This window comes from Grus americana, chromosome 5 (assembly GCF_028858705.1).
Source record: "Grus americana isolate bGruAme1 chromosome 5, bGruAme1.mat, whole genome shotgun sequence".
Taxonomy (NCBI): domain Eukaryota; kingdom Metazoa; phylum Chordata; class Aves; order Gruiformes; family Gruidae; genus Grus; species Grus americana.
The window spans coordinates 34,214,789-34,320,310 of NC_072856.1; the positions used below are offsets into that span (position 1 = coordinate 34,214,789).

Genomic DNA, 105,522 nt, shown 5'->3' on the forward strand with positions numbered 1-105,522 from the left:
TCTTGTATCTTTTATTTAAGCTTCTTGCTTAAAATTTGCTCAGGCAACAGGACACCCTCATTTTATCTGCCAGGGTAACAAGTGATTGAAATGCATTTGTTACCATCTGCACCATCTCCATCTTTTTTTTTCAGGCACTCAAAATTGACACAGAATTGTACACACCAACACACTGAGGTGGCAATTAAAAAAAGCTCCTGTAGCTACTAAACTAGTTTTGTAAACTTTTGCCTAAGTTACTGGCAGAAACAACACTTACCTCTTAACACACCAAAACAGCCCTTAGAGATGACGTATTTGAACTAGTACTGACAGTACTGCAAGGCAAGATGATGCGTAGCTTGTTTTTCAGTGCTTTGCTTTACAGCATTACAGCATTATTTTGGCGTACAGATCACAAGGTGACTTTTTAGCTTTTAAACACTTTGTTCTTTTGTCCGAGTACCCACATATTGTGTTTAATGGAAGTCAAATCACTATTTTAGTGAACAGGCAAAGTTGGAAGACCCATTCAAACAGGAAATTAACATTATCACAACTTCAAGCCATGAAGAGGCTGTCATATGCAGCTTCTGAGAAAACAACAATTTGAGAAAATAACCATAAAAAAGATTTGCTTCTTCATCTTGTGATGACAGAGTCAGGAATTTTCCAAAGGCTAGAAGTTACTTAACTTCATCTTTACATAGTAAAGGTTGGGTACACATGAACTTCTCTGATAATCAAGCATGGATTGAAATAGGTATGCCCGTTGTGAAGGCCTTTTGTGGCAACACCATGTACCAATTACATTGTTTGTACTGTGGCAATATTAAGAATTTCTAGTTAAGGCTCAAAGTCTCATTTTTCATGCATTTTTCCTCTAGCAGCATAAAATATTAAGAAAAAAGGAGATGTGCAATATGGGATGTGACACTGGCAAGATATAAATAAGTTTAAAAATTCAGCAGTTTGGAAAGGTTACTTAAAAACAACCCCCCCCCAATTCCCACAGACAAGGAAAATAGCTTTTTTTTTTTAATACTCTGACATTAAAAGCACATCTTGTTTCTCTCCTTCAGAGAAGATAAACAAGTTGTTTCTACAGTAAATAGCTCAGTTCAGCATAAACTAGATGTAGGGTGGGTGGAATTGAAGGTCATGCAGCAGTGAGCTCAGAAGACAGCACTGTATTTTACAGTATGAGTAAGTTCATTAAAGCTCCTGCTATATTCACCTATAGGAGCAAAGTGCAACTATATGGAATTTTTCATTTATCAGCTATGTTTATTGGAATGGTAACAAGTTTTCAAGTTCTCAGTTCCCCAAGTGTAGATAAAAAACAAAGGAAATGCTGTTTTAAACAAGTCTGCATCAACAAACTTGAAAGAAAAACATTTTGTTCCACTTGTTCTTGGCTTGATTTAAAGTGAGTAACAAAGCCCTTGCAATGCTAAAAGGGAGTCACCCACTGATCACACCCTTCCAGGTTTTATATTCATATCACTCTAGGCCATGTGACAAAAGAGGAAAAAGCAAAATCTTGGGAGTTACATAGCCCAGAAATTTATTGAATATTTGCTCAAGTACATTCTGTATAGAACTGTTCCAATTGCTTGGTTTTGGTGCTCCCAGGAAAGATCATTAACAGATGCGCTGAGCTGTAATTACCAATTAGGAATTGTTATATATGAAAATTTTAAGCACAGGGCTGCAACCTCCCCCTGGCCAGATCTGTGTCTTGAATTTGACTAGGCACCTTCCCTTCAAGTATTCAATTTGTGTAAGTTGCTCCATCAAATGTTATTTAGAATAGCCTTTCACATACTGGTCTTTTTAAAATGATAAAGCACTTCAAATATTTGAAGTTTTCAATACTGGAAACATTTAGTCCAGAGTGTTTGCAATGGGGTCTCTAATTTTTCATATGGTCTGTCTCTTCTAAATATCCCAGAATATTTAGTCTTCAGTTTTGGCTTCCATTTCCTCAGCATCATCATCCCCATCCACTTCAGCATTTTCCCTCTCCAGTCTTTCCAACTGCCTTGCAAGCTCAGTCTCATCTGTGTCAGTAACCACCTTGGGCTGAAAAAAACCCAAACAGAACACATGGTAAATTGTCATTAAGACCATATATATTTGTAGACTCTGATTCTACATAAAGAGTAAGAGATAAAATACATTCTGCAGTCACACAATAAAAACCAGGAAAATTAGAATTTTTGGCCGTTTAAGGAACACAGCAGTTCAGGGTTTTTTTAGTTTCTTAATACATTTTTGCTAAAATTTCTCCTAGCATTACTGATCTTACTTACTTTAAAAATGTTGTGAGTTAAAAAAAAAAAATCCATTTTAGAATGTAATGTGTTCTTACCTCCATCTGGACATTAAAGACTCCTCTCTTCTCCTCAATTTTTTCTTTTATTACAGCCATGGCTTGATTTAGAACAGATAGTCCTTCAGTTCTCTCCAGTGTTGTTGTAGTCATCACATAACGAGGAGGGGCTATCAGATTAATCTATCACATTGTAGGGATTGGAAGGGGGAAGGGAAGGAAAAAAACCAAGCAAACTCAGTAACAAAAGAAAGAAAAAGCTCAAAAGCAAAGTAAGCAATGCTGTTCTGAATGTACAATTCACAGAAGAAACATTTCCCATTAGAAAAACCCTTTACAGAAGTATAAGCAACTTGAACAGAAATAGCGGACAAGAAATTGCACAGCCTGTCTGATTTCTAACATCAACATCAGTTATTTCTATATAGTATGTTTATTTAGACAAATATTGCTAAGTGGAGAGAATTTTGCAGATCATTAAAACAGCCTATTCCATAATTTTTCAAACAATTAAAAGACTGTGACAACCAGTACTTTTTTTTTCTTTGATGACTGGGTAAGTAAACTTTTCATTTTGTTACAAGAAACCATTATAAGAAACCATTTTCTAAGAAGGAAGTACTTTTCAAGTTTTTTCCAAGCACTTATGCAGTAATACACTCAATATGCTAAAATTGTTGGGGAAGAAAAACTAGGCCTGGGTACAGTAGCGATTCTACCAACACTCAAACATATGTGGAGCAAACATTCCTTTTCTTACATAATCTTATATCTGAAAATAAAATTTGTTGCTCCCTACCTAAGGCTACATAAAGGAGCAGTAGGTCTGTAGTGTGCCAATACTAGACTTTAAATTCAACAGAATAAATACAGTGTCTTGAACTTGGGAAGCCACAGCACAGTCACAGGAACAACTGTCAGCACACAGCTGAAAGGAAGTGTGTTATGTACCTGCTAGAGAAGAATCAGAAAGCAAGTATACAGCTTCTCAGCCTCAGCTATGGACTGTGACAATTGCAATTGCATGCTACTGGTACCTGACGGCATCAGACCATTTTGCTTTTGACTTCACTATTAACACAAACACTTACTTTAATGGGCATGTTCTCTGTGGAACAGTTCAAGCCTGCTCTCAAAGCTTCTTTTACTGCATCTATGCCTTCATAACCATAACAGGCAACCTCAATATCTACAACAGAGGAATACAAATAATAAAACTTCAAAGTTACCAAAAGCTGTAGAATCTTTAAAGCTTTTTAACTTAAGCTTTAATAAAGCTTTTTAGCATCCAATGTTTATCCACAACGAAAGCCTCAGTAGCTCTCAAGGCTGAGGAAGGTATTTCACTTTCTTGAGTTGTATGTTGAAGTAAAAGTCTTCATATATTCTTTAGACTTACAACATTTTACATTGTGCCTTGAAAAGCCAAGATATGAAATTATATACCCACAATCACCCATCTCTCACCCAATAAACTCAATGGGAATACTTATGTATTTCACATGGGGAGATGAAGGTATAAAAGGAACAAATACCATAGAAAATGAAAGATCTATCAGGAAAAAATGAAACTTGAAAATGAGCACATCCACAAATTCATGGAATTCCGTCAGCAATTACAGTGTAGGCATCAGTTGAGCAGACTGGAATGATTTTTATTTTATTTTTCTTAAGGTAAGTTATATTAACATATAGTTAAAGCGATAGTTAGCTGTAGCTTATAGCAAATGTTTGGAAATTAAGGCATAGACTAATGCTGGTTGTATCTGTAATACCCTGATTAGTCTAAAGACAAAGATTTCTTTATTTATGTAGCAATGGTGCAAGACTAAGCTACACAGAGAAGTCAGCCTCGCTTCCGGGTGATTAACAACAACCTAATTCTAATTAGCTGAACCTAATTCTAAGCTATCACAAATTCACGAAAGAGCATCCCAGTCAGCCTCAGAATGAGACTACAAGCCAATGGAAAATTTCTACGCTTGCTTTGAAGACAAAATTAAAAAAACAACTTAGACCATCACAACAAAATAGGCAAGATGAAGGAAGTAAGAGAACATGCTTATCAAGTAACTTTATTTTCAAAACTAATGAAGTGCTACTTATGTTAGCAATTTCATTCTTTATGGAAGTTAAATTCCACTTACATTTTTGAAGTCTCTGTTAACTCATGGTGATCTAAAGTAATAGGTAAAGGAATTTTTCATTACCTTACTTTTTGCACTCTCTCCTTGACATCAGTGTCAGGTGGACAGGGCTTATCTTTTCTTTTCTCCACAGTAACCAACAAGTGCTAATGCTCTTCAATACACCCTTGCAGAGCAGAGGTAATTTCTCAATCTAGTTAAAAAATGTGACTCTGCTACATTGACTATTTGTTTAATGACAGCATGCTTTTAGGCTGTTCAGTTAGCTGTACAACCAGATTTACAGTTTTAAAGCATGCCTTTTTAAGTAGAGCAGTCATGTGCTTTTTCTGCCCACACTGAGCTAGTAAGAGACAAACTAGCTCATGCACTTTATGAATACATTAGAGACGTGCTAGGCTTGAGCTAATAGATCTTGCTGAATGGTTGCAATCAACCAGTTAGAAATACATCCAGAGGAAAGTCAGAACTATTTTCACATGTTCATGGACAAGTGGCTAAGACACATGCCCTAGCTGCACTGACAGAGATCAATCATCCTGTTAGGGAACCAGAGAATTTAACACTTTGAATAATGAAAAAGAATATTGTGGATGCAGTAACAACTGAAATATTTATATTGCACTGGTACACAATGAATGTGATAGACTGCATTACATACCAGGACAAGTACTTTGCGTCCCAAGGAATTTGTAGTTCGGAGGAAAAAATAAAAGCCAAACCTTGGACATCAAGACAGAGCCCATGTAGGCATTCTGCAAGCAATCTCTGATTAAGGTGTCTTAATCTTGGAAGACCAGTTCCACTCAAATATCAGCACCACCAACACTTGCTTTAACTGAGTTTATAGTTTGCAACAAGATATGCTAACTTGACTTAAGCATCAAGATGATGCTTAAGTTTTCCAGGAACGCCTGGAAAGAACTCACCAGCTCGGATTTTGACTGCTTGCGGTGTCAGACGTCTGTTAATATTGTCAATCAATACACGCCTCTCTTCCTCTGTCAGATCTAGGCTATCCAGGATTGCAGGGTCTCTGAGCCAAACAAAGCAACATTACAGAAGTTTTACTGAAGTGGAATGTGACACAACATTAACTTCTGGTACTATTTAAATATTATTATGCATAATCATAGAGATCTACCAGGCCATGAAAACAGGGAAATTTCTTAACAGTCCATTGAAACACTGGAAGAAAATAAACATATCTACTTCCAAAATCTTTTCTATTGGAAGCATTTAACAACAAAGCAAAAAAGTAGTTTACTTAATCTGTTCTGGGAAGGAAAGATCTGAATTTTTATTTTTTTTAAGAAAAGGAATGACTTCTGTCCAGCTCCATTTGTACATGATACACATATCTAGCTGCTTGGTATTTATGTTCCCTCCAAAGTGGAGATATACCCATATCTCATGAAAGAGAATCCAAGATAAATTTGAGGTTTTTGAATTATTTTACTGTTTCATTCAAACGCAAGGCTTTTGTCATTCTACAAAATAACCTATACTCATTCCACGTTATTCTGTACTCCTTTTTAACAGTGACTTGATCACAGACAGATACTTATCTGCTGGCTACATTCTTGGATAAAGAAAGAATAAAGATTTTTCAGATCACAAGCTAATAGTTTAAAATCTGGAGATCACAGAGGCAAACTCCTCTGCTGTTTATCCATATAAATTAGCAGCTCTTGTTTGAAAAAGTGGTGTCAATTCTCTTTATTGCTAGGTTAATTTTATCAAAAATCTATCTGAAACAGAGACCATATCCAAAAAGTTCCTCACAAAAATTGTTCCTTTTCTTTAGAGACAGGATTTGCAGTTCTCTGAAAAGCAATACCAGATCACCTACAATACCACTAGCAGGCAAACATGAACTAAAATGGCCCAAAACCCAGAGGTAATATTGGAGGTTGATCTCTGCTGCTAATAAAACATCATCTTTCATGATTTTAAATATCGAGTATAGATAGTAGGTGGGCCAAACATAAGCAAACAACCCAGAAATAGGGTTTGTACACATCAAAAATATGAACTCCTATGGCAGAAGTGATTGACTGGACATGCAAATTCTGCTTCTTCATTTACAGTCTATTCTGTTAAACCTTCAAGTTACTTTCATGAGCATTTGGTAGGCATTCAACAAATAGGTCCTGGATGTTTAATTTTTACTGATCAGAGGGTAAATATACTTTAAAATTTTGCCACTGGTATCCTGCTGTGTGAAATCCCAAAACACTAATCCTTATTACTAAGAAAGAAATAGCAAGTCAAATTCTTAGCAGGCATGCTAAGCCTCCAGAAAGTACTACTGCATAGGAAGGCAGCAATATCCACATTTTTCTGCTCAACCACTATAGCTTTATGTAGGAGCACAACAAATAAAAATTGCAGTCCTTTGTCAGAAATCTTAAGGCATTACTGATGAAAGCATGTTTTAAGAACAGACAGCTTCAGAAGTTTGTGCTCCAGCTTGGATAGTGGATGAGCAACAAATGGCATGTGTGTTCAGAAATTTTTCTGAGTGTAAGAAAAGCTTAAACAGGCAATGTAACTACAGTTTTTTGTTCTTCTAGTATACAGGTGTTTAACTAAGTATTTATCAGTTACAGAATGATCTGGAATTCCTTCTGCAGCAATCTGCCCAGATTTGCCCTTTACCAGTAAATTTGATAGCATTAGAAAATAATTATTATTCTATGAAAGAGAGCACATTCAGTCCAAATGAGGATACAAGTTGCCTCTTCCCCAAAAACAGAGATGCTACCAAGTGCCCTGCTTGTTCAAGTCAACACAATTTCTAAAACTTTATTACTGCCATCTAGTGTTCAAGTCAAGTTCGTCACCTATAAGTTCTGTGCTACAAATAGTGAAATTTAAAATGTTTATTGAGAAATCTGGTTTTTTTGGATTGCCAATTGCAACAACAGAATCTTTAGAGGGGAGTCAAATAGGTTAATTCTGAAAGCAAATTAAAATACAGACTTCATAAAAAATTAAGAGCAATCTATGTCACTACATACTCCCTTAGCATCACAATTTCTAACTCATTCTGTTCATAATTCCATTTCTAACTTCACAATCTCATTCTTTGAGTTCGGAAGTGTAGAGAAGTAACAGTCAGCTTGCTGCACTCAAAAAAAAAAAATTCTGCCTGTGCAGTGGAAGAGTGACAGTCAGCTGCAAGTATAAATATCTTCAAACACAGAGCTAGATATGTTTGGTAACATCTGCTTGGGATTAAGAACAGGTAAATTCTGACAGATAAATCAAGATCAGTGCTGCTGCTTCTGTTAGAAATGTCACAGACTCCTCTGTAGTAATAGTAATCTTTCCAGTGTTTGTAATTACATGTTTCTCTTATATTATTCACCAAGTGCCTTAGAATTTCTCCACTTCAAATTCAATTACAACTTTTAAAAACCTGACATACATAGAGTGGCATGCTCAAAGATGGATAAAAATAAGTGAACTCTGAGCCTTCTTTCTCTAAAGCATTGGGAACTTGAAGAAAGTAGTAAGCCAGGGAAACCTACAATAAACAACTGGAAGATTGATATTAAGATTTACTAGGTTTACTTGACCAGTACATTCTACATACTGATTCTGCAAAAAACCCCACAAAACCTCAAAAAGAACATTATGATGGATCTCTTCCAGGAAACACTTCTCTGCAATGATGAAATAAACCCCTAGAAGTAGAAGAGATGTCCTTACGAGACTGCATGCTTGAATGCGTCATAAGCACCATATCCTGGTCTTTTGTACTTGTCATCAAATACCCAGGCAGTTCTCTGGAACAGGCTCTCAAGCTGCTCATCCTTAGTGTACTCCAAGACTTCAGCAACATGACGAAGGATGCTGTAAACCTTGAACACAAAAGGAGTATTAAGAAAATCAAATGAAAACAACCCTCCTGCACACTTTTACAGTCTCATACTCTCTTAGTAAGTGTTTGTACAGCATAAAATTGAGTCCTGCAGATCAAAGGCCACAACCAAAATTGCTGATGCAAATAAACAATTAAAAACATCAATGATAAAGTGTCTTGATTCTAAACACTGTATGATGTTGCAATACAATCCCTACCTATATTTAGCAATAAATTACATACTGAGTTCTAGGAACTTAAAATATCAAAACCCACTTTATTAACCTAAAGCTTTACTGTGTAGTTCTAAAGATAAAATTATTCTCTCATGGAAACTGATGCAAAAAGTTATTATTATCAAGTTGTTAAACAGTGTATTTGCATACAAAGAAAAAAGTTAGAATCATAGTAATATTTAACGGTAAGTGTTCTACTCAGAAGCATAAGATCACACAGGAGTCATGGTGGAATTTGATGCCTTAAACTACTTGCACACCTTTTCAATAAAATCTGTCCACACAGTGCTGAGCCAACATATGCTTTTGGATTTCTAACTTCAAACTTTTCTTTAAACTTCCCCCTTTACATCACAGATTTTCAACTGACATATTACTTGATCCACTCATTAATTAAGCAGCAGCTTACCAGAGCACTCGTGGACAGATGAGCTTATTATATATACTTGCACAGGTAAGTGACAATCACAGTATGCTTCACAAATGAGAACAATATTTTATTTTCCTATTATCTCATGTCTGCATTTTGGTTGCTCAGGAAATAAGGCAGCAACACAGTGTCTGAATCTAGCAAAACAACTTACAGTCTTTGATTTTGTGAATTTGTCTTCACATTTGATTGCCTCCTCTGGAGAAACTCTTCTTTTTGACAAGTCAATATAACCTATTGGAAAAAAACATTTTGAAATTGTCAGGCATTGTGCAAACTACGTCTAACTGCTTCAAAAGAAAAGCATAAAGAACAAACGCTCTGGTTCAGGATTTGCCCCTGGCCTATAGTATCTTTATCTGTTGCTACAGAAAGTAACAAAACCAAACCTTAATGAATTTGACCAAATCATGATCTGAACCAGGATATTAAATTTTTCTTTCAACTGTAAATAATTACAATAGCAAATCTTTTGTAAAATATTCTTTAAAATTAGTGCCCTAAGAACATTTTCGCTGCAAACCTGGAAGAAATTTGCATATTTCAGCAGCGATCCATTTTTCTGTTGCTGTACACAGTTCTGGCAAAAATCATACCAGTGTACAAAAAAGCAAGTTTGATGTATATTTTTGTAGTGCTCACCAAAATTTCATTCAAGGTTGGCACTCCACCAGTTTAGCTCTGAACAGTTTCCTAATAAAGCAGGCCTGACCTCAAATTCTGACTCTTAACTCCTTGGACTCCCTTTTGGGAGACTTGTCTGTGAAAAAACCCCACTCTTTTGAGCCATTTCTTGGTAAATTTGAAAAGCCTCCACCTACTTCTCGCAAACTATACGTTCCCCAAAAGATTCAATAAAAGACCACTATGTGAATTCCAGATGTGTTTCTCTGTTGATATGAGAATGAAATTTATTTGTAAGAGGAAGTATTCTTTCTTCAGAGATGCTGGGATACTTATTTCACTTCAGATCTATCGGAAATAAGTTTCTTATTGTCTGTCTCTCCTCTCTGCTTTTTCTTATCCTGTCATTCATTACTTAATCTCAGGGTTAACTGCAGTTTCAGACATATTCTAGAATAGCACATTACTTGAGAAACATCATACCAACAGTCGTGTTTCTAGATGTGCTTGGTGTTTATGTTTATTGTTTCTTTATACCTGGATATAGATTTTAAAGATTGCATGGAACAGTATTATCAAAATCCAACATGTTCTAAGTAGAAAATATATTAAAAAAACCTTTAGGGTAAAAGATTCAAATGTTCAGAAGACAGGAAAGACAAAGTTGCCTGTACAATCTCAACTTCTAAGCTACAGAATTCACGTCGTACAATAATTACATGCATGTCATCTATTTTATAGCCAAGGTTCAAGACTTGTTAATGAACAGGGTGGACTGTGAGCATTAAATGCTCACTGTAGAGGTAAAAATGTAAATATCAGATGATCCTTCTCTTCAGTTAAGACTTAGAAAATCTACAGAGATATCAAAAGAAAATGTCACTTCACTATGGTTTGTTGGCCAAACATTGAGCTGGTGGGGACCCGCTTAAGCAAATCTTTACCGATGTGATTGACCTGCATTAACCCAATTCCCAAACGACACAGAGGAATGGAAGAATGACCATAAGTAGCAGATAGCACGATGATGGTCTATTTTGTTTAAGCACCTCCTGGCAAAATGAAGGAATACCTAAGCCACCCAGTTTATCTGCATTTCTCTCTATGAATTCAATCTTGATATAGCCCACAATATCCCCAAATACCTTTCTCTTTGTCAACTCTTATGACCACGACGCATTCGTTCCTCCCGATGCGGATGAGTTTGTTTATGGAACGAATACGTCTTCTGGATAGCTCACTGAGAAGAATCATGCCTTCAATGTTGTTGTACTCCAGCAGGCTGACATAGGCTCCCATTTCAGCAATGGACCGAACATTGACCATCACTACATCTTCAACCTCTGGAAATTTATGCTGGTAGAATCTACAGCTTAGTCCTGGCATTCTGGAATTTGAGCAGAAAGAAACAAAGGTTTTATTCCACAGTACATTACTGCCTTCTCCTACAAACGTGGTAAAACCCAACATGGACTACTGGTACAAGAAATTGCAAATTAGGACAAGGCTTGTGCAGTTCAGACTGAGGTTTTAAACAATAAATTAACTAGTATTTTAGTATTACCACAACCATTTGCTAAGATGCTGATTTTTGCATTAAAGTAGAAAAAGCTTGCAATCCAGACTTTATTATCCACCTCAACTATCATACTGCCTATCCACAGCACACTGTAGCGAAGAGACTTCAAGTGGTGAAAAGGTGGCACTGCACACCTTGCATTCATCTAAATTCACGAGGCTGTGTAAAATTTTAAATCAGATTTTAACAACAGGAGGACATGGCAGAGAAGCATGCCATGCTCAAAGGTATTTGTATGCACATAATAAGACAACATGTGAGAGGCTGAGAAAATAAGAGGTAGAGTGAAGCTTCTGTAGTACTAAGAAGGAAGAGACTCCACACTCCAGAAGATGACTTTCTAAACTCAGCACAAGATATTTGGAATAATCCTGTAAAACCTGCTCCAGAGGCCACTTGTCAGCAAAGAAAGCAAAGGCAATAATCAGAACAGAAGATAGAACTAGACTAGCATGAATGAAGCAATAATTAAAAAAAAAAGCACCCCCAACATATTGCTAGTCAGGAAGAAAAAAAACTCAAACAAACCAAACCAGGATTCTTTCATTAAACATTCAAAAACCGTACAAAATTAAGATTTCATAATCATGTAGGAATAAGACAGAATGCTTAAACTGCTTCATTTTCCTGATGATGAATCCACATACTCATCACTGCTAACCAGGTTAGTTCAATCCCTTTTGTCTATTGCAGAAGTCATATATAAAGTTTCCTACAGGAAGTAGGAGCCTACAAGGCCGAGTCACATGCATCACTCCTTCAGGTTTGTTGTAATCACCATTTTGAAGTTTTACTCTCACTCTTTACAGCAGTGCTAATGCTTTCTAGCTATGTGAGAATTTAAAAAGATGGTAAGGCCAAGCACTATGTACACATGGCCAGACAACTCAGAAGACTGTGTCGACCCACATTTCCACGCTTAAACTTTAAAAAAGGGGCAACACAGACTAGTAAAGGATTATAAAAACACTCCTGGTAAAAGTTGCATGTAACTTCATGTAATTCGAAGCTGAACAAAGAATTCCGAGATTAAAAATAAAAACTTTACAGTTCACTTTTCTAGTCCGCTTACTGCAGTTCAGCTCCATCCTACATCTCTACTTATGAGATAAAGAGCAAACGTACATTGCAAAGCAGCAAACCCCAGCGCGGCAAGCCAGAACGGCCAAACGCTGCTCTGCACACGGATTGTTTTACTCCTCTCTCCACAGGCACAAGTTTTACATTCGGCTTTCTGTGGAGGCCGCTGCCGGGCCGCGAAGGGCCCATCTCCGGCACAGCGAAGGCGAGAAGCGGACCGGCCCCCCGGGCAGCGCGGCCCCACGGCCTGAGAAGCTCGCGGCTCCGGCACCGGTCCCTCCCTCCCTCCCGCCCGCCCGCCCGCCCGCCCGCCCCACCCGGGCCGGGCCCAGCTCTCAGCCGCGCCGAGTCCCCTCCCGGCACGGCGGGCCCACGGCGGGCCCACGGCGGCGTCCCGGCCGCGTGGCGGGGCCAGGCCCCTGAGGCGGCGGCGGCGGAAGCGCGGCCGCTACCTGGCAACGGCCGAGGGGTCCCACTCTGCACTCGCGGTCCGGAGTCTCGCGCTGAGTACCGCTCCTGCTTCAGCGTGCGCCTAGCCACCGCTGCCCCACTGCGCAGGCGCCAGCCCACCCTCTTCGCGCTCCTCCGCACGCGATAGGTCAGCCCCGTGCCCCCTCAGGACCATAGAGTCTCGACGTCGAGGCAGAAGGGCGCCCTTTGCTAGAGCGCCCCCCCCCCGCCCCGGGACCGGGCGCTAAGAGCGATGCGGGCTGACAGAGTCAGAGACCTCCGGGTGTCACAAACAGCCCTGGGAGCCAATTACGTCTCTTCCTTCCCGTCCCCGGGCGACACGTGACCACAAGGGACTGGCAGGGAGGGGGCCGCGCCGGCATCCGGGTGCTCCTTCCGCCAGGGCACCGCCTCGCGCGAGGGCGGGGACAGCGGGGCCGCGTCACGTGACGCCGGCGGCGGTGACAGCGGTGACAGCCGGAGCGGGCCCCGCCGCCCTGCGCCCCGCCTGCCCCCGCCGCCACCATGTCGGGCAAGGACCGCATCGAGATCTTCCCTTCGCGGATGTGAGTGTCCGCCGGGCCGGGGGCCGGGCCGCCCCGCGCGTGAGGGCGGGCTGAGGGGGCGCTGCGGGCCGGCCGCCGCCCCTGCCCCCTGCTGCGCCGCGCCGGCTGAGGGGCGAGCGGCTCCTGGGGCGGGGGGGGGAGAGCGGTCCCGGTGCGGCGGCCTCGTGCCCCGAGCACAGCCGCGGGGGCGGGCTAGCGCCGAGGTGGGAGCGGCGGGGGCTCGGGGCCGTGCCCGGGACAGCCCCGGGGGGCGCCGCCGAGGCGGGAGCTCTCCGGGCTCCTCTTCCCGTCTGAGCTCCCGTGCTGGAAATCGTTTTGTTGGTGGTGTGTCTGCTGCTGCCCCGGGCGCCCTGCGCCTCCGAGGCGGGCGTCCCTCTGGGCTTCGTTCGTGTGAAGCACCTCGATAAGCAGCTGAAGGCTGCAGTTCGATCTCCTCCTCAGTTTCTCTTTTCAGGCTCAAAATTAGCTCTGCCAGCCGTCAGAGGGCCTTTGCAAAGTCCAGCACCAAGAAGCAAGCGGGTTCCAGTGTGTGTGTGGGGTGTGCTGTTTGAAATCACGCAATTACGCAAACCTTGATTTTTTTAAAATCCATTTGTTGAATGTATGTATAAGAAAAATGCACAAATGGAACCATACGTTCCCTTCACTTTTTAGTAGACGATACTGCTGTACAAGAGGTTGGCCATAAAGTGTTAAAAAAGGAGGAAGTAAAATACGTAAAGTGCAGTGGACAGGCAAGTAATTTTCCAGATCCTGACAGCAAACTATTTGTCATAAAATCAGATGTCTCCTGACAAGGCTTAGAAAACTGTCAACATTGGAAGGAACACAAACAATCGAAACTGATGTGCTAATAAACCTGCTGTTTTAATAATGGTGTTCAGTTTGTCTTCAGAACCCTCCAGGACAGGAAGACTTTGCCTCAAGATGAAAGGTTGTTTCAAATCTTCTTGCATAAAATTGGGTTGATGCCTGGATGTGCTCTTTATAAAAAAGAGTCTTGCAGGACACAAAACCTCAAATGTAAAATAATAATAATTCCCCCATGTATGAGCTCAGGACATATGAAATAACAGTTTATATGGACAGATTAGTATGTTACATGGTAAAGGTTGTGTTTTGAAACTTAGTTCAGAAAGAAATTATTGTATAGGCTAAGTCATCTGGTCTCACTCCTGCTCTTCAATAGTGCTATTTTCATTCAGTTTACATGTCCAAGGAAGAGGCACTTCAATCACATGTAAAAGGTATCTGATTTTGTGGACTGATATGTCATTGTGGCAAGAAGGTGGTGAGGTACAAAGGCTTAATATTTACAAGTCCTGTTTCAAATGAGGTAATAGACCAATAATGTGGGAGATGTTTTGATAGGAATGTAAGTTAGGATGATAAAATAAAGATTGCCTGCCTCTGCAACAATTTTTTTGGTTAACTGATAGAACAGATTTTCACAAGGTTTGGGGTTTTTTGGTTTGGTGTTTGGGTTTTTTTAAATCTTTATGAAGTGGCTTGCTGGTATCAGCCTCTTCTGTTCTGGATATGATCAATTACAGAGGCTGCTCAGTCTCCTTGACAGTAAACAAGACTTTTGTTTAATGCACTCTCAGAGCCTGTGGAATCTTGCTTGAACTAGAAGGTCAGCCAGTCTCTGGCAGGTGCTGAATGGAGTGAACTAGTTCAAGGTGGTGACAGAGTCCTGCTTGTTGTGAAAGTAAAGCTGCCTTTTTACTCTTTAACTTTTTTTTTTCAAATCATAAACACGCAGAAAGTATTTGTACCTTTCAGTTGTAAGTATTTGGTAGACATTAATGGAGCTATTCTCATCACATGCCAGTAGACGTGGAAAGTAATGGATTCCACTGTGTCATTTGATTTCTGGTGCATTTCTGGCACTTGTAAGTCATCAAAAAAAAATGAAAATTCTTATTTCCTATTACGGAAGCTCTGAAAAATGACTTGTCAATTTTCCATGATCTTTGACTTTGCAGACAATAACCTTGTAATTCTCACTGATGATGGAGATAAATATAATAAATTCCCTTGATATTAAATGGGAATATAAAATTCTATCCTGAAGTGGCCATCCTGTTTTACTGCACTGATATTTCTTGATTGCTTCATAATTTCAGTCATGTCCATGTCAGAAAACTTTGCATAAGTTTTTTCCTAATCCCTTCAGATGATGCAGGACATTTTTATTTATTTCTCTGTTTAACAGGGCTCAGACCATCATGAAGGCTCGTTTGAAAGGAGCCCAAACAGGTCGTAACCTCTTGAAGAAAAAATCCGATGCTTTGACACTTCGATTCAGGCAGATCCTTAAGAAAATTATTGAGGTAGGTAAATTAGAATTTTCCTTTGTTTGATTCACTTTATTTGAAATGTCTGTTCTGTCAGTTGTACATTCCTGTTCTGCTAACTTCATTAGGTGGGCTGGACTGTAGGACAACTTTGTGGATAACCTGTTTTTTGTAAGTGAGGCTATGGAGGGCAGATGAGCAGAATTATGTTTTCCTGGCTACAATAATAGAGAAATTCTGTAAGAGTTAATATTCTTCACCTCTTTCTGACCAGTCTTAGGGTCTGTTTTCGTGTCCCAAGTTCCCTATCATCTCTTCTACATTACAGGGAATTTGCTGTGATGCTGCCCGATACTGTAGGAGTAGATTTAACATGTTCTGTAGCCCCATTTTTGTTGCTTTATCTGGCTTGAGAGAATACTGCAGATCTATAATGTTTCCTGCATGACTCAGTACACTAGAAAGTGGAAGTTTTGTCCAGATGGAACTTGTTCCTTTATGAAGAAACACTGAGTCCTCCTTCTTCCTTTGCAACTTGAATGACAAATCTGAGATACTCAGTAGAGCTTGATATGGCTTGCTCTGTTCTACCACACTAGATGGGGTTTAGTTGTACTGTTTTGGCTGCAACTGCTACAACATCCATAGTTAGCAGTAGTGCTTTCTTGCTGTGCTGTAGACAAGCTCTTGGCACTCTGTATCTTGTTTTGTATAGACTAATACACAAAGGCTCTTGCTTCTCAATAGCATGGGTTTTTGCTACAAGGGCTTCAAATGTGTAAAAATAGGGAAAAAATAGTCACCTGGGAATTAAGATTTGCAGTTTCACAGTAAACTACACATACAGGCCTTTCTCACTCTCTTAAATTTCTTATTCTTCTCTTTATGCTGTTGTTTATTTATCCTGGAAAAGGAGTAATGACGTACCTTGTATTTGCTGCCTTTTTTTTTTAACAGACTAAGATGCTGATGGGTGAGGTGATGAGAGAAGCTGCCTTTTCGCTTGCTGAGGCAAAGTTTACAGCGGGAGATTTCAGGTGAGGATTGCTGATCTTGTGGATGTCCTACTCATGGGAAAGAAAGATCAACAAATTGTTGATTTCTCTTTTGAAAAAAAAAAAGGGTAAAATTCTTAAATGCACTTTAAAAATAATAAAAAAAGACAGTGGATAGGGCAGGGTGAACTGAATTCCGTTAGGTAAAGGTGGGAGACATCACTGCAGGAGAGAGATTGCATGATGAAAATGTATACTCCACTGGAAGCTAAACAAAGTGGAAAGATTAACAGAATTTACTTTCCATACAAATCCTTGATTTGAGAAGGTGCTGCTTTTTGCAGCTTGGAATCTAAAATGTAGGGAAACAAGACTTTATAGCAGAGTACTGGACTACTTATTATTTTGTTCTTTCTTGTGAATTTGAGGGCTGGATGTAATGTGTGTTATTTTCTCCTAGTAAGTCATACAAAAATTTTACTAATTGTTCTAACTTCCTATCTCACTGACCTCTTGTCTCACTAGGGCTAGCGAGGGCTGTATGTGAGAGGGGAAACACATCTTTTTCCTCCAGTAGGATATTTTTTTAATTGTATTTTAATAAATTAAAGTTTAACTAGGGTCTTTGTGTAATTCATTCAAGTGTGCATATATCTTGTGGAATAAAGTTGGGGAAGTGTTAATGATTCAGCTGATGGTACTACCAATTAATGGGGGAGAACTAAGTGATCAGACACAGTAATAATCTATGCTGCTGGAGAAAAGTCTTTTTGCCCTTTCACTTGGATATGGTGCTGTTTCCTGTCCTAACCAGTCACAGTGTTTAGCTATAAACAACAGATTCCACCCCGGAAGCAAACTGTACTTCAGTAGAAGAGTTGGCTATAGTGACCTGTTCTTGGAAGACCTTAAGACACTTTAGAATTCTTCAAGACAAATTGTTGTACAGGCTTAAGTTTGTCAATATCATAGAGTTAGCGGGTAAACAAACTCATAACTGTTCTGAAAGAATACATACAAACTCAAATGAACAAAATGTTATGGCCTTGATCTGCATTAAAGCCTTGAAATTCCTTCACTTTTATTGGGCAAAAAAGTCTCACAGGTCGATTAGACTCAATGTCATTACAATATTTTAAAGTAATTTGCCAAATAACTGGCTAGTTTTTAGTTATGTTTTGTATACTTGGTCTAAGACATTTCTAAAGTTACATTTCACAGACTTTACATCTTTTAACTTTCCAAACATTGCTGGAAATCTATTTCTTTCAAAGCATCTGTGTTAGCTTCAAAGTCTGTGCGATGAATTGCATAGAGAACTGAGCTGAAGACAATTTCTTTACAAATCTTTACAGCTATTTGATAACTACTTCATCTTGTATATAATGATGACTTGATGAACCACTTCAGCTTTCCTGATTAAGGTGTATGTTTTCTTCCTTACAGTACCACTGTGATCCAAAACGTGAACAAAGCTCAAGTCAAGATCAGAGCTAAAAAAGACAACGTAGCAGGTGATTTTTTCCAGACTATGAGTATTTCAACTCTTTAAGAGAATTGTGGGAGGAGACTCTGAAATATGCAAGAATGTATCTAAACACTGTCTCCTCTTCTTTGTTTCTCTTATACAGTAGGAACACTTGTAATTTGCTGGGTTTTTTCCCATACACCAGATAATTTTTATATTTAGTTATTTATCTCTCATAAAATTAAATCAGTATGCATAACCTGCAGTTCAGTTTCTAAAGCTTCAGACAAAGCATAACTTCCATAGAGCTTTACTGAAAAATAGATCAGGAAATTAAGTATCAAAACATAAAGAAGTTTCAGGAAATAACATATCAATAATTGTCTGTGAAGAAAACAAGAAAAATTAATCAGTATTGAATGCTTAAAGTATTCCTTAAGCACAGGGAATACCTTACTAAACAGAAACATAATAAAACTGAACACTGAATAAACTGGAATACTTCCCTGAATTTTTCATGTCTCTAGATCTCTATGATCTCAGTACAATTCTGGAGTTCTATATTAAGACATCAGAACCAGCATGACTTAATCATTCCAAGCTATATAGGAAGATTTTGGAAACAAAACAACAGAGCTTACATAATTTATTAGAAGAAAATGGGTTGAAGTGAGTTGTACTTAATAAATCTATAACCCTTTATGTCTCTTACATGCATTCTTGTTCATTTTTGTCAGGTGTAACCTTGCCAGTTTTTGAGCATTATCAGGAAGGAGGGGACAGTAAGTACAAAACACAAGTTTTTTTCTGTCTTACACGTACTTATAGCTATTCTATGCTAAAACAAAAATACTTGTCATGTCACATCTTGCTGATAAGTCAGTTTACATCATAGGCATAGGTGTACTTCCTTCCTCTATGATGCTTTGCCCTGTTCCTGTGACATGGAGGGATTATTAGGGACTATAGTGGATTTTAATTTCCTAAATCAGTGAGCTTTTCAGATGAGGAGAAGGCTTGTCTTGAATTACCAGGTTTTGAGACAGGTAGGTCTTAGCATGGAAATGCACAACAATGATCTGTAGTAACATAAGCCACTATAAAGACAATTTGTTACTAGGCAAAGGCTTTAGTTTGTCATTTGCCGAGCTGTCTGTATCCCTGTAAAGTACTATTTTTTATCTAGTTAAAAACCCACCATAGTAGCAATAGCAACAAATATTATTTGATGATTTTTTTTTTCAGGCTATGAGCTGACTGGCTTGGCCAGAGGTGGAGAACAGCTGGCTAAGCTGAAGAGGAACTATGCCAAAGCTGTTGAGCTGCTTGTGGAACTGGCCTCCTTACAGGTTGGTGGGAAATGAGAAGGGAAGCGTTGGTTTCTCATGGTTCTGAAATGAAAGTAACGTAGTATCAGTGGTTGTAGCTTAATACTTTGACCTGTACTACACTCCTTTAGTCTCAGCACTGTACAAAGTTGCAAACCTTTTTCAGCCATAAAACAGAGTTACATTACCGCTTCAAAGAAGTCCTTACTCCTTAATGCCAAGAAGAAACTTTTGGGAGTTAGTATTTGTAACTGCTAATGTGCAGTGTTCAGCATGCTACTGACATTAGGAGAAAAAAATTCTGCTTCTATCAAGAATGGAGTCTGTAACGCTACATTATAGACTTCGCTTTGGCTTTCAAGTGCTATTTGGTTTTGTGTATAGAATTGATAGAAATGCTAAATTTGTCTTGTTATGTATTAATTATTTAATCCCTTTCCATCAGACATCCTTTGTTACTTTGGATGAAGCCATTAAAATAACAAACAGACGTGTGAATGCAATTGAACATGGTAAGTATTTTTTCATTTGGGATGCGTAATGTTTTTCTGTCTCCATGCATAATATTGGTGTGATTCCTTTTGCTGCAGTAGCCAGGGTGCTTTGACTGTTTCAAGTTCCTGAGTCGTTAGCAGCTGGGATTTAACCATCTTTGCATGTATGCAATAGCTTATTTCAGTACATGATTCTAAACTGTCCTTTTCAGTACTGTTTTCATAGGCTTGTTCCTTTGAATGTGCAGGCCTTATCTGCAGCTTATCACTCTGCAAATTTGACTGTAGAAAAGGTTTCCTCTGCAGCCTTCCAGACAACTTTGGTGGTACTGATAACAGCTTTCTCCTTTCAAAAAGTGATTCTGGCACAAAGCTTGCCCAGTTGGGTGTTAAAGCTTTATGTCTTATCTCTTCCCTTGTGATGGTGTTATATTTGAGTATTTGTTTCCATGGTGGCTTTTTCAGAGATCATAATTCTGTGAGCAAAAGTGCTGTATTGAACAGAAGTTTCTGAAATAATGTGATGGAAGAACATAGTTTTAATTCAAATCTCGCCCACCTCTTGCATGGGGAAAAAGGACCTTACAACCAACCAGGGATCAGTGCTTACTGATTCCACTGTGTTTTTCAAAAGGATGTGCTATGGGAGACTCTCTGATGTTCAGAGTCCTAGTTTAGTCCTGGATTTACAGAAGAAAACAGTTTTATGTACCTGTCCATAGTGAAATAGTATGATCTTCCATGAAAGACATGTAAATATCCCCTAGCCAAAAGAATTACTGGATTGACTTTAAATAACCATCTGTGCACTGCATTAGGTAACTTCCTGGCTAATAAAACAGCAGTCCAACAACTTCCTTTTTTGTTGTTTTAGTGATTATTCCCAGGATCGAGCGTACTCTTTCTTACATCATCACAGAACTGGATGAACGGGAACGAGAGGAATTCTACAGGTAGATATCTGAACCAAGACTAGACTGGTCCCTTTTTCTCAACTAAACCATTCCTCAGAAGGGACTTATGAGAACCGTTCACCAAATGTGGCAGTGAACACTGTTAAACATGATCTGGTACTTACCACGCATTGAGTTTCCAGAGCTGGGCAACTGAAGATGTGCAATTCCTTGTCTCAAAGTTACAAATGACTCCCTACCACTACTAGGTTGTACATAGCTGTCGTTACCAATCGTCCAGAGGGAATGAAGTGATAGAGTACACTGAGGTGTTCTGCTTTAAGGACACCACTGTCATAGAGGACAGTGTTCTGGGCTACCTAAAGTGAAAATGTCAAAGGATTAAAGGAGAATTAACTTCATTAAAGACAAGCAGAGTAGTGTAATGCAGTGCTTAAGGTCAAGAATATAATTTATGGTTTGGAGTTTAATCTGCAGAGATGAAGTTTTTCAATGGCAGTAGCTAGCGATAAAAGCCTTTTGCCATTTGTTACAGGATTTTCGTTTCCTGGGGAACTTCTCCAGGCAGCTTTATCACATCCAGGTTGTATGGCGTCTTTGCTGCTAGCCTGTTTTTATGAAAACATGATGTTGCTTTCACAGATAAACCACATTTCTCTTCACAGGTTAAAGAAGATCCAGGAGAAGAAAAAAGTATTGAAAGAAAAGTCTGAGAAAGAACGGGAGCTGCGGAGGGCTGCTGGTGGGGAACGTGAACCAGCCAATCTCTTAGCAGAAGAGAAGGATGAAGACCTGCTCTTTGAGTAACCCAGCACAGTTGTATATGGAGCAGCGGACCCAGAATACAGAATGTCCAATTGCAATATAATTCAGGACATGCTGCCTCAATGATACTTATGTGGCTTCTCAGTTGGTGTAATAAGTCTTGAGTTGAATGGATTGTGGATTTCTCCTGGGAGATTAGAAATCTGGGAACTTGACTGAAGCATAGGAGGAAAAGCAGAGATGAGTCAGGTGCTTTACTATCAGGAAAGCCTTCTACCGTGTGTTCAGCCTGTTTTTTCACTTAGTAGGAATGACTGTCCATAGCTGTGATTTTGCACGATGGCTCTGGATTTGCCTAATCAGATCCCTCTTTAATTCATCCCTTGCTAGTGCAAGAAGAAAATGTTATTTAAAAAGGGAGATGCATGTAATGTTCTTTACTGCTAAACTATTAATGTTTAAGTTGCTTAAAGCAGGTATTGGCACAGCTGAAGTCAGATGTCAGTAAAGACAACTCTAGTTTTCTATCCTGCTGATGAAATCCACCGTCTTCTGTGATTTATTTTTGTTGCACGATTGTTACCATTGGCCTAAAACATCTATGGTTTTAATCAGAAGTTTTGCCAACTTGTGTACTGTCTGTGCTAGAAACAAGTAAAAATTTTAGATGTTAAATATCTGGTGTCTGGCTCAAGCTGCTAGAAGATGGTGGTCCTAAAAGCTTGGAACTGTCATGTTGATTTCAAAATAAAACTTTCTCTTCATCTCCTGCCCCCAACTTAGAATCCACATTGGGCACATCTCTTTTCAGCCTGTGCCCACCTTCAGTTAACCTTTACTGCTTTAGGTAAGTGACCAAGGAGAAGTGGCTTGCTCCTGCCACCAACACAGAAACTCTTCTCAACTATCCAGGTGCATGTTGCTCCAAATCTTCATTGCGACAAGTAGGCTGGCAAGCAAGGCAGGGTTCAATGTACCATCATCCATCCTCGCTATGATTCTTCACGTCCTGGGCTGACTAGGGTAGTCTAGGAGAGTGGCCGATAAGCAGCCGTCACTGAAAGCTGCTCAGTTTAAAGGGCTGTTTTCCTAAAGACATTGGTTTGCAGTCAGCAAACTGAACACATGCCTTAGCAGTAGTACTAGTAATACCAAGTATCTTCAAGGTAAGCACCTTGTTTTAAACATGATCCACCACTTACCTGCAGATGCAGGGTAAGTGCAAGGAAATGAATTTCTATTAACACCTTTAAAAAGTCATTTTATAATTGTATGAAGCACAAGACCATTTCTTTTCCCTTTTGAAGCTGAAGGCAGCACAGCTGAGTAAGTCCACACTCTGTTGTACGATACAGGTCCAACTTGAGAGAAAAAAACGTCAGTCTGAGGACATGTTACCTCTCCCACTGGATGCACGGTGTCAGAAGGAACAGAGAACATCCTCTAGGGCACCAATGGGTCACAGCATCTTTCACACATTCAGCAAAATGGCAGAAAGAAGACTCCCAAGATCCACTACAAGAAGTAAAATTGTACAGTGATTTATTTTAAATCTAGAAATATTTTACATTTTTACATTAGTGTGCAGTTCGTGATATCTCAAATACAGAGTGCAGATACATGTATAAAAGTACAATGTGGGGCTAACCACAGGTCTCAGTAAAATTACCTTAATTAAGGCAGTAAACCCCCCATTTACATTTTTAAAAAGTCACATATAATTACATTCAAAAATTCTTTTATGCAATTCAGCTAACACTTATTTTTAATTCAATCTGGACTGGTCAAAATGCAGATACCCTCATTTCAGTCTGATACAGCTCACTACAAAGCCCTTGATAAGGTTGAAGAGTTTCACCAGTGAAGTTTGCATATTCTCTTTTACTCTCAAGGGAATTAACACATTCTTCATTAGAGAAGGCAGAACAATTTCTCACACAAGGTAGTTCCAGATCCACGCTGGCAGCAGATGGACAGCCAGGTACATTTCTCGGTGCTGCTCAAGCCTTCCCTTTCAGAAGGGGACAAAACTAACATAGGTTATAAACTATGACAGCACCTCCCTACATGGATGTCACCGAGTACTGCATGCCTTGGGAATTAAGAGAGTACAGCTGAACTTCAAGCAACATTCTTTGTCTACATTCAAAAGCTATTTGTACAGAAGCTGTTTTTGTACACCATTTCAGAAAAACCAGGGAGACAAACATTAGTCAAACACACGAATGGCATGACTTACTGTGACTGACGCTGCCTATGAACACCAACTACCTAAGGGGGTTTCAGCAACCATCTTGAGCTGATTGTGACTGCAAGAATTTGGACAGCACCCACAGAGCTGAGCTAGGTTACACCCTTACACATTTTACTGCTTTCCACCTTCTCGTCCAACTATGAGAGAGACAATAGCAAAAAGCCTAATACATCTACACTCATCTTTCTTTAAAAAGGGTAGAATCAATACACTATTTTGGCATCTATGAAACACTGACTATCCAATATACCTGAACATTGTAGTTGTCATAAACTATGGATTAAACTGACAGCGTGCCTGCAATGTGAGGCAAAAAGCCGTTATTTTGAATATCCAGCCCTTAGGCCAACAGCTAGAACATTATTTCTAACACCAAATTGAACTAAAGATATTAAAGTTTCCAACCCCTTCCTTTTCTTTCTGAAGGGTCATTACTTACTGCTTAATTGCTTTTCAGCCCTAAATACTAATTAAACCAGCAAATAATTTTGCTTTCTAACAAGACAGGAATACACTCTCTACTTCCATTTTTCAATGCAAAACTGTACTGAATGTTAGTTCAGTAACTAGAAAAGTTACCTGACAATTTATTTGTATCTGCTGTATACTTTGAGCTCTCTATTTATCTATGGGTGTGAATTTGTTCCACTAACATTTGCAGAAAAAAAAATATGCAAGACAGCATGGAAAAAAATCAACTACTTTTTCATCCCTCAACATTAGACAGGAGCGAACTACACATTGATGTAACTCCAGTGTTTTACCTGTAGGAACAAAGAGACACCATGGCTACAATTAGAGATATTCACAGTCAAGGTTCTTTGTGCTGCCCCAAACCAAACCAGCCAAGATGCTACTATTCAGTTAGCTTCAGCGATAGAGCAGCCCTGCTGCAGATGCCCGCATAGCCTTAGTTATTAAACCTTCACAGCTCGGAATCATTTCAGGATGCAGAGATGTTCCAATCTACTTTGCAGAACACGCTAGGAGACAGACCTTGCCTTTTGTTCACCTGTTTCAAGTTTTTTGTTTCAGAATTACAAATATTCCCCCTTCTTGTGACTTCTCAGCCAGTTACCAGTGTTTTACACATACTTTCACTGCAGTACTGAGCAAATGCAGCACAATATGTTAGCTAGTGAATGGCAATACATATTTATAAACGGTAGCTACATTCAGCTATTTTAATTCCAGTTCGTTATCCATTAGGCCAACCAGCCACAAGATGAACCATTTGCAGAGATTAAAAACCCCCACTATCTGCCAATGTTCAGCACATCAGTCTATTTTAGTCAGTATTCTGTTATAAAACATGAGAACTTCAGTTGACTTTTAAGCAGCATGTCTTATAACTATCTATTTTTCACAAAAATATAACCTCTGCCTTTCTAAATATCTCTACAGATCTGTGGAAAACAGCGACTCCAATCAGTCAGTATGTTTTAAAGAAAATTCCATAAAAATATCACATCTAAAAGATCAATATAATACTCATCTTTGGACCTAAAATTAATGTGCAGTCAAATCTGATTTTAAAAGTCTGACTAAAAAGACACAAGAATTGAAATATTTACATTATACACATTCCCCAATTACAGTGCTGTTAGAAAGTGGAATGTTTGAGAATTAAAGTGTTAACTCAAGCCTCGCAAGGCAGCTCCAGACCAGAGCGGCATCTTCATTCTATTTTTTGAACAAGAGCGATTTCTCATTGATATTAATGTTTTTCATGTGTAGGTTCTCTACCCAACGATCTGTAGAACTATGCTCCTGAACTACCATCATGTCCCACAAAGTCATTAAGTTAAGTGTTAAATAACATTCATATTTATAACTATGTGACAGCATGGACTGTATATACACACACACACACTTAAAATCTTTGATTTCATAAGGTTGATTCTAGGTAAAAAAGGTGGATTTATGTATAAAAGTAGTTGCTAGGAAAAAAAAAAATCTATCTAAAGCTTTAGAATTTACTACAAGGTCTCCATTTCTAGACCACAGAGAAAGAAAGCTTGGACAATCTTTAGATCAGTTAAATTGGCTCACAAGCTGATTAGCGTATTTTTTCAGTAATACGCAATTTCACTGGCTAAGGATGCAGCCACTGAGGTCTAGAGCTCACACGCATTTATACTAGAATCGGGCAGACCTACACACAATCTCCTTGGAAAGATTACTATATTGAAGTCCGTTTGTCCCTTGGAATTGCTCTCTCATCGTAGCCAGGTAGAGGGCACCCACTGGGGTTCTGTGTCAAGTTTGTTTATTAACCGAAGTAACTCTTGATACGCCTTATCAAGATCTGAATTCACGATTGCTGTATCAAAGTAGTGGCCATTGTTCTGTTCCATCTCCCTTGTCTTCTCTATGATTTCTCTCAGCTCTTCTGGCTACAAGCAAAAGTGGATAGTTAGTGCATGTCTGTAAGCTTCTCACCACCAACAACAGAGTAGGGAAAGGTAACAACAAAAGCAAAAGTTTTTTTACACAAATTTTCATGGTATTGTTATCAACTATTGAAAAGTTCGCAAAAACATTGAACCGTGATACATATTTGAAAGCAAAGGGCACTCAAGACAATCCTTTCCGATTGGCCGTAAGTGGTAAACAGTAAATAACTGTAGTAAATGAGGAAGATCTAGCATTGCTCATTTTATGACATTCATCTCACGGAGGCTCTTAAATCATGTTTCTGAAAAATAAGTTAGGTTGCTAAGCTCATTACCCCTCTGAAAAAGACCGGAGATGGCAGAGATAGTGAGAGAAAGTTTGAATGGTGTAGAACAAGACAACACTCCTCTGGAGATGTAGCACTACAAACACCAGACAACCCAAGGCAACAGCTATCATTGACATATTTTCACCAATAAACCGCAATGAGAACCACTGTGAGAGCTATACATTGAAGTTGATCAAATCACCACAGCATCAGGTAAGTGACATTGCAGAAAATGGAAAACAATTTGGGAGCTGAGAGTACATACATCAAAAGCAAGAATACTGCAGATGTAGATAAATAATGCAAAGGGAGAAGCAGAAATGGTTTGTTTTACTTCAGAATTTTCTTACACTTGGCTTCTAAAAGTGTGTGTTTTTTTTCTCTTCTGCAGCTTATTTTTGTATTATATAAAGGAATATTCTGGTACAATTTTTGAGATAATTTTCTAAAGGGGATATTTTCAAAAGGGACTTCAGGCTTTCAAGATTTTTTTCTATGTGTTATATACACTTAAGAAAATCAAAGCCACTACAGGCATACATACAAGAAATACCCCTTTCTTTATCAGGGGAAGGGGTTTAATACAATAGCATTTACCCAACTGAAATAAATACATCTCCAATATGATTAATCAGAAAGAAAACAGGCATAGTGTAACATCAATAACAGTCTATTAATTTTTATTGCAAATGGATTCCTTGACTACTGCAATAAAAAAACCTAGGACATACATAAGATGAAGTATTTATGTAAAATAAAGTTTCATTCATTGCATAACCATGAAGGAGGAAACATGCTCATTTAAAGAGTATGATATTTGACTCAGGGGAAAAAAGTCATCCCACTGTTTTAAGACTTGGACTTTAATGGAGTTCTAGTTCTTGCATCCAGGCAATACATCACCCTGGCATCAAACATGGAGAGCAAAACAACACAGCTGCAGATCACAGTGAGTTACAATTCCTGACAACAGGCATATCAGGAGTCCCTTTGAGTTATGCTGGGAAGACTGTTCTTCCCCAGTGTGAACTGCATTATGTTCAATTAGTACTTTGAAGATACTAGGGTGGCAAAGCTCTCCCGCCAACCACTGTAGGGTAGATTTCAGTTGAAAAGCTGAAGATCAATGTATTTCATTATCCTAGCAATAAGCATGTTGTATCTCTCAAGCTGATAAGGGCCTTTTCTGAGCTTTCAGACATCCTGGTTTAATCTATTGGTTTGAATTTCAGTCTGCAGAACTAACTTCTCATTTAACTAAACAATCTGAACTGGATAAGCTGAGATCTTCACATAACTCTGGTTGAAACACAAAAAGTGATCCTACAGGATCAAGAATTAAAATAACCATCTGAAGAGTTTTGGAATACCTTTTCAAGTAAATGCTCTTCCAAGGACAGAGAAGTTCTCAAAAGAAAAACAATAATCATTTGCCCCGTAGAATTACTCTCAGGTTTTCTTCAAGACAAAGCTGGGTTTTCCACAGTTTTGAAATAAAGGGTCATATTTTTGTACCCGAATGCAGGGAAACCAACTAAGACACTGTGTCCCAGGATTACTCAATTAGCAGTGGATTCCCTTGCCTCATACCTCTCACATTCAGTTAGGCAAAAGCATCCTGAGCCCCTCCCTTAGTATGGCCTGCCTACTAACCTGGAGCACACAGATCTCAACTACACTGCTTCCCATCTAGTGTCAGTACAGTTACCATCTCCCAGTTCCAAATAAAGAGTATACAGATGTGTTTGCCAAAACCATTCCAGATCTGTAAATAAAAACCAGTATGGTTTCAGAAGAAGTGTTAGACACATTACCTTTGGGTTTTTCCCTTCTTTGGCCAATAAAGCACGTAATCTCTCTTGTGAAGGTGGTGCGACAAATATAATATACGGCTTCAAGTCAGAATTACGTAGTGTCTTCAGTGACTGCAGAAATAGGATTTATTAAATATTTAACAGTTCCACACATGAAAAGGGCATTTAATAATGCATTAACCACATGCTATAATTGTTAATACATTCTTCAAACACAATGACGATTGTACAATATATTAACAGCAGTATAATTAACCATAACAGTATTATCACCCACCACTCAGAGTTCAGTCACCTTTTCCTATGAAATTGATATTCCAACATTTTTCAGCTTCAGGTAAGCCAAACATTTACTTTTGTTCAAGAATATCCTTCATAACTAAACTGAAGGAACATATCTCTTGGTATCCAAAAGCAAAAAAAAAAAAGTCACCTACATTGAAGTAAGCTTCCTTACAATGCTAAGAAATGGTATCAGCTTTGAACAGAGAGAAGAGTCTTTAAATACCACAGTTTAACCTCTCTGTTTTGAAGATTAAAATACAAGGTATCGGAAGCACTACTACTGTATGCTTAGCTTTTTTTTTTTTGGCAGATTATATTTATATTAAGAGACAGGAAAAAAAGAACCAAACTGTAGTTTGATTTTCCAAAAGGTTCCTTCTATGTGTCTTGGGACAAACAACTTGTCTCTATGATAAGTTTTTAGAACCACAGAACTAGATCAATTTTCCAAGTGTTATGAATTTTCAACTTATTACATGGTTTGTGATACCCATGAGCTATCCTAGTAAAGTATCACATGGTCCCAACTGGTGATGGCTAATTATAGCTTCAATACTACCAGACTTTACTGATGTGTCTGAGTTTTAGGGCTTCTTTTAGAGCATCCCTAACAATGGTAGACCTCATACATATTGTATCTATTAGAAAATGGGCTGTGTTCCAGGACTCTGCCTTTTCCCACATTTGACTAAATTTCCCAGTTGAGGTCTGTATGCATAGTTTGTCTCTTCTTTGTCCATAATCAAAAGGTCACAGGTAAAGAGCTTTTCAATTTGTTGAAACGGTGTAGAACAAAAACCAAATTTGTTTTCAAAGTTGATGTGATATACTTTAATCCTGTCTGTTATGGAACTGCATAAACATTCCCGCAATGCAGTTTCCAAGTATCATCACAAACAACTTCCTCTCCATCTTCAAAAACCTCAGAGCTCACAGAGTATATGGAAGCCCGAGACACTCAAATCTTATTTTAATTAATTTTTCAATTCAGATGGTTTCCAGATACTTAAAGTTGGTGAGAACTAAGGCCCCTTTTACCTTTAGCACAGATAAATAACATGTGTATACCTCCACACGAGGAACAAGCAAGCTGTATTCATAACACGCTAAACAGAGTTAACTGAACATCACTGAAAGAAAACTTGGAATAAATATGAAAATGTACTTTGAAAACACACTCATTTTATATGAATCAACTACAGCTCTTTAGACTGTCACAGTACCTTCTACAATTAAAACACGACAGGAAACAGCTTTGCCATACCTGGGTATGAAGATTTAAAAGGCATATCTTGCCAGAGTTGATTACTTGCCGCACAGAGTCTATGCTAGTACCGTAGAGGTTCTTTTCAAACTCTCCGTATTCAATGAACTTCCCTGCAGCTATGTCACTCTCAAATGCCTGTCGGGAAACGAAATGGTAATCCCTGCCAGCTACTTCAGTCTCTCGCCTGCTCCGAGTAGTATCTACAAACAAGAGCAACAAAAAAAAATTGAGACAGTGATACACTTGTAGAACTGAAGAGGAGAAATAAGTATTTCTCTTCATTTGCTAACCAAGCAAAAAGAGGCATTTGAAATATCCAAGAAATGCAAGTATTTTATTTTCTAGAATATCCCTGGACAGATTAAGTTGCCAAAGGCTGAACCTACATTCAGAGGTCTTGTTTACATTATCTAGAGGGAAAAAAAGTCAACAAGAAAGGGAATAGTTTCACCTTTACAACTGCATTCTGGATGTGAAAACAGCTATTAGTTGTTTATAACAAGTTATATTGTTAAGCTGTCTGAAAACAATATAGCGTACCATTAGATGTTAAAAATATAAAATTCACTGAAACATAAGTGGTTTGGGAAGGCACTAAAGCCACCTAAATTTTTTGTGCAGGATACGTACATTTGACCAATGTATCAGTTTCTTTTTTAAACTTCTGTAACTCAAATTTTATTCAAACTGAAATGTATGGATGTCTTATAATGCCTCTACAACACTGCGTTGGGATATTGGATTTGCATTGACTTACTCAAGCTCCTTTTTGCCACACAAGATATAACTTTACTTGTCCTTTATCCAAAAGCTGACTATATCCTGCTTAAAACCCCCAAACTCCTAACTGCTATTTTCAACACAAGAATATTTGTCTGCAATGTTCAGAATAAGCAATTGTATCTGCTTACGGGGAACCGCAGAGGCAAAGCGATCCACTTCGTTATTCATAAGTCGCTGCCGCAATTCATTTTGGCCGCAGTTCTGCGGGCCGATCAGAACAATAGGCCGTTTCCTATTTGCTGGTTGATGATACAGTGACATTTCCTCGTAGGTCAAAATTTCCTCATTGTCATAATCTTGAGAGAGAAACAATGGTCAGAACATACTTCACTGCTAGTTGCATGTATTTCCTGTCATGAGGAATCAGGTTTCATGCAGCTCCTGACTCTGCCCAGCATCTAACTGTGAGTCACCAAAGCAACAGAACCCAAAGATCATCACTTGTCCAGTAAGATGAGGCTTCCCCCACCCTGTTTCTGGAGAAAGAAAATGTGTTTCCACTTACTACTCATAAGTAGTAGCATAAATTCAAGAAACAACTTTCTTGCCAAGGAACAAGTTTCTAGTACAAGTATAACACTTTATGCCCAACCACAAAAACCATTATCCCAGTCCCAAGGTACTTTTGTAGGAATATAGCATAAATAGCCTACAAAATCTCTGTGGAAAAAGTTTGCATTTACTAAACTTAATTACGCAGAGTGAGATGATATTACAAAACCATAATAAGTTGGTTCAATCATTGTAAAATTATGAGTGCTTCCACGCCTAAAAAGCTATCTGTTTTTTTACCCCTATCACCTGGTCTTTATTAAAGACAGTAAATGGCCCTACAAATTCTGCCACCTCTTTTACATCTTTCACTAAACGCTGTTACAAACCATACTACTGCTCCCAAACAGAACATCAGGCAGTATTTCTAACATCATATCCTGAATTTCAGCATTCTTTCCACAAGGGTATTTATAGAATCTTTTACAGCTGCTTATAAGTGCACGCAACATGCAAAAGACATTGCTTACCATCATTTTTATTTGCATTGTATAAAACCTTTTTCCGTTTCTTTTTGTTTTTCTTTGCGCACCAGAGTTTTCCTAAGCAAAATAAAAAACATGACAATCAAATACCCACAGACTAAAAAGCTTCCTATCCCACCCACTAACTGGACCTTTAAAGTGGAGAATTTATTCTGCAGTTTTGAAAAGGCGTAATATACTTCAGTTCATTAAAACAGTGTGGTGTACTAAGCAAATATTGCATGCCAAGGACTTCAACTGAGTTATGGCAGATAAAATTCTTTAAGAAAAAAGGGGCTTTCCAAATTCTCCATCATCCAAACTACATGGTACATAGTAATGAAAAAAACTTGTGATTTATACAACCAAGTGCTAAATTTAGACCTGTATTTACATGAAGAATTTCAAAGAATCATCCCACTTGTATTACAGAAAACAGAAGAATCTTCTGCAACTCTACAATGACAAGGTTCCAGATATCACTAATTAGCATCTCTATAAGAGTTACTTTTTTTTTCCTTGGAAAGCATATATCCAACCTGATTTTTCTGGCTCCTTGTCTTCTTCTATGGTTTGCTTCATTGCTTCTCTTTGTTGCTGAAAACTTTTTCCTTAATGCATTTAGGAAAAAAGTACAAAAGCAGTTAACGTTTAGAAATAATTTACATACTTTTTTGTAATGACTTACTTTTTCCTAAGCTTTTACATCTCTGAAAGTTCTAGCAGAATATGACATAAGAGAAATTTAAAAAGAGAAATTATAATTGCTGCAATGCTTGTTTATTGCTTTGAAAATATATTCATCAAGAAAGGCTTGCAAAGCATTTGTATTATTCTGGACAGTTTTGCCTGCAAAATTGAAACTACTGGAAAGACTATGTTTCCCCACTATGATGATATGGTTTTCTAATTATTTTTGTATGTTAAATGTGTTCTATTTATATGAAATCTTTTTTACTTCTGCTTGAAAAAGATTAGCCTGTATTTAAATCGGTGTTCCTCCCAACTTACTCAAATGTCATAAAGTAACAGTGCGATGTTCTATGGAATTTGAAAGTCTTTTGGTCACTGTGTTTAACAGATCAGCAGATCTTTAATGAACTAGAGTACAGTACATATTTCAATGTAGAAATTCTACACAGGCTTCACTGTCTGAAACCCCCATTACTCAACAGCCCCCAACAGTTAGAAAGGAAGCATGACTGTTACTTGTAACTGAAGCTCTTTGCTTTGCAGAAAAGTTACCGCAAAACAGCAACATTTTTTCAAATAGACTACTCCATACAGAAAGAAATGTAACAGCTGCTCTCCTCTGCAGAGCCTTAGCTTCTGCCGTAGCCAGCAGAGGGAACTCTGAATCCACAGAGTCCCCAAGGTTGAGGAACAAAGGCAGAGCAGGGTAGCTCTTGCAAGGTGAACTGCAGTGGAAATGGCAGCTTTACTCTGCATGTAACATCTATACGTGGAGATGCCTCTACAAGGTCAACCTTTTAAGTAAGTGAATTACATAACCTGCAGCAGGCTCTGTTGCAAAAGGCTCAAAGTCACAGATACTTAAGGGTATATGAGTCTTTGAAAACCAGAATGTTGCTCCTGTAGTTAGGGGAACAACTAGCTGTCAGGCTTTTTCTAGAGCTTTATTTACCAGGGATAAGGCCTGCCAATGGCTGATTATCTTCATCTCCATCTCTGTAAGCCTGCCACCAGTTTGGATCTTCTTGGCTGATCACATGGAGTATATCTCCTTTTTGGAAAGATAGGCCTAACTCTCGGCAGGGGACATAAGGGTCATCAGAAGGATCGTAGTCAAAATGTGCTTTCACGTGTATCTGTGATCAAATGTAAAAAAAGAAGAAAAAACCCATGTGACTTCTGAAAAATTAATCTTCCTGTGACAGCAGTGGAGCTCCAATATATAAAACCCCCAAAGTTCTATAAAGTGGAAGCTTTATCTGGGGCATACAGGAGATACTAGAATGGACTCATGACATAGGTTAGCAATGGATAAGACACAGTTGTGCTAGGTTGGAGGTGAAGGCCTGAATTCAACTTCTGTTAATTTTGAAGTTTATGCAATTTCCTCACCATTTTAGGAGGCAGACTCCCCTGAACTACTGATTTAAGTTCTTTGCATTCAAAAAGTATCAGAGATATTCTGATTTGTTTAAAATACCCAATATATTCACAGATTGAAACACATTTGCTGGGTTTTAGGTTAAGTTTCACTGGTAAAATATTTTACTTTGTTACCAACCACTAATGTTTTTGTTTGGCTCGAATAAATTGGTGCATTCTTTCTTCAAACTGGTAAAGCTATCTCAAGAAAAGTATGTTAGCTAAAATGATAAGGAACAAAGTTTCCAGTACACAAACTTTTCCTCCCAAAGCATATTTGCAAGTTCAATCAATCCAATTTTTAGATATATATTTAAATAGAGAAATTGGGTATTTCAAAATAGAATTTCAGAAGCAGCAGCAGTTCTACTTTTACGATTTCTTACTATTTTAGAAACTGAGTTAAAATCATACTAATAGTTTCAGCTTAACACCATCAATCATTTTCAGCAGTTAATTCAGGTGTTAGTTTGGTAACAATTAAACCAATTTAAACAATTGAGTTTTGGTTTTGTTCTACAACGTGACCTATAGAAGAACTTTCTACGCATTACTGGAAAAACAAGGTATATGTCACCAAGCTCAAGAACCTATGTACAGCTACTTACAACTGTCTCCTTCGCAGGAGGTGGCTTGCTCTGCTGACTGGGAATCAATACAAAGGTCAGAGTACCATGCATGTCAGCCTGAGATGAAAAATAAGACTCTTCATATACAGTATCAAAATATGGCTTACAGTTAAGAATTTTAATAAATAACATATTGTAGAAAATGCTGCAAAAATTCCCATAAAAGGCTGTTCCTACTAGCACATTATCTACCCCTTAACTGGTTTAAAAGGTATAGTACAGATACAGATGCATTGATTCAGTGACAGGTTAGAAAGCCAAATGTTGATATTCATATTTTAAAAGCCTAGCATTCTTGATTATACAAACTATTTCTATTTGAAATACAGCAGCTGCAATTCTGTCAAGCAGAGACTTAGGAGAAATGGAGAATAATATTCTCCTGTTCTGTTCAAAAATACCAACAAGTGGATCTATGCTGGGAAGAAAAAATATATTAAAGATTATTACTTTCTTTTAAAATTGCTGAAGTGGAACAGTGTTTTCAAATCTAAACATTTCTACTATGATTTTATGCAGTTAACACTGAAGTATACAAAACACTGTTTAAAAATGTCACTAACACTGAAATCCTGCATCTGTAAAGTACTTAATATCAATACTGTAATCACCCCTTACTAAGAAAGTAGAACATAATAAAAGTCCTGGCTTTAAAGAATTCTTATTTCTTTGCATACTCTTGTACACAGAGTGTGCTTGCACACATAACATATCTAGATAAAATGCAAGTGTCAATCTGTGACAAGGTCTCCAGATGTCTCACTTCCTATACATCATACCATGAACTGTAACACAACGATTAATGTTGCATAAAACGAAGCATATGCATGTGTATCAAAAAATTCAGACCTACGGCTCAAAGTAAATATAACTGAGCATAACATAATTAAGCTGCAGGAAAGGAAAGCCCACAAATTTCAGTCAGCATGCGTAGTTCTACAAGGAATGCATAGAGTTTCACAGTGATCATGTGAATAGTCTTGCCCAAAGTCATGCAAGTTTATTATCATTTGTGTAGCAAGTGGTTAAGCAAAATTAAGGAAAGTAATTTCCTTCTGTGCCTGTTTTAAGTAATTTTGGGGGACTGAAGAGATTCAAAATTTCACTTCTACATCACAAAATACAAAAGACAACTTATAAAGAATTAAAAAAATTAATGATTTTGAAAATATATTTTTAAAAGTTTATGGGTTTTTTAAAATTTTCAACAAGTAATTTGCTGTTATGTTAATGCATTGTGGTTTTAGATCTTTTACTCTGTAACTCTACGTTGCAGGAGCTGCTCAAGAGCAGAACAAGCTCTCTGCAGAGAACTAAACTACCAGACTTGAATTATTTGTCAAGCATCTGCAAAACACTCTTTTCAGAAGCTAGGACTAGCTAAATATGGCTTTTAAAAAAACCAACCAACCAACCAAACAAAAAAACAGGTGGCAATGGAAACAATTACAGAGCATGAAGAATTTCAGGTATCTCTGATCCAAAAACACAGAGATTGAAGGCTTTTCAAATAACTGTAAGAATCTTTTAAAATGGCTTTAAAAAAGCCAAAACCCCACACATTTCTGCCTCTACTTCCTTCCCTCCACTTGACCTCATTCTAGGCATTAGATGAAAAATTTTGACAGCAAGTTTCAGAAAGAAAATCCAACTAAATGTGGAAATTGTCCATTAAAAACTACAGTCTTACTGTAGCATGAGAACTTCATCTATGAATATTGCTGGCTATTCTTCGTACAATAATGGAACCTACAGCAGAACCCAGGCCTTTGTCCTGATTTTGTGTACAGAGCATAGATCTACCAACTAATTAAAAGATTTATTAAATAGGTTTCTCATTTTTCCCCCAAAGACCCTATTAAATAAGTGCTAGTGGGTATTTCCAATGTTCCATATCAAAGTTAGACATGACTCAAAAAAAAAAAAAAAATTGTCATTTTCATCAGTTTTCACTTTGACAGAATGGTCTTGCCCACTGCAATCAGACCAAAGATTCATAGCCAGGTTCCAGGTGTCCCATCTTGGACACTGATCAACAGCAGGTGCCAAGGAAAAGCATGAGAAAAGAACAATATCGGGCAACAGAAAATACTAGTAATTCCCAGCTTTTGACATTCAACCTCACAGGGCCTTTGAGAGACAGTACTTCCATTTACTAGTTCCTGATGGATTTCTTGCCTGTTGTTTTGACTAGCTGCTTTTGAACTGAGGTATGATTTTGTCATAAATGGTAGAAGTATAATAAACAGAAAAATGTCTATGCCAGTAAACTGCTAGACAAAAGATTTTTTATCAGGAGGGAAAGAGTAAAAAGTCTAGTCATGTAAAGGTCCCAAGTGATACAGTTTGTGGGTGGGTTAAGTCTAGCCAGCAACTAAGCACCCACCAGGCTCCTCCGCCACTTCCCTTCCCCAGCAGGATGGGAGAGACAATTGGAAGACCAAAAGCAGGTAAACTTATGAGTTGAGGTAAAGACAGGAAACAAAACCCACCCAACAAGTGATGCAAAGGCAATCACTCACCACCCAGTTTTTATTGCTCAGCATGATGTTATATGGCATGATATATCACTGTGGTCAATCCAGGTCAGCTGTCCCAGCTGTGTCCCCTCCCAACCTCTCACTCACCCCCAGCCTACTTGCGGATGGGATGATAGAGTGAGAAATAGAGAAGGCCTTGACACTGTGCAAGCACTGTTCAGCAACAGCTAAAACACTGGTGTGTTGTCACCACTGCTGACAGTCTAAAACCGGCCTAAAACACAGCATCATATAAGCTGTTACGAAGAAAATTACCTCCATGCCAGCCAGACACTACCACAAATCCCACAGTCATACATTTATTAATTGCAGACTCAGACACAAAGATGAAAAATCATGGCTTTTCAGACCTAAACAAAAGTTTTTCTTAGAAATCATTAAAAGCAAGTCTCAAGACAATAGCTTGACTCTTCCAGGCTTAATTTTTGCAGATAACTGCCATTATACTTATTAATATCATACTATGAATTGGAAAGAAAACTTGAAATGGCCCTCCACATATAAACACTAGCTATCAGAATGAAAATACTTTTAAACTAATGCTAAATATGAGTACAAATGACAAGCAGAGCCAACAGGCTTCAGTCTTATGAAAGGAATACTTTTTGCAGGGAAAACAAGAAGTGTCCAACTCACCAACAGGTCAAACACTTCATTAACATCTTTTCCACGAATCTCAATGCCGTTAATCTCCAGAACTTCATCCCCTTCATGTAACAGCCCACTCTTCTCTGCGGCACCTCCTTTCACTATTCGACTAATGATAACAGAATCCATTTCATTGCGAACAGTAGCACCCTGTATAGTAGCAACACATTCTGAATTTATTATATATATGAAACTCAAAGCCATCTATTGTATGTATTGCAAGCCAGTGGAGAAGCTATGTTGAAAGAAAACGCAAGTAACCACTCAGAGACATACACCCAATGCTCCAGTTTAGAAAACCACCGCTTTAATTCTTCAAGCTTCACTAAAGATTGAAGAATTTAATTGCTCCACACCATAAGATTCATGATTTTTTTAAAAGACATATTCTTAAGGAAACACTTATTTGAAAGATGCAAAACAGAAGATGAGAGTTGATAAAAAAACCCCAACCCCAAAACCCCCCCAAAAATGTGGCTGGCACAAGGCTATAAGCTCCCCTACAGCAAAGCTTGGGATACATAGTGATTTCTGTCAAGAAGTCCTGTTCAAACCCAAGTTGACAGAAGTTGTACAGATTTTAAATGGTAGTATGGCTACTGCTATATGAAGATACAGAAGTTTACCGTCTGCAACTATTTCTCATTTTGGAGAGAAGGGAGAGTGTTTACAAGTTAAACATCACCTCCACATTCAAATTCCAAAACTTTTTAGCAATCTGCAAAGGACTAAAAAGCTTACCTCCTTTACATATAACTGAGTGAATACCAGTACTTACCAATGGAATATCCCGAGCTTTCTCAATGCGAACTATTTTAACTGTCTCCCCTCCATACACACCAACATTCTCGTAAATTTTTTCATCTGTCACAGGCTCTGGTTGCATTTCTTGTTCCGCAACCTTATCATGAGCCAGTAAAAGTGCCTGGTGTTAAACAAAATCAGCTCAGTTACAGAAAAATTCACACTTTATATGTATACAAAATAGTAGAGCTGAATGAAATTCTGCAGTTTGAGTAGTCTTTACAGGTAACAGAATATTGCAAACTGATTCAAGCAATAAAAAAAAAATCATTTATCATAACTATGTAGCACAAACTGCTTTCCAAAACTTTCCCTTCAGATTGGAAAAAAATTAAAAAGCCATTTTGAACACACAGCTGTGACTGTACTTACAGCTTCTCCTTCCTAAAAAAAACAGACATTGGTTTACTATTTACATGACTGAAGATACAGACATTAGAAGTTACTGCAGTGAAAACTACTCATGGATTTACATCACCACCACAGGACAAGATTCCCTTTAGGCACCCTATGATAAGCATGAAACAGCTGTCAAAGAAGAAAACAGATAAGCAAAGCAGCTCATGTGCTTCCCTGACCCTACTGATCTACTGCTACATTGTTTATGTGCAAATTACCCTGTAATACATGTAGAATGTAGCAAGGGCTGAATATAATCATGTACTACTCTTGATCAGAAATTCCCATTAGTTGCTGGAAATCAGAAACTCCTCACCCTAGAAAAATATTAAGAGATCTGCACAAGTTGAAGAATAAAATCCATCCTTGCCCAGTCAGCCCAAGACATTTGCAAAAAATAAGTTATACTGAAAACAGCATCAAGAAATACATCCATTAGATTAGAAGTTTCATTTTTGTTTTACCTGCATGTGAGGGGCATTCAGCAAAGCATTAAGCTCCTGCCCATCCTTATGGTGACTGGGTTTCAAAACACTCTGTACCTAGAAAGAAATCAAGTAGTAAACCTCTTAATCTACCCAGTGATTTATCAATCCACCCTCCTCTACTCAACCACAAAGCCCTAGTTGCAATTATTCATCTTACTGAAAGTAAAGTATATCCATGTAGTTGTTACCCTGACTGATTGAACTTGAGCTTGTACACATGAGGAAAATATGCAATGAGAGCAAACAACCACTCCCAGTAATTACCAAATCTAAGCTGGTACCCAGTGCATCACACAGATTTGTCAATACCAGAGACTGGCAACGAACTCAGCTACCACAAAGATGCACACACAAAAATTAAACTCTAGAAAGGAACATGATAGTGAAATCAGTCTCAATGAAGTCTATTATGTGAATATGCTGCGTCTTTTACAATGGACTAACTTCTCATTATATGACTAGCCTCCCCTTTCCTTAAGCAGATGATGTATTTTTACCCAAACTATTTCCACCAACAGAAAGACCAAAGATTCCAAGACAGGTTTTGCAACGCATTCTGGAGCCCCTACCTCAGAAAGTATGAGTCAAAACTTCAAAAAGTCCCAGAAAACCAGACCTGGGTTCCAAAATAATCCATATTAACACAAGGACAGATTTTGCTCAAGCACCTTCAGTTGCCAGAAAAGATTTGCCTTCTCTGTTACCAAAAAAGCCTTTGCCATTATCTCTTGCAAATACTGGTATGCTTATAGAGAAAGCCAGAAGCAGGGAAGTCCTTCTTATCTAAAGGTGAGGCTGAGGAAGATACTTTCCATGTCCGTTATCCTCTGGTCTAATCTGCCTGAAGGCGCACGAGTCCAAAAGCACAAATGAATCCAGAGACATCAAGAGTAGATTATACATTTCAGAGCAGCAGCTTTCAGTGGGATGGAAACTATTTATTTCAAGAGCTTTTTACTCTTAAGAATGAGGCAATGTGACATCAGAGAATCAAGAAACCACAAGTTCTAAAGTGAAAATAATGAAGCTTTTTGTGTGATCTAACAATATCTAAAGGTCTGAATAGCCTCTGTCATAGGAGCAATTATCTACAGAAATGCTAACAACTCTCTTGGATACTACTAGATGACAGTCCTCAAAACAGTAACGATAACTTTAAATTCTAGCAGAAGTCACTAAACGAACTGCTCCCATGGAGCAAGATCCTTACGTTGCCAACCAAACACCATCACGTGGAATAAGTTCCTGTGCTTAGCAATAAACCTGGCACAACCTCCAACAGCCTTCTGACATCCCTAGAATATGCCTCATGGTGAACAAACCTAGTATGGCTTAGAATAGTCAAACAAGAAGCCAGATTTAGTTGTTGGGTTTTTTTTAAAACTGATTTAATACTGGAGAGAACAGAAAGAATTCAGCTTTATAGAGGCCTGACTTCAGTCATACCTCTGAATTGGCGAGAAAGCTATTATCCCTGGCTTAGCTTGAATTTTGGGATGCTGTACAGCAGACAAAGCACTGTAAAGAATATATTTTACTAACAGGTTTTCCTCTGTGTTGAAAGAGATTCTTCTACACAAGACTCTCTCATAGAGGTTTATTTAAGGTCTCTAACTTTTGAGGGACTTTCAACTCCTTTCTTGAAGAGGCTACAAGAAGCTTTAAAGCCTTATTTATCCAATCTTTATGATCCTTTTACAGGAAAACCTACTTAGAAAGCAACTTAGAAGTCCTGCAAGCAAGACAACCTTTTGAATGCAAGGTCAGAGGTTGGGGATCTGACATGGGAAAAGAGAGCCACCAGGCCCAACCAGTCATTCTGTGTGCAGTGAATATCCTTTATCCAAGTTTCTGCTTTGAATAATTTAATTATTCAAAACTTTAATAGCTCCTCCACCCCCCTTTTTAGAGAAAGATATATTTATTATTTGTTTATGCAATGAAGCACTAGGAAAGCTTCAGGCTGCTATACACACCACTTATTACACCAGTATTGCTGCATATCAGATGCCTTTGTAACTCATGGTAATGAATCCCATAGTTTTATCAGATGAAGAAATTTGAATGTAGGCTGTCATTCCAGAAGTGATACACTATAGATAACACAGGCAATTCACACTAAATATGTGGTAATAATAGTATTTTCTTAACTCTTCAGCCTAGTTTTCATTGTTAATTATGTTAATTTTAGTTCAAGTAGCCCCCCAAAAGCTATTGATTTGGTTTCACTATACGCACTGCAATTTGGAGGCATGTACCATGGGGACACACACTGGAGTGATACTAAACATTCAGAATTTAACCGCACCTGCAAAATCTTGTCCTTGTTTAGTCTCAGGTGAGCACACTGTCAGAGGGAATATACATACGCATTTTAGTGCGTATCTAGAAGTGACAAGCTTCCAGTGCATCCTCTCAGAGGTACTGCTCTAGTAGTTTAATTGCCTGCGCTTGCTGAAGTGAACAGTAGCAAGTCCAAAACCTTTAGAAACATAGCCTACATAAACTGAGCCTATTAAGTATACTTAATAACAAGAACATTTTTAAGGTATTTGATATATACTGTTACAGGCCAAAAATTACAAACTGTCTTGAATGCTGCATCAAATATTCTTACAAGGTCAAGATTCAGACCATGTTCCCATAATCCTTGCCCCCATCTTGGTCAAGTTTAAGTGGATTTAAAAATCAATTTAATTACACTTGATGTTTACTGTCTATTTTTATTTAAGACTTGGAGTATACCACATTACATGAAGATTAGCTCTCTAAAATAAATTCCTTAAGCTCAAGTGCTTCATTCCACCTTTTTAATTCAATTAAAGTTTCTTTTTTTTAAAAAAAAAAAAAAAAGGAAAAATCTTGAGTTGTTGGTGCCTGGTTATCAGAATCAGTGGGAAAAGTTACCTGTACAACTGTACTACTCATTTTAAGATTTTCCTAAAGAGGACTAGAAAATAAAAAGGTACCATTCCACACTCATGTATTATTAAAGGTTAAAAAATTCAAACTCAAAAAAAGCTTTCACAACACACTGTTCATGCACATTGTGTTTTATAAAAGAAAGTAATCAATTAAAGAGTAAATGAAAACAGATTTTTTTAAATTAAGGTCAGTGTGGTAAATGGTATTTCCCCCTAAACACACTTCCAAAAGTGTAGTTTAATTAATTTTTACTACTTTTTTTTTTTCAAAGGGAGGATGTTTCATGCTGCAATATGAAATTGTGTTGCAAACTGTCTTTTCCTGTTAGAGCTACAGAGGCATGAGCCCTAGAACAGGTTATCTTCAACACCATAAAGCCTCAAACAAAACATGTCTGTAGCTTTAAATTAGGACACGCACTCCAAAACAGTTTCAGAGTTATACACTGTCACTGATGACCTGTACACTAAAATATGCACATTAGCATCACCTGCCATTTAAAATTTGTTATGCATGTATCTGCTATTTTTCTTTCTTGTAATGTCTTGTCACTTTTATCATCAAGATGTTATCAGTATCTTAAATGCAGCCTTTTCCAAATGTCTTTTCAAAACCACCCTGAAGTAAGTAAACAAACTGCTTTTTTGGGGGAGCTTCTCATGCCTATGTTTAGGGGTGGAAAAAGCAGAAGACACAACCAAAAATTACAGTACAAGAAAAAACCTGGGCATGCAAGACAGACACTTTGTCAGGGTTAAAGAAACAAAACCAAAAAACCTCTCCTAAAGCAGAAATAATTTCCTCCTGTCCTGCTACCATAAATACAGAAGCCTTTCCAAAAGAAATAAAGGATCTGAAAAATGAGCATAAGATCTTCTACTCAGGCAAAACTAGGAAGTACAGAATGACATGAACAGAGGCCTCAGGGTGTTCCTCTTGAGACACTTCCATCAGTCACAGAAATATTTGTCCTGAATTTCCAGCTCAATCATTTCAGGATGCTATTTAACATATTGCAAAATACAAGTCACTTAAACACACCAGAAGGTGAATCACCGCGAAACTAGATTACATCTGAAAATAGGAACAGACACATGCAATATATTGACTTTTCAGGAATTTCAAGGCTGGACATGACAGAGATGGGAAATGAAGAATCAAGATGAGTACAGGAATATGTTTGCCTTTCATATAATATCTCCTGGGTGATGACAAAATTCCATTGTTTAAAAAGCTTAGATTAAAGAAATTATTTTCTTTATGCTTAACCTTCTTCATGGATTGCTAAGAGACACAAAACTGACTTTGCATCACCTTCTGATTTTAGGATTTACCAAATCACCTGAAAAAACAAGAAGAACGTGTTGCGAAGGCGAGAGGTAGGGAGGATGGGGAGGAATATGAAGGTTTGAAAACAGACCTGGAGTTTTCCTTGGCATATTTTCTTCTTGGAAACTTCTATTAAGCAGCAAATAAAAAGGACATCATATCCATGAAGGGGAAAAACCAGCTTTCTTACAAGATAAATCTGTAACATCCTATATTATAAATGAAGATTCAAAACCTCTAGCTTGTATCAGAATGAAATTCCAAACTGGGCCTGGGTAAAGTGGGTGTTTGGGGAAGTCAGTTTACAAGCAGAAGTTAACCGAAAAGGTTCCTTCAGGCTCAGAGACATTGAAGAAGCCTAGTGAGGATCCTACAGCAGCCTACAGACTGATGAATAAGCCAGAAGGAAGCTCATACATAAAATACTCCCACCTGGTTTTGGCACAGTCTTACTGACAAACCTAAACAGGAAAATCCTGAGCTGCGGTTTAATCAGCATACTGCACCTTTAGATAACAACATTTAAATTATGCCCCTCAAGAATCAGTAACTTCTTCTGCAAAAGAACTTCAAGCTTGCTACAGAGCTGTTTTCTTTGACTAACAAGGTTAAAGTCTAGAAAAAGGAAAGAGTGGAAGCTGTTGAAAGAAACTGCTTCAGGCAGAAAGAAAACCAGATACTCAAAAAAAAAAATCAACTTGCTGCCATACTGAAATTGGAATGATGTGCCTTTGAGCAATTGGAGTATGGCTATATACTGGCTCAGGTCCTCCAAGTAGTGTACCTCAGCCAGTTTTGAACAGGTAAGTTTGGTTCACTGGGTGCTAAATGCTGGAGCTACCCAGCCTCTGCATCTGGCTCCGCTGAACATTACAGTGCTATGCTTGCACTGATACCGGGACTCAGGCTAGCTAGTTTAAAGTTAACAAATGTATATCCATATGAAGTATAGGTGTAGCCACACTTCGCTGCAATATATACATGCACCAGGCCATGGAAAATGAAGATAAAGTTATTGAGCAACCCCTCAGATGGTCTTAGCTGCAGCCAGCCACATATGAAAACTCATTCTGTTCACAGCAATTTTCTATCTGATGAATTTTCTGTAAATTACTACTATAATGCTTATAAAGCTATTGTATACAGGTATTGCCCATCTATACTCAAGTGGATAAGCCTCAAAGAAAGTAGTTAACCTGGTTGAAACTGTAGAAGTATTTCAAACAGTTAAGATCTGACTGACAAGATTAAAGTTAAAAATCTTGCTCAAGTATACTTCTAAAAGTATAGTTTAATAATTTCTAAAAGACATATCAGATCTTATAAAAGAGCTGTCATCTGCCAGACAAAAATTAAGCATAATCTGACCACCACAGCAATAATTAAAATATTGAAATTAAGTATTAAGGGATCTGTGGCTCACTTTAAAGCAGAATGCTTGTTTCCAGTATGGCTGTATTTTCAGAGATGCCTCTCATTTTAAGAACAGCGGCTCAACTCAGAGGAAAGTCACAATCATAGAGAACTACAATTCAATTTCTGAATGCTTGGAATAAAGAATACTGAAGGTAAAAGATTTAGATTTTCCTAACCACCTCCTTTTCCTGTGTTTAAACACAGTACCTTTTCTGTTACATATCTATCCATGCTAAAAAGGGAGTTCTTATCCCAAAAATATTTTTCTGGTTACTGTTTGGAAATCTGGAAAAGTCGGTTACAGCAATCAGTGACTATTATGATCCCTTTCATATTGAACATTCAATAACTCAAACAAGCTTGACAAGTACATATTTCAACAACAGCTATGATTACAGGTTTCATATACATCAGACATACTGTACATACCTCTTGTGCTAGTTCTTGTGCATTGGAGATGAGAGGATACGGAGGGCTGGCTTTGTTCATGTGCACTGTAACAGCATTGTGTATCTTAAATGCATTCTGAAAATCAGTATTTTGAACAAGCTGTAAAATGAGAGCGATATCCTCTTGGCTCTGAGGGTCTACCAAAACATGCTGGATATGCTTAAGAGAAGTTAACAGTTCTTCCACTTCTAGGTAAGAAATAGCAAAATACAAATAAGGTACGAGTTAACAAGATTCATAATTAAGTAATATTCAGTTTTAAATCAGCAGTGATGTATGCAAATTTATTAGTTATCCATTATTCACTCTGACTTTTATTAGCAGAATATCTGCTAATAACACAAGTCGATAAAAGGAGAAAAAAGCTGATACACCGTTTAAATTTAAATTCCTATTGCAGGAGCAGTTGTTCTCTGAAAGAAATCACCGATATACAAGAGATCCAGTAAGTGCAGCTCATGTATAGCTAAATGGGAGAACAGGACTATTTTGCAATATGAAAATAACTCCTTTGCTAAACTAATGTTGATGCACTGAATAGTCACTTATTTTGATACATCTTTCCACGTGTATCTGCAACATTTGGCAGATATACTAAATATTGCTTACTTATAGAATGAGTGTTTGATAAGTAAACTACACTTAATTTCTAAACATAAAATGATGCTCAGTCTTAGAACATTAAAATGAAAAGGTATGGATGAAAAAATGAATGTTATACCTCTTACCTAAGAGATTATGAGTTCTGCTTGGACCATAAAATATTTTAACATATTTTAATAACCAGTTTGTACATGTTTGCAGAATATTATACACATACTACATTCTTGAGCTTCAAGAGCTCATCTCATGCTTTAGGGGTCTTTTTTAAAGACTGTCAACAAATTTACTTTTTTTTTTTTAACCAATCTGAATTTCTGCAAAATGTCACTTCTCAATATTAAGTACCTGAGAAACTACCTAAAACAAGGAATATGAATCATGCCTGTAATGCATATAAACCCAGGTAAGAAATTCTCAAGCAGACAAAAAAACCCCAAACCAGTGGATGTTTTGAGCCTTGAAATAACATATGCATTATATAACATTTACATTATCTAAAAATCTCTTCAGCCACTAGAGGCTGGTCAGTTATCTTTCATTTTAATAAATTCAAGTAAGCTAGAATTTTGAATCCTGGTATTTTTAAAATATTAAGAACAAAGAAAATCCCAAATTTTAAAACTGTCAGTTGATACTGAGGTCAATCTCCCTTACTAGTATCAAAATATCATCTCTGAGCATTATTTTTAAGTTTTAGCAACCTTCATTTATTCATTATGAGCTAATTAACATTAATAGGAATGCTATCAAGACATCTGCTAATTTGCATTTTTTACATGAAAAAAATCACAGTAGATACTGATCACCAACATGGATATATTCTGTCAAGAAGTTTCCATTATCTATTTCTAACCTCAAATTCACTGGTACACTAAAGACAATGCTAGACCCAAACTTGTTGAGCACATGATTAAAATTGATTGGTAAATGGGCACATGAAAAACCCATATAACCTAATAAAATACACATTTCGAACAAGTTTAATAGCTTTAGTTTTGGACAAAGCAAACCTCCATACATGTTTTCAATTCTGAGTTTGCAAGTCAGTCTTCTGTATAATAAAAGGAAACAAACAATCCAGAGCAACTACTCTTGTACTTTACTGTCTGCAGGACAATAAAAAAAAAAAAAAAAACAAAACAAAAACCAAAAAGAACAACCCCAAAACCATTCCACACATGCTAAAAACATCCTACCCACCAAAGGTCAAGGGCTTCTTCCTGTAACCACCAAGGAAACAAAGGGCAGTAGTACAAAAGCTGCACAGAAAGCTTGATACCGGCTGTGCAAGGTATTCCACAGGTGAAATCCAGTACAGCTCAAACACTAATTAAGGCAGCCAATGTCTCACCAGGGAACTGTATACACAATATACTGCCATTTGGAGAGAAGGCTAAAGAACACTGTACAAGCAAGAATATTTGCTAAATAGGACCCTGTCAGCTGGCAAATGTCTTGCCTAGTGCAGGCTACCAAAATATCTCTTCTAACTCTTCCTGTGCATAAATTATTCCATTATTTCTGAATTGTCTATCCCCCCCATATCTGAGAATTCAAATACATACACACCTACGTACATACACAATTCCTGCTAATACATATTCCATATAATAAATACATATAGAAAAACAGACATCTTACTCTGTATCTATAAAGACATCCTGTTCCTAGATGCCTCTACATAATGTTTTTTCAGCACTGTGCTAGTGCCTTCTGTTTGCCCTTTCTTACCAACTACCACAGTACTCTCCTCTCCAAATAATTCCCTTCTACACTGAATCTTCATCTGTGCTGGATGCAAAAACCCTATACCAAACGACTTTCCCCCACCACAAAGCAGCAAACAAATACCCCCCTCATGATGATTCTAAAAGACAAATAACGCTTGAAAGGAGTGAAATGAAATATTCCCCAAAAGCTATCAATCCATTTCCTAATCACTTGTTTAATAAAAAACCCCATACACATAAATCCATGTACAAATCTGGCTTTACACATGTCTAACTCTCTCTAGGTTCCTGTTTCTGAATTCTAAATCACAGATCAGATTTCAGTGCAAGTTTTTTTTTTGGTTGGCTTTGGTCTTTTTTTAAAAAAAAAAAAAATGCCAGGCAACAAAAGACATTTCCTACTGAAAGGGTTGTCTTGAGGGAAAAAACATTCAGTAAAAGACTAACGTCTGCATTTACTCACAGAAAAATGTCAGGGTTCTTTTGCAGAACAAGTCCATTTTTTAAATCGCAGATCAATTAGCAATCGACTACTTTTTTTTTTAGTCTTCTTTTACAAGAACTGTTGCAGCCTTTTTTCCATTAGGCTATGAAATGGCTGGAATGTGACTGAGCACTGTGTGATATATGCATTAATCAAAAGGCTGCCAGGGCAAAAGTATGCAAGTGCAGGGGAGGACCCACAGTCACAGCTTAACGCGTTATATTAGAAAGAAGAAAATAGTTGCTGTTTATCACCTTAAACAAAAAGTCACGAGCAGCAAACTTAAGAAGATATAATTGGCTTTATTATATGTCAGCACCAATATCTTAACTCCCAAGCTTTTTTATAGATCTCTAGAGTACTCTGTGTGCTGGTACTAGCACTCTAATGCTCCATATATTACTTGAATCACAGGGCTAAGAAAAGTATTGTTTTATCCAAAACTATTTCTGAAAGTTTACTTATAAATATAAAAACTTATTTGTAAGTTTTGCCCAAAGTATAAAAACAAAAAATAGGGAGCTTTTCCCCTAAAAAAAAAAAATTTTCACTGTAGCCACAAAGGGTTGACTTACATGAAATGACACTTACTTAACTAAATTAACTGAATTAGCTGCATGAACTGTAGCAAACAAAAAAAATATTCTGCATTTTATAAAAGTATACTGCTGTGAAAAAGCCAGTTAAATACTTATACATACATGTTCTAAGTGCACAGAAAGTTACTTCCATTAAGACAGCTGTCTAAATCATAGACTGTTTTGATAACAAACATGCCCTGTAAAATTGTTTTGATTAAGTGTTCCCTTTTATTTTTATAAATAAAATCCAATTTGTTTAATCTAGTCTGCTCCTTTTTTTTTTTAAGATGAAAAGATTAATTTGGCAGATCTTTGCTAAGTCTTTAGACATTGGCACTTACGGAACATTTTCAAAACTAAAAATACAATCATGTCAATATTCTTACTTAAAACACCTATCTTTAGGAGAGGGTCTATGGATTAACACACACACACACACACAACCCCCCCATGCCCCCAGAAAAGCAAAACTAAAAATCAATATTTTAAAAAGACTGAATAAGGGTTGTTTATATCTCTCCTCTCTATAATTCACTAGCACTTGCCCAGGTTTATTTGGGGTTCTCCTAACAAAGCTTAGAGATTTGTCACAGTGACTAAGTACTCTCACCTGTTCAGCAAAAGTGGAAAGATGGAAAGAGTCAGAAGCAGCATAGATCAGAAATTCAGTATAACCAAACAGACAAACTGTGAAAAATTTCACATACTAGTAGTTATTTTTTGGACAAAGTCATGGGCTAGCAAAAAGTTGTATATGGAAATTTTAAAAAAATTTGGCCTCTCCAATTCAGATATTCAATAAAAAAGCAGAAGTATTGATGATACTGGCCTCAAATCCTCTCTATGAAATTGTATTATTTTGTAAAGCATGCGTGCGTGTATATATATTTGTAAGGCAACATCCCTAGCCTTGATACTAACTGGGAACAGGTAGCTTTCAGAATAATAAAAAAATTTCTTCTTTTGAAATTCAGCAGAAGTGTCAGATGTTAGAATGATTAATCCAGTAACTGGAAAAAGGACATTCTTAATAGCGGAGGCAAATTTTGGAAGAGGCCAAGATACTGCAGAAGCACTTTGTTAAATTTAAAATTATGATTCAGTTTTTGACAGCACTAATGACTAAACAGAGATTCTTTATGGACTATATAGGTTAAGAGATCACAGCATTTCATTTAGAACATTTTTTATTTTTTAAGTTTGCAACAACTGAACATCACAGTTGAGAATAATTGAAAGCATCACTCCTAACAGGAATGCTAAACTATTATAAGTCCTCTCTTCTTAAATCTAAAGTCTACCTGATCCAAATTGTCACTATAATTCTGTCTGGCAAGGAAATAACAGTAGTATGCTTGTATGCCTGTCAATATTATGTCATGACTTCTATGACTGAAACAGATGCCTACAAAGCCCTAATTCAGCTCCCTGGTGCATATATCATGATTTAGTTTAATTACATCTCCTAAAGCTCCTTGCTTTTCTAGCTCAAAGAACAGAGCATATTCACTCAGCAAGCTAGTCAATACTTCTGCTCTATGCACATACTTTTAAGCCTTATTTACTGCAGTTCAGAGTACAGAGACAGACATCATTAGTTATCTAATTTTCATAGTATCTGAACACTGAGGGGAAAAGCTTTAGTTAAATCATACAATTTACTACTGTGTTTTTACAGAAATACGCTGACAGCAGAACAACAAGACCACCCAAGCTTTGATTACAAAAGTGAAGAGGAGTTTGTCCTCGTGGACAAAATTATCTGTCATTTTCCTTCAAGATGCATCTTATACTATATATTGCCATTTCCTAATTTACCTCTTTCCACATTCACACCTCTATATTCTTGACTCCAGTGTTCGGTGCTTTTCTCCTTAAATCAAGTATTCACACAATCCTAGTTTCCATTCACACCAATTTCCCCCCCTTCTCTTCTTGCTGAGCCAAACCTTCCAGCATTTCACAGATACTGTCTTTCTCTGACAATCTCCCACCTTCCCCCACAGCCTGTACCTGTTTTATCCCCACACAGAGATTTTCAAAATAGGCCTTCATCATCACAGTCATTTCTCCACCACTGTGCCTCCTGTTCAAACAGCTTCAGTCTACCCCAGCTCCTTACTGGTTCTCACTCTTGTCAGACCCATACTTGTTACTCATTTCTCCTTCCTACCAGCATCCATGCCTAGCTTCTTTACCCGCTGGTTTCCACCTAGCCTTCCCTCCAAGTTCTCACCATCTCTGGCATGAAACCTAGTCTCAGCTTTCTAATTCCAAGTCACTCTCTCTCCTCCCTTCTGTAGTTCCAACTTCCAATTCCTCCTGTAGCCAAGTCTTCAGAGCTTTTAGCCACTGTGGCTAAGCAAATCCCAACAGAAGTCACTTCTACTGCTTGACATCAATCTTCGCATCTTCTGCTTTGTGTTCCCTCTAAGAAGAGAATTTCACAATCAAATATCTAACACTTCATAAAGTACAGAATCTGCTTCTTACAAAGAGATCTCTTGGACAGAAGCTGACAAGCCCTGCATTAAAACAAGGTACAGTTGCCTTGTTTGTAGCTGACCCTGCTTTCAGCAGGAGGTTAGACAGGATGACTTCCTGATGACCCTTTCAACCTAAATTTTCCTAAAGAGGGATTTGTACAAGAAGGATTACCAGAGGTTATGGAATAGAGCCATGTTTTTAGCAGAAATGTTGCTCAGGCACACAAATACTGAAGATGAAGCAAAAAAAAATAATCTTTGAACAATTATAGATTTGGAAATCTGAACTGGACTCCTACAAATTCCCAGTGCCTCCCTTTCACTCCAGTGACACACCACATTTTAGATAAATACTTATGTTTGAGGAAGAAAGGTTAGAAACTTGTTCTACACAAGCATAATTAAAGCAATGACAGCTAGGAAATGAACAATTTCAGAATCTATTTTTTCAAAAATTACCAACATTACATTTTCATCATGGTCTAAGTGCCAAGGTAAGGAGATTTTCACTATCAACATCAATACTTTAAGAGAAAATGTAAATTCTATTAGGTAACAATTGACAGCCAGAATAAGAAGAAACCACCAGTATGGTGGTTGAACATTAAGATCTTTTGTGTTTTGATTGTTTATGATAATAAGTGTTTATTCACTGCTTATTCTGGTCTGTGCTCAAACATAATAAAATTGGGTATCACCTACATGGTTTTACCCAGCCTAAAGAGGCTGGAGACATCCACTGATTTCATTAGTTATCTACAGGGTATTTAACTGTTCCCTAAATTGATCGGTTTTGAAAAGCCACTTGCTGAGGCAAGCCTGATGCTTGACTTAATAAAAAAACAAAACAAACCCCAAACCAATACAAATCCAAAAGACCAGAAGACTTTAAATTTGTATAGGAAGAATTAGCTAAATTAGATTTTCAGTGGCCTAAAAGAATATTAATATATTAGACCATTCATTGGATTTTACCTACCTAGTGTCTTCACAGTATAATGAGGACTCTCCAAAACAATTCCTTCTTCCGTGTCAAATATTGGATTATCTATTCCAGTTTTAGGAGGAATTTGTGCTAATTTCTTTAGCCTCATGGAAGCAGTAAGGTCCAGTTCTTGTTTCTTTCCCTCTTCTTCCCGTCTGCGCCTTATGTCCTCTTGCTGCTGACGGATTCGTTCAAGCTGAGCGCTCCGCCGCACGGGCATCATCCTGGAGCCCAAATCCCCAGGGCAATCAACAGCCATTTCTCTGTGCTTCTGAGGTTCCTCAGGAGATGCAAGATCCACATTTTTTGCTTCACTGTCAGAATCTTCTGTGATGTGTCCATTCATATGAGAAGTTGTCATGATTATTTGTAATTATGTTTATTCTCTTCAAACAGAAATGATGCTATTAGGCCAGTTTTCGTTATAATGTTGCGTCAAATCCATTATAATTTCAAAAATATTTCCCTTCCATCACCAGACAGCTGAAGAAAGATCCAGGAAGAAAATCTAATGAAAGATATTCAAAAGAAGTTAGTGAGTAACTGCATTAATGAGAAAACACCTAAGAGTTCTCCAGGTCCCCAGGCATCAGAACAATAGAACTTTTCCTCCACATTTACAGAGTGCTGCTTCCCCTACTAAGAATTACAGAACCCTCACAAATCCATTTCACACAATTTAGTAAACTTCATGTGCCAATGTTAGGGGAAAAAAAAACAAACCACAGTACTGTTCAAACTAATGCTAAAGTCTCTTACACATCCTGGTCAAAGCAGTGAAGAGTCTGTATTTCACACAAACAATTGCAAATCAGCAGTTTTCTGAAAGTTCCCACTTGGTTTTAAGTTATCCTTTCATTCTTAAAAATTCCAACACAAACCATCCTTACAATCCTACAAACATTAAATACAAATAACTTATTAAACTCCTTGTGAACATGTTTATAACAAGTTAAACACAAAGATATTTGCATCTATTGTTCATAAATTGAGGCATTTTTACGTAAACATTGCTTCCCAGGTTCAGAGAAGACAGGTCTGGCATACAGCTCTTCCAAAAGACAGTATCTAAAGCAGTCTGGAGCTGCACTTAGACAATTTCAAATAGGGATAAAGTCCTGGGACAGAGGTTGGACAGTTCTGGTTAGCAGCTACTCTTAACATTTCCTATAGGTATGTATTAAAGCAGAAAGGATTAAATACAAGAGTAAAAATCCTTGTGTGGGCATACACAGGTACAGATTTGACAGAGAACAATAATTCATTTCCACAGTCAAGTAGAGACATTCCATTATACTCCTTACACCTTAATCTGGCTTCTCATTCCTGATAATTCAAGCTAAAGAACTTACGTGTCCTGATAAATATAACCACTCAGCTCTTAAATATAATACATATTAATGTGCTTTATACCACATTGCCTTTCTGTATCAAAGCCAATGACACATTACCCTCAATATGTCCAATTAAAAGGTCATAAAATTAATCATAGAATAATTTTGGTTGGAAAAGACCTTTAAGATTGAGCCCAACTGTTATAATAATAAATAGATGTGTACAGTATTACCAATACACTTAATTTTTCAAGTTCCTTTTTATAATTTTTAATTTACTGAAAGGAAATAGTGCAAAACGTCTCAGAGTTTTATTATACAATGGAAGAACCAAGACAAAAACTCCCCAACTTTCTTAAATCAAATGTTTGTGTTTGGAGGAGGAAGGGAAAGATGCTTATGTTGTAATTAAGTTGAAAATTAAATATCAATAGTACTGTTTTGGAGGAGCAGCAATAGAAACTCCTACACAAGTTTCTGCCAGCTTGCAATTCTAAGTAAGTACAGCTTTTCATTTTCATAAGGAGTAGTATACAGCAACAACAAAACAGTTTTCTTCACTTATTTCCTTTCTAGCCACTACTACTAGTTATTACTAAGATCTTTCAAGAAATAGATATTAAGGCATTTCTATAGCAGTAAAAATTCTTTTTTTGCCTTTAAAAGATACTTAATTGCACTGCACTGATATGTAAAAATTATTTCAATGCTCAACATTCCCACATTCAGAAAAAATTCAGGCAACAAAAAGCCCATCAAAAGCTGCACAGTAGTGGGGCTAACACTGCAAGTACCGCACAATTGGTGCTGTAAAACTTTCAGTTAGTGCCCAACATAAAAAGAACAGCTTTCAAAAGAATAGTCTCATGAAGTTCGCATTCAGACAGGGTTATATAAAGCACCATATCAAAAAGTGGTCTCAAATTCAGAGAGAGGTAGATAACAACTGAGCAAGATGATCCTGGGAAAGCCACATTTCCCCTTCTGTAAAGGCAACTTCACTATACAGAAACACCAATCCTGAAAAAAGGAAGTCTCACTGGATACCAAAAAAATTGCAAAGAGCACTAATTTAACCATGGGTGGAAGATAATTCAAATTCCCTTTCATCTGCATTGTACTGGCCATAGCTAGTCTGACGACTGAGCCATTTGAAAGTTACATTCATCTATTTTCAACTCTGACAAGCTAAAAGAAAACTCAAGTTCCTCAGTCCATATGAAGTCCAAAAAAAAAAAAATCTGAGGATATGCAAGAAGTAAAACACAACTTTAAAGATACCATCATAACAATCACGTGTAAACTAAGTAACATCACACTCACTAAAGATAAATAATCTACACATCAGAAAATGAAGTTGACTGCCAATATTTAATAACTGATGAAAAATATTTAAGGTGGGCTTGGCTACATTTCCTCCATCAAATTTAAAAGTACTAGCTACCTAAGACAAAGAGTATCTTTTGAGGTTGATTCAGAAAAAGGGCACAACAAAACCTCACCTATCTATATATAGAAAAGTTTTTAAATCTCTAAGTTATAAGCACTGAAGACCAGAGAAACAAAAATATAGTCTGAGGTAAATATTAGTAATAGGCAACCATTTGTAACATTGCTTACAGTTTCAGTATAAGCTCTATGCAAGATGCAAAGGGCATATAAATTCTTGGAACAGAGTAACTGAGACATTTAAGTGGCCTGTGATCATAGCTGCTCACTTTCAGTATTAAGACCTGAGTTAAGTCAGTTAAGAAATAAACAAAAGTTATGGAAAATTAGAGTTCTCCTGCAGTCACACCTTAACAGCAATATTAAAAAAACCCCTAGCATCAAAATTTAAGAAAGTTTTAGGAGAATTTTAGATAGAAAATATTTTTGATATCCTAGAAAATTAGACATCTCTGAAGCAAGCAATAAGCAGTACAGGCAAAGTAATCACACTCAGATAATACAAAAGATGATGCGCAATATCACTCATCAGGCAGCCTAAAAGTTGACGTTACCGAAATATCAAACCAATTCCACAAAAACCCAACCCCCCAGATATAACTAGTTGGTAATCCATAAAAGCACAGACATGCTGCAAGTTTGGAATGCTGGAACAACTTCCTTTAATCAAAGAACTTCTGATAACGGGTGATCCCTTCCAAACCTAAGCCCATGGTTCTTTCTGCTTTCCCAAGTCTGCTTCAGACATCACAAATCCTCATCTCCAACAGTTCTGGAAAAATGCTACTGCCCAACTGCGACAAATTAAATGAGCACAATAGGAAAAAAATGCAGATCAGCTCTGATGTCCCTCTCTACAACGGTCCTAAGGAATTTTAAATGTAAAATATGTCACTGATAAAATGTTAACTTGGTCCTCAAATTAAAGTGCAGTGTAGCTGAGAGTAAAAATAAGATTCACCTTGAGGCAGGCACCAGGAACACAAAATTTTATTCCAACCAATAAGCATGGCATCAAAAGTCTTATGATGAATAATTTCAGTTTTCTTGGCTTTTCTTTTGGAAGGTTTCTTTTGCAATTTTAAAAATCCCAAGACAACAACAATAAGGGAAGGTTGTTACACCAATTCTGTTCTCTGCAAGTTGTGGATCATCCAATAAACCAGCTTTTCAGCCCAAGAGCAGCTTATTTTGTTACATTAACTCTCTAAGGAGAAAAATTTACAGACATACTCAATACTACTGATTTTTACTACATCATATGTAAAATATTTAGAAAAATAGTTGGAATTATCAGAATTCTCTTCCACTTTAGAACTTGGTATTAGCAGTTTTTATATTCTGTAGATATGTACACATTCGTGTTACAGAATTTGGTTGCTCAAAGCTTAATAGGGTTAAATTGTGGCTTTGACTGTCTTCCTTTGAACTGCCGATATCTAAGAAGGGAACCTTAGGATTTCCACATGACACGTAGATCTTTCCAAATAAAGGAGATTTATGACTGTTCTCTGTCCAACTTCATATCACAAGTCTTACCAATATGGTCCTGGAGAGCACATGTGAAAGTCTCTCCTTGACAGATTACTTTTACTATTCAAATTTTTGCCCTACAGAGGAAGGTTTGTATAAACTGCTAACGTAAGTACAGCTATTGAGAAACAGCATTTCAGTCACTCCGATCACTATCAGGCATCACACAAGAATTTCCCTCTGAAGTAATTATGAACAGCAAACAAACCATATTTCTGGTGCAAGTTCAAAAAAACCCCCAAATTAAAGAAAAAACCACAACTACTGTCTTGCTAACTATACTTACTATTCTCAAAAATGCTGTATTTTACAAGCCACGCATCATTCTTCATACTGACCCCTAACAACATCAGGCTTCTATCATCTCTTTAACCACTAAACAAAGCACAGACCCCAAAAGTTCTGTCAAAGCATAAACATACATAAATGCAATCACCTTGGTGTGCAAGGCAGATGCTAGTATAAAATACATACTGACAGAGAGAGAAACAGAAGTGCTGTAAGGTGGTTTAAGTTTTCACTTGCTTCCTGGGGTCTGTGGCTGGTGTGCAAAGCAATCCTAATTGCTTTAACAACTAAATTCTGTACAGTAAAATGAAATTTGTTTTGCTTCAGCAACTTCCAAAGAGCAAAAATGACATTTTCTGGAGGCTGAGGTTTTGTGTTACATTTCCGTGGTGTTTAAAATTCTTTCAACGCTAGAAGTATGATTAGACTTGATAGTTCCCTTTTTAAAATTCATTAAAGCTGCAAATTCTGAGTGACTGCAAGGGAGTTCAGCACTCACCTCTAACTGAATTTCATTAGTTCTGGCACAGTTGAGAATATAAAAACCCAACCTACATCTGTAATTATATTATGAACACAAGAAATACATATTTAACATCAGGTACAGTGCAATGGATTTATCAGCTGAAAGCCATATACTATGACACACATGGTATATTAAAATATTCATTAAAAACAACTGGAATTCTAAGTTGCTGAAGTGAACTAAAAGGTAGATTAAATCACATACAAGATGCTTCCTGATATCCGAATTACTTACAAAATATGAGCATAAAATTATGCTAGAGATCTCTACTATGTATTTTTAATGGCTCACATAATGGTGGGTCTTCTGGTATTTTTACTCAGCACTTCAGATCTCTAAGCAAGCAAAAACTAAGTCATAAAAATTGCAAAATAAGAAAGTAAAACATTTTAGCAATTCCACAGATGGAAGCTCAGTGTAGGGAAAAAAAAAAAATTCCCAGCTTTCCCTGCACCATTTGTTGCTTCAACAGTATTTCAGTGAACCTGCAAGATTAAGAGACTTGGAAGCCAATTACATAAAGGATAACACAACACAAACCATGCTGCACAGCATAGAATTAACCACTACTTGCTGAGAGTTAAAAATTGGAGTTCATGGTAGAAAATACTTCACAAATATCTCCTACAGAGCTTAACAGTACCTGAAATACCTGGTACAGACTGGAGCAGCCTGATGCTTTTCCAAAGCAAGTAAAAGTTACAAAACCTATGACAATTTGATACTATTTTTCTTGATTTAAAAAATTCTGTAATAGTAAAAAAGAATTCTCTTTACACTAACTTTGCAACACGTTCAAGATCATGACTTCTGGTATGGTTTGTTTAGTTTTTAGTCTACAATATTTTATATGATTTCCTCTAATTAGATGCTCTAGCATAGTCTTGGTATTGGAAGAAAAATCTTCCTTTAATATCTAGCTGACTCTTATTTCTAATACTTTCAGACTAGAGTTCATTATAAAAGCTGTCAAGCAAAGCAACTCAGTTCAACATGTCTATTTCAAAGGGCTTTCAGACATGCCAAGAGGTTTTAACATTCCATGCTCACTTAAATGTGCAAGATATGTGGATCAACAGCAAAAAGGGCAAAACCCTCAAAAGGAAAAAGTTATTTTGTCAGTGCTTTCTAAGTTACATTTGTACAAGAGCAATAACAGTGTTAAATTGCAACATTCAAGCACAGAGAAACTGATGAAACTGAAAATTCAGAGCTAAGGTTAGATTCCAGTTTTATACATTGTATGAGCAAACTGACATGCAAACACGGAAAACTGTACACATTTTTGAATCGCACTGGTATTAGATTTAAGAACTGTGGTCTATTTTAGACACATTTAATTTGATTAGGCTTTTTTATCTGTTGATGCAGCGGCAACAATCAAAAAAGTCACAGCTCCAACTGGCCAGTCTACACTATCAACTTCAAAAGACATGGGGCTATTACCTACAGAACACATACAAAGTGTTTTCCATGAAAAATGTGGACCAAAAAGAGTACATCATGTCAGTCAACAGCCACATCACTTGAACTTCTCTTCAGCAACTGTACCTTTGCGGTAAAATCTATGCAAGATACCCTTGCAATTTCTGTGTACAAACTATATGAAATTATGACACACACACAGACTATATATCATAATTGCATTGTGTATTTGCACATGGCAAACCAAAGAGTGAATTTTAACCTCTTTCACTGCAGAAGCACAAATTGCTTTCTAAGGTACACCCAAAGATTGCTTTATATAAATATTAAGTGTAATATAACACTCTATTCTTGTTTCAGTCACTGTTGCAACTTTTAGTCACATCAGACTACTAGATATATTTCTAAAAGAGGCTATGTGCAATGTAATTACCCCGTGCAATAGACAATGGAGTTTGGATAAACAATTCTCACTGCCTCAAAATTAAAAGCAGAAATGCAAGATTTGTAGTTGTTACCACTAATCAAAGCACTCTTCTTCACTGCCAAATGTCCAAAATAGCAGCAGGTTGCTCATCTGACCCTGGGAGGCGATAGTTACTCCCCCTCCCGCTCCTCCAGTGCCAGGGCTCCCCGGGGCAGCAGCTGCAGCCCCCCGTTTGCAGGACTCAGCATTCCCGCGCCGGAGCAGAGCGCTGCTGGTTCCCATGGCGACAGCTTTGTCAGGGCCAGCCATGCCGCGGGACCTACATCACACACCAGCCATGCGACGTCGCTCCTCGGCTTGCTCTGCTGCTTCTCCCCAGATTTTGAGACCGTGGCAGCCTGGCTTCCAAGACTGTTAGAAAAAGAGAAGATTACTCAAATGCAGACGCAAACCCACACTTTTTGTGAGTTCGCTCAAGCTTGGTCAGCAGATGGGTAAAACCTCTCAATAAGCAGCAGCAGTGAGGCCAATAAAGCCTCTCAAGTACAGCGCTTCAACTGTTCTATTTACAGCAATCATTAGAAAACACAGCCTCAATGAATCAGTCGAATGGCATCAGTTGAAGACACATGTAGGATACAGCACCGTAGATTACTTTTAATAATATATTAAATCTCTGTTAGGGCCCCTTAGAATAAGCATGATCCAAGCTCTAAGAAATTGAACAGGCTGATTTTTATAAAAGAAATAGCACAGCAGTCATGTGAAGAGGGAAGAACACTTAAATTTTATTTAAATTCTTACCAATCTCTCTGTGAAAAACACAAGTTGCACGCTTTATTAGCGGCAATCTTCCTTGATTAGTATCTCAATAACAAGACCTTTTAATCAGTTAAAAGTGATAGCACAGGTCAAGCAGAACCACTGCACAACCAGCTTTCCTTAGTCTTAATAAATCTGACCTTCCACTGCAGTATAAATGCTTTTTTCTTGGTTACACAAATAATTAAAATGCTTCCAAAGTTGACTGAGATTAAAAACAATTGTTGAAAACCCAAAGCATAAACATCTATCTTATATGCCACAATTCCCTTTGTTTTAAATGTACACCATTACATATACATCAGCAGTGTTTAATTTCTACTTTTTTGACCAAATGAAAAATAGACATGAGGGGGGATAAAGTTTCAGCTGGGTTGACTACAGATGTACCAGGGAGAGGAAATGACAACAGAAACAAATCAGGGTAGGCTTCAAGAAGCTTAGTGCTAAAAACCACATCTAGGTAGAAAAACTTAAGACTTTTGCCAAGGTCATTTAAGCATACTTTTAAATGCAATAATACAGTATTTAACTTTTGTTTATATTTTGCCATCTGTATCATCAATAAATCTCTGACATGGTTTAATGCCTTTTGAACACTTACGAGCAACTCCTAGTGCTGACAAGACCTAAATTCTATTTTAGGGGAAGAGCACAGCAGAGGGCAGTCTCTACACCAATTAATGAAAACCTGAAAAAAAGAAACATGCTCGGTTTCAAAAAGTAGCCCACAGAAACACCCAACACTATATAGCTCATTAAATGGGCTGACACCCACATTAACCTAAACTAGCACATAGATTTAGTACCCTCACATCCCACTATGGCTTAGATTAATACGCTACAACTATGCATACATTTGAATACCCAGCTCTAATCAAGTCTTTAGCAACAATCCCTGCAACAAGAAACATCTATTTTATACATAGATATGAGTGGATAACATGGATGTCGACAGGCTGCAATGAAAAGGTGATAGAACAGTGAAAGAAAAAAAGAATTATCTTAATTTAGCAGTTGTTCCAAACGTTTAGAAACCTTCAAGCATAACAAATGTAAAGAAATTCCTAGAATTCCAGGGGCTGTTAACAGATCTCACAGGACGGTCAGAAGCATGATAACAACACAGTCATTTCTTATCACCTATTCACAGACAGTTAAGACTTCAGATTTCATTGTCTTAAAAGTAAACATGCCTGTCCTTGTTTTAAACAGTGGTCATATTCCCTGTGAAATTAAAAATACTGCTGCTATTTTAGTTCTCAAATAAGATTCCCCCACCCCCTTCAAATCGTATCCTTTTTGGCTTGGGCTCTTGCATCCTGGTCTCATTTTAATTCCTGTATTTTTAGCATGTTATTTTTAATGTCAATGCTTGCTACTGCTCCACTATGTAAAACTTTGTATTAATAGTAAATGTTCATGAGTACTAATATGTAAATGACACTTTCACTTCAGAGAGGTGATTGAACCAAAACTGTAATAACTAATCCCAAATTAAATTGAAGATACAATGTTCCATAATTTACGTATCATCTGACATTTAAATTCATACAAAATGGCATTAGTTTAGTCCTCCAGAGGAAGTTGATCTTAAAACATATTTACAATATTCTGGGGAAAGAAATTTCTTCCTTGCTTACATTTTAATATTCCAACACCTGGTGAATTCGATAAACACATTTAGAAACATCATCTAAAGAAAAGGTGAAGACAGACATTCCTTGCAGGCTTTCATCCAAAAAATGCTGAAATGTCAGCTACCTAATTCAACAGTCTTCAAAGATGCTAGATATTAAGGACCAAAACTGTCTTTCAACTTTATATGATTGAGCTACAGGCTTTGCAAGTTCAGAAAGCAAACTCTCACAACATTACGTAACAAAGATACACGTGCTAGCCTCTTTTATACGGCTTTCCTCCTGGGGCTCTCTTCTCAACTCTTTTTTGCAGTATTATCTGAATGTGTGACAGTAAAGTGATTTTTTTTTTTTTAAATTATTGTTCTTAATGATTTAACCTAATTAGCTCTGTCACTATATTACTCATAGGTATGTAGGGGAGAAAGGGATAAGAACCTTCTGACTTTTTTTTCTTTCTGACCACAAAAATGAGTTGAGACTTCTGAAGATTGAAATTCTGCAACATAGAACATAAACCACAAAACTGTATGACTGATGATCTCTGCACTTCACAGAACTCACAGTTACTTATGCACTGCAAACTCTGAACAACCACATTTCATTTGAGCTTTTCTCTAGTTATTTATGGGGGTGCAGGGGGGGAACAACCCACAAACTATTTCAGATACTCAGGTCTCTGATGTCACAAGTTTTTCATTCCTAAACTCATCTGAGATTGTGCTGACTGTTCCACTGAGCAAATTCCTAAAAAACTGCTGCATAAATTTCAGAAGTTTTCTTCAGAAGGATTTTCACTTCACAGGCATAATTCCTTAAGGTTTTCTCTTTCTAATTAACATCATTTGTACTTTCTTTTTTTTCCTGGAGGACACTGTAAGCAAGGCATAAGAGTCATGCAGTGTATGTCAGGTTTTTTTCTACGATACCCATTTCAATATTGCTACTATGCTGAGATGTCCTGTTAGACAAAGACGACAGAAGCCCTTACTACTAAAGAAGAAGGAAAGAAACCATCCTCAACCAGGATAAATGCAATGGATAGCTATGGCAAATGTATCTCTAAAGAAATATTTGGTGACAGTTGGAGCTTGCAGAGAAGGATTATGCTCAAGTGAATTTGTGTCCATGAAATCTGCTGGAATGCTTCTCACTCCTGAGAAGACAAGTAGCAAAGTCAGAACTCAAAAGGAATTAGTTTAGGAATTGTACAGTCAATACCTTCTCTGATAGCTTTGAAGCTTGTCAAATCTCTCTGTCATGAAGTCACCTTAATTCAACAATACTGCAGAATGTTACAAAATTTTTTTGTCTGTTTGTTTTTGGTCAAAGTGGCATGCTAAACCAGCTCACAATCTGAAAGGTGCCAGGACTGGTGCAAGGGGCAGGAGCAAGTGGTTGAGACCAGAGAGGTAAAGAAGAGGTAAGGACAGAGCCAAGCAGAAACTCCTCACCCCCTCAGCAGCAGAGAGCCAATTCTAATGGAACCATATTCTGTGAATGCATCCACTCCCCCACCCCACCCCTCGCAAGAAAAAAAAAAAAAATTCTCATCAACAGCTACTGATTTTGAAAGAGTTTTTCATCTAAAAAACCCCAAACAAAACCCGACAAAAAACTACCCACAAAAAAAGCAACACACCTACCTACAACCACTTGCATCTCTTTCTGATGATGTGAGCAGGACAGTTAAAGAACCTTTTGGTTTCTCTTAACAGACATAATCTGAGGCATGGTGGGTGTAAAGGACCACAAACCTGACATTTATCTTCAAGTATATTTCCTCCCAAATAAAAATGGTATATTGAACACACGTGTCTTGAGAGTATTATTAAAAGAGGTCTTACTGAAAAGTCTGAACATTCATTACTTGAAGATACTCAAGTAGTATTCTCAAACTATTATTTTTGTGTAAATAGTATAAACACCCTAGATGACAATCCACAACTCATACGTGTATCTATATACAATGGAATTCACATATGGGTAACCACTTGGAAATAGACAAAAATTACAAATCACCCTTATTTCAAGCCTTCCCAATATTTATTACAAAGATCTGTTAAACTTATAGGAACAATGCTAACCATGACTGAAGAACTCATGCTGACTCCTTGGTTATACTATAAGGCAAGACTGCTGAACAAACATACCATCTAGTAACTTAACACACAGGTCATGAGGAAAACCTTAGAAAAATGCTTTATGTAAAGTATTACCAAAATTTCACTATAGGATGTGAAAAATCAAATGCTTTGTAAATAACCTACATTACTAGACTTCATAATAAAAATGCATGAGAAAGCTTCACAAATGCTATAAAGACATTAGAGACCTTCTGTACCTTACAAAACCAGTCTCTCTCCTTTATTAAATTTAAGTGGAGTCGCGGGCCTAACGTTAGCCATCAGTTACACAAATTAAGATATAACCCTGACAGGAATGTACTCACTTCTGCAAACTGAAGTCAAGCACATAAGCACTGTGGCTGCAGAGCTCTTTCACAGTTCAGCTCTTTTGCTAAATCAGAGTACATTCAGTTTCTGAAACCTTATTAAACCAGATGCTCTTTTTATTAGGAAAACATTAGAAAATTGTGATAAACTAACAGGAATGTAAGGCTCCTTTCTATGCAAAGAGAGGCAAACATTTTCTATGTAGCGGTGCAATAATCCTGTCCAGAAACCAATGTCATCACTTCAGCTGTTGAACTAAGATATTAAACATCACTAACAAGTCAGGGAAAAACACCGGTAAGCTAAGTGATGTAAGTCCCTCTGCAGAACTTTCAAATCATGCTAAGGAACAACACCTAGGAAAGTGGAATTCAGCAGAAATCTCTCTTTGCCCAAGATCATTGAGTGAATCTTTTAGTGCAATGAAATTCCAAGCCAACATTTGAACTTGAGCAAGTATTTCCTCTCAATTCTTACATGAATCAAGCTGAAGATGACTGTTCAAATAATAGTGTTAAAAACTTTTAAAACAATTTTTTTCTTCTTTGGTAGCATCTTTAAAGCCTTCTTCCCTCTCCTAATTTGAGAATTGAAAGCTGAATACTGAATTTTTGCTTCTTACACAAGAAAATTCTCAATCGTCTTGAATATTCTGTGCCAGTGAAATGGATAAACAGTGAAAGGTGTGTTAACCTATATTTTACACAATTACTCTTTCAAAAGCAAAAAACCCAACATAAATTTTGCCCTTTCATTAGAACTTTCTGAAGCATGTGACAACTAAAACTAGTTCCATAAACTCGTATTACCCACTACAATAAAGAAAATTGTAACAGCAATAGAAAATGGAAAACACAATCCAGGAACAGCCAGTCAGACTTCCTAGTTTTCTGTACAAGTTCAAAATTCACTACATTGTCCCAATTTACCTTTCATGTGTATTTTTTACTGTTATAAAACCTGAAACAAGCTTCTCAACAGAAAAGTAGAAAAGAGATAAGATATTTGGATATCACTTCCGCCTGAAATGACTGTGTATAATTAAGTTAAATCAAAATCTAATGGATGCAAGATAATGAAACGTCTCTACAACAAAGTCTTCCTCCTGGTGCTGATGACAGATCTCAGCAATTCAGACATTTCGTAATGGGAAACCGGAAGAGAAGACCACCACCTTCAACTGCTGAATGCAGGATATCTTTGCATTTCACCACTCAGTGAAGTAAACTGTATCGGTATTATATAAAAGGGCACTGAGCATTAAGAATACATTCAAAAAAGTTTGAGCAATACTTAGAAGAATCAATCACACATCCAACTCCTTAAACAAATACCTAAGTTTGCACAAGTTCCACATACCAGTGATGCAAACACGTTTATGTGCATTACACCAACATAGCTGATAAACCTCTTTAAAGAAAACATCACAACACTTTATTGTCCCAATATTTAGAACTCATCGTCTTACTTCCAAATCAGGAAGTAAGACCTCATAACAAACTTTAAACAGTGTCACTTATAGCCACTCTAGGTAGCGGTGTCTTCACTAATCATTGTTTCATTTCATTCCAAAAGAACCATAATATTTACTCTTTTGGAACAAACCTATTAGAAGTTTGAACTTCATAAGAACACACTGATGCCATCCAACTGAAGATAAACTGCTATTAAAATTCAAAACCCTAGAGTCAAATTTCCCATAATTAAGCTTACCTAAGAACGTAAGCTGCATATTTGGCAGTTCTATTTTGGGTTAAAGAATAAAGCCTTCAGGAAATTAGCCTTTAACAGGTTTTACTAAACTAATCCTTCAAATAAAAAGAACCATAACACTCTGGGCACACAGTACTTCTTAAATTCACATTTACATAACTGTAAAGATATGAACTTTTGAGTCGAAGTATTACTTTGTAATTCCTTCAGCAAAACGACGACCCTGGACGCTGTCCTCGCATGCAGAAACCACACAGACAGGTGTTTTCCTCTCAAGAGGTGGAGGCAAATCAGTAATCTAACACCAGTCTTATGTACAGGACTGCACCTATATCACTCTGATACTGAAGCATTCCAGAAAACAGTGTTACAATTACGAAGTTATCCCAAGCAAAACTGATAACTGAACTGTGCCACAAATACTGGCATTCACCATCAATAACGCAGTCAGGACAGTTTAAAATAGTCTCAGCGCTTTTACCCCAAAACTGGCAGCCTTGCCCTATTGCAAAACCAAGTGTCAAGACTTCAATTGCTTACACCAGAAGTTGCTTACAGTATGAATGCTAGTGAGGAAGATCTTGGTTTTCCCTGAGAAAAGCCAGAAAAGGGAATGAAAATGCAAGGGAGGAAAAGGGTCTAGAACTAAATGATATGGAGAAAAGCTCGTAATTGGAGAAACCAGTATAATTTTTCAGTCAAGCAATAATCAAAAGAATAGCAAAGTTGAATTACTCTGAATACCCTGCTTGTATAAAAAGCAGAATCAAGTGTCAAAGGGCAAGGCTAAGATGACACAGCAGAGAGCAAGAGCAACAACTGGATATGGGGCTTGATGCCAATATCAGCATTTCTATACGCTGCTTGGGAAGCTGCCGCTGTCTTTACAAAAAGTTTTTCAGATCAAAAAGGTCAGCCAACAGTAACAGTAAAAAGTGAAAGCTGTGGTCCACTGGAAGAGATAAACTCTGTTTCCTCTATATGACAGAGGGATGTAAAGAAAGACTATTTTCTCTGATTCAGGTTTAAGAAATGTGATGAAAATTAAACTGAAAAGGTTACGTACGTAGAAATTATAGCTATACAGTCTGGCATATCTACCTTGTAGGCAACAGGAAGAAGCAGCAAATTTTGCAGAGAAAACTCCAAATATCACTGTGAAGCACCAGAGCCATAACAAGAGCACAACACTCTTACATCTTCACTGCAGTCACCCTAAGAAACAGGCTTACAGAAGGGGTTTCAGTTGAGAAACTTCATCTGGACCCTAACCATACACATCTCTACCATGTGACAGGCAGCAAGAACTCCAGTTACTACATGTCCGTGCTTCATCACTGCAAAGCTTGAAAATACTTTGTCTTTCTCTTGCCTAGCAATTTGAGAAGACCTGACCAGCTGAAAGGGAAAACTAGTTTTCCTAAACATATTTTTTCAAGATTTCACAGCAGCAAATTCCCACAATGCATTGGAGCAGCACAGCTGAAAAGCTTCAGGATGCAACAATACACACCACCCATGCCTCAACACGCACACATATCCATGTTGCTCAACAATCTTGAGTTACAGTCTCCCCACCTGAGCTTAGGACATGATTCTGCAAGATGGAGACATCCTTCACCTTATTCCAAACCCTTTCCTTACTTATTTTACATTGGCTTTGGCATCACTACAGCTCTCCACAAGCCAGCTGAGTAGCATAAAATGGCAGAAAACAAACCCAGGAGAAAGATACCTCCCATTCTCAGTAGCAAAAAACTCTAATGTGAGATCATCTGCATATAAAAGTGGCCTCTTTTCATCACCAAAACAACCGCAATTTTTAATGAGTTATAGATTTTTAAAAGCTAAATTGTTACCAACTCTTACTGGGTATAGAAGAGCCAGTTTATACCTAAAAAAAAAAATCAGACAAAATGCGCACAAGAAAATTCCATGTGCTTGTGCGTTTAAGTGAAAGAACACATAAAACCCAAAACCGCTCCAGAATGGTGCTGTGTGATCAGCAACAAATGATTCAGGAACAGAGAAGTACCCAAAGGTAACAGAGAAATTAAGAGACATGCTTACCCTGTGTGTCAGATAAAAATAAAGATGGCAGTGAATGCTCGCTACTTTCTCAATTTAGAAGAGCTTCACAAACATGGATTTAGGACTAGGATTTTTGTGTCCCACTTACAAATGGGAGCTTCTGGGCTCTGGCAAAAATAAGAATTATAGAATCAATTAGAATACAATCCAATAATGTCACCCAATGCAAATAAGACTACTATTTAAGCAGTATTTTCTTCATGTCTACCAGAATTGTTGCAGACTATTGTATTTGTTATTAGTGGCATTTTTTCAAATGTATTAGGTCCCATTATGAAGAAAATACTTGATCCTTTCTTCTAAAGATGAAGCTATACTAGTCTCTATTAAGATAAATCAATCAACAATTTATAGAAGTTAGGGAGCTTCAGCTTTCTCTTGTACGAAGAAAACAATGCACACCTTCACCCAAAATATGTTTTGCTCATTTTCCTGAGAACCAGAAAAGTCTAAAGATCAGTAGTGTAAATTAGACAGAACAAGGTTTACACAGGAAACAAAGGAAATACACAAAAGGATGTACAGATAAGGAACAGCCTACAGAAGTTAAAACATGTATTTTTAATTAAAAGAACAATAGGCTATTCAACAAAAGTTAGAGCAAAAAACTGGTTTGCTTAGAAAATTACTCATACAAGTCATTACTTTAAGATTTTAGAGGACAGTGCACAAAAGGATCCAAATAGATGCATAAACCAAAAAAGACATCCAAACCCAAGGATATAGTTTTAGTCCAGCCGTCACACAGCTATAGCAGCTAAATAATATTGTTAGGGCAGTGCTGTGGCTCCCTCCATTCTCCAGCTCAAGGGGAGGGGTGTCAGGACCTCAGCCTGTCTTGATTTTTTTTCAACCAGTAATTTTTTTTCACCACAGGACCAACCAAGTGAGTATAATCAAGAGACCTGACATAAAAACAGGTCAATTAAAACCAGTTTTCTACCATAATTCTCAAAGTACCACTCAGTATAATAGCTGAAACAAATTTTAAATCTGCAATAAAATATTTAGTCAACATTCCCAGTTGAGAGACCCAGTTGAGTCAACTCCCAGTAAGAGACCGGTAAACTTTGAATAATGGCAAAGCCTGCAGATATGAGTTTAGAGGACAAGACAGAGGAAAACCACCAAAAACAAAACATCAAGTGACACTGTAAAGTCCCTGTGTCCAGCACAACTGGCAGTGGCCTGAAATTAATAAGCCATGCTGAATTTAATTTCTGTCTGTGCTATGCTAACCAGGCTCTCCAAGTTTTTGATGACTTATTAGCTCAGATGCCTGCATTTTAATCACAAGAGAACAGGGCTCTCAGACAGCAGATTGCTCCCTCCCTGACACTCCAGCACATCCCGCAGTTTGGCTCTGCAGGGTCCTGGCCAGGTGGTAGGCTACTGTCTGGGCATCAATCTTAAATTCTTTTTACTCACTAGAACATGTAACTGTTGCTCCTACAGGTGCCATATAGTCTAATTCTGAAGCCATTTAATACGGTCTTTCAGGCAAAGTTGGGTAGACTGAAAATACTATTAACACAGAATTTTAACTGAGAATTGAAATTCAGGCCTTGAATTCACATTCCAGGCCAGTAAAATCAGTTTCAGAAATATTCTAATTTCGTTATAGTAAGAAAGTTCAAAAAGTAACAGCAGATGCTGCAGTTCTCTATTTTCCATTTGCCAGATGTACAAAAGCAAGTCTTTGTGGCTTAGAGTCCCTCTAAGACTAGAGATCAAAAGGGGGTAGCAGAGTTACGAAGCAGTATTAGTTTTCTAAGAAGCCCAACAGGTTAGCCCAACTTCTAACCCAGCAGGTACCTTACTTGAAAGCAGCTCCTCTAATGATTGTACTAATGCCTCACAGACAGAGGTTTTTCATTAGCAGCTCCACACATTACTTACTTTTCCACCACTCCTCTGAGCACTTGTTACATGTACTGTGTGACGATAGGAAGGGGGGAAAAGAATTAAAAGCAGCAAGGTTCCAAGATTATGCTTTCTAATTTTGCAGAGTGAGAATATAGGTTCTTGCCCTAGGGAAGCATTTAATACTGAGGTTTTTTTTCATTAGAGGATAAAAAAACGCCCAACAAAACAACCAAAAAAACCCACAGAGACTTTTCCTGAATAAGCCAGGAACACTACAGTGACTTTACCATTTTGTTTGGAACCTGAACATATAAAACAGCCCCCACTTTTTCAAATAATGTCAGAGAAATACTGACCTCCAGAACAAAAGCTGCAACACTGTCCACATGCCAATTACTCAGAGCAATCAACTGGCAAGTCTGGTCACTGGGTTCAATCTTTAGTGCCCAAATCAACCAACTGTGATAGTGAGGCAAATCAAAGCAGGTATATCTGATTTTATCTGAGTTTTGATGGAGTTTTTAAATTTTTTTATCATTAATTTTTACCATCAGCTACTTAGGAAACAGAAACAAGTTCTGGGATGTAGATTATCTGTTGTCCATTATCTCTGTTTTGTCACTTCAAACTGAATTATTACAATGCAATTTAGGTCAGGGTATACCTTAAATCCATTTGAAAATCATCAATGCAGCAGTGATTGTTGGTGGAAAAAACAGACTAATCACCCAGGAACCCAAATACTTACAATAATGCATTCAATTTTCCAGCTTTAAAGCTGTAGAAATTTACAACTTTTGAAATCAAAGCAACCATTTTGTCTTCTGGCATATCTGTTTACCAGAGGCACTTTGTTAAATAAAATCGTTTTATTCCACTCAATTTAAAGAAAGCATTTAAGAGGAGTTGTAGTTCACTGGTCCCCAGAGACTGCAAATCATCTCAGCAATGCAGGCAGAGAACTGTGTTCCAGCACTACCAAGGCTACAATGCCTGCAATAACAAAATTTATTTTTGGAGAGAGGAAATAACAGAGCATAACTAGGAAGGTTTAGGTATCCCACAGTTTGGAAAGTTCTAGGTATCCCACAGGTGGTCAGACTTCATCTACCACTTGCAGGAGTCTTAGAACTTGAACCAAAAGCTTCACAAGCCCTTTCCCAATTGACCAATCGGTTGGAAGATACTTATCTATCTGGGATGTATTTTCAACCTGAAACCAGATGACATTTTCTATTAAGACAGAAAAATATTTACTCAGATTTATCTGGAGAAGAACATCCAACAGAATCAGCATTCATAACCTTTTTGTTCTTGATGAACTCTACATATATGAGAAGAGATATAACTATTTCCAGATATTTAGTCAACATTCACAGATTAAAAATATGCTGAGTTCCAGGGGAAAAAAAAAATTTAAAAAAATCACCTAACAAATTAAGTGTTGAAATCAGAATCTATTATTTGAGGTCAATGATATTTATGAGTATCTTCATGCTCTACTAACTCAAATCATTCGAAGTATGCACCTATATTCTTTCAACACCAGTTCTGGAATTCTCAATACAAACAAGGGGTATTTATTAGAGAACTTTAAGTTTTAATGAGCTTAACCTGGAAACATACTTCTAATGCTTTCTTATTCCTCTAAATTTCAAGTACCCGTTCAAATAGCTCCCATGGACATTATTTCAGAATCTTACTTTGAGTAACAGGTCTTACCGTTTTTTACCAACGACTATTTTGCTTTGGGTTCTGCACATCCTATGGTTGTGTATATTGAATTGATGCAGTGCATTTCTAGATGGCTCTACATTGCAGGTCTGGAAACCAAAGCCAGTGCAAATTTTACCTGCTAAATAAAAAATTTCAGAAACTTACCTCTAAGAATATACTAATATGATGATATATGAATCCTTGGTACCTGCAATGGTGTCATGGTCAGCAATAATATGCTTGATTGTTCATGAATTTCTCAAAGTACAAGTCAGAAGTTTGACATGAAATTTGTTGCAAAGACATCATAAAATAAGGCAAATTATTATTTATCCTTGTGTTATTTTTTCAAATGAAGAAGAAAATAAGGCTGCATAAGAGGCTGAGCTGAAGAGACAGGAAGCTTTAAGAAATTGATAGACAAGCTCTAGCAAATCTTGTTGTAGCAGATTAAGTTACTATCCTCAGCTGTAGGCTCTGCTCCCGTCAGAAGTGACTGATCCCAAAAGCAGAGTTTGCAGAAGAGAACATGTGCTGACACCTCAGCTGCTTCAGTGCTAGGACTAGCATCTTAGTTTGGGTCCTCTCCCTCAGGTATTACACTATGAACCAAAATGACCAAGGAACAAACACTTCTGTTAATTCTGCAAATGATGAACTAGAGCAGAGGAGTGAGCAGGGAAAGGTAAAAACCTGACATCACCAAATCTGGCAAGATATCCCAGAGCTATAGTTGCAATCTAACTTTCTTCTAAAGTAGCCAGAATCAGATGTGCCACTTGTCACAAATCCATCCAAGAATAAAACCAACACACTCTTGCCAAAAAGTGTCATAAAGCACAATTTAAACTGTTAAACAATTAGTAATTAAGGTTCACAGGCACTGACTGGTCATATTACATACCTTAAAGGCTGAATAACTCCAATTCAAACTAGCTTTAAGAAATCAAGATCTGAGGTTTTGCATGGAATTTTAATTATCACAGGAAGTCCCAACTACAGAAGTTATAAGCAGCACTAACACACGTAATACCAAAAGAAAAGCATTAAATATCTTTCTAAGATTTGACAAGAGTGTGCACTTAAGAGGGAACACAAACTAGCCTACATTTACTACCCAACTGCTTAGGTATGCAGCTGCGTTCATTAAATATTTGTATAGAAAAGACTTTAAAAATATTGACAGAAGGAGAAACTGTATGAAGTTCTCACCAACAGAAGTCAGAAACTGGCTTAGGGGATGAAGTATATATAAATTCAAGTTTGAAACACAAGTTGTTAAATTTTGAAAAAACATATGCAAATATTTAATACTTTACTACTACAGAAGTGGTATTTCAGATTTTATACAACCTATTAAGATTTTATACAACCTATTAAGTAAAACTGTTGAAATCTGTACTGTGTAATTATCACCCTAGTACTTTTTATTAGGATTAAACACATATAACACTTCCTATAAGGTTTATAAATTAAAATCAATCACTGATCAGCCACAGAAGCAACACTCAAGGCTTCAAAAAGACCTTGTACATAATAAGCGGGCCTAACTGTTCACTTCTGCAGATTGCCCCCTCTCGGCGACCTTTAACTGAGTTTTTTAGCTTCTAAGATTCCTTTGCTTTTCCAAACAAGTACACAATATAAATTCCAAGTTGGCATCACGCAGATGCATTTATAACAGTGGGCCCCGCCTAGCTTTACTCATTGTCCACCGATCAAAACTGAGCCATCAACACAGCACCAAAAAAGAAACCAATTATGACACATTTGTAGAGAGGAGTTCACAGTTATTGTATTATTATATCATTGTTACATTACTTTTCTTAATTCCTTGCTGGGATTTTGCAGCTCTTCAGTTTCCCCTTTTTTAAAAAACAAACAATCCACCCCCACACACACAGTTTGTTACACACTTGTGCTGCACTGGGCTACATCTGGTTGGGATAATCTACCACATTTTTATGTAACAAATTTCAGTATGGTATAAAACATGGTGTCTGTCTGTTTAGGATAATAGAGAAATGTCCTACTGAGTCAGACCAGTGGTCCATCAAGCCCAGAACTCTGACAGTGGCAACCAGACATGATGTTTAGGGATAACTTGTGCATCCACAAATTCAATTGCTGAAAACCATCAGATGGTAAACCCTGACTATTCAATTATGAACCATTAAATGTATCTGTCAGTGGATCTGCTGTCCGGGAATCTGTATAACCCCTTTTTTGAACATGCTGATATTGGTTGCCTCCACAACCCAATGTTGTCCATTGAGAGACTCAAGTCTGAGAAAGACTCATGTTTGAAGGTCTGCAGAAGGTAAGAATGCAAGAAAATGAGCAACAAAAGTTGCCAAAAAAAGCAGTGGCAAAAATATAAGAAGTCTGTACTAAACCAGGAAAGACCTAAGCAAAAACAATATATCATGACCATTCAAAACTGATCATATGACTACTCCCTAATAGCTATAAGCTTATTAGTCTAAACAAGACATTGATATTAAAAAAGAAATAGTTCAACCTAAACATTACTTTCTCAGCAATAAGCCAAAATAACTCTTAACCGCTGCTTCAAAACATCAGACGATCAGTTGCAGAGTTCTATATATATATATTCTTCAGTCAAGAAGAAACAGCTCTTCGTTTTGACCTCTCCTTACTTAAAAACTGGCAAAAGCTTAAAGAAAGTAATGATCTACAAAATATGTCAAAATAGCCAGTCTTGAATAGCTTTTTGCCTATTCTGTTCTCTTAAAACCATCCTCAGGAATTTTTCTTCTGGGAGGAAGAACAAGTGACATTTACTTTTTGGATTTCTAGCTTTCCTCCAGATACACTTTCAGTCCTTAATCTTTTAATCTTGCTTGATAAGCCAATGAAGAAAGACGACATTTAAGTAGGCTAAAAGGTAGAAAAGTGTCTACCTCACTCTGTAGAATCTTCAGATTGCCACTTTCCTCCTCTTTCCAGGAGAAGAAAAGCCAGGTAACTAGCCTCTTCAGAGTTGCAGCCAGCCCTCATCATATTGGCTTGAAGCAACATGCTTTGTCAGGAAGTGGTTGATGAGTCTTGAGAGAAGATCACAACACATACACTAGATGAAATATTCTATGAACAGGCAAGAATCAAAGCGATAATTAAGTAGAAAAAGTCTAGAAATCTAACAAGAACTTAGGCTCAAACGGATTTTTAGTGCTGTGTTAAAAAAATAAAGATGTGAAACAGACCACTCCATCGGTCAAAATCAAAACAAATACCACTGGGCTCATAAGTTATTTACTCAGTCAGCCCAACAAGACAATGCTGAGCTGACCAGCTTTTACCTCGCCTTAGTCTAAGACACTGTGCTAATTCCTCCCTGTGAGTAATTAGGTTACTAATTTAGAACACATCTTGAAAAAAATGAAATGGAATGGTAAGAGCTTGCTTTATGTTGGTTTTAGTTATCCTACAACAACAATCATCACCTTTAAATACATATATTCAGTTCAGTTTCAACTCACTTCCCTTCTCTCCTGCATTTGAGAACTTGTAATACTGTTCAAACAAAATGTAAATGCCACTGCATAGTGGCACTAAGCCATTCCACCACCGCTTGATCCTACAGGAACTGATTCTGCAGAAAGCACGTGATGTCCATAAATGCTACGTTCTTCTACTAACACAGCACTAAGTGTCTGCTGACATCATATGCCTTTTCAGCCACCAGGAAGAAGAGGTTTGCTCTCCAAAAGTAAGGATATACATACATAAGAAGTACAATCAATATAATACAAACCAACACAATTCAAACTCTCATCTGTGTGAAATGTCTGGATGCTTAACCCAAAAGCATAAGCTTTACCTTCAGAGATGAGAGAACATTTAGAAAACAGGACATAGTCGCGGAATTAGCAACACATTCTCTTAGCCAATACAAGACACGCAGTTCATTTCTGCAGTGCACAATGCAGTTATCTGTAACAGTTTTTCTACAAAAGCAACTTTAATTTTCTTAGCCAAGGTGCAACGCATTAATACATGATTAATCTATCTCAAGTCTCATTAACAGTACCTGACAAGTCAATGGCAATTTGATAAAACAAGACAAACGAGGCTGACCACTGGTTCTCAACCACGACAATGCAGGGACACCGCATGATTCGATATTAAGGTCAAGCCTTAGCTTTATGCACAGAGATACCACATTCTATAGAAAATGTTGTCATGATATCTGCTCTGCTGAAGAATTTAACTCAGTACCACAAGCACCATACAGAAAAACATGCTTCCCTCCCTAGAATTCTCCTTGGCCACACTGAAGACCAGCTTCTAAATAAGTGATTAATAGAGAATAGGTTACCTAAGCATACTACCTTCATTGACCTCAACTATGAAAAGCATCCTAGTTAAAAGAACGCTTGGGTTTAACACTTGAATATTCAGATGAGAGCTGACTCTGCTGATCTCTCTGCCACGCAAACCAAGATGAAGATTTGGCTCCGGTGAAAACAGACAGGTGATGGGAAACATCAAAAGTAACGTAATTTCTCTCAATAGTGTTTTTACCAAGGAATCATACCAGTTATATTTTACCTGCCTTCAGCCTTGAACAAGGTGAACTTTTTAAGTTTCATTACTCTTTCATATACACCTCATTAAAGCCAAGTGCCTCCTATGCCATCATACTGCTAACAGTTCACATATATATCACTGGCAATCTTTCTAATATACTGTTGAAATGAGAAATGACTCTCTTAGGCACTAGCATACATTGTCCTCCTTTGATCACACACGTTTATACTCAGAACTCCATTCAACACTACTGGTACTTAAATGAATACTTTTTTCCAGCCTCTCCTTCCTGACTTTAAGCATATACACTTATCCTTGGAAACAGAATCGGAATGCATACAGCCACCTCCCAGCACCTTTGCCAGGTCAAAGAGCAGCTGCTGAGGTTGCACTGGCACTTCCCAGTTATCAAAGGGTTTTTAGTTTCGTTGAATTCCACTTTCTAGAGAGCTTGAAGATACCACTGAATAGCTTCACACAATGAAAGTAAGACAACTCACACCGACTACTCATGTAACAGTTGATGCACATACACAGGTATGTGCTTTAGATGCTAACATACTACTACCATACTTGAGTACTCCTAATACCTTTTGTAAAGGACTGCTTAACTGTCCAATCACTTAGTATATCCTTACTAGAAAACGTTCCTGGTTCTAAACTGCCTCCCCCCACTCCCATTAAAAAAAAAAAATAAAAAAATCACACAACAAAAATCAAACCCAAAAGACGCATTTGAGAGTCTTCTGAATCAACTGTTACGGTCAAATAACCCAGTATGACCTTCCAACAGTTTCCCCAGATGAATCCCAATGCAAGGCAAGAAAGTAAGTTATGGTTTGGTTTCTGTCTTATTTTTCTTAAGAACTATCTTTTTCCAGATTCTTTTATCTCTTCTATCATCTATTCTTTTGTTAGAACTTTGCAGGAGATGAGTTTATTTTTATGCTGATAAGTATAGCAAATTCTGATATTTAAATTTGTGATTAACAACCATGAGCTGCACTGTCACATGTATCAACCATCAAGCTCTTTCTCTAATCCTAGGGAAGAAATTTAAAAAATGAAAGACTAGAAGCAAAATCAAGTATTAAAAATGTACAAATCACATTAACTATTTCTTACCTGTTATTTTTCTTTAGAAGACATTTATGGCCAACCAGAACAGAAATACAACGCAACAGGCAAATACTTAGGGAAACACAAGGCACTAAGGTCATCTTTATAGAGCAGATAATAATTATAGGTATGTTGAAACAATTACACTTTTTCTATCTAATTATCTGGCATCTTATAAAAAAAGCAGAATTAGATCCACAAGATAATCTAAACACCATGCCACCTATTAGACTACACAACCCACATATAAGCGACCAAGCTCTGCTCTACAATGAAAAGGGCACATTTACAGATGCTGTTCAGGTGCCTAATACTCAACATGAGTGGGAACTGGCCAAGCCAGCCAAGAATAAACAAAGATCTGAGGTTTAAGTCTCCAGAATTTCATACCGCACTAGGAAAGAAAAAAAAAAATCCCTTCACCTACTCTTTCAACACTTGGCCTGCAACAAGGAGACCTGGGTTCAAATCAATTTGTACTTGATCATGCTTCTTGCCAGCCCGTCCCTGGGCTACATTACTCCATTCACTCCCTTCCCAAGCGGATATTACTCTAGAATTAAACTGACTGGTGTCTGGAAGCACCTCACACCCAAACACCCAGTGGCCTGGCAGTTAAGGCATTCCCTTTGGGAACTGACTGATGTGAGTTTCAAGTTCCCTCAAAAAGCAGAGGGCTTTGAACCCAAATCTCAACATACCAGGCAGGTACTCAAATTGTTTACCTAAAGAAATGCAACATCACATCCTTTTTCTGCCAAAAAAGAAGTGTGGAAGATTAGGCCTTTCTGTGTTTCCTGCTTCACAGAAGAGAAGCATTCCTTGTACAACTGTGCATTACTAATGGTATCTCCGTTTGCTTTCTAATTTAACTGATGCAAGCTTTGAGAGTTACAGCATTTTTTTCTTCCCACACAGCTATGTATTAGTATGCAATTAGACAGCCTTGCAGTATAAAATAAATCTTTACCAACAGACACACACAGTTTATCACCTCCGGTTAAAAAAACCCAAAACCCAGAAAGCCAACAACAAAACACCAATCCAAAAGTTACATTAAAATAGCCTGGCATATAAACTACCTATGTAGTTATAATTTCTTCTTTTTGTTTAGAGTTCTGCTGCATACTTTAGTCCAAACTATACTTAAAACATTTTGTCATATAGCTATATTAGGAATGTAGAAAGAAGGAAGAGTACATAAAATAATACTTTTGTCAGAATTGCTGTATTGAAGAAAACTCCGAAGTAGATAATTATACCAGAAAAATAATTTTGCCAGCATGAGATTTTAAAGCACAGTATAAACTGTTTCAACCAAATGAGTTTTCCATCAGACACACCAAACCTTTTCAAATATACAAATGCCTCTCTTTGTCCATTAACAAAAGGAAAACAATACAGCAGTATTTAATATTTACAAAAAGTCTTGAGGTTTTCTGATGAATGACCAAAGTAGTAGTTACTCTAATGTTCCAAATACAGTAATATCAAGCCTTTCTGCAACACTACCTGTCACAGTAAGTACTTGAAAAAAAAAAATCCAGTTGCTAGAACATTTAAGAATTTTAAACATGACATATGAATACAAATACAAATCCTGTTATCTAAGCAGTAGCTGTTTGAAATCTTAGCCTTCAATGTTCTAAAAGCCTAACACTAACAGGAATGCACTTAATCAAAAGTGCAGACTAGAAAAAAAATGAGTAGCCAAAACAGGTAGTTACAACTGTTAGCATTTGATGTTAAGATCCAGTCTTTAAGGAGACGTCATAACAGAATTTGCACCTAAAAATGCCACAGGATTTTTTTTAAAGCTTGCAACATTAAACTAGAGCAAGAGCTTTTAATTAAAAAGCAGCAAACGGAAGGGTTACGAAAATAGAATTATTTATGTCGGAAAATATATCGGCACATATGAACTGCAGACTACATTAAGCTTTCTGTGTCCATAACCCTTGGTATGAATGCTAACCTCTACATTGCATTTTTACTACTTCGCATCACATATTGCTGTGGTAATGAAAGATGCCCAACCCCCCTCAATGGCCTGAGTAACTCCTGCAGATTCCTAAGGTGGCTAAATCAGTCTAGTGAAGAAACATTTTTATTTACATTTCTCAGTAAGTTCAGATCTTTTGAAAGGAAATTTAATAAAAACTAAGTAAAACTACCATCTTTACCATCATCTAATTCTATATAGGAAAAAGTACCATCTACTGGTATTCTACACATTGCAAGGCAACATGACACACATTGGAAGGATGTAAAAATCTGAAAGAACTACTTTGAAAAGAGTTAAGCGATCATGTATTAACATTTAACGCGGTATTACTTTATTAACAGTAACATTAATCAAATTTAACATTCTAGTATGCTGCTTCAAGAAGTGCTGCAATATAAATACATGATGCCTTGTTAAGCCATCTACAATACTATTAGTTAAGCTTTTAACATGTGAAATACTGAACACTCTGGATCACAGCACGTTGGAGAACAGTTCATATGTGTATAGAACAGCCAGACTCTAAAGTGTTTGCAATAACAGCTCTAAGATGACTACAAGAAAAAAAGATGTATTGTTTGTGAAAATTCAGAGGACAGATTAAAAACAAAAGATTGCAGGCTCAGATGCCTAATTAAAGATATCCTATTTTTGACGAATTCAGGAAAAACACCTCAATCCTCCAAAAAGACAGGTCTCTTTAAGGCATATGAAGCTGTGTGCTGAAGCAACAGCCAATTAGAAAAAGACTGTCACCAGTCACTTAGAAGTCTAACTGCAGTCATCGATATCTCATCACTTACATAGAACGCAAGTATTTTGGCTGTCAGTGACCTATGGACCTAGTTTATGTCCAAATAATTCTATTATAGAGGCTTTAATAATTACCTTTTAAAAGAAGGAACCTTCACAGCACTAGCTGACATTTACCCCTTTAATATTCCTCATTAAGTTGTTTTTGAGGGATCTGCCCCACAGGACACATCTAAGAATATTATTAGTTTAGAGAGTTTGGGGTTTGTTGTTTTTTTTTTTTTTTTAAATATCTATGTTTTTCAAAAAAGTCAAATACAAGTTGATTTAATTTTCTCGTGCAGTCTATCTTAGGAAGTTCAGTGTTCTTTGTTGCTTGCCTGTACAGTACCACAACACAGCCTCGGTCACTCAGTTCGGAAAGCACATTATCGGGACAGGCTTTCCGAAAACAAACTAGTTCAGAGCCAGTACGTGCGTTAACTATCGCTGACTATAAAATACACTGAAAGTCGCTCATATTCAACCAACTTAGCCCCGCAAAGCTTCATAAATCAATACGGAACGATCTCTTTATAGAGGCACCATTTCAAACACAGAACTGCAGACCAGAAGCGCAGAGGGGGGGAAGCCTCAAGTTTCTCCCTCTATTAAACCCCCCAGAATCAGGCAGAGAAAGCGCACAGCCAAGTACGGGAGGGTTTTCTTACAATTTCTGGGCCTAAACTCGCAGCGCCTGCCCGGGAGGCACCCCCGAGGGAGGGGAGCCGCAGGAGCAGCCCTCAGGAGGCCGGCTGGGCGACCCCGCCGCCCGCTCCCCACGCTCCCGGCTGCGGCGCCGGCTCCGGGCGCCCCGCGGCGCAGGCACCTGTAGCCGCAGCGGCCAGGGCCGCCCCTCCCGGCCGTACTCCGCGACCGGGACAACAGCCCGGGCCATCGCCCGACGGGGCGCGGGGACGGACGCGGTCCTCCAAGAGCCGCCGAGTTCGGTTCGGCCCCACCGCCCCGTTCGGCCCCACCGCCCCCAGGCCTGTGCGGGAGCCGTGGCCGCGGGGAAGGCTCCCCGGCGAGCGGAGACTGGTGGCTCCGCGGCGAGACCTGTTGCTCGCACGCCGGGCGCGGGAACGGGGGCTGCGCTCACCGTTCTTCCCTCGCCGCCGCTGACACGCTCCGGCCCAGCCACCGAGTCGAAGTCACGGTCACCCGCAACCCGCGGCGTCTCCCCGCGGAGCCACCCGGCCACAGCCCCCGCAGAGCTGCGCAGCCGCCGCCAAGCCCAGCCCGGCCCTGCCCTGCCCCCTCGTTTGCTCCCAGCGCCTGCCGCCAGGCTCCGCCCCGCCTCGCCCGGCCGCGCCACGCAGGCGCGGAGCCGCCCCCACACCCGCTGCCGGGGCCGCACCGGCCGGCCGACTGGACGGGGCGGGGAGGGCTGAGAGCGCGCGCGCCCTCTGCTGGCCGGGCGGGGCTGCCCCCAACGGCCGCTGTCGTGATTACAAATGGCCGTTAACGGCTTTCTTTAGCTCTCGTGGAGGGGCTGGGGAGGACGCAGAAGACATGGCACTGTTGCCGTGTCTCCATCCTCCCACAGCCATGTCCCATCTCTCTACCACAGCTTGCTCTCCACCCTGGAGAAGCACCTCCATGGGAGCCCCTGTGCCCTGAACGGAGCTGGCTAGCCTGCCTGGGCTGCGGCCTGCCCCTTCCTCCTCTCCCACCTCCAGCTGCCTCTGCCAGCCCACCTGCTTCTCCTGCCTGCTGTGGCCAGCGTGCGCCCTGGGCGCTCCATGCCACTGCAGCCCCTTTCTGCTCCACCCTTATCATCTCTCCATTCTCCTTGTACTGCTGCTGAAGCCGCAACCCAAGCTTGAATGCCTCAGCCAGGCTGGGGGCTGTTGTGGGACAGAAATTGTTTACTCTCATCTGAGAGCCCAGCCCACCTGCGGGAGAGTGGAGGGAGGCTGAGGCACATAGGTGTCCTGAACACAGTGTGTGGAAGAATCAAGGAAACAGGACGTTAAAAATAGTTTTACCAGATTGTTTGTATCCATGGCTGTGTTTTACAGGACCAGGGAAACATATCTTCAGCACTGCAGTTTAGCTTGACTTTAAGCACAAAACTGCATTCCCACCTCTGGTTTTTCAGGCTAGCCTGCCTAGATCATTGCCTGAGGCATTAGAAGAAATGCTCCACGTAACAGGACCAGAAAAAAAAGCTTTCTTAGATCACTAAAAAGTCCTAAAGAGATATCTGCTTTAGTCCATCTCTCCATGCTTCAGTTTAGCCACTTACAAATCTGTGTCATTTAACTCTATCATTCTCCATAGTGAAATCCAGATATAGACTTTCAACTTCCTGTGATTTTACCCTATACCATGTTTTCTTTGGATCCATCCTAAAGACAGCCACACAGTCCAATTTTATAAGTCCCCAAACTAAATCCCATGGTTTTATTTTTTTACCATGTGAAAAGGCCAGCTGACCAGACACTAACATACGTCCTGCTCAGCTACCTGCAGAGCAAACTCTGAAAGCATTCTACCTTTTCACACTGGGACTCCCACTCCCCAGGACAGGATGGCTTTTTGTTTGCTGTTTTCAGGGCAGCAATGTCTTGTAACTGCATTTAACTGGTTATTTCTGTTCTGACCAATACAAGGGTCTTTGCATCAAGTAGCAAAACTGCAGTGCTGCAGGAAATACAAATGTCGCTGGACTGTGGAATTATTTACTTGGGAAGTAAAAATGGAGGGAAAACATAGCACTGGTAATTTGTGGCTGAGCAGCACCAAGTGTGGTTCTTTTCACCTTCATATGAAAATGGTGAAAGTTCACATGAACTTTTTTTACAAACCACTTTGGCAAAGGACCTAAGAACCAGAAAGGACTTTTTCAAAATATGATACTTGCCTAGAAGATATAATGGCTGCAAAAAGTAGCTAGGTTCACCAGTTGGCTGTTCACCATTGTCATCCTCATCCAAAGTGATGATTAGTTTACTGTCTTTTCTACATCCAAGGTTGGGATGATCAGACCAAAAAAACCGCAAATTCTGATTACAGTTTCCCTCCACTGACAGCATTTCTCCTTCCTCTTACAGAAAATCTCATTGCTTCCAGTGTGCATGTTGCTCAGTAGCCAGTTTTTAAACCAGGAAAAGGGAATTTTCTTCACTATGTTGTGCAATTTGTCATAGAGCAGAGAAGGATTCACGCCAGTTCTAGAGTTTCTGTTTCCCTCCTTTACTCTCTTATATCTGTAGCTGAAGTTTTAATCTTTTGCCAGAAGGGGTTACCAGACCAGGTTAAGACTGAGCTTGGGATATCTCTTGGATATATCTGCTTAGAGATCCGTTTGTTTCTTTAGTAACCAATCTCCTCCCCCTGGCTTTCACAAACCCTAATATTAGCCCTTGCCCAGCTGGCAAATCCATTCATCAGATGCTTGAATGAGGCGTGCTTGGCTAATTCTATCCAACAGATTAAAATATTCCGTCAGTCCAAGAAGTTGTCATACCTGAAAACATTTCACAATAGAGCACAGGATCAGCAGCATTATTTGTAAAGACCCAGATAACCTTTCTTTTTTAAATCATTGTGTTAACAATTTAAATGGACAGATCTGATGGTTCATTTTGCCTTGTGGGTGCTGTTTGTTGGCATGCCGAGAACACAAAAATTGCTGTGAGAAAAAAAAAAATCAACATTTTGGCTTGAATTTAACAAAGCATGAAAATTAAAAAGAGTAGATGCAGAGAAAGAAGGCGAATGGGAGGATGAGGAAGGATGATGGAAAGATGCTTGCGAAGATCAAAGCTTTTAGTCTTCCTTTGTTTTGTCTTAGCTGATTAGTCTTTCATATGAGGATCTACTAAGACAGCTCTTAAAGGAAATGAGAAAATTACTTACCAAAATACTATAAACCATGCTGTTCCATCTCTTCTTCAAAGTTTTCAATTATTATCTTTAAGCAGAAAAGAACTGAAAAAGAATATCCAAGTGATACCTCTTGTGAGCTTGGATCTTAGAACATTTTGATTTTAGACATGATTTTTTCCATGATTTTACTATCAGGGATTATGGGAGCATTAAAGTACGCTTGCTGCTACAGAACCAACGTATTTAGGCAACTTAAATTATTATTGATGAACCTACTTTTTAAGGTTGATACGTTCATTCCACAGACAAATATTTTTTAACAAAGAAAATGTTCATCTTTGATGAATTGAATTTGACATGAATTAGCGTCACTGTTTGGCAGCAAGATGCTGATATAACCGTTGATCAAGCTAAATCTGGCTGATTGTAATCAATGGAAAAATGAAAAAAATATTTCCAACTGGAGCATCAGCCTAGCACAGGACAAAATGTTTTCTTTGAAACCATTGCCCTCTGGAGGGGGAATGAAAAATCACAGAAGGATTAGGTAAAAATTCCCTTTTGTGTCACTGTGTAACTGAATTTATGCTTTACCGTCCAGGAATGGTTCTACAGACTGATGCGAAAAAGGAATGCTCTATCAGAAGAGCCACAGTGGCCACAGTGCTTATGTCAGTGAAGGCTGGAGGAGAAGTAATCCCCATCTGTCTGCCCCATTACTCTCCTCCCCTTTATCTCTAAACTCTTTATCTCTAAACTCACTGAACATCCATTCTACAACAGATGTACTTTCTCTTCCAACTTCATCTTGGATCCCTTCCAAGCTGGTGTCATCCTTTGCTATTTGCCAAAATATTTTTTTATGCAATCCCTAAAGAATTCTTGCCTGCCTGATGTCAGAGTCTGTATTCTATCCTCTTTCTTGACCTTTCTGCTGGTTGGGGGGGGATTGGGGGGGGTAGTGTTTGTCAGCTTTTTTTATTATCTTGATTACCCTTTCCTTCTTGATCTTTTATTCTTGCAAGGTTTTGAGAAATTGTGTTCTCTTCTTCTTTTCATCTCTCCACTTTCATGTCTGGCATCTATTTAAATAGGCTCTTTTCCTCCTGTCTCTGAGAACTTCACAGGGATTTTTTCCCTTGCCCTTTAGATATTGATAGCTTACACCTTGGATAATCACATTTAAAGCTCACCTTTAACAGCCTATGGATGAAAGTGAGCTCCTTCCTGCTCAGACTTTGCCTGTATATTCTTCCTGTGTTGCAGGGGAAATAACAGTATCTCACAGTGGTCTTTCCAGTTTGATTTATAGCAATCTGACGTCTCCTGACTACAAATCTGGTGATTGTTTTAACCCTAAGTAGGACACATGCACCAGCCATCTGAAAGGATGTGACAGCAGCACTAGTCTACCTGTAGGGCTAGCTGTGTTCAATATTTAGCGTTTCAAAGAAGAGTGCATAATACAAAAATCCAGAAGCTAAACTGTGCACTAAGCAAGAAAAAAAATTTTCTCCTGGCCTCCACAATCCCACAGCAGAAACCCTGAATTTTGAAATTAATACAGCAATCCAATTTCATTTCAACCTTCCTTGAACTAGGACAACAAATGCTACAGATTCAAATCCATTTGTGTTTTATTCCTTGAAAGCATCTAGAACTGTTCCTTACTTTCTATCCAATAGCTGCATTTTGCAGTCATGTTCATCTGGCTGGCTGAAACATCTTCTCTGGCCTCTGGTGTCTTCTGACACTCCTTAATCCTTCAGATCCGAAATTGCACAATGCCAGGTAAGGTCACAGTATTTACAAATAGGGTCATAAACCCAACAGAGGTTCAGCTGCAGAAAAAAGTTAATCTCCAGAAGAGAGGTCTCAAGTCTGGCAGTACTACTCATCTCTCAATGAGGGGTCTTAAGTCCAGAAATAGGAATCATTCCCAGAAGATGGGCACCCCAAATTAAAGCTGGAAGGGAGGTTGTCAATGTAACAGTTTGGGGCACTATTTTTAGTCCAGAAAAATAATGGGTAATAAAAATTATCTTTCTTGCCACTGTTTTCCCCTGTTAAGTTACACTGAAATTAGTGATTACCTCATTTGGCTCTTTATATGTTTACTGTTCTTGTTCTTCCTTGAGTTTCTCCTTATTCTTGCATGTTACTCTCTTCATGATCACCCGTCTGTCATTTTTATATTGTTTCAGTTTTCTGTGTGCCTTCCTCTGTGCAACTTTCCACCTTTGGTTTGATCTTGAATAAATCTAGAAGGACCTAAAGTACATATTTAAGTCTTTCTGGAAAACAAAATCCTGCTGTGCTATTTATAACAACTAGTAATTTGTATCAAGTTGGATGTATCCTAAAGCCCAAAGTCAAGACAGGATTTTATTTGGATTTTAGTGCTAACCTGCCTTACTGTCATCTTGCACATACTTTTTACTGGGTTTACCTGACAGTTTGATTAGATTTAATCTGTGAATAGAGGGCAAAAGCTACTTTTCATTTCTACACTTTTTACTCTGTGGAGCTTCTTTTCTTATGCTCATAAATGTATGTAAATGTATTTGTAAACAAATAAAACCCTATAAGATAACCACAGATCTGTGAGAAAATAGGGGAAGAACCAACAGAAGCTTCAAGAGTTGATACCACCTAAGGAAAATACTTAGGTGGTAAATCCTAATGAAATAAGACATTTGTGGGTTTTAGATTCTCCCCAGCTATGATAATCTTTCCTGAAAGGCAGCTTAGTAGTGGTAATTATGTTAATGATGAGACCCTCCTATCTGATAATGCTGCAATGTAAAGCTTAAGCTTTATATATTTATCACAAGTACAACACTATAGTATATTGTCCACATATTCTATAAACCAGAAATGCAGTAAATCTTTCTCTTGAAAGTAAACTAGGTGTACAATAAGACAGCTGTAAGATGTACATAACACCATAATTATCCTTCCTGTTCCCTTTTTCTAAATCTTCACTGAAATAATCTTGCACGCTATGTTTTATTTATCAGTCTTGTTTGGTGTAGGTTTTCAGCTTGTGCATCCCTGTTGTACTTTAATTACTGCCACAAAAAGATTTGTGGCTAGTACTGTACCTTTATCCACATGAACGTCTGAGTATGACATGAGGCAGAATCACTTTCAAAATTATTCTTCTTAAAACTTTCATTTGAATATTCCCCTAGTTTTTGAGCTTACTTTCAGCAGATTATAAAAAAACAACTGGGGCGGTTAATTGCCAGCCAGGTCGTCTGTTGTTCCCCAGCATTTAAAGCAATGCTTAAAATCGATTTTATTTGAATCCATAACTGCATAAGTTTTATTGGAAATATTATGAAACTAAAAGAGACCAACTTTTTTTTCTTTGAGAAACATGCTCAGAAAAATCCTTTATACGTCATTTCATCATCTGCATAAATCTGGAGTGGCATGGCACAGAGGAAATTTGGATGTGACATCTAGTCCCTTTGTAGCTATCCATGCTGATCCCAGCATAATGTCTTCCTTACAGACATAAGATGCCAATAGATTTCCATTGTCACCTCTTGAGTGGCACCAGAGTTATATTTCTGATGGTTGCTTGGTTTGTGAAAACGAATTATAAAGGATAGCACCAAAATACACTTGTCATATGTTGCCATAACCAAAGCATGTATACTTAATTACCTTTCCCAAGAAAGCAACAGCAGCTACACCATCATCTTTAACGAAGAAAAAAGTACTAACGGTAATCAATTCCATACAGCTATGTGGAGCTGTATGGATGGTCTTCATTGTCCTTGGGTAAATCTATAAGCTGCAGTGCCAATTCAATACCATGCTGAATCTGCATCTTGACGGAAAGTTGCAAAAATTGTTTTGGAATATATTGCCTCAATACCACTCTATTTTGAAGTAATTCCTAAAAAGTGTAGTCAAACACATTATGCTTGGTAGCTTTACTGCTTGCAGGATCTTCAATGACTGTCATTCTCCCAGCAGTTATTTTTCTTTCAGAGGAGCTGATAGACAGTATTGGTTCGTTGAGCCAACACTGCATACCAGTCTACTGAATCAGCTCAGTATAAGACTGTTTTGGTATGTAACCCAGCAAGCATCCATGCTGAGTTATTTTTCTTTGCTCCAGGCACAGCAATTAAGAGGTATTTTTTACTGCATTTGCAATGTGGTCAATTTAGCCTTCTTCCCGGTGTTGTAGTCTGGGAAACACAGTACTCTGAAGCTGCTTATTCTTTGCAGCATTGACCTGAAAGCATTTTAGATTGTATTCCAGTAAACTGAGGCTGAATAGTAGTTCCATTTGCATGGTGCAGCAGTCCTTTGTCACACCCTGTCTTTTCAAGGCCTGTCAGCGTGGCCACAGGTTAGAGTACTATGCGTGCAAGAGTGACTATTTTTGGCAGCACAGTGTATTGTCTCAGACTGATCCTGGTTTCTGCAGGTAAAAGACTATATCAACCTGTTCAGTCAGTGAAGAGAAACACAATGCTCAAGAATTGTAATTATTCTAGTGTCGCATTGCGACTTTAATGACTTCAGAACAACTGTCATGAGCTTTACTGCAGCATAAAGTAAGTCTTTGTGGAAGTATTTTGTTAATTCTTCTGTCCTGGCTGATCAGCTTGTCTTCCATTATGACAAATGCATGTAATTGGGGTAAATACATTTACTTAACAAGAATTCAGCTCTGAGAATTCAAAAGATCTCATTAATGTTGTTTCTCATCTGACAATCACTCTTCTCCAAATGTGCTTGGACATCTGATCCCTTTGTTTTGGTTGATTTTAACTTTTTCCTTAGGACTAGGTTATCTCTGATGGCCTTATGCATTGGCAGGTTATTTAGATGCAAACTAAATTTCTCTTTATCATTGTAGGTAGTATGCAATGCTTCTGCTTCTCCAGACATGGTATTTAGCTTATGAGGGAGGTATTCCTAACTAAATCTTTGATTTATTGCGTTACATTCTATCTTACCTAGTATATGCAGCATATCTTGATATGAAGTCAGTCATAGTTATTACTTCTGTACTAGCAAAATGATAGTTTCTGATTAACACAAACAGCTTTTGAATGCAGTATACTCTATTTAAGAATATTCAAAATCTGTATCACTGATTTTCCAGCATTCTACAAGTTAAATTTCATGTTCTTCATTTGTAGAGTGTAAGTTTAGTGTGACGTCACTGATGGTAGGCATCTGCAGCCAGTCTGTGTGTAGACGATGGTGAAGATACTGTTACTGATCCTTATTTTTGCAGTATTTTATGCTTGTTCTTGTAGCAGACAACAGTACTTCATAAATCATGTATCATTCAAGTACTTACTGTCCCTTGAGCAGAAAATACGCTCTACAACCATTTCCTCAGGGACTGCCTAAAAGTTTCTTCCTTGTCAGTAATTGCTACTTTGCTCTTTTGATAAACAGAATCCAGAACTTTATTTTTCACCATGGAAAATAATGTTGGGATTTCCAGTTATATTGAATGGTATTTTACTTTTGTTCACATTTTGGTGATATCTAGAATTTGAATTTGCCACCAGTTGTTTCTTATGGCATCCTGGGCTGGAATCTGATTACACATGGGCTGCCCTCAGAGTATTCAGTTTATATTCTCAAGGAACATTAGATTGGTGCTTGTCTCCTCAGAAATTATGAGTTATGAAAGTCCTCTGTGCTCATTTGGAGGAAAGCATACTGAGTCTTCCATCTCCCATGCTTAGCTATGCTTGTGCAGAATTTATGCTTCAAAACTTCAGTAAAATACTGCACATGCTGTAAACCTCACAGAAATTTTGCAGTGACAGGTAGCAAGAGCAGCAGCAGAGATTTAGTTTGCTAAATGCAAAATGCTTCCTAGTGCAGCACATTCTGTCAGAAATGCTGGTCAATATTCCAATAGGATAGCAATGTTTATAGTGTCTAAATAATGATAACAGTAACAAGAATACCAGAACCTTATGTAATGGTTCTCATTAGTACACTGCATGGTGATTTTCAAAAGAGGTCTAGCTATCCTCATTCTACAGATGAAGAATCATAGAATCATAGAATGGTTTGGGTTGGAAAGGACCTTAAAGACCATCTAGTTCTGGCCCCCCTGCTGTGGGCAGGGACACCCTCCACTAGACCTGGTCTTAAACACTTCCAGGGATGGGGCATCCACAACCACTCTGGGCAACCTGTTCCAGTGCCTCACCACTCTAACAGTAAAGAATTTCTTTCTAACATCTCATCTAAATCTCCCCTCCTTCAGCTTAAACCCATTACTCCTTGTCCTGTCACTACACTCCCTGACAAACAGTCCCTCACCATCTTTCCTGCAGGCCACCTTCGGATACTGGAAGGCCGCAATTAGATCTCCCTAGAGCCTTCTTTTCTCCAGGCTGAACAATCCCACCTGTCTCAGCCTGAAGCTGAGGAACAAAAAGGAAAAGTGATTTGCCCACATTTATCTAGAGGTTCACTGGCAGAAATAAAACCTGTGTTAGTATGATTTTGTGCCCACTACATGGTATTGCTCTCTATCACTTGTCCCCCAACTTCTGAAAGTTGCTTGCATGAGAAGCTTTCCTGACTCTATATAAAAGTGTAAGCCATAGCCAGGTATTATAAAGTCAATTCAAGTGTCTATTTCTTTGCCTTTTGCTGCAAACTACAAGTCTTCTCCCTGAAAAATGGTCTCAGTCACTGAAAAATGTAGATTCCACTGCCAAGGATCAAAATTTATTTGTTGTTGCTAGTTGTGAACTAATGCAGAGGAATACAGAGTTTGTATTTCAGTAATAGTTAATTGTACAACAGTAAGAGGTTATGAATGGAATTGAAGTCTGCAGGGGAATTTTTTCTTCCATATGTACATCTTTTCCTTGTTCCAACTGCATCTCATGTCCAGGATGCTTTGCTTTACTTCCTTTTATTCCTTCTCACCTGGGATATTACTTGAAGCAGCCTACTTGACTTACTGCCACTCTTTTGATTTCCTGAAAAGAAACACGATGAGCATGAGGAAAACAGCACACTAAAGTAGAGAATGAAAGAGAAAAAGAAGCGCAAGGAATCAAAAGAGGGAAAAAGGCAGAGAAGATAAACATTCACCGGGAACCACAAAGGAAGAAACACTGACCAGAGGCAAGTGATTTACTAGTGGGGAGTTCACTAGAATTTGTGCTCTGTATTCCAAACTGGCCTTTTCCCAGTCTCTCCCATGCTATTCTCCTTCAGTCACTACTACAAGCTGTCTCACCTACTCACCTCACAGCAGAAGTCATCTTTAGTCCTTGCAGAACACCGACAGGTGTGAAAAACCTGTGCATAGCTGCTATCAGTTGACATGACATTGTCATACTTCTCAGCTGCCTGGGGGTACGTGAAGATCATTTCCATTCTCTACTGAAAGCTGATCAGCAGGTTGAGAAGACAACAGAGTCTGCGGGTCTAAGCAAGCCCAGGAAAAAGAGACACTGCCTTTTTGTCAATATGGCAAATTTGGGAATCGATAGTAGAATGCGGACTGGGAGAAGCATGATCAGAAAATGATGGAAAAGTAGGGATACATAATTGCCCAGGAGGAGGAATCCATCTTTGGAGGAAGGTACCGTTTAAAAAGAGGAAGAGGCACAGAGAAGAGTTGAACGAAGGTGGAAAGAGAGAGAGAGAGAAAAGGAACAGGAAAGCTGATAGGCTGTGACTGGGAATAAGGAGCAAGGAAAGAAGCAAAGATGGTAATGTAAAGAAAACAATGGGAAATACAATCGGCTATTTTTTTCCCCTTATAGAAAATATGCTGCAAATATATTACTACAAAATCAATATCTAAAAGTAATTGTTTATACAGAATATAAAATGGAGACAAAACTCTAGAGGGGAAGTGACTGAAATAAATAGGCAGGTCCCTATGTCCCCTTCCTTCAATGCAACAAATCCAAATGCCGGATTTGTTAAGACAGGTGTATTTTATTTTTTTCTGAATGATATTATGGTTGTATGTGTGTAATAGGAAATATATGAAACATCTGTTCTCATTGCTTCACTACTTCTCTATTATTACAGTTTTCACAATAAAATCACAAGAAATACAATATTGCAGCACTAAGTACCAGTAAAATATAATTTAGGTGTTTTATCACTATATATATGTCACGGACTATTTTAAAATACAGGAAATTAATTTGAAATTAGCGTATAATTAATCTAGTACTTAGCACAAGTTTTGCTGATTAAATAATATGTAATTCTTTGTCTCCATTTAATGTGGAATGCTGAAATAAGTTCTTGAGCATGTACTAATTTATATGTCCTCATAGCCCATTGCTCTCTGTCAGTGCCCCCATTTCTAAATGAATGGCTGTTAAGAGAGGAACAGAGTGAAAAAGAATATAACAATGGGATATTAAAAATGATCCATGTACCAAAGTGTATGTAGAGAGAGATGCAACAAGATTTTCAGACAGATAGACGTGCATTAGTGGACGGAGAGATGTGTGCACACAGAAAAACTGAGAAAAGCAGTTAAATGAGAGCACATTGTAAAACAAAATACTTTTCCTTCCAGATCCTGTAAATCACTTTAAGATCACCAGCTAGCAATTAGGACCACAAATTGCATGCAGCCCACTGGCCAGCTACAAAGAGGAGCACGCAGTAGCATCACGTTCACAAAAAAGGAGGTTGGTTGAACAAGAGCTCATTCAAACTTTTGTGATGTAGCAAAATGGAGAAGTATGCGGAGGAAGACCATAAAAGCTTTTGTGCAAGAGACTGATTCACTCACATGCAGAACGATCACGAGTTTAGACATAAAAGGGCATCAATAAGCCAAGTGGCTCCAGTTTTTGTCATTCTTTGGCAGGCACAGATAACAGTGTTTAATCACTGACAAGAAATGGAGAAGTATAAACAAGGGGAACTGTGAAGATTAATAAAGACTGTCTTTCAGGTGTGTACGTGTTCCAGCTGGATATTCTGTAGAGATTTGTGCAGAAATGCAGGATGTTAGAAAGGCCTGTAATGCTCATGTCAACATGACATTGTAGAGAGTACTCTAAAACGTGTCCACGTTGAGTGGACTTGAGTCCAGACCTCATGCTTAAGGACACTGCGGACACACTATCTGGAGATAAATTAATGCCAGACATGGGCTTTTGGGAAGCCTTGCAGCACACTGGAAGAGGAGGTATGGGCCAACATTATGTCTTTGAACCATCCTGGGCCTGCAGCTTTCTCACCCTTTCCACCATCCTGTTTTTCATCTGATTTTGCAGTGAAGTTGCAATGGCTGCCATCAGCCAAACAAGTCAAACATCAAGGCCTTTCTAGAAGAAACCTGACACTGAACCCTGGAAGGTAAGGTGTGATCACAGCAGGGAATGAGCACAGGGTACCTTCTAATAATATGGCCATACAAGTGCTGATCTATTGGCACTGTGGTCATCGCAATATTTGTTCTAAGAAATTCCCAGCTCATGAAGTTTCAGCTTCTCTCATCTACTACTGAAGCAGGAACAGCAATGGGGAACTGAGTAGATATCAGAAAAACTCATACCTGAAGTCAGCAATTTTTTTCCACTTTTTTGCTTAGTTGTATTTGTCCTAAAAAAAAAAAAAAGGTCAGGAAAAAACATTGTGCCTTTGTCAACAAACTCAGGACAAAGTCTTAACCTAGTAATGTCATTATGTACCAGGATCAGTATGAAATAGGTGCTATTTTAAGCCCTTTCTGTCTGCAGTAGAAACATATTGCTAAATGATGTACTAAGCCTTGTTGAAGTGCAGGCACAGTAACACATAGAGATATTGGAATGTTTTAAACTCCACTTATATATGACACATCTGAACATAGCATACGTTTGAACACATCACTTAGAGCCTAGGTGTAGCTTGTGAAGTGATTATGTTGAAGTCTTGTTCTTTGTTGTCATGCAGATGCTCATGGAAGTGACAGAGTTTTCATCTCCTTCTGCCATCTAACTTTTGCTTGCCTAGTTTGTGCAACACCATTGACAAAAAAATTTGCTCAAGCCGGGATGGATATAGCAGTGAAGCAGATACAGAAAAGACAGATTTCTGGTGCCAGGATATGTTGTTGATTTGGGCAGAAAGGAAACACTGAGTCTATCCTGTGTTACATGATTCTCTCATGGGCGTCTAAATCAAAGCTGCCTGTATGCAGATCCTTCAGCATTCAAGGAGACCACTAGCACTTAAGTCACTGAACATTCATGCACTTTTGCTTGATTGCCTATCTTTGTGAATCCACGGGGTGGGAGAGTGGGCAGAGGGAATGGCCTTTCAAAAGTCTCTAAAAATCTGAGAACCAAAGTCTGGATACTTGGAAACCCCACCCTCTGTTCTTCAGCTTCCTAGCATTAGGAAAATCACAGTAACCCTGAAAAGGTGTTGGAATAATATATTTTCTGAAGACAAAAACATGACACATTTTACTTTTCAAAGTCAGCAGCAGAAACTAAGTATATCAGAATTGTTTTCCAAACATACCTACCCTGTTTTCCTCTTTTCTGTGCTTTTGCTTTTCTTTGTATCCAGAGGATCTATATTGTTTGACTGCATGGTGGTTTCTTGCCTGGTTGGTTTCAGGGAGCTGTGGAAGGCTTCCCCTTTTCTTCCACTCTCTTCTGTAGGACTCACTGTACCTGAGAGGGGAACTTGGTTGGAGGAGGTTTGCTTAGTAACCACTTCTTCCTCTGTTTTGGGGTTAGGCACATCTTGTGGATTGTCTCTCTTGAAGGAAAAAGGAAGGATTAACAGATACAGTACTAACTGACATAAAAAAGAGCTCTGCACAGAGCTGATCAGCACAACTGGAATTTTGTGTTAATTTCCTATATAGTAGTCCCCTATATACTCTGCTATAAAGTGGTGTCAGACAGACCATCCACAGGAAATGTGATATATTAATCTAGAAGGGACACTTCTGTTTCTCCTACATTATCCATTTGTTGGTGTTTATTGGCCTACAGCTTTGGCTAAAGATGACTATGCAATTCATCAATAACAGGTCCCAAAGCTTAACCTCTGAGAGCTGTTTTTGGCTTCACTCCAAGTTCTCTCCTCCTGATTCATGTCCAGGACTCCTTTATCTCCAGGTTATTCTCCTCCTTTTGGTCATATTCAGAAGTTAAGATCTTTGCTCTCCCTCCTGTCTAGATTTTGAGACTGATCCCTACTAAAAATCTTTCTAAGCCTCCTGCTTTCAATTAGCTGAGGCAGGGATACCTGTAAGTCTCTCATGTGCAGACAGCTTTCTGTCTAAACAGGAAGAGGCCAGGGAGGATGTAATAATGCAAAGGAAAATCCATACTCAAAAACTGTCAGTAGAAAAGTCAACACTGAGTGACAGCCAAAACCTCAAGGTATTGAAACATTGATGAACGTGTGACTGGAAAAAGTGAGATGTCTATTCTGCAAAGAACAATAGAGATTCTAGGTCTGGATCATGATTTTAGTGTATTGAATCACTAGTAACATCTGCTTTACACGCAGAAGCGACATTCATGTCAGCCCAGTTTATATCCAGAAGTTGGTACGAGGATCTAGTCTTTGACATCACATAAGAGAGAAAGCAGAAAACCCAGAAGAAAGGTGGCTATGTAGGGATAGTTTAAGCAGGAAAATATAAAGACATTTTATAAATCCTATACTTACTTTCTCACAATCTATGCATTCTTGACCACCAATACATTTGTGGGATGTGGCTGTGCAGATTTTTCAGCCAAACCTGAGTCCTATACTTTCTGCAAATCTAATCTGAATATGCTAGTTTTTACCCTAGATTTTCTTCAGTCATCCCTTTACCTCATCACTGATTTTTCTTGAAAGAATCATCTCTCACAGTTGTCTCCTCTCTCCAAATTATATTTTTCTAGTTCCCTTGTAATTTTTCTGCTGTACGTACACAGACTTGTTCCTTCTCTCTGCTACCCATGGCCAGATGGGAGCTCCTAAGTGCAAAGAAAAGATGTACATGCAGCACCGTGACTTTCTTTTTTCTTCTCCCTGTGGATGTGCCTCTGCTTGGCTGGGAGCTGGGATGGCTTGAGTGGGAATTAAAGACCCATCAGTGCCTGTGCTGACAAAACATTGTTTGCTTGGAACTTAGGGGAAATCACTTTAGATAATGTTGAGCAGCATCATTAACCATGCATGTTCCTTCATAAGTGTGACTCTAAAGTAACAGGTCTCGTCTGTGCTTTAGTGAAATTTCTCTATGTGATATTCTCTTTAGGATCTCCTGAGGCATATTTGCTGACCCTCACTGTTCTCCTTGTTTCTCTTAGCTACAGCGAGCAGCTGCCTTCTGCCTGTCTGGCTACCCGCTGTAGCAGTTCCCCCAAGAACTTTTTTCTTTCTGTCCTTTGAATGGATTAAATGCCTTTGCCCTCTTTGCTTATTAGTTGTCAGTCCCTGCGTGAGTCTCAGCTGTGCCATGCCTTTCCTTCTCTGCTTTTTTTTTCAGTGGGTTGGAAAAAAAAAAACCAACCCACCAAAAAGAACCATTTAAGAACATACACCCAACTATGAGGGAAAACTAAACCCTGAACAATAAGTAGTATGCTATTTATTGATTCACAAAAATTTATCAGGGCTATGATGTGCCTAGCATTCTCACTCCCATTGCCCTGAAATTTTGTAGGGAGTTTACAAGCAGCCACCTATTCTGATAAAGAGAAGGGTAGCTCCTTCAAAGCACGCAAAATCTTTGACTTGAGAGACAGTAAAGAATATTGGCACAAATGATACTTTCTGATTGGTCAGCTTGAATTATTGATGTCTATTTGCTAAAGACTCACATTTTCTGATGGATTGTTTGTGCTGGGAGCTTCCTTGTGACATGTGCCAAAATCCTTGCATTTTATGTTAACTTCAGTATTGCTGGTATTTTCTGGGGGTTTCAGGAGAGAGATGAGCTGCTGCCAGAGGTGGAATAGGTGTTGTTGCTGGTCTGGCGGTGCACAGAGCTCTAGATAGTAGGAACGGCCATTTACTAATTTTAACATGAGGTGATGCTTATCTGTGCTGTGGACAGAGAGTTCCACAAATTTCAAGGGGAAGAACCTATGAAAAAAAGAGAAACAAGTGGAGATTCCTCTTGAAGATACTGTGTCTATCAGACCTACAGATAGAATAAGGCTAAAAGTGAGAAACTGGAATAGGAAGAAGCTGCTGAGTGGATTTGGACACTCTCCTGAGTGCCTCTGGCTGATCGTGGAAGAAATGCAGGGCAGCAGCGTGCAGAATGGAGGCAAAGGAAGTTGGCTTCTTTACAATTCCTTTATTTCACTGCCTTATTCCCTGGCAATCCTGTACCCCCAATATCCCTACCGTCTTCCTGCTTCTGATATATTTAGAAAAAGGTTTATTAAGTATTCCTAGTCATCATCTATCTATATGCATGTGGGTAATGTTGGCCTGAAATGATGATCAGAGTGGGTCCTCAACATCAGTAGTTAAATGATTCCTCTAAATTTACTGTGCTAGTGCTGGGAGAAAGAGTCAGTGCAAATAAACTGACCCTTTAAAGAAGGAAAATGCTGTATGGAAATTGGAAATACATTAATATTTCTTATTTACTCTTCAAAGAAATATTTAATCCTTCTTGGTGCTAACTGACCTGGTAAGTGCTAGCTCTTCCATATGGCATGGCTTCTTCTCTGAGAGTTTCCAGAAGTTTGTCGTACTTTCCTGAGGGAACACGGGCACCTCATGCGCTACCAACATCGCATTGGGCATTGGTGAACTGGGATTGGCAGCACAGATGCCGATGGTCACACAGCTGGGTCGGTTATGGACAGAAATTGGTTCCCCTCTTCGATTAATCTGAACAACAAAAAAAAGCCCTATCAACACTAACATTTGCCTTATGATCTCACAGAGAATATACTACCAATACATTTTATGGTGTTTTTGACTTGGGGGCCCTAGAGCTGATGTGCTGGGTTAGTGAGGAGAGAGTAGAATGTGGAATGTGGAGACAGGAACATCTATGAATGAAAAGAGAGGAAAGAAGCTTAATAATGATAAAAGAGGACTGGAAGTCACTGGCTCTTGTATAGTCCCTGTCACTGGATATCTGATTGCTGCAGTCAGAAACCTCTTGAATACCATTATCTTGAATTTCTGTTAATGTAAACATGATGGAAGATGCACTCTGTTCTGATTTACTATCTTTGTCAGCATTACTGTGATATTAATGAGACTTGGTTATGAACCAGGATCCTGCTAGGTGCTGGTCAAACACAGAAAGGAAAAATATTCCAGGTAATTTATCTGTAAGATATGAAATTACAGAAAGAGAAAAATGAGACAATACAAGGAGATAAAAATAAGTTTATAAATATGATTGAGTGACATGTTATATACCATTGTCAGGGTTTGTTTTGATAGACATCAGAGAAAAAGCGTGTCCTAAGAAGGAATTTAAAGGAGGAACAGTGCATTAAATTTGTGGATATCTAGTATAATCTCCTCCCTAGTGTAATAGACAGTATGTAAAAAAGATCAAAGGCTTTTTTTTTTTTTCCATTTTAATGTAAATGAGTCAATGATGGAACTGTTTTCTTAGGATGAATGGTTAGGGCAACTGCCTCCTTGGTAGTAAATGAGGTCTGATAAATAAAGCAGGGATAAATCACAAAGTACCTTGAAAACAGAGACTTGTAGCTAATTAACATTCTGCATGTGTATCAACAAGGAAAGATTGAATTAATCAAGGCAAAACCAAAGGATGTTGCAATTATCAAAGTGAGGTGATGAAATCCTATGAAAAACACAGTTGAGATACATGACATAAATAGAAGTCAGATGTTTTAGACACACTGTGAATGCAGTATTGTAGCTGTAAACTGTTGCCAGAGCCTTGCAGGGTTCTTTGGCCAGTGTTTAGGGTAAGGGGCATGCAGGGTAGTGATATTGCCTCCAGGGATACTAGAAGTTGCAAGTGGGGAGAGATTTTCTGGGGAAGGCTGGCTGCCATTTAGGCTAGGCTGAACTGATATTGATGGCTAAAAGCTTTAATGAGATAGCACAGAACCAGAAATTTGCTAGAACAGTCCTAGCTGCTGCTACAAGGAGGAGTTGGGACTGACAAGGGAGGGTGAAAACACCACTTTTTGTCCTCCTTTAATTTGAAGCATTGCTGTTGCTGGGTTTCCGGACTACTGCCTGTAAAGTGTGAGCAGAATGAGTCTATAGGAGTAGCGAAACATTATATCCATATGTAGGTAGTAAACAGAGAATAACTATAGTGAGAATAAATGAGCGAGGAATACCTGTTGAGGTGAGCGAGTAAAAAAAAAAGGGTAATCGTTGCAAGCAACTTTATCTTGAGCATGCCAGATGATTTCATTTGAATGACTTTTTACCTGGATAAACTTGCTCTCGAAGATGGGAGCAGAAGTAAAAGGAGGATATTCCCCTTGGCTAAGAAGTCTCTGAAGGTCACCCATAACAGACGCCTGACTTGAACTGATGCTCTTAAAATCAAACTTGCTATTCATTTTGCCTATCCACGAAACAAAAATAAATCTACAAGTTAAAGGGAATAGAGATAAAAAGACATGTTAAAACCCCCCTGATGATTATGACAAGAAACAAACATAATCCTTCCTGATAGGTTTTATTATACTTTTAAAGAGCAGAACCTCCCCCCAAACACCTGTTCTTAAGAACGTGCAATCTCAAGTGAAACAGGGAACTTAGTAAGGCTTTTTCACAGCTCTTGACTCCTCTTTTACTATTTATTTAATGAAAAAGGGCTTGTGAATCTATAAACACTGGTTTGCACATGCTATTCTATACTTCACTATGATCTTGTTTATAAGTAATCTTGTATATTTTTGCCACTGTTAAAATAATATTTTCAATGATGTATTTTTTCACATGAGTATAGTGACATACTTTGCAAATAACAGTAGAAACCCTTGGGCTGTTCTCAGTGCTAGATAGTGAATTCTATCTTTGTACCTCTTGGTTCACATAAGTTTTTATCAGGAGTCAAGAAGAGGGCAGGACTTAGGAGACATTCTGAAGTAAAAAGTCTCTAGCAGCTGACCAGGCTTACTTTAACACAAAAGCTGGTGATTGACTCACTGAGGGGAAAAAAATAATTTCAAGGCTGCTCATCAATTACATTTCATAAAGCTTTATTAAACAGCTAATTTCTATTAACCCAAGTAGGTGCAAAAGTCAAATGATTCATTCACAATTGCTCAATAAGTACCAGGAAGAATAGAAATACCCTTCTGCTGGGTTTTTTAAAAAATAGATGTAGTAAATGTCTACTTCTCATTCATACCTTGTTTCACTTAGGTGAATCCATTTCTTACACAGAGGAGAATGTCTGAGGGAAGAGAGGACACAAGTGTGCTAGCCGCTTGCACGGAGCCCGCTGGAATTCTCTCAGCACTAGAAATCCATGATTGGCAGCATCATCAGGCACAGTCTTGATGATATGGTTTCCCTGCTCAAGTGTCTTTAAGGAGTGATGATATGAAGAGAAGTGGAACGTGAATGCATGTACATGAGGCAGCAAGTTTTGACATAACAGGCAGGCAGGGTGGTTTGGAAGAACTCAGCCTCATCACTGCTGGCATCACAATACATCACCCAGTTTGCACTCCCACCAGTTCTGGTAGCAATTCCATTTCTTGGTTTCATGAGGGCATAGTGGTAACAGGTAGCATGGATTCGCCTGTAACATGAGCACATTCAGGGCATGACAACACTAGAGATTTTTGCATAGGTATTGTCCATGCAGTGCAGGTTGCCAGGGAACAGCAGGAGTTGTTCTGCTCCACAGGGAGCCAAGGACAACAACAGCAGAGGCATTGCCTTCAACAATCAAGGTATAGTCCTTCAATTCTGTAAAATTCAAAGTGAATTAGCTGAGCAGGATGGTGGTAACAGGATCTGCTGACAGACTCAGACAAGAAAAGGTGCAGATCTGAAGTCCATCCTGAGACTGTTCCAGGAGTCCCAGTCAGGAGCAGCAGCAGGCAGGGCTGGAGACAGGACTGTAACAGATGTCCAAGGAAGTCCACCCAGGAGTCAAAGTTAGCAATAGATACACCTACAGCTTCTCTCAAAAAAGGACTATGTGCCCAGGCCAGGGCTTAAGTATATCTCCCAGACTCGTGGGCAGGGGTATGGGGTGGAGATCCCAGGTGAGGCTGGTCAGGGCAGTTAAGGCCTGTTGGTCCACTCAGACAGAGCCTTGGCCTGAGGGTTAATGAGCCAATTTAAAATAGAGCTTGTGTTCATGTGTCTTGCTCTGGTTTGTAAATTTTAGCTTCTCTCTATACATTCTTTTGCCAGAGAAACCTTTTAGATCAGCCAGGTGATGTCATAATCAACCTATGATGTTAACTCCTTTTTTTCACCTTATATAATCACACTGCTGCTTCCAGCTCAGCCTGGTGCTTGGACAGGGTTCAGGCCATGACCGAGCACCAGGCTGGTTGAAGCAGAATCAATACTGCAAAGTGAGGGTTATGTTGTCTGGCAGTTTGAAGAACTGTTAAGCAATCTCCTTTGCAGGTACACAGCCTCCTTTGGATAGGTACGCACCCACCCTGCTTAGGTAGGGCCCACCATAGGGCAGCTTCAGGACTGTCTGATAATGCTATACACTGACATAGCAATGTCCATCGGAAATGCTTCCTGCTCTCTCCACTATACAAGACAACTCTGATCCAGCGTGGAAAACAATGGTGCTTTTCTTTCCCAGCTGGATTTCAGCTGCGTGATATACATGGCCAGAGAAGGATAAATAGCATTGCTCTAGCAAAACCACCAACAAACAGCCCTTTTTCACAACTGAATTGCGTTTCCCTCTCTAGCCAATGGGAATATAATTTGAACACCACCACCGTGAGTGACTGAGCTGGAGGAGACTGACTCCACAGTCAAGTGGTCACAGCTCTTGCCTGAACCATGGAAGGTGCAAGTCTTGTCTACTTACCCCAAATACACGCGTACAGAATCACAGAATGGTACAGAATACCACAGCCCTTGTTTGGACTGTGCAGGAAGTGTGGTATGCAAATGTCAGAGTCTTGTGGTTTAACTCAGCAGGCAGCTAAAACAACCGCAGCCGTCTGCTCGCTCCACCCCCGCAGTGGGATGGGGAGAGAATCAAAAAGGAAGAAAAAAAAAAAAAGGTAAAACTTGCGGGTTGAGATGAAGACAGTTTAATAGGACAGAAAAAGAAGACAATAATAATAACAACAATAATAATGATAAAAGAATATACAAATCAAGTGATGCACAGTGCAATTGCTCACTGCCCGAAGCATATACTCAGCTAATTCTCGAGCTGAACTGCCTCCTGGCCCACCCCCCCAGTTATACAGAGAACATGATGCCATATGGTATGGAATATCCCTTTGGCCAGTTGGGGATCAGCTGTCCTGGCTGTGTCCCCTCTCAGCTTCTTGGGCACCCCCGCCTTCCTGTTGGCAGGGCAGTATGAGAAGCTGAAAAGTCCTTGACTGCTTGGCAACAACTAAAACATCAGTGTGTTATCAACATTACTCTAGTCCTAAATCCAAACCACAGCACTATACCAGCTGCTAGAAAGAAAATTAACTTGATTTCAGCTGAAATCAGGACACAGAGGAAGGAGAGTCTGAACTAAGATGGTGTTAGGAAGCAGTAGAGCCACAAGGACTCTTGTATTGCAGGATAATAACATTTTCACACCTAATACAGCATTACCATAAGACGCTCTGTTGTGCCATGTACGTCTTCTGGCATGGACAGTGCTAGCTAGCTCAGGTGCCTCTGCATCACTCACTGTTCTAATGCGTTGACATGTATTTAATCTCCCAGTCTCAGAGCGATGCATCAGCTAATGTAAGAGATGTTGCTATCAGGTTTTTGAGACATGTTTTGTATGGCTTTTGGGGGCTGTGGGGTGAATAGCCCATGGTAGCTTGATGGAAGCGAGACTGCTGCAGCTCCACGCCCCTAGGGCCAGCCAACAATAAGGCTGAGCATGTACTCCCAGCGGGTACCACACGCCTACGGCAACATACACAACACATACAGACAGCACTCACACAGACAGCACCAATGGCCTCATCCTGTTCCCATCTCTGGCTGATCAGGATGAAGGTCCATTAGTGGGAAAACCAGACATGTATACAACGTGGATCCCCACAGCAGCCAGGCTCAGACAGTCTCCCCAGTTGCTGGCACATGGACATAGGAACCCCTGAGGCTGCAACCCCACACCTGTTGCTAATACAGACCCCTCACACACACACACCTTACGTACATTGTGGTCTCTGCGGTAGCTGGCTTTGGACACACAGTCCACCCAGTAGCTTGTCCTGGAACCTTGGTCTTTCCAGGTGCCTCCCCCATGGAGACACCTTTGCATGTGCACACATGCACACACACATGTGCTACCTCCTCCCATGGTCTTGCCTCTTCCTCACCCAGGAAAAGAGTTAGAAATGACATTTAATAAGACAGGACAGACTGTGGTGATGCAGGACAGGGCACAGGGTATGGCCAGACAAGCGTACCTGTTTACACTTGACCAGCCCTTTTTATCCCTTTATGCCTCTATTTTCCCACATCTATTCCTCCCCAAATCCGCTACACTCATCCCTTTTACCACTTTTGGTTCTTCTCCTAAATACTCCATAAATCTTGTGCAATCCTAAAATGCTTTTCCCTTGCATCCCATAATTTGTCCCACATCCTCAGGCAGCAACACTGATAAGTTTAAAAGGTGATCGTGAGGAAAAGGTGATCATGAGGGCCCTCCCATTGCCTCATGGTGGTGGGTTTCACACCTGGGCAGGGGCTGAGGCTGAAGCACTCCTGAGACAGCCTTGGGAGGGCCCAGCCAGGGCGTCCCTGTGAGCCCTTAACTGGGATTCCCGCCTGCCATTGTGCCCCTGTGCTCCCCTGGGTTTGTGGAGATGGGCCTTTGATGGGCCGACGACGGCTCCTGTTGGGCCTGGGAGTAGCTGGGCAGGGTGTCACTCGGGTTCTCCTACCTGCCCTCCTCTCTGTGCTCCTTTGTGTGTGTGCTTTTTATCACACCCCTTAACAAAGGACTGTTACTGTTATTTTTTTGTTTTAATCTTATCCTAGCTACCACCTCTTAGAAAAACTCTAGCTAATGGAGAAGGCAGCAGCATGACTCCTTGGCAACGCAGGCTGCCAAGAGTGTATTAAGTCCTGTCTTCTGCTCTGTTCTCTGGCTTTTCATAGCACATTGGGCAAATTGATTGGATCTGGCCAGTAGGGAGTAAATTACAGAAAGTTGGCCATGGATACACAGTGCCAACTAACTAGCCTTTATTTAGGTGGGTTCAAGCACCATTGCATCTGCATGTGTACCTCTCCCCTCCTGAAAGACTAGCAGATAAGTAGCTCTCGGGCCATTTTTATTTTCATTATTCAGTACATTTAGTGCTGAAAAGCTACCTAGTGCTGACACAAAAGCCCTGACAGGCTGTGCCTTTCTGAAGAAAGGCATAGTACGCCACAAACAACCGGCTGTAATCAGCATTGGCTCTGGTTCACTCGCCTACACGTTCTTTGAGCTAATTCCCTCGAGTGCAGCACGAGCACCTACCACGGGGCTCTGCAGAGCCACAACCCAAGAGATTGCCCACCGGTCTTCACCACGAACATGCCTGTTCCAGCAACTTCATCCAAATACAAGAAAGCTGTAGGAAAATACTAAGCCTGATTGTTTTTCTTTTTTTGGGGGTTGTTTTTTTTTTTTTTTAGCTGCAGCTTTACCATGTATGCATGAGGGTGGTCTTGGCTTAGGTGGGATTTATTAGGGCAGCTGGCAGTTCTCCAAAATAATGCAACAGCATCCTAAAACAAAAACATAGGTGAAGAGGCTGTCAGCACCAGTGGGCAATCGAGCAGGCAATAAACCACAAGAAAAGGCAATAAGGTAAATTATCAATACTATAGCATAGCTGTCAAGCCACCACAGCAGGTCTTTTCACACAGTATAGAACAGATCCTCAGCTGAGGTAGTCAATGCAGTCTCCATTATCAGATTAAATTAAAGGCAAGTAAATTAAAAGAAGATACCCATTTCCCAGGACCAAGAACTGCAGCTGGATTGCTCAAAAATTGAGTGGAAGTGAGTTAAAGCAGCTGAGAAAATTCAACACAAAGTAAAATGATGTGCATGAGGAAAACATTTTCCTAAGCCGTTGTTATAATTACTGTTTCTAGGATGACTACAACTAATTAAGAATGAGACTTTAAGGTTATCTGTATTTTAAGATCTGTAAAAACACATTGGTCAGAAGCACTGAAGAACAAAAATTAATGATTAGGAAATAGAGAACGGAAGTCATCATTTTGTGATTGAGATGATAGTGATACCTTTTAATATGTGTGCAGTTCTGGTCTCCTTGTCTCAGAAAGAATATAGTAAAACTGAAGCGAGTGAAAAGAGGAGCAACAGGGATGATCCAATTTACAGATCCTTGGAGACGGAACATGACCACAAAGGGCAGACAATAGTCATCTGTAAAACTATGGGTGGCAAAGTGAGGGTGAATTCTCTTTGTTTGCTCCAATGCAAAAGCCTAAGAGGCA

The 105,522-nt window shown here is 38.5% G+C and overlaps 3 protein-coding genes across 4 annotated transcripts; 1 reads left to right on the forward strand and 2 right to left on the reverse strand.

Moving 5' to 3' along the window:
- Window positions 1-406: 406 nt before the first annotated feature.
- On the reverse strand, window positions 407-12,880 carry EIF2S1 (eukaryotic translation initiation factor 2 subunit alpha). Of its 2 annotated transcripts, none has more exons than XM_054826103.1 (8): window positions 12,734-12,880; window positions 10,768-11,009; window positions 9,153-9,232; window positions 8,179-8,330; window positions 5,391-5,497; window positions 3,406-3,503; window positions 2,354-2,497; window positions 407-2,064 (listed from the first exon to the last, which is right to left on the reverse strand). In XM_054826103.1, the coding sequence occupies exons 2-8, from the start codon at window positions 11,006-11,008 to the stop codon at window positions 1,939-1,941; spliced, it is 948 nt and encodes a 315-aa protein (XP_054682078.1). In that variant the 5' UTR covers window position 11,009; window positions 12,734-12,880; the 3' UTR covers window positions 407-1,938. The 2 variants fall into 2 exon arrangements, with proteins under 2 accessions (XP_054682078.1, XP_054682079.1); XM_054826104.1 differs by lacking the exon at window positions 12,734-12,880 and adding an exon at window positions 12,327-12,466.
- Window positions 12,881-13,120: 240 nt separating this feature from the next.
- On the forward strand, window positions 13,121-22,236 carry ATP6V1D (ATPase H+ transporting V1 subunit D). The gene is made up of 9 exons (XM_054826105.1): window positions 13,121-13,297; window positions 15,516-15,633; window positions 16,555-16,634; window positions 18,039-18,106; window positions 18,798-18,842; window positions 19,306-19,409; window positions 19,834-19,900; window positions 20,757-20,835; window positions 21,462-22,236. The coding sequence occupies exons 1-9, from the start codon at window positions 13,257-13,259 to the stop codon at window positions 21,601-21,603; spliced, it is 744 nt and encodes a 247-aa protein (XP_054682080.1). The 5' UTR covers window positions 13,121-13,256; the 3' UTR covers window positions 21,604-22,236.
- An 850-nt stretch (window positions 22,237-23,086) lies between these two features.
- On the reverse strand, window positions 23,087-81,314 carry PALS1 (protein associated with LIN7 1, MAGUK p55 family member). Its single transcript, XM_054826106.1, has 14 exons — window positions 81,176-81,314; window positions 52,312-52,825; window positions 45,428-45,636; window positions 39,305-39,382; window positions 38,416-38,562; window positions 37,626-37,787; window positions 34,429-34,506; window positions 33,351-33,534; window positions 32,245-32,316; window positions 31,712-31,783; window positions 30,818-30,985; window positions 29,904-30,106; window positions 28,355-28,465; window positions 23,087-26,211 (listed from the first exon to the last, which is right to left on the reverse strand). The coding sequence occupies exons 2-14, from the start codon at window positions 52,676-52,678 to the stop codon at window positions 26,035-26,037; spliced, it is 2,028 nt and encodes a 675-aa protein (XP_054682081.1). The 5' UTR covers window positions 52,679-52,825; window positions 81,176-81,314; the 3' UTR covers window positions 23,087-26,034.
- Window positions 81,315-105,522: the final 24,208 nt, after the last annotated feature.

Coding starts and splice junctions, on each gene's coding strand:
- ATP6V1D (XM_054826105.1), top strand. CDS start 13,257: ATGTCGGGCAAGGACCGCATCGAGATCTTCCCTTCGCGGAT. Junction 13,298..15,515: donor GAGATCTTCCCTTCGCGGAT/GTGAGTGTCCGC, acceptor TCTGTTTAACAG/GGCTCAGACCATCATGAAGG. Junction 19,901..20,756: donor TGTGAATGCAATTGAACATG/GTAAGTATTTTT, acceptor TTGTTGTTTTAG/TGATTATTCCCAGGATCGAG.
- PALS1 (XM_054826106.1), bottom strand. CDS start 52,678: ATGACAACTTCTCATATGAATGGACACATCACAGAAGATTCTGACAGT. Junction 37,788..38,415: donor AAGCTCGGGATATTCCATTG/GTAAGTACTGGT, acceptor GCTACTATACAG/GGTGCTACTGTTCGCAATGA. Junction 30,107..30,817: donor CTTTGCCTCTGCGGTTCCCC/GTAAGCAGATAC, acceptor TCTTGTTTGTAG/ATACTACTCGGAGCAGGCGA.
- EIF2S1 (XM_054826103.1), bottom strand. CDS start 11,008: ATGCCAGGACTAAGCTGTAGATTCTACCAGCATAAATTTCCAGAGGTT. Junction 9,233..10,767: donor AAGAGTTGACAAAGAGAAAG/GTATTTGGGGAT, acceptor TTTTTCCAATAG/GTTATATTGACTTGTCAAAA. Junction 2,498..3,405: donor CAGAGAACATGCCCATTAAA/GTAAGTGTTTGT, acceptor ACAATGTGATAG/ATTAATCTGATAGCCCCTCC.